At 53.9% G+C, this 108,158-nt stretch overlaps 30 protein-coding genes across 30 annotated transcripts; 13 read left to right on the top strand and 17 right to left on the bottom strand.

The window, feature by feature from the left end:
• Nucleotides 1-13,297: 13,297 nt before the first annotated feature.
• On the top strand, nt 13,298-14,204 carry PG986_006046 (mitochondrial 54S ribosomal protein uL29m; the record flags this gene model as incomplete). Its single annotated transcript, XM_066842268.1, has 2 exons — nt 13,298-13,834; nt 13,914-14,204. 2 exons carry the CDS (start codon nt 13,298-13,300, stop codon nt 14,202-14,204), a joined length of 828 nt encoding a protein of 275 aa, XP_066702130.1.
• A 1,098-nt stretch (nt 14,205-15,302) lies between these two features.
• On the top strand, nt 15,303-17,201 carry PG986_006047 (uncharacterized protein; the record flags this gene model as incomplete). The annotated part of the gene is made up of 6 exons (XM_066842269.1): nt 15,303-15,348; nt 15,564-15,588; nt 15,667-15,726; nt 15,796-16,169; nt 16,226-16,923; nt 17,010-17,201. The coding sequence occupies 6 exons, from the start codon at nt 15,303-15,305 to the stop codon at nt 17,199-17,201; spliced, it is 1,395 nt and encodes a 464-aa protein (XP_066702131.1).
• Nucleotides 17,202-18,281: 1,080 nt separating this feature from the next.
• PG986_006048 (uncharacterized protein) lies at nt 18,282-20,351 on the bottom strand (the record flags this gene model as incomplete). The annotated part of the gene is made up of 4 exons (XM_066842270.1): nt 18,282-18,705; nt 18,839-19,077; nt 19,153-19,992; nt 20,067-20,351. The coding sequence occupies 4 exons, from the start codon at nt 20,349-20,351 to the stop codon at nt 18,282-18,284; spliced, it is 1,788 nt and encodes a 595-aa protein (XP_066702132.1).
• A 568-nt stretch (nt 20,352-20,919) lies between these two features.
• On the bottom strand, nt 20,920-22,920 carry PG986_006049 (type III restriction enzyme- res subunit domain-containing protein; the record flags this gene model as incomplete). Its single annotated transcript, XM_066842271.1, has 1 exon — nt 20,920-22,920. One exon carries the CDS (start codon nt 22,918-22,920, stop codon nt 20,920-20,922), a length of 2,001 nt encoding a protein of 666 aa, XP_066702133.1.
• A 1,526-nt stretch (nt 22,921-24,446) lies between these two features.
• Nucleotides 24,447-24,977, top strand: PG986_006050 (uncharacterized protein; the record flags this gene model as incomplete). Its single annotated transcript, XM_066842272.1, has 1 exon — nt 24,447-24,977. One exon carries the CDS (start codon nt 24,447-24,449, stop codon nt 24,975-24,977), a length of 531 nt encoding a protein of 176 aa, XP_066702134.1.
• A 485-nt stretch (nt 24,978-25,462) lies between these two features.
• Nucleotides 25,463-27,346, top strand: PG986_006051 (uncharacterized protein; the record flags this gene model as incomplete). Its single annotated transcript, XM_066842273.1, has 1 exon — nt 25,463-27,346. One exon carries the CDS (start codon nt 25,463-25,465, stop codon nt 27,344-27,346), a length of 1,884 nt encoding a protein of 627 aa, XP_066702135.1.
• Nucleotides 27,347-27,761: 415 nt separating this feature from the next.
• Nucleotides 27,762-29,818, bottom strand: PG986_006052 (uncharacterized protein; the record flags this gene model as incomplete). Its single annotated transcript, XM_066842274.1, has 3 exons — nt 27,762-29,282; nt 29,356-29,551; nt 29,658-29,818. 3 exons carry the CDS (start codon nt 29,816-29,818, stop codon nt 27,762-27,764), a joined length of 1,878 nt encoding a protein of 625 aa, XP_066702136.1.
• A 753-nt stretch (nt 29,819-30,571) lies between these two features.
• Nucleotides 30,572-32,171, top strand: PG986_006053 (uncharacterized protein; the record flags this gene model as incomplete). Its single annotated transcript, XM_066842275.1, has 2 exons — nt 30,572-30,841; nt 30,915-32,171. 2 exons carry the CDS (start codon nt 30,572-30,574, stop codon nt 32,169-32,171), a joined length of 1,527 nt encoding a protein of 508 aa, XP_066702137.1.
• A 56-nt stretch (nt 32,172-32,227) lies between these two features.
• PG986_006054 (uncharacterized protein) lies at nt 32,228-33,354 on the bottom strand (the record flags this gene model as incomplete). The annotated part of the gene is made up of 2 exons (XM_066842276.1): nt 32,228-32,974; nt 33,052-33,354. 2 exons carry the CDS (start codon nt 33,352-33,354, stop codon nt 32,228-32,230), a joined length of 1,050 nt encoding a protein of 349 aa, XP_066702138.1.
• A 621-nt stretch (nt 33,355-33,975) lies between these two features.
• On the top strand, nt 33,976-36,184 carry PG986_006055 (uncharacterized protein; the record flags this gene model as incomplete). The annotated part of the gene is made up of 3 exons (XM_066842277.1): nt 33,976-34,096; nt 34,162-34,730; nt 34,784-36,184. The coding sequence occupies 3 exons, from the start codon at nt 33,976-33,978 to the stop codon at nt 36,182-36,184; spliced, it is 2,091 nt and encodes a 696-aa protein (XP_066702139.1).
• Nucleotides 36,185-36,830: 646 nt separating this feature from the next.
• On the bottom strand, nt 36,831-40,645 carry PG986_006056 (uncharacterized protein; the record flags this gene model as incomplete). The annotated part of the gene is made up of 6 exons (XM_066842278.1): nt 36,831-38,266; nt 38,313-38,940; nt 38,985-39,940; nt 40,003-40,099; nt 40,157-40,260; nt 40,606-40,645. 6 exons carry the CDS (start codon nt 40,643-40,645, stop codon nt 36,831-36,833), a joined length of 3,261 nt encoding a protein of 1,086 aa, XP_066702140.1.
• Nucleotides 40,646-43,252: 2,607 nt separating this feature from the next.
• On the top strand, nt 43,253-46,788 carry PG986_006057 (GPI inositol-deacylase; the record flags this gene model as incomplete). The annotated part of the gene is made up of 2 exons (XM_066842279.1): nt 43,253-43,867; nt 43,945-46,788. 2 exons carry the CDS (start codon nt 43,253-43,255, stop codon nt 46,786-46,788), a joined length of 3,459 nt encoding a protein of 1,152 aa, XP_066702141.1.
• A 2,281-nt stretch (nt 46,789-49,069) lies between these two features.
• PG986_006058 (nitric oxide dioxygenase) lies at nt 49,070-50,476 on the bottom strand (the record flags this gene model as incomplete). Its single annotated transcript, XM_066842280.1, has 1 exon — nt 49,070-50,476. One exon carries the CDS (start codon nt 50,474-50,476, stop codon nt 49,070-49,072), a length of 1,407 nt encoding a protein of 468 aa, XP_066702142.1.
• Nucleotides 50,477-52,655: 2,179 nt separating this feature from the next.
• On the bottom strand, nt 52,656-53,989 carry PG986_006059 (Histidinol-phosphate aminotransferase; the record flags this gene model as incomplete). Its single annotated transcript, XM_066842281.1, has 2 exons — nt 52,656-53,862; nt 53,916-53,989. The coding sequence occupies 2 exons, from the start codon at nt 53,987-53,989 to the stop codon at nt 52,656-52,658; spliced, it is 1,281 nt and encodes a 426-aa protein (XP_066702143.1).
• Nucleotides 53,990-54,683: 694 nt separating this feature from the next.
• PG986_006060 (uncharacterized protein) lies at nt 54,684-55,949 on the top strand (the record flags this gene model as incomplete). Its single annotated transcript, XM_066842282.1, has 1 exon — nt 54,684-55,949. The coding sequence occupies one exon, from the start codon at nt 54,684-54,686 to the stop codon at nt 55,947-55,949; it is 1,266 nt and encodes a 421-aa protein (XP_066702144.1).
• A 350-nt stretch (nt 55,950-56,299) lies between these two features.
• PG986_006061 (uncharacterized protein) lies at nt 56,300-58,112 on the bottom strand (the record flags this gene model as incomplete). The annotated part of the gene is made up of 3 exons (XM_066842283.1): nt 56,300-57,354; nt 57,428-57,685; nt 57,755-58,112. The coding sequence occupies 3 exons, from the start codon at nt 58,110-58,112 to the stop codon at nt 56,300-56,302; spliced, it is 1,671 nt and encodes a 556-aa protein (XP_066702145.1).
• Nucleotides 58,113-62,797: 4,685 nt separating this feature from the next.
• Nucleotides 62,798-68,098, top strand: PG986_006062 (DNA topoisomerase II; the record flags this gene model as incomplete). The annotated part of the gene is made up of 5 exons (XM_066842284.1): nt 62,798-62,866; nt 62,959-63,249; nt 63,294-66,296; nt 66,350-66,622; nt 66,680-68,098. The coding sequence occupies 5 exons, from the start codon at nt 62,798-62,800 to the stop codon at nt 68,096-68,098; spliced, it is 5,055 nt and encodes a 1,684-aa protein (XP_066702146.1).
• Nucleotides 68,099-69,281: 1,183 nt separating this feature from the next.
• Nucleotides 69,282-70,649, bottom strand: PG986_006063 (cell lysis protein-like protein; the record flags this gene model as incomplete). Its single annotated transcript, XM_066842285.1, has 4 exons — nt 69,282-69,704; nt 69,771-70,072; nt 70,145-70,339; nt 70,595-70,649. The coding sequence occupies 4 exons, from the start codon at nt 70,647-70,649 to the stop codon at nt 69,282-69,284; spliced, it is 975 nt and encodes a 324-aa protein (XP_066702147.1).
• A 2,563-nt stretch (nt 70,650-73,212) lies between these two features.
• PG986_006064 (TBC domain-containing protein) lies at nt 73,213-76,566 on the bottom strand (the record flags this gene model as incomplete). Its single annotated transcript, XM_066842286.1, has 3 exons — nt 73,213-75,121; nt 75,208-75,815; nt 75,928-76,566. The coding sequence occupies 3 exons, from the start codon at nt 76,564-76,566 to the stop codon at nt 73,213-73,215; spliced, it is 3,156 nt and encodes a 1,051-aa protein (XP_066702148.1).
• Nucleotides 76,567-80,329: 3,763 nt separating this feature from the next.
• PG986_006065 (uncharacterized protein) lies at nt 80,330-82,360 on the bottom strand (the record flags this gene model as incomplete). The annotated part of the gene is made up of 4 exons (XM_066842287.1): nt 80,330-80,738; nt 80,793-81,249; nt 81,589-81,765; nt 82,066-82,360. The coding sequence occupies 4 exons, from the start codon at nt 82,358-82,360 to the stop codon at nt 80,330-80,332; spliced, it is 1,338 nt and encodes a 445-aa protein (XP_066702149.1).
• A 1,429-nt stretch (nt 82,361-83,789) lies between these two features.
• Nucleotides 83,790-85,109, top strand: PG986_006066 (cystathionine beta-l; the record flags this gene model as incomplete). The annotated part of the gene is made up of 1 exon (XM_066842288.1): nt 83,790-85,109. One exon carries the CDS (start codon nt 83,790-83,792, stop codon nt 85,107-85,109), a length of 1,320 nt encoding a protein of 439 aa, XP_066702150.1.
• A 314-nt stretch (nt 85,110-85,423) lies between these two features.
• PG986_006067 (uncharacterized protein) lies at nt 85,424-85,746 on the bottom strand (the record flags this gene model as incomplete). The annotated part of the gene is made up of 3 exons (XM_066842289.1): nt 85,424-85,454; nt 85,513-85,659; nt 85,712-85,746. The coding sequence occupies 3 exons, from the start codon at nt 85,744-85,746 to the stop codon at nt 85,424-85,426; spliced, it is 213 nt and encodes a 70-aa protein (XP_066702151.1).
• A 1,628-nt stretch (nt 85,747-87,374) lies between these two features.
• On the bottom strand, nt 87,375-87,674 carry PG986_006068 (uncharacterized protein; the record flags this gene model as incomplete). The annotated part of the gene is made up of 1 exon (XM_066842290.1): nt 87,375-87,674. The coding sequence occupies one exon, from the start codon at nt 87,672-87,674 to the stop codon at nt 87,375-87,377; it is 300 nt and encodes a 99-aa protein (XP_066702152.1).
• Nucleotides 87,675-90,272: 2,598 nt separating this feature from the next.
• Nucleotides 90,273-91,321, top strand: PG986_006069 (uncharacterized protein; the record flags this gene model as incomplete). The annotated part of the gene is made up of 3 exons (XM_066842291.1): nt 90,273-90,390; nt 90,503-90,824; nt 91,003-91,321. The coding sequence occupies 3 exons, from the start codon at nt 90,273-90,275 to the stop codon at nt 91,319-91,321; spliced, it is 759 nt and encodes a 252-aa protein (XP_066702153.1).
• A 279-nt stretch (nt 91,322-91,600) lies between these two features.
• PG986_006070 (uncharacterized protein) lies at nt 91,601-94,108 on the bottom strand (the record flags this gene model as incomplete). Its single annotated transcript, XM_066842292.1, has 9 exons — nt 91,601-92,155; nt 92,208-92,234; nt 92,293-92,437; nt 92,496-92,689; nt 92,748-92,876; nt 92,931-93,004; nt 93,061-93,172; nt 93,227-93,382; nt 93,455-94,108. The coding sequence occupies 9 exons, from the start codon at nt 94,106-94,108 to the stop codon at nt 91,601-91,603; spliced, it is 2,046 nt and encodes a 681-aa protein (XP_066702154.1).
• A 338-nt stretch (nt 94,109-94,446) lies between these two features.
• Nucleotides 94,447-95,763, bottom strand: PG986_006071 (uncharacterized protein; the record flags this gene model as incomplete). The annotated part of the gene is made up of 3 exons (XM_066842293.1): nt 94,447-94,972; nt 95,034-95,343; nt 95,451-95,763. The coding sequence occupies 3 exons, from the start codon at nt 95,761-95,763 to the stop codon at nt 94,447-94,449; spliced, it is 1,149 nt and encodes a 382-aa protein (XP_066702155.1).
• A 707-nt stretch (nt 95,764-96,470) lies between these two features.
• On the top strand, nt 96,471-97,456 carry PG986_006072 (uncharacterized protein; the record flags this gene model as incomplete). Its single annotated transcript, XM_066842294.1, has 2 exons — nt 96,471-96,515; nt 96,572-97,456. 2 exons carry the CDS (start codon nt 96,471-96,473, stop codon nt 97,454-97,456), a joined length of 930 nt encoding a protein of 309 aa, XP_066702156.1.
• Nucleotides 97,457-98,091: 635 nt separating this feature from the next.
• On the top strand, nt 98,092-98,574 carry PG986_006073 (V-type H+-transporting ATPase subunit H; the record flags this gene model as incomplete). The annotated part of the gene is made up of 3 exons (XM_066842295.1): nt 98,092-98,102; nt 98,179-98,262; nt 98,442-98,574. The coding sequence occupies 3 exons, from the start codon at nt 98,092-98,094 to the stop codon at nt 98,572-98,574; spliced, it is 228 nt and encodes a 75-aa protein (XP_066702157.1).
• A 606-nt stretch (nt 98,575-99,180) lies between these two features.
• PG986_006074 (uncharacterized protein) lies at nt 99,181-102,846 on the bottom strand (the record flags this gene model as incomplete). Its single annotated transcript, XM_066842296.1, has 4 exons — nt 99,181-100,137; nt 100,734-100,792; nt 100,900-101,922; nt 101,976-102,846. 4 exons carry the CDS (start codon nt 102,844-102,846, stop codon nt 99,181-99,183), a joined length of 2,910 nt encoding a protein of 969 aa, XP_066702158.1.
• A 1,402-nt stretch (nt 102,847-104,248) lies between these two features.
• On the bottom strand, nt 104,249-107,879 carry PG986_006075 (cutinase transcription factor 1 alpha; the record flags this gene model as incomplete). Its single annotated transcript, XM_066842297.1, has 6 exons — nt 104,249-104,321; nt 104,380-104,454; nt 104,521-106,968; nt 107,035-107,111; nt 107,370-107,409; nt 107,734-107,879. The coding sequence occupies 6 exons, from the start codon at nt 107,877-107,879 to the stop codon at nt 104,249-104,251; spliced, it is 2,859 nt and encodes a 952-aa protein (XP_066702159.1).
• Between the last annotated feature and the right edge of the window lie 279 nt (nt 107,880-108,158).

Genomic DNA, 108,158 nt, shown 5'->3' on the forward strand with positions numbered 1-108,158 from the left:
CTGGGTCCTCTGGAAGCGACTCGTATAAAATTTCCTCCACTGCGGTTGACCTGGGTGTAGAAGAGTAAAAGATGGGCTTGCTTCTCGCTGGGACTTGGTCCTGTTAGGTGCAAGGGCGAGGAAAATCAAACAGGACTTTTCTGAGAACTGGGAAGGAGACTGGCAGACGGGGGGAAAAAAAAAGAACTGAGATAAAACGATAAAAGGAACCAGAGAAAAAAAGGAAAAATTTCTGGAAACCAGGGGACGGATCAAAGGCAGGCAGGTGGCAGGTCCAGGTACCTCGAGTACCTCAAACTTAAAAGCGGGGCTCCTCCTTCGAGTGCCGTCCAAAGAACCGTTGATCGGCCGTGTGGTTGCAATTGTAATGCCTGCAGATTTGGTACTGGGCAGCCAAAAAGTGGGTGACGATAAATGATGAGACGGGGTCGTCAGGATTTTCTGAAGATTGGTAAGACAGTGCGGATTGGACCTGCCCTCCTACGTCTGGCCTGGCCTGCTAGGTCTAGTATATTCACATCCACTTACACACTCTTACCTAAGGTACATCCTTACCTACACGCTCACACGCACGCATGCGCAGGGTTCTGATGAACTGTCTCGCCCGGTCACGAACCGGGGGGTAACAGAAATGCCCTCTACCGCCATGCCATCTGTTCGTTCGTCTTGCAGCTAACAAGGTACAAGTACACAGATGCAGCAGCAACGCGCAGGACAGACTGCATATTGGGCCGAGGATGGATGGGAAGGTGAAGGGGCTTCTGGCTAGCTAGCCGTGCTTGACTGTCCTTCATGCTTGCTTGGATGCACTCGATTGGACGTGATGTGTCCCGATGCTGTAAATGTTTCCAGACGAACTGGACCGCGCCGACTTGACACGCAGATACTCATAGACCGCACTACTGTTGTACTAGGGATTCCAAGGGGGAAAGCGACTGTGAGAGGACCGCTTGTCGGTATGGAGCAATGCACGCCAGCAGGGGGGAACACTCGTTGTACACAATAGAACCGTGTTGCTCCACAAAGGAGCCGCCGATACGCCAGTCGCGCTTCAGACAGGTTAATGCTGGTGCTAGGAATTGATCTTTGCTTCCCAGCCCACCGCCTGGTGCCTCGGTTCATTCAGGGATCTATTCTTGAGTCCATGAAACCGCTACGTTTGACACGTAGGGCCAATGTAGCTCGATGCTCCCATTCCGGCTTTGCGACTTGCTTAATACGTACTGTGCTGTGCGGTGTGTAAACGGGTGAGGAAGGGAGGGCGACGCGAGAGACAGTGAAGGGCAAGAGGGAGATTTGAGACAATCAATTGGGAGGAAGTGCAACAGCAGGTAGAGTGCAAATCCAGCCAAAATAGAGAGAGAGCTGATTCGCCAAAATTGAAGCAAGGCTTATATTATTAGTAACCCCTCAGCGTGACCGAGGTGTTCCGTTTCGTGGGGGGATATGCTCTTTTCCGGTCCTGGTCAGTTCAGACATCTTGTCGGATACCTCAAGGTATAGTTGGGTACATGGCTTGGACGGGTTCTTTCCTTGCTGTTCACTGTCGCATTTGCCGGGTGAAGGGGAATACACACGTGTACCGAACGTAGGTACTTAGAAAGTTGCAGGGTCGCTGGCTACCTCTCCCTCCTGCCGGCTCATTTGATACCAGCATCAAGCATAACCACGCGTTGGGCTCCCTTTGCTCAATCGCCTTGGCCTGCGCAGTAGGCAGCCTGCGGTTCAACGCATTCTGCCTGCGCGACCCAATTCATGCACCTTCTGTCCAATCAGCACCGAAATGCCCAATTTCTACGCTCTAGCAGCCCGGATGGGCGCAGTACTTTGCGATGCAGCACTACCGCTGTAAGCTGCCAACATTGATCCTTGTGGGTGAATTTGCCAGGTTGGTGGTGTCATTGGGAGGTACAAGAGAGGGCATGCTGTGAAGTCGAACGGCGCTTTGAATGATAGATGTGCAGGGGTAGATGTCATATCGCACCTTGATATATACGGTTCTCATTAGGATCGAAATCTCAATTTGATGCTGAGAGCTGGCCTCAGCTTGCCGCCTTAAGCCATCATGGCGATGGCTACTGTGCATGCACCTATCAAACGTTTATTAACGTGGGAGAGACGATACTCTGCCCCTGTGGACTGGCTATGTACCCTGGGGGAGCGAGAACGAAGCAATTGCTTTGCTTGGTGGAGGACCAGGTGCGGCATCATTAGAAGCCACGCCTATACTCTTGTCCAAGGCAACACTGCAATCGCTCGCCGGAAGGGTGACCAAGCAAGATGTCACACGATGCAAAGGAGCTAAATATCACAATCGATTACTGACGGACCAATTGGAGGCTTCGGTTTCTGTCCGATCCAGGAGCTCTGCCGTAAACCAGCAAGAGAATAAGGGTTGCCCGCGGTCGGACGGAAAAGAAGAAGAACAAGACAGGTTCAAACCAATTCTTCATAGCAGGCTTGGGCTTGGGATCGCCAGAGTGCGCTCTCCGAAGTGGCATCTGGTTCGCCGAGTAGCGACTGTCTCATATGCAATTTGCAGGGGTCGGGTTTGGCTTCCAGGCCGGTCGAAGACGTCCGCCAGGCAGATGAGCTTCCAAACAAAAATTCGATGGTTAGCAGCAGAAGAACAAGCAGCAGCAGCAGCAGCAGATAGACAGCAACCGCCTGACCACCTAGATAACAAATGCATACGGGCAAGCAAACACCACATTCTCAGAGTCGACCGCCGTAACAAACTCATCCCCTCATGGAGCTCCCGCGTTTGACTCCAGTTTTATGGCCTTGAACCGCCGGGTGCGCGGTTGATGCGGAGGATGGTGGGGCAGGCCTTGTTGTTTTGGCTCGAGGAGTTCAGACCACAAATTCGATCGGTTGGGCGCCGTGGCATGGGACTGAGCTTCGGCATTTCGGCCCTCAGACAGCTGGGTGATCGTTCTGGTTGCACCCCTTGCGGTCAATGCTGCAACCTCCTACCTACCCATACGAAGACCTATGCCATTCGAATATGGCGGTGTATCGTGCCCTGGCTTGCCGGTCGGAGCTAGGGGATAATGTCACAATGTAACACTTCGAGATGATGTCATCACGAAGCATGCGCCGCGTAACAGAAGCAGAACAGTTCTTCTCCCCCGACAAATTACCTAATGTCTCTCTATGATGGTAGCTCGTAACCCCTATTCAGTCAAGCATAGGTAGCATGCAGCGCGTGCAGGCGTATTTGCCTGCATAATCAATCATAAGAGCGCTCACACAGCTCGTCCGACAGGGTGTCTCTTACACCAAAAGTACAGAGGCCGTGGGTTTTCAATTGGATATTGGGGGAGCTTCGGGAGGTGCTTTGCTTGCCAAATTTACCGCCGCTGTGATCCTAAGCCAGTTGAGGCTGCTACGAAGGAACACATAGAAGTACGGGCGACCAAAAGAGAGAGAAAAAACCGCAAACACCGCCCAATCACACCCATTGGGGGCCGATCACTCAAGGAGATTTCTCGGCGTCGCCACGGAAGAAAAAAAAGACCTTGTCGCTTGCTAAGCGCTCTTGGCATCGTGTCTTCTTTTTTTTTTTTTCTCCCCCAACCGTGCCTCTCTGGCCGGCCATTGATGGCCAAGCTTATTGGTGCCTCGAGTAAACTACTCGACCACCCTTCAGTACACCTCGGTCATGGGTCCGGGATTCCGGCAGAGGATGATGCAGAACGTCGAGGTCTGATAGTAATCTGATTCATGCTATCCCATGATGGTGGTGAAAGCTAGCTGCTTACGAGTCAAGCGAAACAGCCCCAAAACACATATCCCCAGGTAAAGTACGAGCCAACCCGGTCACCGCCTTGAGCGTCCAGGGAGCAAACAGTGTGAGATGAACGTGGGAGGGCGGCACTTTCCATTCAGTCGCGCGCGCAATGTTACTCGTCGGTAATTTGCTCTTGACCGATATAATCGAAGGGGTAAAAAACTTCCGTTCATCAGGAGGTCCTGTGAGGTTTTAGTCTGTATAGCTACATGTTGCAGAAAGGAGTATACTGCTCCCACGTATCAGTCGGCCGATGCCAATGCATGTGGAGATGGCAGACTGTAGTTGCGCTGCACCTTGTTACTGGCCGCCTCACGTACCAAGTGTTCTCTGATTTGGCGTGTAGGTAGGTATCCGTATTACTCGTACATCTGCTCCTTCAGAAGAAGGGTCGTGGGGCCCGTTTTCATCCCGTCTTAGACCCTCAGGTCACCGAAAGAAGATGCTTACTAATCAGCCGCCGTGGGGTGCACGTACAGTATCCTCAACAGCAATTGGCATCCATGCAGGCGGTGGACAAAAATAAAATTACCGCGAAATAATTTAAGCAGTTCAAAGTGCCGTAACAACTACCATAACAAGCATAAAAATGGTAGTAAAATTTTCTAACAGCCTTTAAATAAATCTTTAAATAAGTATGATTTTTGTCGATTTTTTAAAGTGGTTATTTAGGCTGGAAATATTCGTTAAAATAGAGGGTGTATGCGAGTGTACTTTGATGTTGCCGCGTTCGCGGTAATTTTTATTTTGTCCACCGCCTGCCATGGTGCATGGCATGACAAGGCCCGACTTTTGCACAAACCACCACCAGCCACCAGCAGTCTGGCAGTCATGGATGGGAGGCGAAGTGCTGTACGACATAACAAGTGGACCGGCGGATGCTCCAGTCGGGTACAAAGATCTCAGCCCGTCCCCATGGCCCCTGCCCTGATTGATAAAATGTTAGGGTGAGGCTGGAAGAGAGACAGAGCGAGAGGGCTCAGGGAGAGGCCCGGAGATCCATTCTGTGTAACCTACGGCGCGGTAAGCGAACAGAGTATCCATTCTCCATTCCTTCGACGGGTGTTCTTCAAGATGGGTCTTGTACACCCTCAGAAGCACAGTTTAGCCTTTGGGACCTCGACGTAGCCATGAGCGCGCTCCACATTCCACATGGCCCAGCAGACTGCTGCAGACGCCAAGATCAGATGCAGGACCAGCAATCTGACGATGGTGTTTTGGTGGCTTCCCCTTCATCTCAAATGCATTCGCAGCAGTTCTATCGGCGTTGCGCCATCGGGTAATAATGGCGGCAACGCTGGTTTGATTACTGACTGGCCTGCGCGCTGCTCGCAACAAGACATCTCTCTCGGTCCCTCCACCAACGGCTCAGGCTTGCCGATGACAAGCAGCAGGCAATACTGCCGTAGTATTCCCGCTCAAGCCAAGGCTAACCTCAGCTTGGGTAAATGGCCACATACTGTGAGACGAGTTACCACCACTTGGACGGCTGGAATGGGATTTCCGTACTGTGTGTGTGTGTGTGTGTGTGTGTGTGTGTGTGTGTGTGTGTGTGTGTACGTAGGTACGTACTTTTCCTTCCCGGGAGGAGGTGTAGAGCGCTACGTACAGTAGTTCCGTCAACTACTTATACATGCCTACTACCTGCTAGCAGATTAGGGGCCCTGCCTAGGTCTCGAGGCTACAAATACATAAGTAGTACGGATGGTTCCTTGGATCCTGTGCCGCCTGGCTAGATTCGCCAATTATCGCGTAATGGAGGATAACCGTCGAGGAAAAGTCACGTTTGGCTTTGAATATGTCCGAATAATCCGGGGCGCCGATTGAGAGCGATGGACAGGGCGTGAGAAAACCTTGACGGCACGCATCGCATAGTTCCTGCGCGGCATATACTTGGTAGTACTACTACACTGACTGACTCCCAGATTACCGACGACAAGGGGGAGGGGTGGATGACAGCCTCGTAACGTCATTCATTGCACGTATTGAACATGATCCAATGCACGGGATGCTCTCTGCATGTACCGGCTAGGCGTGACGGATCACTCAACTCATGACCGTTTTGCAATGCTGCCCTGTTAAGACTAAGCTCTCGAGCTAGCCCGGACATGCTTTCCCTCTTCGGGGCAGCGTGCCTCACCTGCAAGTTGAGTAGGTACATCAATTGATAGAATACAGGCTTCCCCTTGCCAAGCCGAGCTTGCACCGAGCCGGACTACATGCACCGCAGCGCGACACTGTTCCGCATCCTCCTCTCACTAAGGACTTCGATACATAGCCAAAAACGCACCTCCTTGCGGCTAGCATGGATTCTGGATGTGTGAGTATCTTTTTTGTCCAGGTGGTCATTTGAGTGCGTGATGTTACAATGCGACGCACCAGGTCAACCTCTCTTGTTGTACCTTGCCTTCCATTCGCAGTTGAAGCATCTCAGGTCAGGCATGGTGACTCGCGCAAGACACCTTCTACATCTCCCTCCCCGGACCGTCAAAGCTCTTGCTTGGACTTTCCACATCTGGCAACCAGATTGGGACAGCCTACTTATACGAGAGCTGGGGGTCAGAAGCAGCTTTCAAGGCTCATTGGGAGTTCTTATACGGAGTACGTCACTGTAGTCTGGTGGTTTTCTCTTTTTAGATGGTTCACATACACATCCAGATGCTGTGTGAACGCCAGCTATCAACTGGCTATGATTACTGTATCTACCTCGCGGCTGGCGTCTGCCTTGTCCGTCTCTGGTTACTTGCTGCCGTCATTCCGCATGGGAGAAACAAAACTTTCGAGTGTCAGGTCTTGTCGCGCTAGCTCTCAGAAGTTGACTTTTTCGGACTACTTGCCGACGAGTTGGTGCTTGTCGCGGGTTGCATCTTCCTACAAGACCGACCACCTGCGATGCATGATGTCCAGGGAAGCGGACGCGGAGGTCGAACCAGCCACCGCGCACTGCACTTTTCTTCACACCACCACAATCCAATCACCACGAAACGGTATCAATCTGTTTGGTATGCATGCTAAATGACGGCGGCACTGCCGCAATAGGAAATCAGCATGTTCCAGGGGTTTCTGAAGATTATGGCCCACCTCTGACTACGTGACCGTCGGCGTGACTGTGCAGGGTATGCCACTTGACTGTGCAGGGTATACTTAACTGAGTACGGAAAGAGCGTTAAGACTTTTTATTTTTTATGCTTTAAGCTACTTTTAAGTGTGAAATTAACGCTCGGTATAAATATATTAACGTTATATATATTTTTTTTACCATTAATTTTAAATACGTTATATATTAGTTTTATAAGCTTTATTTATTAATTATATTTATTTCGAAAAAATTTTAAGTATTAATTACGTTAATTATATTAATTATATTAATTATATTAACTAATTATATTAAATTTTAATATCGTATATTTATATATTAATATTAATATACGTATTAATATACGCTTATTAACATTATTAATTTTTATTAATATTAATAATAACTATATTTTTTATAAAATAATTTTTATATATAAAATAAAATAAAGTATTAATATTATTAATATACTATATTATTTTAAGCTTAATAGTTATTACTTTAACATATATTTTTAATTAACATATAAATATTACTTAAAATATATATATTTAATATTAATTAACCGACTATTAATTCAAATTAAGCATACCTTACACAGTCACGCCGGTGACCGTGGACTTGTTCGTCTGGCAGTTTAATTGGGCGTTCACACACAAAGGGCAGGACGAAACTGGCTCGACTGCCAGCCAAAGCAATGCTGATGAAAGCACCCTTTCAGGAAACGTCGATTGTTCCATGCTACACGTACATCTGCATGCCACTATTCAACCTTATAGTGCCAAGGCTAGGCGCGCCAACCAGTTCAGAGAGGGTGTGCGATATCCGGCGAGTATCACAACCATACCAATTATCGTCACCCAACCGTTTTACTGAGTGTCCCATACCTAGTGTGTATCCATCATTGAGAGATCACGACTTGAGACGGTCAGCTTTTCACTCCTTTACTTTGCATCGCGATACCCACACTGCCACCGCCTTATACTCGACACTCCAATCGTCCGCCTTCCCACTTTCGGAGTTAGAGAGAAAGAAAAATTTTGCCGAAACAGTTTCGGTCCCAAGAACTGGTTGATGGGATTCCGCCCGCCATTGTTGTTGCATCATGCCGAGTGCTGTTTTGACAGCGCAACAGCAGGGCGGTGAAGCGGTGAAGCCCGGCGCGGTAGTGCGTACGAGTCATGCCGACTAGTCGATGGCATCGCCTTCTACGCGTGCGTTCGTGTGTGGCTAGAAGGCGAGTCGAACGACGATGGCCCGGGACATGCTCGGTGAAGTACCGGTACACCCTTGTCGCCCAGGCGCCGGCCGCTATACCAACGCATACCGAATTTACCAGTCCAACTGAGGACCCCCTTTTTTTGCCGTGGTGGGCTCACAGAGGCAGATTAGGGGCGAGTGCATCGTATAGGTGCCCAAATACTGTGTGTTGTATCTTCGGAGCTGTGAGGAAACAGCCACGCCAGATCTGCTTGCAGTGGTTAGTTTTGGGGCCATACAGACTCTTGGACACATTCGGTCCGGCCCCTTGAGCCCACCGGGCTTATTGTGGGCTTGGGGGCGAACCATTCGAAAGAAAGGTGGTCCTGTCGTCGGAAGTTTGCCGATAAATGCGGCGCCAGCCCTCGTAGGTACTGTACTTGCTGAGACATAGTGCCGGCGCTTCCTTGCTTGCAAGTTCTCTTGATCTGTTTGGGCTGGTTTACTCAGCTCTCCATAATCAGCCAGCGGGGCGGTGTTCCGGGAAGGCATGGGCGCTGCATAAAAGAAAACCTCTACCGTTTTTATCCAAGTTCTACATAAAGAAAGTATGTCCTAGCACACCGGTATGCATTCCTGCTGGCTCGATCGTTTCTTTTGTTTTGCTTTTGCCGTGTGTGCTCGGACGGCCTTCCGATTCGAGAAAAATCGATGGCGTTTACGGAGTAGACACACAGCCAGTTTGTCCCATACGCCGACGAGTCGAGAGCACCGTGGCCGTGGCGGGCGTGGCGACGCCACCCGGTATACCGTGAGCAACCCGACGCGATGCCTCCTGTGTTGTTTATGCACACTATGCTCTGTATTGCAACGAACGAGATGCCGATTCCGTAATTCCGTCACACTCCTCCGTAACGAACCTTGGCCTATGGTGACATGCGGACTAACCTTCCCATGGCCATCACGAAGTACCACTACAACACAATGCATTGTCTCGTTCCACCCACCATTTTCCCTGCCTCCATTCCTCTGTCGTCCATCGTCGAATTAGATAAAGCTGCGCCTAGAGCGCGTCCTCTTTTAGACTAAATACCATCGTGCCTGTCTAGTTCGCCCATCTTAGTGTTGGCACTATTGGCTATTGGCTATTGGCATGAACAGCAACTTGCCAGAAAAAAAGATCAACATATCAGAACTTGTTTCACGCTATGCTCGGCCAAGTTCGCGATGCTCGACCGTCGGGCGTTGCTTCTCGCTTGGGAACTCGAAGAACATCGTATCATTAACCTACGCGAGCCAATGCGGCAAATACCGATCCGGAAGCAAAAAGTTCGCTAGCCGATCGTCGACGTGTAGCTATACAGTATGAAGACAATGATAGATTTCTTCTCATCGTGACCCTTGTCGGCTTAGCAGCACGAGCAGCCGCACAATATCAGTACCACATGGTACAATGACCGTATGAGGCGCCTGGAATTCTGCTACTTGCCGGATTCTATGCCCAGGATGATGTACACAGCGACGCGCGAGTCAGTCTCACGCGTAACGTAACAATATCGATAATCAAGACCAGTGTAGGAAGACTAGTGCGGGAGAGAAGAGGGGGAAAAACACCTGTCAAACCGCATCTGCTTGCCAAACCTTGACGGCAGAAGCTCGTGGTTTGCTATTTCCATGACTCGGTAACTACGAGTTCAGCCCATCAGGTCTGGGTCCAGGGCAGTACAGGGGAAAAAGAAACTGCATGTACAAGGGGCATAGGCAGTCTTGGTTCCGGCATTGCTCTATTTCCTCAGCTGGGTGGTGTTTAGCACGTCAATACACGTCATCTGATAGGAGTTGTCGGAGATGATGTGAATGTTTCGAGGGGGGCTGGCATCCAAGTGTGCCTGTGTAAGGATGAACGCCGGGCTGTTTCGATACGTGCTGAAGAAAGAAAGAACCGAGGGACGAGTCACTTGAGATCAGTCAGGCGGCAACTGCGATGATTCGAACTGGGTATGGCATGGCTGTCAAGGTGGCAAGGTTCGTTTGGTGTTTTCGAGTCCTCGAGGGTGCTTCGTCCCCCCGGCGCTCTGTTTGCCTGGAATGGCCCAAGCATCTCTTTGACTTTCGAGGCTCGGGGGCCTTGAGCCCGTGTTGACGGGTCAAATGTGCATCTGTCGTTGGAACAAGCGTGCAAACTTCGAGTTCATCAGGATCTAGCCCTGCCGACCAACATCCACAATTGCATCCGTAAGAAGAAACGGGAGCTTCTTTCGGATGGAGAGGGCGCGGGAGGTGACTCCACAAGGGAAAGTCAGCCATGAATCCAACAAGATCTGGCTGATCTCCTCCCATCTCCATCTCCATCTCCAGTGAAGTGACCCAGACCCCCATCGGCAAGGTGCTTGCTTCTGGAGGGGGGTGGATGAGGAGGGGAGGCCTCAGACAGACCGGACGGCACAAGCGAAGGTTTGACTCCATTTACAGCCGCTGTGGGTTTGGCCTCATCCCGCTTCCCCAGAATCGGCTTCGTCCAGGTCCACCTGGACCACTTGGGTAAACAGATATCAAACACCATGCACTCGGGGATCGAGAATTTTTGTTTCGTGCGTCGCCGCCAGCATGGCTGCCAACAACCTCCTTCCAGCGCGCTGTGCACCTACAAAGCAAACAGAAACGCCAGATTCGGCATCCCAATTTGGCCATATATGACTCATGCTATCCCGTCTACGGCTGCTTTGCCCGGCTACCCATCGTAACTCACGCTGGACTCGCCATCTCCCCCTAACTGCCCAGAGCCAGTCCATCAGCATGATTGTGTTCTATGCCAGATGAAAACATCATTGTATGCGCCTCCCTCTGCGCACGCCGGCTGTTGTGGGAAATGACAGGTGGACGGACGACACGACGACGCATCTGGCTCGATCCATTATAACGGTGCCCTCGACGCCCCCTCGATACAACTGCTAGTGGCTAAAGATGTATCGATTGCTTCGCTGTATGTGAGATCAGCCACTCACTCTATGCAGGCGCTCTTTGGTGTCCGAGGATGCAATGCGTCGACGCGAACAAGCGCAAAAGTCGTTAACAATTATCGATCATCGAATCCTCCAACCGTCCGATAGACTCCCCGGCCCCGTCCTATGCTTGGCCATTCGAAGCAGCCTCGGCCGCTTCGCCGTAGGATACGTGTAGCGAGATTACCGACCATATCAAGAGGGGGGCGGCGGCCCGCGAGTCGCGAGGGCACCCTTCACCCTGGGGCGAAATAGCGGTTGGGTCATATCCAGGCAGCTTCTGAGACAACGAACATGCCTCTCGCTTTGAGCACGATGCTACATGGAGAGGGTTTCCCACCTGTGCCGTGCAATGTCAACAGTGTCAACAGAATATCTCGTGGTTGTTAGTTGCCGGGCTTCTGTGCCCCTCAGCTCTCTCGCGCGATACCAAGAACCTCGTTCCGAGTAGATCGACGAGTGCCCGTGAGAAGTGTGGCAACGCTAAGAACTATACCTGGTACCACAAGGGATGTCCACCACTGCCATGACGTTGCCTTGGTACCCTGTGGCATACACAGCGATGGTCTCAATCGTACGCGATCAGGAGATGAGAGCCCCTGACGCCATCACGTTACACCGTGTGGAAGACATTCAGGTTCCCGTGCATGATTACACCCCCCCCCCAGAATACGCATAGATTTCCTATTGTTGGGCTCCTTCCTATCTCTCTCCTGCTATCGACACATTATTACGGGGAGTGTAACTTGCTCTATGCGGGTCTTTTGTCTCTCCTGGGCTGCCCTTGTATGAATGGAAGAGTAGACGGCTCGTACTTCTTGAAATGGAGCAAGCTTGTCAACAAGCGAAGTAGACATCTACATAGTTGCGGTCTAGTACGCCATGGTGAGGTTTGATGCATTGATACAGCACGACTCCAACCGCCTCGTGGTTTCTTAGCACGCACAGCATTTTTCGGCCGGGGGACTCGAGTGAGAGAGACACAAGCGTGAACGGTAGGTGTATTTACATTGTGGTGTCAAAGAACGATCTTTTGCCCTTCGCACCTTGCCGCGGTTACCCTTAACAGACCCTATGTGCCTCCTTCAGGTACAATGTGGTGGTCGTCTAAAAACCGGTAGTCTGGAAACATCCCTGGACTTGGTTAGCAACAAGCCCGAAGTCTACCAGTTTTATCTCCTTTCCATGACATGTGTTTTGGAGTTCGTGTTATGGTCTATGGGACGAGTGAAAATATGACTTGAATAGTTCGTGGACGCCCGGGGGCACACCTTTGTAGTCTAGTATTTCGCCTCTGATTGATTAGATACTAATATGATACACACACACACATACGCTCTTTTCCCGCATCATATCTCACCGCCTTCGTTGAACAGGGTCTCGTTGCGCGCGCGCACTACTCCACGTCGGTGGAATGTGCCATTTTCGGATGATACAGTGGTTGAATGTACTGTTAGATATGTGACGTGTGATTGTGGGAGGGCTACGAGAGAGGGTACGAGGGCAGCCTTCTAGACGCAGGTCCTAACTCCTTGGCGTCGATACCCAGTAGCGTATCGAATCATTCCTAGCAGTTGGCGGCAGTATAGCTGATGGCAGGACAAGCTATAATGCTGAGAGGCTGATTTCACATTTGAACTGACGAATTCCTAGATAAGATATCCAACTGCATCATACAGAGTAGCGAAACCTCGGGGGCGAGGCTCACAGACGGCAATATATGGCGACAAAGCACCAGAGCTCTGTGCCAGACTATTAGCAACTAAAATGCTCTATTGCGTGTGAGATAAGCCAAGGTAGCCCATATGAACCAACAGTCCAATGCTGTCTATTGCTGCCACCCATGCGAGGTGTGGTAATGAGGTTGCCTGGGCACAACGCGCCGAGTCCGACACACGAAAATATTTCGTAGGCAGAAAGACACTACAGACACTATAGACCACAGTCCCTCAAGCGTCAACAGACCACCACTGGTACTACGAGATTTGGCAAGGAGAAAGCGCATTTCGCAATCACCAAAATTATATTTTGGTGTTCACTCCTGTTGACCCCCACGAAGTGGACTATAAGAGTGTGGCTGTGTAGGTAGATGTGGCTGACGTCAATGCCAAGCGCCTGGTCAATTTTTTGGGGAACAGCCTCGAGCGGCATGAAGCTTTCCAACACCGAGATACAGCAGTACCATATTTTTGCGCTCGAGGCTCCAGGCGTCCAATCCGTAACATAATGGCTGCCTCTGCGCCAATCAGGTCCTCCATTGGGCGGGTGCTGCAGCCGGCCACGCGGTGCTCTGCCTCAACTTCGTCGCTGAACCTACCATTGCGGGCGTCGTTGTCCTGCCCGCCGAACACTTCGTCGTTCTCCACGTCAGCGCCTCTCGGCGAGCGCCGGCCTACTCGTGACAACAACCGTCTTCGTGGGCTCAGCAGCATTTACAGGTCTGGCACAAAGGGACGCATGGCCGTCGACGGCTTCCCTACGCCCAGGCCCGCAGACTACAAGCCCAAGCTCACGACGGACCCGAACCACGGCCTCTGGGACTTTTTTTACGCCAAGGACAAGGCGCTGCCGACCCCCGAGGAGGACTCGCAGCACGGGCGAGCCTGGACTGTAGAGGAGCTGCGACACAAGAGCTGGGAAGATCTCCATGCGCTCTGGTGGGTTTGCGTCAAAGAACGTAACCGAATCGCCACGGCGACACGGGAGCGGCAGAGGTTGAAGCTGGTGGTGGGAGAAGATGAGAGCAAAACACGCAACTACGAGGTAAGTGACGATCCATCCCCGAAGTCCCTCGCATGACACACACAGGAAGGGGCGCTGACCGGGACAACACCTTCAACAGATTTGGAAGACGATGAAGGCTATCAAGCATACGTTAACGGAGCGATACTACGCGTGGGAGGACGCACGGGAACTCGCCGAGAAAGACCCCGAGATTGATCTGTCCGGCGAAGGCAATCCTTACACACCGCGTGACTACTTGGAGGAGGAGATGGAGCAGCTGGGCCACGATTCGAAAGCTGCTGCGCAACCCGGAGAGGAGAAGTTCATGGAGGAAAAGTCGGCAGCTGAGTCGGTTGACCCCTCAAGTCTACTTAAGACGGAGCAAACACAAAGCTCCCCGAGAGTGTAGGAGGTCAGGGTCAATGGAGGAGGACCCTATATTTGCTGTGCGTGTACACATGGCTGGAGAAGCTCCGATCACAGCCGGTGTCTCCTTTGTTTGTAGACCATTGATAGGGAAAAGGGGGAAGACCTTGTAAATACTACTTGTACCATCTAAGTGCACTATATGGAAGCTCGGCTGTACACTATCTGCATCATATACCAGCGTTTTCTTTCGACGGCACTCGTAACGGCCCCGAGCGGTGTAGTGATGGACGTGCAATCTCCCGTCTTCATCTTATTTATTGCAATTGTAATTGTATATGTCAGGTTATTGGGCTGGGTGCTGTTGAGGTAGGCAGGTAATTTTGATGCTCGGCTGACGATGGTGGTTGTAATCTTAGGGTACATTAGCAGTTCCCCGTGGCCGTGGCCGTGGCCGTGGCCCGGAGGTGGTTAGCAACTGGTTCCCCCCCCGGCAGGCTAGCTGATCACCTACATGCACGACGTGTGTATGTACGTGTGCACTAGGCAAGGACCCTGAACGGCGTCCAGGCGGGCGTCCAGGAGCTGGGAGGCAATGGGGGAGGGAATGCCAACAGATAGATGCGCATGATGTATGGGAACGAGTTGGAACACAAGCCCAGACGCGGCAGGCTTCAGTGCGACCCCACTTGCTATTGGCTGGACAAGCTGTCAACTCTCAACATTGAATGATTCTATTATGTCGATTTGGAGTTTGGGGAGGGGGGGAGGAGGGCAGACTAGCGAAAGCAAATGGGCCATGGACGTGAACGTGGACCCAGCAGAGGCCTAAATACGGGCGGGACTCTCCTGGACACTCCTGGACACTCCTCTCTACCCCTACCAGTCGGCCAGTTGCCCAGTGCACCACCCCCTACCGGCCTACATTATTATGTACCTACCACTTCACCGCCGATAGTTCGTTAATGTTCCCCTCTCCAGTCTGGCCAGAGCAAGACAAGTCGATACCTACCTAGAGGTCCCTATTCTCAACTCCTGCTCTTGCTCTTGTGACCTTATTTTTTCTTCTTCTTCCTCTCTTCCGACATAGCTCTTTTTTCCCTTGAGCATCTAGTTTATTCCTCCTTCCACATCGCCCACCATGGAAGAGATTGCTCCCTCTTATGACGTGATCGTCCTCGGCACCGGTAAGCCAACGTCTCCCCCGCATCCCCTTCACGTTGGCCGTACACTTGCCACTTGCCTGGTGGGGTTTGGTCTGGCACAGCTCTCCATCGACCGAGACCGTTTGCGCGCACACCCAGCAACAACGCCCGCCGACAACTCGCGACGGCGGTGGTGATGGTGATGATTTTGATGATAATAATGGGACAAGAGTGCTGACAAAAATCAAACACAACAGGCCTGACCGAGTGCATCCTCTCTGGGTATGTCGCCATTTCCTTCGGTGCATCGCGCAAGCCAGGGGTTGCGGAACAGGGATAGCTAATCTAGCTCGCGTACAGTGTCCTCAGTGTCAAGGGAAAGAAGGTGTTGCACATCGACCGCAACGACCACTACGGAGGGTAAGTCACATCATCCTTTCTTCTCTCGATTCCGTCCCGGTTCGCTGATGTTTTTGGCCATCCCTACAGTGAGGCCGCATCGGTCAACCTCGAGACACTCTTCAAGAAGTACGGCAACTACCAGGAGGGCACCAAGCCATGGGAGGCCTACGGACGACCGGCCGACTGGAACATTGACCTGGTCCCCAAGCTGCTCATGTCCTCGGGCGAGCTGACCAACATTCTCGTTTCCACCGATGTCACCCGCTACCTCGAGTTCAAGCAGGTCGCTGGCAGCTACGTGCAACAGGGCACTGGCTCCAAGGCCACCGTCGCCAAGGTCCCCTCTGATGCCACCGAGGCTCTGAAGTCGCCCCTCATGGGCATCTTCGAGAAGCGCCGCATGAAGGCCTTCATCGAGTGGGTTGGCACCTTCGATGTCAAGGATGTCGCATCGCACAAGGGTATGTATGGCCTTATCGCGCGTGAAAGTCGATGCACAGACTAACCAACGATTCAGGCATGGACATGAGCAACTGCACCATGAAGGATGTCTATGAGAAGTTCGGTCTCGAGCCGGGTACCCGTGACTTCATCGGCCACGCCATGGCCCTTTACCTCGACGACGGTTACATTGATGCCCCCGGCAAGGCCCCCGAGACCATCGACCGTATCCGTCTTTACGGCAACTCGGTCGCCCGGTACGGCAAGTCTCCTTACATTTACCCTCTCTACGGCCTCGGAGAGCTGCCGCAAGGCTTCGCCCGTCTGTCCGCCATCTACGGCGGTACCTACATGCTCAATGCCAACATTGAGGAGATCAAGTACGAGGGCGGCAAGTTCAGCGGCATCAAGGCTACCATGACTGGTGTCGAGCCCGAGATGAAGTTCGAGACTAAGGCTCCCATGATTCTGGGTGACCCGAGCTACTTCCCCGACAAGGCCAAGGTGGTTGGCCACGTCCTGAGGGCTATCTGTGTCCTGAAGCACCCCTTGGCTGGCACCAACGACGCCGACTCCTGCCAGCTGATCATCCCCCAGTCCCAAGTCGGACGCAAGAACGATATCTACATTGCTTGCGTGTCGTCCGCACACAACGTCTGCCCCAAGGGCTACTACGTTGCCATCGTCTCGACGATTGCTGAGACATCGGCCAACCACCACCTCGAGCTCCAGCCCGGTATCGACCGCCTGGGCAAGATTGAGGAACAGTTCATGGTAAGTAGTGTCAATCGCTCGTCTCGCCACAGGCGTATACTTCCGAACTATGCGAGTGTGCAGATGAAGCTAACATTGGATCACAGGGTCCCCCGATCCCCATTTATGAGCCTCTCGAGGACGGTACCAAGGACAACGTGTTCATTTCCAAGAGCTACGATGCTACTTCGCACTTCGAGACTACCACGGATGACGTGCAAGACATCTACCGTCGCTGCGCTGGCGAGGAACTCAAGGTTGAGGGCCTGCGTGAGGGCGTCCAGATGACTGAAGAGTAGGATATAAAAACTACCACCATACGAAGGAATATGTGGAAGTTCGGTGTCGGCGGGTACAGCAAGCGAGAAAATGCAAGAGCCACTAGCCGTGACCCGTACTCAAACTAATGCGTCAGGCTTGAAAGAGGCAAACTTCGCAGCCATAGAGAGAGTGTCGCTGGAATGAGGCATTCGGAGGTGCTTCACATACGCCTAGTCAAGGATAGCTGGTACGGTGGCCAAGACTGCCCGTACCCTGGTTGGATGGGGGATTAGGTAATTGTTGAAGAAATGAATTGTTATCTCATACAATGGCCGGTCTTTGTCTTGTCGTGAGCCACGTAGAAGTGCATGCCATTTAATGTGCTTGCTTTGTAAAATCCGGCTCGCTGCTTCGTTCTGTTGTAGTGTTCAGGGTACCTGAGAGACTACACTACCTGCTGCTGATGGTTCGGTATTTCCATTTGGCATTGGCAATGGGCCATGAGCATCAGGGTCCGGGTGGCGAACCCTGTGCTCGTCGGGTCCTTGGCATGGCTTACACCCCTTTTCAACGATCACAGTGTACGTAGATCAGCCGAACTACTCGGCAACTTTCTCCGTCCAGAGTAAACCGGCGCTGTGCTGCTCTCATAGTACAGCGCACATGGCGATCAGGGCCATGCTGTAGCTCCACTTGTCTCTGGAAATTGCAGAGTTGAGAAGACTTGGCTTATACGTGTTCAACTTGGGCCAGGAGCGTGAGCTTCCCTTTATACCACATGCCGTGTCATTATTGGATCTCGCGGGCAGCATCAGAAGTCCATTTGTTTTTAGTCACACTTATTACCTCAACTCCCTATGATCAAATGGGCTGAGACGCTGCAAAGTAATGAAGTCCAAGTTCACCAGTGGTATGGTGCGTTTTCTTATATAGGAGAAAACGCTTGTCGTGTTCCATGTCCGTTATTGTCCAGCCCCCCTCCCTAAATTCTCCCTCTGAGCAGAAAAATAGAAAATTGTGCTGTAGTTTTACAATATCTTACAAATCATCCCTCTCGTTCGCTCTCGCTTTCTTCTCTTGGACGGCGGTGTGCTGTTTTCGCCCGATTCGTATGCCATCTAAAAGTGCGCGGAGAGCCGAGACCTTCGAGCATCAAGGCGTTTGGCAGCCTCGGTTCTCTCCTCGTCTGCCGTCGAGCCGAGGGGCCGTCGATGAAGCCGGTCGCGGGCGGCACACTCCGCATAGAACTCAGCGCGGACGCGCTCCACGGCACTGCCATGAGCGTGGGAGGATGATGCTGATGATGTCTGCGTTTGTCGAGCGGCCTGCGCCTCAGCTCGCATCCAATTCTCGACAACGTGCCGATCCCTCTTGGCGACTACACGTTGGGCTGCCTGGATGGTTTCCATGAGAAGGTCAAACTTTGCTTGTGTTGCGTGTCCCTCGTTCAAGGTGAAGGAAGTGCTTGAGGGCTTGATTCCATGGCATAGCCGACAGCGCCGTTCCGAGAGAGGAGCGTCACCATCACTTCTACATCTCCACCTAAGGAACAGAGAGTTAGTGCCGGATAATGGTCGCGGTACGGACGCCTTCTTCCTACTGGTGTTGCGGTGATTGACAAAATAGAATCTTGTTGGGCTGGATGATGAGAAAGAAACGAGAAAGGGAAACTCACCAGCCTCCATTTCTGCGGCGGGCCGCCATACTCCAATGAGGATGCGGTTTGTGATACTCGTTTCGCGATCCAGAAGACTGGTCATCATCTTGAAGCTCTTGAGCGTGAACCCTAGCCTTTTCGTCGCGTACCTTGATAGCAAGACTGCCGAGGAGGAAGTTTAGGTCTATGAATCTGCGATGCGCCGTTCCACCATGTGAGATGAAAACCTTGCTTTGGGTCTCGAAAACGTGAAACCACTGCAAGGGAATAGTCAGCATTAAGTTCAGGCAAGTCCTTATCAAGCATAATTATTAGCCACAGTCATAACGTACCTCGGGAACGTCCACTTCGGCACATCGCTGATCAGGACTTGACTTGAAGTACTTGAGGTACAGTTGTGCTGCATGGTATCCATACGTCTTGTAGAACTTGCGCCGATCATGGGGAGACCAGTCATCCGTATGATCCAAAGTCAGATCAAACATCCTAGGAAGGTTAATGGCGGAGGAGGACTGGTCACCAGCATGGCTTAGTCCAGGCGGCGTGAAGCTGACGGCCGGTTCAGGAGGGAGGAATTCCGGGCCTACCTCGAGCCGCCGACGCTCGACGGGTGTCAGCACGCGATTGGAGATGCTGCAGGAGTAGCTGGTCATGTCCCAGGCCCACTGCGTCTTCTTCTCTTGGCTGTCGGACACTAGGGGTTTGGGCGGGGAGGGGGAAAATGTACTGAGCTGTATGCCCGCTAGCTCTGCACCGATGGCGACATCGGCATTCTGGTACGAGGTGAAGGCGGCTTTCATCCGGATTCTGATACCGGGCAAAATGTGTGCGATAGCTGCCTTGCGTTGGTCGAGGTCGAGAAAGGCCAATCGGGATTGCCATTGGTAGTACTCCTTCACCATGTCGTGCCAGCGCTTGTCGCTGAAGAATCCATCCCGCAGGCGCACGCGCTGCGCTTCCTTGTGCTTGATGAAATCGGCAATGATCCCGGCTTCCATCTCGACGTCTCGCGGCGGACCGTCCAATAAGACCTTGTAGAGGCCGGGAGTGGCTTGCAGCTTGCTGAGGTTCCTCTTCCGGAGCTCACCGGGTTCCATGAACCAAATCTCGTCGTCGGGGCCCTTGGGGGGTAACAACCAAGACCGATCTGCGAAAGAGGCAAAGGCGGGGAACTGGGAGGGACAAAGTCAGGGTCGTCAGGAAACAGCGCCTTCCTGTGTGCGAAAGGGTGCTTGGATGCCTGGACTGCAGCAAGATACGATCGACGTGGGGCACCAGGTTCGAGGCTGGAAGGAGCGTCCGACTGCTGTCCCTGTTCCTTCCCGATCTCGCGGTACTTGGGCGGCGACTGCACCAGATCGACCACAACCGTTGTCATGCCCCCCTTCAAGATCACTCCATATCGTCCCGGAAGCGGCGATCCCAGACTGGGCAACTCGTGCTCATCATCTTGGGAAACTGCACTAGGGGCTGAGCCTGAGCCAGAGCCCGCGCCAGGACTTGGGTTCACGATGGGATGAGGTGAGAACATGCTGGGACATTGAAGGTCGACAGTCAATGATCAAGCCCGATACTTGCGTGTAGTGTTGCCAGTGTTGTTCGTTTATCGTCAACAACTCCAGTGGGCTTTTTGTTGATGGGCAGTCGAATTCCAAGATCAAGCATTGAACTCAGCATCGACAAAACACATCGGCGAAGAGGAAGTGCCGCGAGTACGCGGCTCCTGAGCCCCAAATTAGATGCGAAGAGCCTTTGCAGAAGGCGGAAGGGACCTTGTTGCAATAGGTACTGGGTGCCAAGAATTGAGTACGGCGACGAATGAAAGGGGGGAGGGGAGTCCATCGAGGCGCCACAAACCACTGTAAGAATTATGGCCAGCTACGGGTTGCAGTACGTGTTGGTCACTTAACCATCAGAACTAGAACGTTCACGTAGGAGACGGGGGTCAGTGGATAGCAGGTAGTGGACACAAGAGCATTAGGACCCTACACGATTGTTCCCACCCATGGCACGTAGGCCTGTAAGCAAAGCATCATCCAAGATCCTTATATCTATGATCGAAGCGCTGTTATGCCAGAGGGGAGTCGAATCAATTCAAATCAAGCTGCCAACGACCCTACAGACACCACTTCTCTCAGCTTTCGGGCCTCCTGCTGTTCTAGCGTGGCAGCTTGGCGTTGTCTCCTACGCCTAACCGCGTCCAGGGCTGAAAACCGCCCGCGGGCACCATGCTTGAGTTTGGTGATCATATCGGCCGCCTGCCCCATCGTAACTTGGTGTTTTGTTAGCTCGTCCTCTGGGCCTCGCAGTTTATCCAAAAACTTTAGTTGGCCAGGCGTAGCTGGATCCTTTCGCCACCTTGCCCTTCTTATGATGACACCCGCAGGGAACTTTTCCGATGCATACTTATCACTACCATGAACAGCATCGGCAAACGTAGCCGCTTTCAACAACTGTCGGGGAGCTGCAAAGGGAGATTTGGACGAGGTGCCCTGGGGGAGGGCACGGATCTCCCATGCTGAAAACTTGGCGCCGGTTCCTTCGCTCTCTTCATTTCTTTCGGCTTGCAGTCTGATGTAAGTCCCACCCGGTGCGGAGAGGACGTATTTGCCCTGGTCAACTTGTACCCACGCATATCGGCTAATGGAGCGAATATGGCTTTCCCCAGATGTGTCTGAGATCAAGTCGAATACTGAGTCGTACTCGGTAAATGTAATTTGTCCATTGATGCTTCCTTTACTGGATGGCGGAGCCTTCGAACCCGTTTCCTCGGGCTCTTGATCATCCGTGGTCTTCAGGTCTTTCAGCTTCTGCAAGTCGTGCATGGTAGCATTCTCGACAATCTCGGATGGATCGAGGCCAAACAGGGTCGGTGCCGTGACTATCCCAGTTTCCAGGCTCGACACCATATCGATGATGTGGCAATTTGTTTTGCCGGGATGGAGCCGCATACCTCGTCCGATCATCTGGACAAGCAAGTTCCGCGAGCGCGTCGGCCGGGCCAGCACAACACAGTCGATGTTTGGGATATCAGTGCCTTCCGTGAACACTCCACAGTTGACGAGCACAGGAAACTCTCCGCGCTTGAAGGCACTTAGGCGCTCGCTTCTCTCGACTTTGTGGGTGTCTCCCGTTACAAATCTAGCGTCGATTCCGTGATCTCGGAAAGCCTGGGTCAAGCCCATTAGATGGGCTATGTCTACACAAAAGACTAGCGTTGACTTCCGCCCCTGGGCCTTGGCAAGCCAACTGCGTACCGTCACCTCGTTCACTTGTTCAGTGTTGACTGCCTGGGACAGTTCTCCAGGTTGGAAGTCGCCATTGGCTGCGCTCCGAACCCGGCGAATATCGGCCGTTGACGCGACTGTTGTGAAGACTACATCTGAAAGCCATTTATCCCCAATCATATCGACGTAGTCTTTGTGGTAGACAATCTCGTCTATGGCCTTCCCCAGGCGCAGCCCGTCAAAGCGAGAGAACGTGGCAGAGACGCCAACCAGGATGGGAGACTCGTCCCTTTTCTGGTCCAGCCCGAAATGCTCCAGGGCTCTCAGGTATCCTGGAGCCACGATGTGGTGAGCTTCATCCACTAGGACCAGTTTGAAGTGCGAAGGATCGAATTTGCTGATACGATCACCAGAGGCGATGCTCTGGATGCTAGCGACAGTTATGTCAGCCAGGCCAGAAGCATGTATCTTTCCCATCTCTATATCGACCGTCTTGTCGGGATAGGCATTGCTGCAATGCCTGGCAGCCTGCTCAACCAGCTCCCTTCTGTGGGCCAATATCAAAGTCTTCTGGGCCTTTTGACCAATTGGCCCGATACGGTCAATCAGCTGGGTGAAGACGACCGTCTTTCCAGATCCAGTTGCTAGGGATATGCCAAGACGTTTATGCCCATCCCGAATGGAGGAAAGGACGGATTGGATGCATTCCTCTTGGTAGGCACGCAGCTTCACGGGCTGTGGATGCCGCGGTGCCTCTGCTTTTTCCTGCAAGGTCGAATAAGGCCTAGCTGGTAGGGCCCTGATATAAGACGACCTTTTAGGTGAGTGCAACAGGGGCACAATAGCTCGCCATGTCAGACGAGAAAGTCGCATGGCACATTCCGGCTGACAGAGTATTGCCTAGATTGTATTTTCTGGCGTCGTCAAGTTGGTAAGCGATTGGCTGGAGGTGGTGAATTGATGGGAATGGAAGACCTCGAGAACTAGTTGGCTTCGGTACGTACAGCCATCAGAGCAAAGCAGCTTGCCTCGGTGGCACGGACCAGACAGTGCGGATGGCACGGCTACCTCAGCCAGCGTAACCTGTCATGTCTCCTGTCTCCTTCTCAAGCCAGACGTCTCTACTTTGAACAGGAGATGAAATTCTGGCTGACAGCTTGGCCTGACATGAGTGTTGGCCTGGCCTATCCCATGCTGCCTTTGATACCCATCATTTCTCTCGAAAATGCTGTCGGGGTAACTGTTTCTATGCTCTACCCCTGATTCCATCACTGCTGAAAGACATTGTTAACAAATGCGTGTTTGCACTGTCCACTCTGTGTGCGGCGAATCACCACAGCACGGCAGGTAGAGGTTCAACTTGATACCAGCTCTATCTTCAACGGATCATGGGGGATTTTCTGATATGAAACAACACGATTTCCGGCTTGCTAAGTGGTCAGCAATGTGGCGGTTCTGGATATAAATAATGTTCGTCACCGGAGTCGCTTTACCTGAACTGTCAGGGACGGCCGGCCGTTTGGGGTCGACAAGTCGTTAACAATCCAGGCCCCCAATGCAATGAATGCACTTCGCCCCCTTGTAGGCTGGCCTCGACCTGCAGTGCTCACAGAAATGGGGAGACGGACAACGAGGATTCGCCCATTTTGAGGCTGCTCCTACCTGAACCTCCATATATGATGAGGATCTGGGCTTGGCCTGGCCAGTCCATGAATCCTGTCACCTCCATCTTCACCAGACCCCAATACTTACCTCCAGGATGTGATGCTTTGTGTCTCGTTCTTTCACGACAGTTCCACTCTGATCACCCTCTCGCTCTAAAGATTCTGGTCAATATCTGGATACTTGATAGATACCTTTTAGCAGCACTTGTTCAAAGGCCAGTCCCTAGGACCTCTTCCGACCTCTTAGCGTTTGCTTTATTGGCTATGCGTTCTCTTCCCCTGTTCGCTTTTGCAACTCTATGTGATCTGTCGTTCGCACTCCGAACGGCTGGGTTTCGCTCTCCCGGATATATAGGGGATAGAAAAGCCGACCCACTTGCAGCAGTTGAAGTATGGAGAGTCGGAGAGCCTCGTATGGTGGTGTTTGACGCCCCTTGGACCGAGTACTCGGTGGAGTTATGGCAGTCGATTGCAGAAGAGCATGTGAATCAGACAGCACATAAAGTTGTGTATCAGCGTGAGTGACAAAAGCTGGTTAGATGCTGTTACATACTGGACAGACCCAAGTAATGCTGATCCCTCTCTGCTCTAGAATTACTGGGACAGAACCTACCCAGGTCTTTCAACTGGACCGTTGATCCGTACGATCTGAAACTCGGCGACTCTAGCATGTTCTTCTTCTGGCTTCAAGATCCCAGTGATGCATCTAGATCAGTAACTTCACCCTATTTCAACATGACCACCAATTCCTCTGCAGCTACCCCAAACACGTTCTTCAGCTATGCCAGCCTCGACGAGCCAACAGGAACCCCGACAGTCCCCCCGGTTCGCAGCACTCCAAAACCGCCATCACAACGGCCTATAAGCCCGCCGGAACAAGGGGACGGGAGACTCGGCCTGGCGGTGCAGGTCGGGATAGGCGTTGGCATTTCTGTGGGAGGCATCTGTTCTTTCGTGTGCGCCGCGATACTATGCGTGCACATCCGAAAGAAGGCAAAAATTAAGCGCGCAGGGGAAGATTCGGACCAAGAGTCGGTAAACTCACTTCCTTGGCCGCCAACACCGAAGTTTTCGTCGTCGGAGACATGGGGTCTACCCAAGCCGCCACGGAGTTTGTCGCCCCTCGGCAGCCAAACGGAGCTGCCCATGGGGTATGTGCGGTCGAAACCTCCTCGGGCGCGGTCATCCGTCATGTCCGACAAAAACGCCCAGCGGTATGAGCTGGATGGTCACCTCCGAGCTGCGTCGTCTGTCTACTCGAGATGAAGGATAGGAGGGAAGGTCAGCTGTGGGATAACCGAAGCAGGTTATTGGCCGAACTTGGAATTATTAGCGTATGGCATTCGGGCTTAAAGTACGACAAGACTTTGACGCAAGGACGCAATTCGTTTCTGGGGGGTCTTCCTCTTGTTGACTTGCGGCAGCGGTCGCAACTCATGTTGTCTCCGCGCCGCCCGCTCCACAAATCACGGAGCCGACGGATCTGGTTTCTATCTTCAATTTTCGGACTAAATTACGTACTTACATGTTTTACTTCCACTGACACCAACGGCATGGTGACTGTGTCTTCCAAGCATAAGTACCTAGCCTTCGCTTAATTTATTAAGCCTTCTCATCCAGCTGGTTGACCCAACCGTTCCAGAACCATTGTGTGCTGCTGGATTGGTATGGACTCCACCCGCCGACTTTCTTGACCTTGCTCGCCCTGATACACCTCTTCGTCGGCCGCCAACCCTGCTCCAGCAGGCGCCATGGCTTCCGACCCTGAAGACACGTACGCGCCCAGCGATGCTGAGTCTGTTGCATCCGATGCGCCTAGTGCGCCTGAGGACCAGCCGTCTGCGCCAGGTCTTGCAACTAACCGCTTAGTCTACGGGAGCCCTGCCATCCTGGGCAGCTCCGCAGCCACGCCACAGCAGGCTCAATCGCCGCGGAAAAGGCGTGCGACGCAGCATGACATCAACGTGCCCCTCAAGCGTCTGCGCAGCGCCTTCAACGCGGGCTACCTTGATCTTCTGAACCAAGACATAACGGATGCGGCGGCGGCGGCGACGACGACAACAAAAAGCGGCGACAACAACTCTCGCGTCGCTCTGGAGCCCTCGCAGGTCGGCGCAGTGTACTGGAGGACTTCGGAGAAGGAGTCCTTCTTCTCCGCCCTGGGCCGGCTCGGACGCGACGACCACGCCGGCATCGCGGCGCGCATCGGGAGCAAGAGTCCGCTGGAGGTGGCGCAGTTCCTCACGCTCCTGGCCGAGACCGACAAGACGAGGAAGGACGAGCGCGTGTCCTGGCAGGAGGCCCTACGGCCCGTCGGCATCCCCGCGGCCGCCGAGGTCAGCCACGAGTGCTGCGTGGCCCTGGACGGGATCGCGGACGACGTGTCGATACGGCAGGAGACCTACGAGCAGGCGCTGGAGGAGAAGAAATGGGGCCAGGAGCACTGGATCGTCACACAGTCGCTCGTGGGCACGGGGAACCCTTCTTCCACCACCGCCGCCACCACCAGGAAGATTGAAGGAGAGCTACCCTTTGCCGACCTGTTCGTCCTGCCAAATTGGCTCAAACTAAGCGAGCGAGTGTTTATGAACTCTTCAGTTCCCGATTGTAACTGGCAGCAAGTTTCTGAAGAGCCACCGGCCATCAGGGCCACGGCACTGGCCGACTTCCATGGGCTCGCGAAGAGCATCACAAAGAGACTTGTTGCCACGGCCCTCTTCATGAGCGAGTCCCGCATCAAAGCGAGGCGAGCGCCGGTATCGCGCGCAAAGCAAGCAGTGAAAACAAGGGATATCCAAGCAGCAGTAGAATCCTTGAATTTGAAGAACAACAGCCGCGAATTTTGGGCACGGGCTGCGCGGAGACTACGGCTAGACATACAAGGGGACGATTCACAGTCAGATAGCGAGTCTCAGTCATCATCAGCCAACGAGGCGACAGATGACGAGGACGAAGCGGAAAAGGAAAGGAATTGCAACGTCTTGTCTTACGACGAGGTAGAAGCGGCGTTTGGAATAGTCCAGGGGCGACACGGGGAACGGCCGCCTACGGAACTCTCGTCCCAATACGTGATCGACGAAGACGATACATCTTCCAGCGAAGGCGAAACGAAATCCGTGGCCGCCGTCGGCGACGAAGAAGAAGACGAGGAGGAAGACGCAGACATAGGCCAACAGGACCTGAAGAACAGCGACTCAGACTCCACGTCTGACAAACCGGATCGGCGTGACCCCCGTCTAGACCAAAAAGCGATCGATCGCGACGTCCACGAGGTGATAAACTTCTCGGCCGAAGTGGCCGAGACCACGCGCACGCGCGAAGGCATCCGGAACCGCATCACCGCCGAGCACGTCATGGAGGCCGAGGCGGAAGCCGCCGATGCCCGCTTCAGCGCGCAGGAGGAAGCGCTGCTGTGGAGCATTGCCAAACAGCAGCAGCCAGCGTCCGAGCACCGTCAGAAGCCGGCGGCAGTAAAGAGGGAAAAGAGCACCGACTACGAGAGGGACGGCAGCAAGCCGGCGCCCAGTTACACCAACAGAGCTACCATGGAGTCGAAAGCGAGGAGCTGGAGGGAGGGCTTCCGCTACGTTGCCGAGTGGGAGACGTACGGCACGTTCCCGCCTCATGAGGTGTAAACGCTGTTTGCGGAAACTCAGGTCGGCGGGCGTCGACTATGATCATAGATTACGGTAATCTTCCAAGCAACAAACTCCAAGTGAAGTATTTATGATAGAAGCACATCGAAAAGGATGTGGGAAAAGGCAATCGATTCATTTGCCCGGATTCGTCCACAGGCGGCCTAAGCTACTATATTAATACACTTCCCTACACATAATCTCCCAATCATCCATGGTCCAATTATTCGTCCATCCATCGAAGTCGTGCCTTGAGTCGTACGCCAGAAATCAGAACCGGAAGACAACACGCGAACGCCTTTTTGTTATCATTATCCATGAGAAGAAACCCACACTCCAGATATCACACAAGCCGTTTCTCGTCATCAGATATTCGTTCCCCTCCCCAATTGCGTCGCAAATCAGAATCAAACCTTTAGTCATCGTTCAAAATGCTGTACCGCGAGTAGGCTCGACCTTCCTCAGCGACCTTCCCACTGACGTTTCGTCGGTATTTGCCACCGCCGCCGCCTCCGAGGTCGAAGTCGTTGCCCGACGAGACCTGGCGCGGGTTGCCCACCATGATGGGCGGTGTCGCGGCCTTGAGGTCGCCGTACGCCTTGGCGTAGAACATGCCTTCCTCGGGCTGGATCGACGAGTCGCGGTTGCGGCCTTGCCAGGTGTTCGGGACCGTCAGTCCGGCGGGCTTCTGCTGGTCCGTGATGTCAAGGCTGCCGCTGACGGAGCGTGAGTTCTGCGAAACTTCCGCGAGCGCGGAACCGCGTTGGGCCCGGTAAGGGGTCTTGGTTCGGGGAAGATTTGTGTTGCCATGAGCAGGTGGCTTCGGCGGCGGGCCTAATGCGGAGGACGAGATAGAAGATATCGAGGGGTGGGAGGGATTAGATCGTAACGGGTTCGGGTGCATTGAGTTGTCGTTCATGATGTCGTCTTCAAAATCCGACACATCATCTGGTCCCATCATCCTATTGCCAATATTCTCCTGGTCCGAGTCCTCTCCATCCGAGTTTGCCAAATTATATCTCTGATTCACGGGCTCGTAAGCGCCCGTCTTGGGGGCGGCTTTCTTGCTGGCTGCGGCTATCTTGCGGGCGCGCTCTTGTGTCCGGTTGACCAGCGATTCCGAAGCATACCAAGCCTCCGTGAAACGAGCAGGACGGGCTGGCGTCGGGTTGTTGTTTGCTGGGCTCTCGGGCGCAGCGCTCCCTGGGCGGGATGTCTGGTTCGCGCCTGTATCCTGAAGGGGAATTTCGGTGTAGCTGCCGCGGTGCGAGGGGCCAGGTGGCTTTGACAGGCGCCTGGGGTCGCCTGCCGAACCTGTGCTGTTTCTGGGCGAATTTCCCGGGGCAACCTGGTATTGACGATCGGGCAAGTTCACATAGCTGTCTCGCTTCATCGACGCCAAGGAATCTCCGGAGTTGCTGCGAGTGTGCATGAATGGAATGCTCGGGGGACGCGAGAGGTCGTCCTCATACGGCGCCCCGGACCGCCGGTGTTCCTCGAGCGGCGTAGAAAAGCGCTTGTTGTTCTCGGACATGTAGCTTGTGGCGATGGACGACTTGTTTCGCTTATGCCTCGCGGTCAGGTGATCCTCGAGAGGGTTCATGTCCGGGGGCATGTGCGAAATTCGTCTAAACATGAAGCCGAGCCAGAGCGAGAGGGCGAGGGAGACGACATGCAGACTGCCTGATCCAATCAGGGTGTAATAGGCAGCGGGGACAAAGTAATTCGCCGTAAGCATATCATTGCCCGTAAGGTTCGCCCATTCTTTACCATGGTTCACGATAGCCATACCGCCGAATGTGTAAAGCGGAAGGACAGCCAGGTCAGTGAAGGCGGCAAACATCTGGTAAGCGGCAGAAGACGCCGGTGGCCGGGCGCCGGCTGGTTGCCACAGATGATAGATGGCATATGCAGAGCAGATTGCCACCACGCCAGGCTGGTTCCATGTTAGTCAAATGCCATGGGCAGGACAGGGCAACCATGATGATGAATGCGACGATAGGACTTACGGTGATTCGGAGGACCCATTGAGTAATCGGGTCGACTTTGGTGATCAAGATCATGAGGGCGAGCAGGCCGAAATCAGCGACCAGTTCGAACACGCGCAAAACGATCTGCACTTTTCTCGAGAACAAGATCCACCATTTAGCGGTTCCGCCCATGGGCCGCATGCGAGAGGTTCGGCCAGTAGGGACCTCGTGCGCACTTTTCATCCATCATACAAGGTCAGTCAGGTCGGGCCGTGGTGCATCTCGACTTCGCGTGGGGGAAGAGGAGAAGGCGGTGGATGCTGAAAACTGGATAAACCTACTCGGGATGACGGTTGAAGGAGACTAGAGGACCTTCTTGCTTGGGCTTTGGGGGCTTGACCTCCCAGCTTTGGCGGGTGATGACCTTGGGATCGAACTCCTTGACCGGGAATCTGTAGTCGCGCTGATCCAGGTCGTAGAGGTACGGCTGCTGGGCCCCCATTGTCGAGTGTGTCAGTCAGCACGGCGCTGATGTTCGACGGTGTGGTGTGTGTGAAGAGACGATCGGCAGCTACCTCTGTATGGGAATGCCCTGTCGTAGCAGACAGAAGGTGGTGGCGGGGGACGACGTATGGAAGTAGGTATGGGAGTGCAGTTCCGACCAGTGACCTGGGAAAGCATGGCTACATGTACCTTCACCATGGGTAAGATGCAAGCTGCTGGAGTTGTTGGCGGGATGATATCCGCGTTGGCCCAGCAACCGTCTCGTCGGCCAGCCTAAGCGCCCAGTTTACCAACTTTTGTCACCCGCCGCCGACATACATGTCACATCGCATATTGCTGCTACCTTGCTTTTCATTTCCTTTTTCCGTGTTCATGATGGTAGAAGCAAGTTGGCTATGTGTGCTCGACAGGCTGGCTTCTTGGTGAGAGATATGCACATTTAGGTACTGTGGGTGGGTAAGTAGGCTGGGCAGTTGAATAGGGCGAGAAATTCAATTCAGAGCTGCGGCTCTTGGTGCTGGACCGCCCACCTCCCGCACAAGTTAACCTCCAACGGCTACTTCGCTAGCCCAAGCCCGTAACACCGAGACGTCATGACCGCGATGTCCGAAATTTGTATTATCGAGAGAAACACTTGACTTGACGGCGTCTTTTTCCAAGCTATACATATGATATATGCACAACCGGTCTGATCTATTTGCTACCACGGCGGACAATCAGCTAGTCTCGCACGCGCATTGAGTCCATGCAAATGAATGCCGCTGCGAGATCATGGCTCGGCCGTTCCGCAGCTCGTCGGTGCAAAGCTGGCCCAACATCACCAAAGCGCTTTTACTCGACGACTATTCGCAATGACCGCCCCTTTCGTATGGCCGTTGTCGGCTCCGGCCCAGCTGGTTTCTATACTGCCTATCGGGCTATGTCTAAAATCGACAAAGCAAAAGTAGATATGTACGAAGCCTTGCCGGTGCCATTTGGCCTGGTGAGATTCGGTGTCGCCCCCGATCACCCCGAGGTCAAGGTCAGTCTTATGAGGACGATAATCCAACACCCACACCACATTCAAACGAATGTATGACTAACATATGTTACAGAACTGCCAAGATAAATTCGAAGAGGTTGCTTCTTCCCCCGATTTCACCTTTGTCGGAAATACTTCAGTCGGCGATCTTGGCGCACAATTTGATGGGTGCACCGTCCCGCTGGCATCCCTGACGAAGAACTACGATGCCGTTGTGTTCGCCTACGGTGCTTCTCGGGACAAAAAGCTAGGCGTTCCTGGCGAGTCCCAACTCAATGGCATATACTCGGCCCGCGAGTTCGTGGGCTGGTACAATGGCCTCCCGGAGTTCGCGAACCTGGCGCCCGACCTGACCCGGGGCGACGAGGCCGTCATCGTTGGCCAGGGGAACGTCGCGCTCGACGTCGCCCGTATGCTGCTGGAGAACGTGGACGTGTTGCGCAAGTCCGACATCACCGAGGCCGCCATCGAGACCCTGCTGAAGAGCCGCATCAAGCGCGTGCACATCGTCGGGCGGAGAGGGCCTATGCAGGCCGCTTTCACCATCAAGGAGATCCGCGAGCTAATGAAGCTGCAGCATGTCGGCTTTCACCCGGTAGATATGGCTTTGATGCCGCCGGAGATCTCAAAATTGCCCCGCGCCAGAAAGCGACTAATGGAGATTCTCGTCAAGGGCTCCACGGCCAAAGTCGACAGTGCATCCAAGTCCTGGTCGCTGGATTTCTGTCTGTCGCCGACAGAATTTATTGGTGACGCAACGGGCAATCTGAGCCGGACAGTGTTTGAGAAAACGTTGCTGTCGGACCCGTTCGATACGGCTTCAAGAGTCAGCGGCACGGGCGAAAAGATTGATTTGGCATCGGCTGTTGCATTCCGCTCCATAGGCTACAAATCAGTTGCACTGCCCGGATTTGCCGAAGCCGGCATATCATTTGACGATAGAACTGGGGTGATACGCAATGACGGCCTGGGCCGCGTTTTCAGCGACAAGGCGCATTCAGAGGATACCCCAGTACCCCTGGCAGGTGTTTACTGCGCCGGTTGGGTGAAAAGGGGCCCTACAGGCGTTATTGCATCGACGATGGAGGATGCATTTTCCACTGGAGATGCCATAGCAACCGATTGGACATCAAACGCTAAATTCGCCGGTGATGGAGATAGTCTGGGCTTGGAGGGGGTGAAGGGGGATATTGACACCAGCAGATGTAACATCATTAGCTGGAACGACTGGCACAAAATAGATGAGGCGGAAAAAGCAAGAGGTCAGGCCATTGGCAAGGAGCGAGAAAAGTTTACGAGCACAGCGGATATGCTAGAAGCTGCAGCATAAGCAATGAGATACCCATGTGGGCGAGCAGTTGTACAATTGTATATCTATCACATATTCTATGAAGACTTCAGCTTCTCCGTCAGCTCGGGCACCTTCTCGAAAAGGTCTCCCACCAGGCCTACGTCTGCGACCTGGAAAATGGGGGCCTCCGGGTCTTTGTTTATGGCTGCGATGACCTTGCTGTCCTTCATACCCGCCAGATGTTGAATGGCACCAGAGATACCCACGGCCATGTATAATTGAGGGGCAACAACTTTGCCAGTCTGGCCGACTTGCAGGCTGTTATCAGCGTAGCCGCTGTCTACGGCAGCCCGAGAAGCGCCAACCGCAGCGCCAATGGAATCGGCCAGAGGAAGCATGACCTTGTCGAATTCCTCTTTGGACTTCAATCCTCTGCCTCCAGACACAACCTTGCCGGCTGTGGCGAGGTCGGGCCGGTCTGACTTGGCCAGGTCTTCGGACACCCATTCGGCGTTGAGCTCAGCCTTGGGGTCTACACCATCCTCAACCGCAGCGTATCCGTTTGCGACTTCAGCAGCGGCAAAAGCAGTGCCTCGAATGGTGATGATCTTGGTTGCGTCCGTCGATTCAACCGTGGCAATGGCGTTGCCAGCATAGATAGGTCGCACGAAGGTGTTCTCGTTTTCGATGGCGGTGATGTCGGAGATCTGCTGGGAATCGAGCAGGGCAGCCACTCGGGGCATGACGCTCTTTCCGAAGGACGTGTGTCCCACAATGACATGAGTATACCCGCCCTTCTTGATGTTCTCGACCAAAAGTGGCGCATAGTTCTCGGGCAGACCCTACAATAGGCGAAATATGTCAGCGCTGCAAATCATTGGGAGATGTTACGTTCAAGACGAGCGAAAAGGGTGCGCACCTTGTCGTAAGCGGCGTTGTCAACGGCGAGGATCTTTTCAACGCCGTCCACCTTGGCGGCCTCCTCGGCCACGGGCTTGATATTGCTGCCGGCAACGAAGCCATGTACGGGGCCGCCCAGGCTCTTTGCAGCCGTGATCGCGCTTAGAGAGCCGTGGTTCAACTTGCCCTCGCGCTGTTCCAAAACCGCCAACGTCGAGAGTAGACGCTGGAGCGCGGAGGGGCCGAGGGTTGAGAAGACTGACGGGGTTCGCGGAATAGCGCCCGCTGCGCGAAGGGCAGTCCGCTTTGTTATGGAGAACATGTTGGTTGTGTAGTAGTTTGAGCTGTCACAGGCACCTCCCCCAGGCAGGACCGTGTTTTTGAGAGAGTTGCGACGACAAAGTTATATAGTATCTTGGGCGTACCTCTAGCCGCTCTCGCTCACATCCTCGGCCGTCATATGTCACAGCTTGCGGCAATGCCATCCGCCGCCAACCGATGCCGCCTCACTAAGCACTGTGAGACCTGTTAGCTGCATACGCGCGTACTGAACCGGCTACGAATGGGCTAAGTAGAGCCACATGCAGCTATCGGGGCGCATGAAGCTCGGGCCCGTTTTTGATGGATCTTTCTTGCTGTAGTAGAGGCTGGAAACTCGCGACCATCTAAAAACGCGATTCCCCAAACCACCCACGGCGAGTCTAATCATCAGCCTACCCTTTTCGCGACGGCGAAGCATCGTTTTTGCGCAACGCATAATTGCTCACGAGACTCGGCCAGTCGAGTGTCCGTTCGTTTGCGACGCGATCCCTATCAATAACTTTGCGGCGCACTCCGCATTGATTTGGTTCGCCTGTCACCTCACTCTAGACACCACAAGCTCGAAGCCTCCTGCAACCGAACAGCTCTCCAAAGGAATTTCAATTCCGCCTTTCACGTCACGATGGAGGACGAACACGTTAACTACGGCTCGCCTGCGAATGCGGCGACCCCTGGCAGCAACCCTATCCTTGCCCAGCCGCCCTTGCAGCCAGACGCCGCAGCTGCGCCCGAGACCTCAGAAGGTTGGTTTTGAGCTCACGGAATCTCTTGCGCAGCAATTGGTATTGATCTTTGACGTGTGCTGTAGATATCCAGATGTCCGAGGTTCCCGCCACCGACGCCAACATCAAGCAGGATAGCACCACCCCGGCGCCTGCTTCCACTGGTATCTCAGACAACCCCCTCGACGCCCCTGAAGCACCACCTGCCGAAGCCAATGTGGCCAAGGAAGATGAGGAAATGGGCGAGGCCCCGAAGGATGGCCAGTCTGGAGCGAAAGAGGGCGATGCGGCTGCTCAGACCGGCGAGAGTGGAGCTACCGAAGTCAAGACCAAGGAAAGCATCGAGAACGCCGCGAGAGAGCACCTGATCTCCCAGACGCATTCCATTGTGCTGCCCAGCTACAGTACCTGGTTCGACATGAACACCATCCACAGCATCGAGAGGAAGGCCCTGCCCGAGTTCTTCAACAGCCGTAACCGAAGCAAAACACCCCACGTGTACAAGGACTATCGCGACTTCATGATCAACACCTACCGCCTGAACCCCGTTGAGTACTTGACAGTCACTGCTTGTAGGCGAAACTTGGCCGGCGATGTCTGCGCTATTATGCGCGTACACGCCTTCTTGGAGCAATGGGGCTTGATCAACTACCAGGTAAGTTGTGCTTCCCATGTGCTTGCCCGCCTTTTATGCTAATTCGATGCTAGGTCGATGCCGATCAAAGACCTTCCCAGGTCGGGCCACCCTTTACTGGCCACTTCCAGGTCATCTGCGACACACCCCGTGGTCTACAGCCTTGGCAGCCCGCGGCGGATCCGATCGTGATGGAGGGCAAGCAAGATCCTGATACTGACAAGAAAGCTGCGGCAGCTCCGACCGCGGCTGGTGAACTCAAGATGAGCATTAGTCGCGACTACTACACCGGCGACGCCAAGGTCAACAAGATCAACAAGTCTGAGAAGACCAACGGCGAGGCTCCCGCCACAAATGGCACTGCAAGCGCCTCGCCGGGCGCTACTGAGCTTCCCAAGGCACCTATTGCGAAGGTCAACTGCCAGAACTGCGGTGTTGATTGTACCAGAGTATACCACCGTCTTCCTGATCGGGAATCGCAGACTAAGAGCAAGTATGAAGTATGCCCTAGCTGCTACATGGAAGGTCGCATGCCGAGCGGACACACGAACACCCAGTATATCAAGACGGAGAACCCCACATATTCTGCCACGTTGGATCGCGATGCTCCCTGGTCTGATGCCGAGATCCTGCGGCTTCTCGAGGGTTTGGAGAAATACGATGACGATTGGGCCGAGATCGCCGAACATGTTGCCACAAGAACCCGGGAGGAATGTGTGCTGCAATTCCTGCAACTTGACATCGAAGACAAATACCTCGAGTCAGAAGCCCCAGTTCATGCGCCGACCGGCCTGTCAATGCTTGGTTCCCACGGCGGCCACCTTCCTTTCAGCCAGGCAGACAACCCGGTTATGTCCGTTATTGGTTTCTTGGCCAGTCTTGCGGACCCGAGAACTACTGCCGCCGCCGCCAAGCTGTCTGTGGAGGAATTGCGACAAGGTCTTAGAAACAAGATCGAGGGTGGCGATGCTGTAACCAAGACAAACGGCAAGGGCAAGGAGAAGGAAGGCGATTCCATGGAGGTTGATATCCGGCAAGAAACCACGACTACGACCACTACCACAACCACGACGAATACCATCGCCAGCATCCCCTTGGCATCAATGGCTGCGCGCTCAGGCGGCCTGGCATCTCACGAAGAGCGCGAGATGACCCGTCTCGTCTCTGCCGCAGTGAACGTTACAATGCAGAAGATGGAGTTGAAGCTGAAATACTTTGACGAGATGGAGGCCATTCTGCAAGCTGAGCGGCGTGAGCTGGAACGGGGTCGCCAGCAACTCTTCTTGGACCGTCTGGCATTCAAGAAGCGAGTCCGAGAGACCCAAGAAGGTCTCAAAGCTGCTGCGATGAACGGTGGCGATCTGAAGATGGGCATGGGCGACAACAACAGCCTAAGCTTCAGTTCTGCAGCATCCTTGGGGGCGTCGATCCCACCCCCTGGGGGCGACAGCCAGATCAAGAGCTACGAGCCTTAAGACTTTCAAAGCAGTGCCAGTGGCATCATGGCGAACGACGCGGGGAAGCAGTGCTTACTTGCACGGCTACGGTAAATGAGAAAGCAGGCGAATCGGATTTAACTACCAGGAATTCATTTTTGAGGGAAAGTGGGTTAGGATCGGAACAATCGGTCTAGCCTCGTGTATTGTTTATTTATTTTCTTGGTTTTCTTTTTTCACTTTCCTTCTTGTTCATCAAGACGGCGTTCATGGAAATGGTGGGCTACCCAATGCAAGCAGACAAGATCTTATTTTCCAGGTGGTAATCCTTGGGCCTAAGTATGTTGCCTGTACAGTCAGAATTATGTATCACCAACAAAAAGTGAAGCTAGTGAGCATGTTCCTTATACAAGATGACCAGTGACTTCGTTCTCGTTCCTCCTTTATGGCCCTCGTATCCCATCTCACCAAACCATTTGCTGCGTACGTAATAGACCGCAGATGCCAGGGCATAAGATGGCTTTTGTGTTAGCGTGCCTGTTTCTGTAGATGATAAGTTTCCAAGCCAGCCAGTCCCTTTTCTGGATTACGGTGAGCCCCTTCGCTACTCTCAGCTCATTCTGCACGGCTACTATTGACATATGCCGCCCAATCTGTAGGCTCGGCCTTTGTCCCGTCGAATCCATCACCTTCTTTCCATCCAGACGATTGCATCCAAGCGGCGCCGAGCGTGCAGAGGTGCCGCATGGTGGGCCGGCCGTGGGGGCAGTTCCAGGGCTTGTCGAGCTCGCCCATGTGGCGGACGAGCTTCTCCATCTGGCGGTGGGGGGAGGGACTTGCCGATCATGACGCTGCTGCGGCAGGCGCGCATGGCGAACATCTTGCGGACCTTGGAGGGGCGAGGCACCGTGTTCTCCGAGGCGGCCGGGTGGTCCGTCAGGAGGGAGACGAGCTCCTCGAGGTCGGCGAGGTCGAAGGTCGTCTCGCGGCTCAGCGGCAGGCTCAGCAGCTGGCAGCGCGATCCGACGGGATGGTAGCCGCTCTCGTCGACGCTCACGAGGAAGCCGTTGGCCTCGAGGGCCGCGAGGTTCTCCTTGATAACTTCCTCCTCGATGGCCGTCAGCTCGAGCGTCTTGGGCTGCACGAGCCGCTGGGATTGGACGACGGTGCTCGCTTGGAGCCGCTCGAAGTTGTACTTCTCGTCGGTCGCGTGCTGGTCGATGATGAACAGCTCGTCGTCCATGGCGGCGCGTGCGGCTTCCGGGTCGCCTTGTCCCGGGTCCGCCATGCCAGGGCGCACAGCCAGGATGAAACCTAGGTTGAATTGGCCCACGACCTTCATTTTGCCAAAATCCAACTTGGATATAGCCAAAGATAACTTCTCTTCCGCATCGGTGGCGTGCAGGTTATCCGTGGGTAATGAAGTATCTTCACCAGAACTCGAGTCTACTGAAGTCTGTGCTAAACTTCGGAGCCCGGCCTGCAGTTGCCCTTCAACCAGACGCATTGTCTGAAGTAGGGGATATGTTGCACCTTTCCGTTTGGTGGCCCCTTTCACGAAATTTTGCTGCCGCTTCTCGGTCTCTTCCGAGTTTGCTTGAGCTGCAACTTCTGCAGCATCAATCATGCTTTGGACTTTGTCGTCCTCTCTCGCCTTCTTGTCGTCCTCGTCTTCATAATTGCTTCCATCTGATGGACTTGGTGAAGCCGGGACCTCGTCAGGGTCGCCGCCATCACTGTGATCGTAAGTGGCTGAGGGGTCTGCTCTGATATCACTCATGTTTATTTCCTCCTCTTCCTCTTCCTTCGGCTCCGGTGAAGCTTGCTGTGCCACAGTGTCGCCAGTAGAGTCATTGCTATCCTGGTCTTCCACGAACAAGCCTTCACTAGAAGCTCTGCTAGGCGATCGCGATTGCTCCTCACTCTCTGAACTGCCGTCCTGACTCAACGAGGCATCAAGCCCGGTGGTATCCCGCGGTTTCGCTGCACTTGCAGCCGAGAACATTTGTGTCAAACGCCCCTGAAATGACGGAAGCGGGGTGTCCTTTCCTTTAGTAGCGCGCTTCGGTTTCGACTCTTGCGTTTTCTGCTGGTCTAGTCGAGGCCGCTTGGCCGGCGAACCTATAATGCTGGTCACTGTCTCATTGCCGATTGTGATGGTCGCTACCTCCGGCGACCCGCGGTGAAATCTTGACGGACTGTATGGTATTGGCCGGGATTGAGGGGAGGCGGGAAGGCGTTGGTATACTAGAAATTGGCGGTTCAGATGATCGAATATGATCATCTACTTCTAGCCCTTCTTTCGCATTGCCAGAAGGCTGCTGGTGGTCGGTGGAATCGACAGCACGATCTGCACTATCACTTTCCATCTCAATAGACGAGGAGGCGCCGTCGTTCGTTGTGTCGGCTACAACAGTTCTCGATTCAGACTCAACAGGCCTGGGAAAAAACTTCTCCTTTGATCTCGACGGGCCAACCTTGACTTGGAGTTCAGGAGAAGTGGTAGCAGAGGCAGTATCTCCACGATCAGGCGAACTTCTCCTAACCCAACGATTGAGAAGACCCATGCCACGGTTCTCACCAAGAACTACAGATGGCGATCTTGTTTGCTTGTTCGAGGAAGTATGCACTGAGTCGGGGACGCCATGAGTCCCTTGCTCGCTAGGGTCACCAGGTTCGGCAGAGTCTCTAGGAACTGAGCCATCCTCCTCATCTTGCGCATCGTTGCGTGTTTCCGGGGCCTCTGTTTTATTTTGCTCAGGGCCTGTAGTGTCTTGACGGTTGATTGTAAGTTTCTTGAACGGGGTTTTGGGGTGCCAGCAAGTTGCGACACAGGAACCGAGTAATCTTGTGCTTCGAAAAGCTCGACAAGTGACTCTCTAAGATTGTCGAGCATTCGAGACTGATCATGTAACATAATGGTCCTCTTGTCTGGGCTGACGTTTACATCATACATGTGCGTATCTAACTGGATATCGGCAAAGATGAAGGGGGATTGAGACGAGTTGTACGACTTGTACACCTCGTTGAATACCTTGGCGAATTGCGGTAGTCCACAAGGCCGTCCGTTCACGAAGAACATCTGTCGGTCTGGTGTCTGGCGTCCTTCTCCGTGAGCAGGCCGGGACACGTGCCCAAGAATTTTGATTTCTTGAGTATTTTGATGTTCTTGTGTACTAGTCCGCTGTTGCTTTAATGTATAAGTCGGCTGCATCTCCAACTTCAGGTCGAGCGGAATGAGGACGGTCAACGTTTTCGCACCAAAGACATTGACAATGTTGTCTCGCGTGGTGGTATTGCCTTTCGTCGAGAACAAGACGATTTTCTTGCCCTTGTTCGGCTGTTGCGAAACGGTAAATTTGACGCCCTTAAGGATGCAAGCATACTGATTCAGGACGCCGATGACCCGGTTCCATTCCCTCTTGATGTTTCGCTCCAGCTCGCGACGCCGTACAGGCAAGTTGTTGAACAGTGACTGGACAGTGACTGTGGTGCCCTTCTGTGCAGCAACCACTGAGGTAGTCTTGAGCTTCCCCGACGTCTCAAACTCCAACTTGGAGCCTTTGGGGGCGTCAGCCGCCGAGCACGTAGTCACCGAGAACTGGGACAAGGCGCATAGGGACGATAGGGCTTCTCCTCTGAAACCAAACGTCTCTAGCGTTGTGAGGTCTTCGTACGTCAATAGCTTGGATGTGTAGTGCTTTAACGCCAAGGTCCCGTAGTTTTCCTTGGATATGCCAGAGCCATTGTCTTGCACTTCGATGGCATCGAGCCCCTGGTTCTTAAAACGAACCTCTGCAGTATCCCAAGTCAATGCATGGTCCATGGGCCGGCTCACGCGCAGAGAGAGGACTCACCGATGGTAGTAGCCCCGGCGTCCACGCTGTTCTCGACCAATTCCTTGACCACAGAGCAAAGATCAACTATGACCTGCCCAGATTGGATTTGATGTATCTGCAATCACGAATGAGTGTATATTCAAGAATCATAAGGCACGGGGTGGCCACGCACTGTTCTGGCCTCGATGGGTTTGATGGTCGCCATGGAGTCGTTCTGGCCAATGATGTCAATTTCTGAATGTTGCCGGAGTTGCGATGTTGGGAAGAGAGCAAAAGCTTGAGGCCATTTAGGTACAAAATCAGGCCACTGTTAATCCGAGGTGTCAGCAAAATGGTTGACTGTCCAATATTGAAGAGCATGAGGCTCTCTCTCTCTTCCCCCTCGCTTTATTTCAGCCTTATCACCTCTGTGTGGCAATCTGGAATATGTACCTTGTAATGATGATATCCAGCTTCACTTCAGCCTCGGCGCGTCCTGGCATCCAGGTTAGTAAGTGAAACGCGTCACCTCCACACGCCACGGAGAGCCACTGCCGCCCCGGGGCCACTGTGGTTGGCTCCAGCCACCTTGCAGGCTTTCACCCGTACCTGTGTAATTGATTCAAGGCACATTCACCGTACCTAAGTTTGTGATCCAGCCGTGAGAAGCATTCGCTTTCATAACTATTGGCTTCTCTCGTTCCCTTGCATACCTTCGACTAAGAATAAGTAGGTAGGCGGGAAAATCGCCAGATCGTATTTGTCAAATGCTCTATCATGGCACAGGAGCAAGTATTCTTGGACAAGTTGGTAAATGAAGCAACCCTGATCCATGGATGTTGGCCATCACAATCACCTAGAGGCGCTTCGACTGCCCGTCGGTGTAACCCATCGACTTGCTTGATGTGACTTATCATGGCTTGGTTGCAACTTCGAATGACGGACCAGGGGGTCAAGGGAATTCCGACCAACAAGAAGCGGTTACTGACATTCCCCGGGCAACCTCTCCAGACACTGCACGAGTGCGAGATGCCCATCTGATTCGTATGCCCAAGAAGACTGACTGGTGGACAGCTTGACTTGCCAATGAATGTCGTACGCTGGGCGCTGGACCCAATCCCAGATTAGCACGCCTGCCTCGCGTAGTCGCATTGAGGAGCTGCACGCATAGATGAAGGATGGTACGCAATTCAAGCGGGTAGCTTGCTCAGACAGGCTCGGAATTCTTGCTGCACGAGTCATCGTACTTCTCCACCTCGGCTACAGTTCGTTTACTCAAGACATGCTGATGTCGTGTGCGAGGATATACGTGTGTACCTGTAAATAAGCAAGCAGGTATGGTGAACACACGCAACTTGCAAGACTCCGGACTAGTAGCTAGGGCTAGCACCCAGAGCTATACAGCTCGGTATGCGTATGCTGCCAACGCTCGTATAAGATTCGAATGACATGTAGTAGGCAAAGTCCATGCATACCGTAATTAAGGAGCACACTACATGTACATGCTGGCAAGCGTGGCTGATCCAAAGCCACCGTCCAGGTTGTGCATTCACTCAATACTCCCACCCGCCGCGCTGGAGAGTGCTCCCCCCCGCGCCCACCCAGGGCCACCTTATTGACTACATGTATTATGCATGTGTACATGTAGTTCTAAACAGTAAAGGGGGTCGGCAGGTCGGGTCAGAAGTCTCTTGTCTCTTATGAGAGTTGATTGATCATCGAAGCCTGGGAGCTATGCGACCTTCGGGAAGCTGCAAAGACACCAGCCCAGCGTCATCTGCTGCAACGTCGAGATAGCTTCTGCATGCACACGACTCTTTCGAGAACCGCCAAGACAGTTGCGATAAGCAAGCTTTGCAATTTTTACGAGATCTGCCTGGATGGGATTCATGGGAGAGGGAAACAATCCCCCACACCCTTCAACCTTCTGAGCCCAGCCAGCAGGGTTTGGCCCCGCTAGGCAGAGGTAAGTGCATAATAAGTGTAATGTTTTCTTGGAAGTTTGGGGGTCTCTCTCTCTGGGAAACAAGATATCCAGAGATCGACATCGAGCTAAATAATATCCTTCTGAAACACGCATGCACTATCACGAGGTAGAGCGCATGCAGAAGATACCGACCGTATCTGCCTTGGGAAACAGAGGGAGACATAATGTTAGGAACACCCGATGCCACTAACCAGAGTGCGCCCGCGACATGGTCCAGGCGAGAACAGTACCTACCTACCTTTATTACACAGGATTGTGATTTGGAGGGCAATGGCGGTTAGCATCAGATTCTTTCCATGCCTGGCAGTTCATGGCATGACATCAAAAACCGAAGGGGCCGGCCCAACAGTGGGTAGATCATGATCTTTCATGCTGGTGTACTTACCTAGGTTACTTCATAAGTAGTAGCACCCTATGCGCTAAAACAAGCTCTCTCCCCGCCCAGCCGTCCTGCAGCAGTCGCAGTGTGCAGGGTGGTCGGTGACCCGCGGAGTAGATTGATAGCTAAGTACTAATAGAGGTGTGTGTGTGCTGCCGCGTTGCCCCAAGCCAAGGCCAATGCGTGCCCAGGTGGGTGTTTGCATTCATAAGTTAAGTACTATCCGTATCCCAAAGCTGTATCAGTCCATCCGGCGCCTCCACCAGCCCTTCCAGACATTCCCATCCGATAATGACCTTGGTCGTCGGCGCTGCCTGAGTAGTCGTACCGTCCGTCTCTCGCCCCATTATCTCATGTGGTTATATGCCCGTCTTTTGCCTGTCTCTCGCTTCTTATTTCCTACATAGCACTCCCACGCCCCCCAATCGTTGCCAAACTTTCGGCCTGCCACTACTGCGGGTAGTGGAGCTACTGGACACTCGTTGCACTGGGGCACTCGACTCAACTCAACCTGGTCTAGGTCCCGTCGCTCTCTTCGCTCGCTCTCTCTCGGTCCATCCCTTTAAGATCGGCGCATTTCTAAAACAAGCCATTGCATCTGGCTTTGGCCTCGTGGGTTACGCAGACTCGTGTCTCGTCCAACTTCCTAATCCCTAATTACAACATTCCGACCTTTCCCAAGACCAAAATTGTCTCACGTTGCAAAACATTCGTTCAACGCCTTTTTCTTGTCCGCCATACACGGCTTACAAACACCCCCGGCCGACCATTTGTCACCTCCCTCCCCACCGAACAAACATCGCATTCCACAGCAGACGAGGGCAGCTTCGGTCCGTTCCTTTCGTTCGTGCCCCCCAAGACCCCAAGCTGTTGCGGCCTCCTGCGACCCGAGGATTCGGCAGGGTCCTAGTTGTCTACTTCAAATGCAGAGGCGCTCGTCAGCCTCGTCCGTGAGCAGCGCCGATGCTCTGATTGAGACACCAATCCAACGGTCGCATGGAAAGGAGGAGGTCGACAAGCCAATTGGCTTGGTCAACAGCCCACGGAAGGCCGCGCAGTCAGAAGCCAAGCCCAAGGAGACACACCCAAGCTCCAGAGCATCGGCTGCTCGAATACGGCGACCGAGCAGCAATGTGAACTGGAAGCCGGCGCATTCCCGGAATGGATCGGTGGCAGCAAGGGACACCGCAACGAATCCGTCCTTTCCCGCGACGGTGTCGTCGCAGAAAGATTTGGTCCAAGATGAGCACGAGACGAGCAAGATGACAGACAAGAAGCAACTAGGCCGCCGTGCTTGGTCGCGGAATCCATGGGCAACAACTTGGTTGGTTTTTCTGACAACCCTGGCCGGCGTCGCTCTGTTGGCCTCGATCTTGAACTCCTCCGTTACACGGCAGCTCGATCCCAAGGGGTGCCGCATGTCATATATGAACCCCCGCTATATACACCTCAGCGAGTTTGACACGGAACACACCCGGTTCGCAAGCAAATACTCATTGTATCTGTATCGGGAGGGTGGTGTATACGAGAGTCCTATGGTGAGTAAACCCACGAAACACGCCGGGCCAAGATACCGGCTCGCGCTCGTTGCCGGTATGCTGATCTTTGCGCACAGGTTTCTGGCATACCTGTACTGTTTGTCCCTGGAAATGCAGGGAGCTACAAACAAGTTCGACCCATTGCGGCCGAAGCCGCTAGGTATTTTCATGATGTGCTGCAGCACGATCCAGCACTCGCAGGTTCGGGCGTGAGAAATCTAGATTTCTTCACCGTAGATTTCAACGAAGACTTCTCGGCTTTCCACGGCCAGACAATGCTGGACCAGGCCGAGTATCTCAACGAGGTCATTCGCTACATCCTGTCTCTATACTTGGACCCTCGCACATCGGGTCGCAGGGACCCCAACTCGCCTGATCCGACATCGGTCATCATCCTGGGCCACTCCATGGGCGGTATAGTAGCTCGCACTATGCTGATCATGCCGAATTATCAGTCAAAATCAATCAACACGATCGTGACCATGTCGGCCCCCCATGCGCGTTCGCCTGTCAGCTTTGACTCTCAACTTGTAAATATTTACGAAGACATCAACAGCTATTGGAGGCACGCATACGCACAAAAATGGGCAAACAACAACCCGTTGTGGCATGTCACTCTGGTATCGATCACCGGGGGTGGTTTAGACACGGTCGTACCTGCAGATTACGCAAGCGTGGAATCCATTGTCCCGGATACGCACGGCTTCACTGTTTTCACATCTTCGATCCCGAGTGTATGGTCAAGTATGGATCATGCAGCAATATTGTGGTGTGACCAATTCCGCAAGGTCATCACGAAGGCTTTATACGAGATTGTTGATAACACTCGAGCATCTCAGACAAAACCGCGTGCTGAAAGAATGCGGGTTTTCAAAAGGTGGTTCTTAAGCGGTTTGGAGAACATTGCCGAGAAGACACTGCCGCAGGCTGAGCCAGATATTCTTCTGACCTACGGGGACGATTCAAGCAAAATCCTCAGGGAAGGTCAGCGTCTGACGCTCCGTGAGTTTGGCAGCTCCGGAAAGGCTACTGCATATCTTATGCCTGTGCCTCCTCTTGGAGACTCCGAACGACTGCGTTTCACCCTACTTACTGATGCCAACCTTGTCAGCCCAGGAGAAAATAGAAGACTGGAGGTATTAGTCTGCAGCATGATACCTACGCAATCTGGTCAGAATAGCATGGTTTTCTCCTCGTACTTGGATCTATCGGGCGAAGATCATGGTTCGACTAAAATGGCTTGCAAGAACTCCGCACCTGACACGGTATTACTCCCGGCATCTACGGGAAATACGAAGTTTCCCTTTTACCGAGACGGCGAACATTCGATTTCCCCTTATTCGTATCTTCAATACGACGTAGAAGACGTTGCAGATCACGAATTTGTTGCTGTTGTGGATAGAGGCTTGCCTGGTTCGCCGGGCTGGGTTGTGGCTGAATTCAGTGATCCCAAGTCGGCTTTGACTACAAACAATATCAGCTTCCGTCAACTCCTCAACTCCGGAGTACATGTAGAGGTGCCGTCTCAACAACCAATGGTTACGGAAATACGGATCCCCTCGATTCGAAGCAGTCTCTTCGCTTATGACCTTCGAATCGATAAAAAGCGATGTGACGGAAATCAAGAGCTTTTTGCGCCACTGGTTCGGCAATTCATGAGCGAGCCTTACGAATCGAGATTCTTCGTGAATGCTCAGGACGTCAAGGTCAGCTTGCACGGCCTGGCACCCTATGTTCCGCCGCCTATGAGACCCAGACGGTCCAGTGACGGGATAAGCTTCCAATTCTGGACTGATCCTGACTGCGGATCAAGTATGACCATATCATTGACGGTGGACCCATTGGGCAGCTTGGGAAAGCTGGTGATGCGCTACCGGACGGTCTTTGCGGCCTTCCCCTTGCTTGTGGTGGCCATGGTCATTCGGAAGCAATTCCGGGTTTACGATAGCACTGGAGTCTTCGTCCCCTTTCTGGACAGCTTAGATATGTGTCTACGGCAGTCATTGCCCCTTCTGTTCATATCCTTGACGCTTCTCGCCATGGCAACCGGGCCGGTGGACTCGACCAAACCTGGCAGGTTTTGGCCATGGAAAAACGGCACGGCAGTAATCGATTTTTCCCAGAACGACCTTCTCATCGGGACCTCGGACCCGGTCTTCTGGTTCATGATACCCATGATTGGTCTCGTCTGTGTTGGGGTCTGCACCTGTCTCCATTACATGGCTGTGCTGCTTATTTCCGTCTGCACTATTATCTATAGGTATATGACAACGCGGCCGGCATGGGTTCGTCACGATGATAAAAGACGTGCCGTCTCACCGATGTTCTCACCATCCTCGCCACGAAGACGCCTAGTCATTACCGGCATCCTTCTCTTTCTCGTCTCGACATTCATCCCGTACCAGTTTGCTTTCGTGGTGGCATGCCTCGTCCAGCTGACGACCTGCGTTCGGGCGCTTCACTTTGCACGCGAAGTCCCATCACCAGCCAACTCCAACTTCTACAACTATGTCCACTCCATTTTTCAGCTCATGTTGTGGGTGTTGCCGATCAACTTGCCCACGCTTGTGGTATGGATCCGCAACCTGGCTGTCCAGTGGTTTACGCCCTTCTCGTCGCATCATAATGTGCTTTCGATTCTCCCTTTCATTCTGTTAGTCGAGACTCTGACGACCGGCAAGATGGTGCCGCGGGTGACAAGTCGCTTTCGACACCTCGCAAGCGTGTTGCTCTTCAGCATTGCGATCTACGCAGCTGTATATGGTGTTTCTCATGCGTACATGTTGCATTACTTGGTCAATCTCGTGGCTGCCTGGCTCGTCGCCGTTCACTCGACATCAGATACTTGGGCCTTGGCCGGGCTAAGTTCCGTGTTGGACAGTGACGCTGCGGAATTACAGAAGGAGGGCAAGACACCGTAATGTCTATTATTCGTTTTTTTCGTGTTTTTTTTCGATTACCGTATCTTCTTTCTAGACGAGGGTCCAAACCGCATCAAGGGATGTTTCACACGTGCACTCTCCTAACTCCTATGTACGGGGAAGGTCGTCGCAGCCTGTCTGCGCGACTTGACCCGACATGAGACGACTATGATTCCCTTGACCCTTTTGCATACTCCCATGGATGATACCTTCTCTGCTTTCTTCGTTATATAGCATTTGCATGGGGCTTCGGTGTTCGGTCATGGGCGGTGATCTATTTTGGATTTCGTGCCATTGTGGGGTTGGGTTTCAGGATTGCCCTCTTAATCATAACCGTTGAGCGCGGCCGGAGACTCCATCTGTCATTACGTTGAGACGGTACCTACGACTTCAGTAAAATGGGGGCACCTTTTACATAAGCACTCGAATAGCTGAAACAGGCAGCATCAGGGATGCTTTGGCCTGCCGCCATTAGTCGGTGGAGAAGGGCAATACACACAGTATTATGGTGAACAAGCTGGTAGTTTCCTGGTAGAGCCATGTGATGACATCCGGAGCAGGTTCATTTGACGTCGCACTGCGCCGGCTGGGTTTGCCCCGAGTCAGTCATCAGCCGTAACAACAAACAAATTATAGCATGTCATACCCACGGCATGTCCTTCGCCCCTGTATCATGTGGCGTCGAGCAGACGGCCTGGCAGCCTATACAACGATGTAGGGCCAGGTCAGCCCTGGCTTACTCGATTGGCAGCCTTGGATCGGTCACATTCAACCGCAACCAGTCCTCAGGAGTCAAGCCTCGCGCTACATCTCGGGCCTCCGTGAGAACCCCCTCCTGATTGTCGGGCTCATACCTTTTCCTTCGGGCCTCCGGGCAGCCCATTTTCCGAGGGGGGGTTCTACCAAGCTTATCACCTCCGCAGTCAATAGATGTATACTGTGCTTGTTATATTGCCTTTTTTCTTTTCTTTTCAAAACCTCCTCGACATATATGTTTCTGTGGTGGCTGATTAATGAGTCCGTCTGCCCAACGGGTACATATTTTCAACACGGGCCTGGATGAGCAAGGATCCCCCCCCGGTTCGTCACGCTTATTTCGTATCGTATAATATTCATATGAATTTAACCAAACGCTTAGGATGTCGAGCTTTACAAGCACTTGGATATAACCAGTCGCGCAGAAAGGTACTGCTGAGAATGCCATCTACAAGCCTAGCCGCAGTCTCAATCACCAACGATGATGACAGCGCCGGGAACGGCCAGCATAAGTTCACGCGTCGATCATCCCCATCCAACGCAAACGATCCGACTGGCCTGGGATACCGCGGTTTTGGCAGCCCGAGAGTGCCCAGCCTCACCGGGGACATCATCGATTAACCCAGCCAACGTTCTTACGACATTCCCATCCCCCAACTGCCACAGACACATCAATGTAAATATGGCCTCTGATACTACCTCATTCCACGAGTAGTGATACGTTTAGCAATATGGTCCATTATCCACTGGCACCGCTATGGCCATTACCGCGCATCCAGCGCCGGCTCCCCCGCCCCCCGCCAGCGTTGTTGGGGGAGGGGGAACCGGCTATGGACGATCGGCGGGAGCCTTTCCACGTCAGCAGAAACCCCTGGTTGTCCAGTCCGGACCCCGTCTGCAGTCTGCGACTCAAACGTCGCCACCCATGAGCTTGGGGATAGTCACCGCCGGTGCTGAACTTATATCCATATATAGCAGCGACAGGTAGACTGGTACATCATATCCGACCTTGGCAGGTTCGTGCTACGATTCCCCCCTCAGACCAGGGCAGTCCGAATGAGAGCGGTGGCCTCCAAAGAAAACGATGAATAGGATAAAATAAAGCCCCCCAAGTACGTCTGCTCTGTCCTTCTCTCTGCCTCTGCCCCTGCCTCTCCCTCTCCCCACGTGCATGTGTGTGTGTGTGTGTCACATACCTAGCACTGACAAGGCTATTGTTGAAGGCAACCGAAGCTAGCACGGTCAATTAATCTGAACATATAGAGATGAGTGCTCAACCTATCTATACATATTGCTTGTGTTCCCCCTCTTTCTATCATTTTGGTTCCTTTCTTCGTTTTATCTTGTCGTATGCTTTCCCCACCCTTGCCGTTTCGTCTAATAAATGAGCACCAAACGCCCCAACACAAATAAAAACCCCTGCCAAATTACCTAATCATAGTATCATACCCTCGAGCTCCCTTTGAGCGCCTCCGGGCCAAGGTTACAGCCCCTTTCCGACTCAATATCAGTTCCGTCTTCCATCTCATGTCTCCTTGCGACGATTCGCCTCCATTGGCGGGTCCAGCTCAAAGAAACCTGTGGCATGCAACTCGTGCCGTACCTGGCTTGGCATCACACCGTTCGTGCTAAGGTAGCTTGCCATGTCCAGCATGAACCGCCTGGGTCCACAAATGTAGTACTCGGTCGACTTGTTGTCAAAGTACATGTCCTCGGGCTTAAGCCATTCGAGGTAGTAGCCAAACCCGTTGCTCTCTGAAGACTCGGCTAGATCCTGCATGCCGAACCCGGTATTGAAGAAGGTGGTCTTGAGCCTAGGATTGGACTTTGCCAATTTCTTGACGTGTTCTTCGAATGGGATGGCATTCTGAGACCCCTGAATCCATGAGACGGGTCTCTCAAGATGCTTCTCGCTAATGGTGTTCAACATGGACAGCAGTGGCGTCACGCCGTTGCCCGCCGATATCAGGACGAGCGGCATGGAGCCATGCTCCGGATCCGTATTGAGGTGGAACTCGCCAACAGGGTGAGTAAGCTCGAGGACATCGCCCACCTGCATCTGGTCCAGCATCAGGTTCGATACGATTCCTTGTGGCCTGGAACAGTGGTCTTGGCCGCTGCCAAAGTAGTGTCCCTTCGTTGTGCTGGCAACAGCGGTAGAAAAGGTGGAGGCGCGGCTATGGCCGCTGATTCCGGAATTGAGCGATCCGGCGGGGGATTCTGCGTCGCAATACGCACAGGCATCGTCGCGCGCCAGAAGTCGCTTCACGGTAATGCGGTAGGAGTCTGACCTGGGGGCGTCGCTCAGCGAGTACTGTCGAGATTGGAGGTATCCCGAGCCGGGCACGCGAAGTTGGATGGACACGTACTGGCCCGGCAGGAAATCGGGCAATGGCGAACCGTCCAGGGGCTTGAGCCGGAAAGAAATCATGTCGTTGTCGGGGGTTTCGGGGGTCTTGCCGCTGATGTAGAATTTCCGCCACCCGGTCCACGTGCCAAAGCTCTTGTAAAGCTGCACCTCGCGGCTCATCAGCATGTTGGCCATTATCCAATATGCCTTGGTCCATGCCACCCGGACTTCCTCCGTCATGGCCTCCCCCAGCACGGCGGCGAGTGCGCGTATCAGGTACTTGCCGACAATCTCATACTGGTCGGGCTGGATGCCCAGACTGACGTGCTTGTTGGCCACGCGCTCTAGCTTTGTACCCAGCTCGCTCAGGTGACTAACGTTAGCGGCAAAGGACAAGATGAGCGACGTCAGGGCCCGGGGCTGCATGCCCGACCTCATGTGCACGCTGTTGAAGTAGTCATTGAGTTCTGGGTGATCCTTGAGCATCGTCTTGTAAAAGACGGTGGCGATGTGTTCTCCATGCTCCTTCAAGATGGGCACAGTGCCCTTGACGAGCTTGGCTTGCTGGTATGATAGCGCCATGGGGGTGGGTTCCTCTTCTCTCGGGTTATGTCTCTTTCTCGTCTCCGTAGCTTTCTTTCTTTCTTTCTATCTCTCTGTTTCTCGTGCGCAAGTCTCGTGACGAACGACGAGGTTAGCAGAGACGGGCACACAAGAAGAGGAGAGAGGGTCAATGGGGCACGAGACAAGAAGAGCTGATAGCGTTCGTTAGTGTTGTTGTTGATGGTGGCGATGGAGGAGGTGTTGTTGTGGAAGGAGAACAAGAAAACAAGACGGAGGAGACTAGACTTGGGCCGTCCTTTACACTTGTTCAGACTTTGTGACTGTCACAAGGCCGGACGAGGACGAGGATGGGGGCTCGAGTAAGCGTGGAAAGCATGATACACCCGGGGCAGGTTGGCACTTCGTGATCTAGAAGTCGTGGAAGGTCCCACCGAACCACAAAAAATGATGTATCGGTTACTTCAGTTTACTTCGGGGGAGAAAGCCAGCGCCCAGGAGTGATCAGTCAGGCAGTCTGTAGCAGAAAACGCACACGAGACAGAGCACGGAATATGACATAGGACATAGGCCATGGCAGCGCAGAAAATCCTGCTGCAGTCGCGTGATCCCGAACGCCCATCCAAGTCATCCATGAAACAGAAGTTGCATAGGCCCTGTGCCCCCCCCACAAGGATAGGAACATTGAACATAAGGAAGGGTGGTACTGCTACTGCTAGCCCGTGCTGGCTCTACTGGACCGTGGTGCTCCGCCGCCGTACTGTCAGGCAGCATGGAGCGGTACAGGTAGTCCGTCCGTATGTAGGGTGTGCAGGTGTAATGCAGCATGTGCAGGTGGCTTCGGGTGCAATATCCAATGCGGTATATAGGGCGAGCACTGTGGGCGGCACCGGCCCACGCAATTGTTGGGGCGTTATTGGAGCCTCCGGAGAAATAGAATTCATGTTACCTGGTTGGAGGTGCACGTTGGACGTTGTTGGGCTGGTTAGGTCAAGTATGTAAGTAAGTAAGTACATCAATCAATTGATTCAATGATCGATTGACGATCATCCATTTGATCCAGAATGCATACATATAAAAATAAATACATGTACTGAGCCAACCCGGTCAGGCTTATTGCTGCCCCATACCCATATTCAAGCCACCGCCCCGGCTATTAATGGCCTTCTTTGCTGCTCCCCCGCCATGTTGCGATGATAGTGTGGCCACCGCCGCAGATCGCCGACGAGAACAACTGGGAGGACCTGGGAATGGCTGGCTCCTCGCTTACTGCTCCGGTAGCCGAGTTGAGAAAAAGAGAAAAAAAAAGAGAGAGAGTTTCGGAAGCTGCAGCCCATCCGCCCAAGCTCGAAGGCTCGCATGGTATTGACACAACCTGGACAAGACGTCGAACGACTTCTGGCTAGAAATGGCGCCATTATCGGACGAGCAATCAGCAGGGCCCGCCAGGCAGGCGAGTCGGGGTCTTTGTTCTGTCTTGGAGTCTTAAGTTGTACCATGCCCAGCTACAGCGGCAGCTACAGCGGACCCACCCGCCACCCAACGAACCCCAGGGCCCCAAAGCTTCAGGGTCCCGGGCGGCCAGGCCTGCTCCAGACCCCGTTCTGTGGCACACGAAAGAAAAAGAAGAAAGAATATAGCGAATCTTTCTCCGGAATATCGAGCTCCATGTCGGCCCAGCCAGTCTGGGACTCTGGGGTAGCCGCGGGCCGGTGCATAAGGTTTCTGGAAGCAGGCAGCTCTGTCGAATCGGATCCCACAGACCTTCTCGTCCCTCCTCCGCTATAACGCCAACGGCTCTTAAGTAAGCCACAAAACATGCATTTGCTGCTGTCGCTAATCAACAGGAGGCCAGATGGCCCCCCGTCGGCTGTGATCTTGTGGAAATGATCTGTAGATGGGCCAGGTCATGGCGCATGCCGCGTGCTACCGTATCTTCACTTGGCGCCACCCGGCACCCGGATTGCTGGGCGCCCACCTGGTCGTTGGTCTTGATGCTGGAATACGACGAACGGATTCCAGATCCTAGAACTGCTCATCTCGCCTGATGTTGTGAATCCCCAAGATAAATAGAAAAAAAAAAAAAAAAACCACCGAGAACAGACGACACCGGCTAGCCATGTTGGACACAACTTGCGACATCTATATCTCTTTCATCTCTATTGGACACTACAGCATGTGAATGTTTTCTATATGGCTTTTATGCGACAACGCCACTGGCTTCAGCCTCCTTTTTAGCCTCATCGGCTGGGGCTCCGTTCTGCTTGGCGTGGATCTCGGTCAGGGTCTTCTCGATTGCAGCAAGGAACCTCGTGACTTCGTCTTCCGTGCCCACTGTGATCCGGAGGCACCCGAGACAACCATGCTCCTTACCCCGGAATCGCACCACGACGCCCTTATTCTCCGCTAGCGTTTCGTACACTGCCAGCGCCGTGACGTTGTCTGCTTCACCCTTCGCATTGAGTATCTCGTACAGCAGGAAGTTGCTCTCTGTACCTCCCCGCAGCCGGCCGACGCCCGTGATCTTGGGAAGCTCCTGGATCAGCCTGTTGCGTTGCGCCACAAGCTTCTCCAAGTTACCCCGCATCGTTGCTACGCCCTCGGCCGAGACGGCGTACGACGCCAGTGCGCTGGTTGGGCTTGAGATGTTGTAGGGCGCCTTGAGGCTGTTGAGTAGCCGCGCGATGGGCGCTGAGGCAAAGGCCGCTCCCAGTCGGATGCCTGCCAGGCCAAAGGCTTTAGATAGGGTCTGCAGGACTACCAGATTAGGCCACTCAGCGACCCACTCGGCCATGGAAGCGCCATCGGGCGAGAAGTCGATATAAGCTTCGTCGAGCACAACCACGCCGTTCCAGGTTGGGTGCTCGAGGATCCGTCTGACATCTTCCTTGGCCAGCAGGGAGCCCGTCGGGTTGCCTGGTGAGCAGAAATAGACCAGCTTGATGTCCTTCTCGTTGGAGAGCGCGGAGGTTACCGCGTCGACATCGATACCGAACGCCGGCGCGGGGAGCAGTGGTACCTTCACAAGGCCCACATCGTTGACCTGGGCCGATACCGAGTACATGCCGTATGTCGGCGGGCAGACCAGGATGCGATCCCGTGCCGGAACGCAGAAGCAGCGGAGCAGACCGTCGATGGCTTCATCGCTGCCCACGCCAACGAAAAGGTTTTCCGGGGTGATGGTCTTGGGGGTGTGGTGGTGTGTGTTGCGCTGATTGCACAACAGCTGTTTCAGGGCATGCTGGTGAGGGTCCGGGTATCTGTGCAATCCCAAGAAATCGATTTCCGGCCCCTTGGTACCGACGGAGGAGGAAGATGCCTTTTCGACTGCCGCTTTAGGCAATGAGGGGCCATAAGCGTTCTCGTTTGCGTCCAGCAAGATGTTTGTGCCATCATCTTTGTAGTCACTAAGCCAGAAGTCAGCTGCCACTGCCACACGCAGGTGTCGGGTTCGACGTACTCTCTGGCGCATCGGTAAGGTTCAAGCGCCAGGATATTGGCCCTGGCGCAGGTTTGCAGGTTGAAAGGCGACATGACGCTGTGGCTGGGTTGCGGTTGTGACCGTCCTTGATGTGAATAGAATGGGTTTCCAGGGCTTATGAGTGCTTTGGGAACCAGGTGTAAGGTTGATTTCACAGATCCCTTGACTCACGAGTGTGTTCCGGCGTTGGCCGCTACAAGTACAGTCTGGTGGGAGTCACTCGTAAACTGCAACTGATGGCGAACCGAGGCTGGAGACAGAGACAGACAGCCCAGCAGCAGTGAGTGTACAGTCAAAAACACGGGGCCCGCTTTGCGTGGTGTCCGACGCCGGCATTGGGGCTCGGGTACTTTCTGTCTTGCCTCACCAAGTCTGGTCCCTCAGCCGTAGTGACTCTTATTTCTCATCCGAAAAATCAGTCCTCATTAATTTGACTTCCCGGAACATACTGGGGTGTATTTTTCTCTGCTGGAAACTATGCACCGGTGGCGGTGTTATCTTTCAAGAACAGCGAGTAAGTAGCGCAGTAGTACCTGGTGGAAATTTTATTTTTAACCCTACCCACCTGCATCTTTGTACGATTGGAGAGAAAGTGAATCTCAGATCGACTAAATACGTCAACCCTCATATTTCTTGTTTCTTGTCAGTCCATAGTGGGAAGGACTTGAATTCGTCGGGACAACACATTTCTGGGCAGTATCAAGAGTTCTGCGGCACAGAAGATAAGACGCACAAAACGGGAGGACGATGCACATTGAGGAGATCACCGATCAGTTGGCTGCCAGGCTGCAAGTCGCATCCGACTCACAGCAGCAGGATGGCGCCAAAACCGATGGCAGTGATGGCAAACCCGCCGTGGTAGGGCCGGAGCTCTCGCCCGGTCGCGCCATGACACACAGGAAGACAGTCGATGAAGTATACGAAGAGCTCAAACAGTCGCCCTTCTTCATGACGGATCTGGAGGAGAACGACGAGACCGAGGCACTGAAGGCCATGGCCTACGAGGGGTCGCCTCTGGACGTCGCCACGGACTTCAAGAACAAGGGCAATGAGTGCTTCAAGGTCAAGGGCTGGTGGGATGCCAAGGAGTTCTACACCAAGGGAATCTTGGTCCTCGCGGCCGAGGAGCGGAGGCGCGCCGCCGTCGCAAAAGGGGAGACCCCGCCAGCTGTGCCAACGACAAGTGACACCCCCGATGAGGAAATAGGCGAGGAGGAGATCCAGGAGCAACGTAAAGTCCTCGAGGCCTCCTATGTCAACCGCGCCGCTTGCCACCTGGAACTGAAGAACTACCGCAGCTGCTGGCTCGACTGCGCAGGCGCCCTGCGCCTGAACCCGCGCAACGTCAAGGCCTTCTACCGGTCGGCACGGGCGCTGCTAGCCGTGGACCGCATCGCCGAGGCTGACGACGCGTGCGCGCGTGGGCTGGCGCTGGACGAGAAGAACACGGCGCTGCAGGCCGTGGCGCGAGACATCATCAAGCGCAACGAGCTGGTCACGGCGAAGCAACGCAAGGAGGACGAGCGCGTCGCGCGCGAGAAACGGCGCGAGGTCCTGCTCAAGGCGGCGCTGCAGGCGCGCAATATCACGACCCGCACGACGGAGAAGCCGCCCGAGATGGAGGACGCCAAAATCCAGCTGGTGCCGGACCCGGACGACCCGCGCAGCGCCGTCAGCTTCCCGGCCCTTTTGCTGTACCCGGCCGACTACGAGACCGACTTCATCAAGGCCTTCAACGAGACCGAGACCCTCGCGGACCACCTCGGCTACGTGTTCCCGCTGCCGTGGGACCAGAAGGGAGAATACACGCTGGCGAACGTGGAATGCTACATGGACACTGCGTCAGGCGGCATCATCAAAGTCGGCAAGAAGGTCTCGCTTCTCAAGGTCCTGTCTTCGAATAACGTCGAGGTGGTTGACGAAGTGGTGCGGCTGTTTGTGCTGCCCATGGCAAAGGCCGCGAGCTGGCTACAAAAGTACAAGGAAGAGAAAGCTAAGCGGGCAGGTCATTGATGGAACTACGCCCGCACCGCGTCGAAGAAGATAAAAAAAAAAAGCAAATAAATTATGAACCCATGATATGCAGTATGGTTTGATGTTCACGACAGTTGATGTTGATGACAGTAATGATATTACAAGTTAAATACCCGTTTTGACGAGTTGCTTTTGGACCCCTACCATGATGATGATGATGGAAATGCAAACCGATATTTGCCCCTTAAAGACACAAAACCCCCCAAGAAAACGCCGCACATGTCCAACCCAATGCCGATATTTTCTCACACAAGCGCTGCTCCTTTGCAGACCATACCCGATTTTATCCACCACATTGGATGACAAGCTTCACCACTCGGCTTGCCACATCACATGGAGCTGGCCCTCTGCCTCTTTCGTGGGAACGCTACGTCGGTGGGTGAAGTTGATGCCGAAGCGACACCCCCTGGTCTTGCATTGTTTCTGGATGTGGTTTCCCGAACGCTCAGATTCATGAGGAGTAGTGCGGCCTTCTTTTCCGGCCCAAGGGCTGCTGCCTCTGTAGTAGTAGCAGGTTTCTTCTCTTCTTTCATGGACGGTGTGAAGGCAGCCGGCCACTGTAGGGAGATCATTTCCCGTCTCCCGCCACTTTCGACACGAACAACCTCGCTGTGGCCTTGCTCCAAGTGTTCTGCCGATCGTTTACGCGGCGACTCCCGTTGCGACAGCTGTTGCCGTCTGATAGAAGGGGTTGCGAAGGGGGGAATATTGGGCACGTGACTGTGATGGTGATGATGATGGTAGATGGCCGGGCTCGGGGTATGCATAGGAGGATGAGCTACGTGATGGTAAGGTTGCGGACTGGCCAGGCGTGGTACTGCACTCAGCCAATGGTTGTGAGGTGGTGGTGGTGGAGGAGGAGGCGGCACTGTGTCGTAGCGATGATGACGGTGGGGATGGGGGTTGTTGACGGGCGTCCAGCTACTCGTCGGGGGTCGTAACGGCGTGAGAACTTGAATGGGAGAGTACAATAAACGGTCATGGAGGCTGCGGTTGGTCGCCGGTGAGACCTCGCCGTCTGTGTCGATGCCGTACGGGTTCTCGCTGCTGAAGAATGGTCTCCGCACCCGCAGGCGTGGGTATTCCGGTCTGGCGTCGTCGTAGCCGCCGAGCCGGATGGGCCGGCGATGGTCTCGACTTGGGCTCACGCTGCTGCCACTTGCGGACGTGACCATGTTCGAATAGAGTCGTCGGAAGCGATCTGCCTCGCGTGTTGAGTGGAGGATGGTGGTTGGATCAATGATCATACGACCATGTTCTGGCGCATCAGTAGGGATGCACATAGACGGGAAACCCGGTCCGAAAATAGGAATCAAGGCTCCGGCAATACGGTAGCAGAAAGTTGCACAGACGGCTTGGGCACAATTGAAGGGCATCCAATATCCTTGAAGTCGAGGCGTTAGACTTTATACGATGGAGGCCATAAGTAGGTATGGTAAAAGTATGTAGTTACTTACCTTGAGCCATGATCGAACCTCCTGTGATACTGTGGGTGATCTCTTTGAGACCCGGGTTCATGTTCAACATCTTGGCGGGTGTGGTCTTGGCCGGATCAGAGACAGGTCCTCGAGCGACGATCAAGGCAGGTGTTTGGCTCACTTTGGAATACTTGCAACACTTGAAGAAAGGAGTCATGCGGACGAGGCCAACGTTATAGTCCCACATCACCACATACTCGGTGTCGTCACCGGGAAGTCTGAAGACATACTGGAAAACTGTTATATCGCGTGGTCAGAGATCCTGCCTTGCAAATGCGCGGTTATTGAGTTTTTCATGATGATTACCTTCAAAGCTCTCCCGGCCAGTTTTCTCGAAGAAGTCCTTTTTGCCGCTGTTGTATGGGATGTGCCGGCAGTAGTCCTGTATCTTCCCGAGGGGGAACACCTGGAACTTCCGGGCCTCGCGCAATGAGGTTTCGTCCAATCTTTCGTGCGGTTGGAAGTTGACAGTACCTTTAGGCTTTCCCTTTGTAAAAACAGCCGCGTCCTTTGCTACCTTTTGCTTGGGCATGATGGGCCGCTCGAAGAATGCAGTCTCGTCAGCAAAGGAGTTCGTGGGTGACGATGCTGCCGGGCTTGGAGGGAGTCGATGCCTGGAAGGCCCCGACGGGGCAGGGTTAAGAATAGATGCCACGGACAGCATGGCGGTGAAATGCGAGCGGGGGATGTCTTGGAACTGGTGATGGCAATGCTGCAAGTCGAGGTTGCTGGCCAGGGGAGTGTACAGTAGACTGGATGGGCGAATATGCCAGACCTCAGACAGCGCTTGCAGGATATGCCTGGAGGAGGATCAAGAAGGAAAAAAGAAAAAAAAAAAAAACCACGACGATATAAAAACTAGGCAAACAGCTTGGGGAATAGCAGGCACCAAATACTCCTCCGCAAAGAAGACGAGCTGGCTTTGCCACAAGGGGCCGAGATTGCTTCTTTCTTGGCTGTATCCAGTCATGCAGCTCCCTGGTGGGACACTTGGCGGTGACCGGCGCAGCCTTGTCGCTGATAGTATTCGGTGCAGCTTTCTTTGTCGACTATGTCTTGGAATCGACCTGTGAGAGCAGAGAAGCCCGTTTGTGTACGCCCACCGCTTTTTGGGAATATCGAGTTCAAAGCCACTGAGTAAGCAGCGGCGGAGAATAGGGCAGGCGAGAAGGACGTTGACGAGGGTGGAGCGAGGACGAAAGAGGCCCTTGGACCATCTATACTACCATCAAGTAGCCATGGACGGGGCATTCGGTACAGGTGGAGGGAAATTTGTTGAAGCCCGTTTCGGAGCAAGTGTGTGCTCCTCACGGAGCGTGGCGCCTTGTGACCATGATCTTCTCCCCCCCTCCAAAGCTGTTGTTACCATCAATGGACGGACTCAGAAGTACCAGAGACTGTCGATGTAGCCCCCCCCCTCCCAAGCAGACGGAAGCAGCAGCAAGATGGGTGGAAGTCGGATCAGCGGTGCCCAATACACAAGATCGAGGTTAGGCAGGTTTCAGTCTATTCCACCAACCCAAGTGCTGGCCCGAAAGGGGTGATCACAGGCGACTGCATGACGCAGCGGATCTGTTGCCAGAGACAACAAGTGAGTTTGACACAGCAAATACTGTATTGCCAAAAAAGCCCAAACAGGGATCCGGCTTGTATGGGAGCGTGTACGGGGGGCCAGTCTTGACAGAAGCAGCTTGGCGGATAGCTGCAGTTAGCGCCGGGGAGGTTACCAGGCTAGACGGGGTTCTGAAGGAAGTAGAACAAAGAAAAGCGACTGATGAGCTGATGGGATCCCAGACAAAGATTGCTTGACTCGACATACGTGTATCTCATGGCCCCCAACCAAATAGACAGGGGGGCCGTCTTCATGTCATTTTTTTTGTTTCCCCCTGCTGGCCGCGAGGGATCGCTCTACTGGTCATATCTGAGAGCAACGAAACGAAAGGGAAGCCGACTGGGAATGTCTTGATGCTGACCGCTCCCCAAGATGCAGCTGCTCTCAAGTGGGAACTTGCAATGTAGGGAGTCCTGTGCTTAACCGGGCAACTCTTTTCCTTCCCAACCCGCCCACGGAGGAGGAGGAGTTGTCCTCTGCGGCTCCTTCGAGATTGCTGAAGATTGCTGAAGATTGCCGGTGTCCCCAAAGGGCGGTCCAACGGTGGGTGGCTCTAGCTGATGCGGAGATTGCAGTAGTCACCACGTTGACCCATGTTTTCCCCACGAGCTGAGATGCGTACAAGCATATAGAAACGATCCGAATTGGTCACAGAGGGCGGAAGCTTGTCCGTCTTGGAAGAGGCCGTGCTCGACCTTGGTGACAGGACCCGTCTGTTCAGCCGAAAGAGGCTTTCCCCATGGCTGGCAGTGGCTGCGGAGATCAAGTGACCTGTTGCAGAAAACCAGAAGACACTCGCTCGCCTCTTCGTGAGGCAACAAAGCAATACTTATTCAATAGCCCACCTTCTACGAACAATAGCTCGAAGACGAAGAGGGTGTGGCTCTCAATCACTTGGTATTGGTATGTAAGTGGCAAACCCTTTCCTTGTATCTGTGTGTGTTTACATGACGCCCCTGGATTAATGAAAGCCGCTTTGAGCAGAAGCTGCTTCCCGGGTATCCCTTCCCAAAAGGCAAAGTATACCGCGTCAGACGAGAAGATCAGAAAAGGGCAATCTCGAGTCACAGCTCTGATGTGGTTACCTGTCTTCAAGCAGGGTCCCAATCGCACTGAATCTGCACCGACCCGCGATAGGACAAGACCTCCCAACGTCCCCAGCAAATCACATCGTGGGCAACTAATGCCTACAAACGGAAAGGGCAGGTGGGGAGAGCTCACCTTGGACAGACTGCAGCACAGACTAAGAGAAGGCTAGCATGCCTCATGGGAAGTAAAGCATACCTTCAAGCTTATTGTCCGTGTAATTGCTCGTGCTATCAAGGTCTAAGTATATACGCAAGTAGGCAGGTATATGTGTATATATGTATATGTACATGTATATATTGCAATGCCGTGGTGATGTGATGGCCGTGCTGGGTGAGACGAAGGCCCCACCAGTTCGCATGGCTGGACCATCTTTGGAAATTTGGTCGTGAAGCAGGACTGATGAGTACCCGAACCATCCTATACTGGCCATGGGGGAAGGGGTACTGGCTAGATCCATGGATCCGACATTCGGGAGCAGGCAAATGAGAAAAAGAACAAGACCGGCAGAAGAAAAAGAGGCAGATGGCAGTCGATGAACAATCGATCGGCTTCTCCCCGCTGGCTCGCCTAGACAACTCCCTCCTGTCATCCTATGCCGTGTCACAACGAGTGATTGTACCATCATCTGAAACTATCCGCAGCCAGAGGTAGTCACGTAGGGTTTTGATACAAGTCTTGCCGGAGACTGCCTGCCATCTGCTGCTGTTCTGATGAAAGCCGGTGCGACGGTACTACAAGCGCGGCTGTGCACAGTGACTTCGGGAAATTTCTTGCTCTTTTCATCTTCGGGAGCATTAGTGGCCGTGTAACATGAGATGAGGGACGATAAACCCGACACCAATCATCTCCAGGAGCAACGCCAGCATGCCATGTGTTGTGGGCGGACAAGCAGGCGTGGTAGATAGGTACATGGGGCTGGCCGTGACATGCTGAGCGCAACACAGGGGTACCTTACCAGCCGGGGGGGGACTCAGACGAGCTCGAACGCTTCCTCGATACTGCGAGCTGAACGGCGGTGCTTCAATTGGCTCCATGGCCAGACCAGGTACGAAAATCCAAGACAATCAATCAGGCCAAGGATTCATGCCTGTCATGTCTGATACTTGAGAACCGGACTGCTCAGCAATAAAAGTAGCGGGCCGGATTCAGGACCGGATATGTCAAATTAGTCGGGCAGACCGAAGAGCCTGCACCTCCCGACCCAAGCCAAACAGGATATTGAAGTTGGGCTATATGACATATCAAACGGCCACCATCGCTCCTGGACCCCTTGATGAACAGAGAAGTGATAGCATGGCGTTCGTCAAGTCTGCCTATGCACATACATATATATATATGAGTCCGCACGAGACCAAGATGAAGAAGTATCAGGAAGGGGGGGGGGCTGACTCGACCTGTATACCTTGCCCCAAGATATGGCCTGTCTTGCTGTGTGATAGGTGGGAATTGTGTCGGCAACATGCTGCGATTCATCGACTACCTACATCACAGTGGAGATCGCGTAACACCAAACAACTAACTCGTGGCTGTAGTGGCTTGAGGAGAGTACATAAGGGGGGGGTAGAGCAGCATCTTGAGCATCCCGGAAGCCCTTTTCAACATATGGGTGGGCCATAACAACGCGGGAGGAGAATGGCGACGACCACTTTCCTCGGCACGTCGTTGGCCTTATCCTGTTCAACTGGACTTACCCGTCACGCTTCGCTCACTATCTGGCTCGAGGTTCACTGAACACCTGGCATACGTACACGTACATACGTTCGGAAGGGCTGATGAATGATAAGTGAGGCCATTGTGTTTTCACGTCTGGTCGGTGCAGTCGAGATTCCGATCCATCTCCACTTTGAATCGCATATTCGATGCCCTGAGGTCCTGACTTCCACCATCGATGGTTGTATCTGCACAGGCTGTACGCACGAGCCCCAACGTTGCTGCTGTCAAACTGCAAGACCTATCCTATCGTGTGACGCGAACGACAGGCCTCAAAAGGCCACGAAGGGCCCAAGGACCAAAGGAAAAGCGCCTTCTTGCAGAAATTGACCCCAAAACATTGGCAGCGCCTTCCGTGTAAGTGGCGTGCGGTGAAGTTGCGTGTAGGTCGACTTCGACCTCTTGGCCCACTTCCTGTATCTGTATCCCATTAAGCTCTGGCGCCGACTAGCCCCAATAGAGCCTAGTGCATCTGCTGGCTTTCGAGGTTGCAGTGTGCCATGGGCCGTGGCAGCGTCAACGGCTGTCAGGACTGGCCGGTTTTCTTTTCTCTCTCCCCAGAACGCGCTTGTCCAGCGCCTGTTCCGTCCTGTCACGACGCGTTGGCTCCACCGCCACTAGTTGTTTACCCGACTTGCTGGACCCTGGTCTACCAAAAACCAAACAAACAACAACCCACCATCACCACTCCAGTCTTGGCCGGATTATATAGTCCATATCGTGACTGGCGCCGTACCAGCAGACGGCCACTTCTGCTCCGCTCCCTACCTCCACGCGCTCCCTACACGCATACATCTGTGCTGTAGATAGCGCACATTCACTCACTTCCGCTCCGACTTCTCCCTCCGGCCATTGAGCAGCCGGCATCGTATTTTTCACCTTTGCCTTCTCGCACCTTCACACTGCCGGGCCGCATTGCGCTGCTACCCACAAACGCCATGGACTCCGATATCATGGACGATTCCGTCTTCGACGAGAACGAATCCGACGGATTCTCGCCCGAGCCGGTATGCTTGCTAACCCCCACCCCCGTCGCCTCAGGCCCACACCCAAACCGCACTGTATGTTGAGAACCATCGCTAATGGCTCTTCTTCACAGAAACCCAAGGCAAAGGCCAAGCCTGCGCCAAAGAAGCCTGCAGCTAAGCCTGCAGCCCCCAAGAAGATGGTCCAGACTACTCTGAAAACAACCAAGGCCGCGCCCAAGAAGCGCGCAAAGCCTACGAGCGATGACGAAGAGGATGCGGCCGACAATTCTGACTTCTCCAACACGCCGCCCAATGCCAAGAAGCAGAAGAAGGCGCCCGCAGCCAAGAAAGCCTCGAGCAAACCGCTCGAGGAGATCGAGAATGACAGCATGATGCTCAATGGCTCGCCTGACGCCAAGCCTGCGAAAAAAAGACCGCCACGGAAACGTATCAGAAGCTGACGCAGCTTGAACACATCATCAAGCGACCCGATACATACATTGGCTCGGTCGAGCGTACTGAGCAGCCCATGTGGGTTTTCGACAAGGAGACCAAACAGATGAAATGGGACAAGGTTGGCTTCGTCCCTGGTCTGTACAAGATCTTTGACGAGATTATTGTCAATGCTGCCGATAACAAGCAGCGTGACCCCAAAGGAATGACCTATCTGAAGGTGACCATCAACCGGGCAGAAGGTGTAATTACTGTTGAGAACAACGGTAAAGGTATTCCGGTCGAGAAGCACGAGAAGGAAAAGGTCTACATTCCTGAGCTGGTCTTTGGTCATCTTTTGGCTGGTTCCAACTTCGACGACGACGAGAAGAAGACTGTCGGTGGTCGAAACGGTTACGGTGCCAAGCTTTGTAATGTCTTCAGTACCGAGTTCACCCTGGAATGTCAGGATTCCAAGAACGGCAAACGATACAAGCAGACATGGCGCAACAACATGGGCACGATGGACCCCGCGAAAATCACCAGCAACAAGTCTCAAGATTTCGTCCGTGTAACGTTCCATCCCGACTTTTCTCGGTTCGGCATGCCTGACGGTATTGATGAAGACCTCGAGGCTCTGCTGTACCGCAGAGTTTACGATATGGCCGGCACTGTCACCGGCATCAAGGTCTATCTCAATGACGAGCACCTGAAGCTAGACTTCAAGAAGTACTGCGCCATGTATGCCAAGTCGATTGCGAAAGAGAATGGCGAGGACGAAGGAACCGAGGCTGCTGCCACTGTCATCATGGAAGACTCCAAGGGTCACCCGAGATGGGAGGTTGCGTTTGCGGTGTCAGATGGTTCATTCCAACAAGTGTCGTTCGTCAACTCGATTGCCACAACATCTGGTGGTACGCACGTCAACTACATCGCAGACAAGATTTGCGACTCTCTTCTCAAGAACCTCAACAAGAAGAAGAAGGGTCATGCTCTGAAGAGCAACCATATCCGGAATCATATTTTCGTCTTCGTTAACTGTCTCGTTACCAACCCGGCTTTCACATCGCAAACGAAAGAGCAGCTCACAACCAAGGCCAGCCAATTTGGCAGCAAGTGTGAGCTGTCCGAGAAGTTTCTGAAGGCTGTGGGCAACACCGAAGCTATTAATAATATCCTTCATTTTGCCGAGCAGAAGGCAGACAAGTTGCTCGCCAAGAGTGATGGCAACAAGCGCTCCCGAATCAGCAACGCCAAATTGGTCGATGCCAACTTGGCTGGAACTAAGCATGGTCATGAATGCACGCTCATCTTGACAGAAGGTGACTCGGCCAAGAGTTTAGCTGTAGCTGGTCGTGCTATATTGGACCCTGACCGTATTGGAGTATTCCCTCTCCGAGGAAAGATGCTGAACGTTCGGGATGCTTCAATTGACCAGATCTCCAAGAACGCGGAAATCCAGAACATCAAGCAATTCCTTGGACTGAAGCACAAGCAGACCTACACAGACACCAAAGGCCTTCGATACGGTCACCTCATGATCATGGCTGATCAGGATCACGATGGTAGTCATATCAAGGGTCTTCTCATCAACTTCCTGCAAGTTCAGTATCCTTCGTTGCTCCTGATACCGGATTTCTTCCAAGAGTTCATTACCCCTATTGTGAAGATTTGGCAGGGACCCAACCCCAAGAAACCCCTCAAAATACGCTCCTTCTTCACCCAGCCTCAATATGAGGAGTGGAAGGCCCAACATCAAGGCGAAGTTAAACGGTGGCAATACAAGTACTACAAGGGTCTGGGTACCAGTTCGAACGAGGATGCACAAGTATACTTCACAAACTTGGACGACCACATGAAGGGCTTCGATGTCATGAAGCCGAACGAGGCCCAGCTCTTCGAGCTCGCCTTCTCCAAGAAGAAGGCTGATGCACGAAAGGAATGGCTCGGGAACTTTGTACCCGGAACGTACCTAGATCACTCTACGAAGTCTATTTCGTATGATAATTTCGTCAACCGTGAGCTTATCCTGTTCAGTATGGCTGATAACATGCGATCTATTCCGTCCATGTTGGATGGCTTCAAGCCCGGTCAGCGCAAGGTAGTATACGCCTGCCTGAAACGGAACTTGATCAAGGACAAGAAGGTCATTGAATTGGCCGGTTACGTCTCAGAACAGACGGCCTACCACCACGGTGAAATGTCACTACAACAGACCATTATCGGTTTGGCTCAGAACTTTGTTGGTTCCAACAATGTCAACGTCTTGGAACCCAGTGGTAACTTCGGTTCTCGTCTTGCAGGTGGATCAGATGCTGCCAGCGCTCGTTATATCCACACTCGTTTGTCTCCCTTTGCCCGCAAGGTCTTCTCGCCCTTGGATGAGCCCAACCTGGAACAATGGGTAGAAGATGGCAAGAAGATTGAGCCCAAGGTCTACGCTCCCATCATTCCCATGGTGCTTGTCAATGGTGCCGATGGTATCGGAACCGGTTGGAGTACATCTATCCCCAACTATAACCCTGAGGACATCATCAAGAACATCCGGCGACGCATGGGACGTCTGGATGGCCCTGAGGAGAAGCCGTTCGAGCCTATGAGACCTTGGTTCCGAGGCTGGAAGGGTGTGGTGGGCGACTCTCCGGACGCGAACAGATTTGTATTCAACGGCCTGGCCGAGGCAAACGATCAGACCCGTGAAGTCACCATCAAGGAACTGCCCATCCGTATGTGGACAGATGATTTCAAGGCCAAGCTGGAAGAAGTTATCAAAGGCGAAAAGACTCCGTCTTTCATCAAGGACTACAAGGAGTTCAACGATCACAACAATGTTCACTTCGAGATTCAGATGGACGAGAAACACTACGGTGCAGCTGTTCGAGAAGGCCTTCTTGAGAAGTTCAAGCTGACCAAGCAGATCGCTACCTCAAATCTGGTGGCTTTCGATTCACGTGGCATGATTCGCAAGTATGAGAAGGTGGAAGAGATCCTCGAGGAATTCTACGTGTTCCGACTGAAGATGTACAAGGAACGCAAAGTACGTTTCCCTATCTACGTGCTACCATAAAACTAAACGCTAACCAATGGCAGGCTCACTGGCTCGGGGTTTACCATGCCGACTACCGAAAGCTCAAGAACCAGGCTAGGTTTATCAAGGAGATTATGGATAACGACCTTGTGGTCAGCCGGAAGAAGAAGCAGATCGTCGTTGAAGAGCTTCGTGATCGCAAATACGAGCCGTTCCCCAAGACGAACGCCAACAAGAAGACCAAGGCAGACGAAGATGAAGCTGAAGGCGAGGGCGAAGATGAAGGCGAGGCAGCATCTGATGATGATGCCCGCGACTTCGATTACCTTCTTTCGGTATGATATAATCCCTGTGCTATTTGAACGAAACTACGACTAACGTTGGTGATATAGATGCCCATTTGGTCCTTCACGCAAGAACGCCTCGACAGGCTCAAGGAGCAGATCGCAAAGAAGAAGGGCGAACATGACGAGCTCGAGGCTCTTAGCGTAAAGGACCTGTGGTGCAGGGATCTGGACGAGTTCGAGGTCGAGTGGAATGCTCAACTGGCTCTTGATGCCGAGATTAAGACCAATATCCGCAGAATGGGCCGTCGTGTCTCGAAAAAGATAGGTGCAGGTCGAGGCCGAAAGCCCAAAGCAACTGATGATGACGATTTTGCTCCTGTCAAATCCAAGGCTGCCGCTAAACCGAAGAAGGAGGTTGTCACAAAAACAAAGACAATTCCCCAAGCATCATCACAGCGCTTCGCGGAGAAGTTTGCACCGGCCAAAAAGACGACGGATGGGGCAGCTGACGAGTCGGACGCCTTCTCTGACGATGATTTCGCAGTTCTCAAGAACAATCCCGCCAAGAAGGCGGCTGCTGCCCCCGCCCCCGCCCCCAAAAAGGAGGAGCAAGAGTCAGATGCAGAAGAGCTATCATCGGTGCTACCCAGCCGCAGCAAACGGGCTGCCGCCGCCAAAGCAAAGTCTTGGGTCATAGATGACGACGAGTCCGAAAGTGAAGAAGATGACGACAACATGCTGGGCGATGTTGGCGCGCTCGTCAAGGGTATTCCTGGGGCTACCGGTGATTCCTCTGGAGAAAAGAAGTCTGGTAGGCTTAGCCTGTTTGCCATGTCACGACCAGAGAGCAGCCACGGCAACACCGCCGCCCCGAAGTCCAAGACAAAGTCAAACAAGACTTTCGACTTTGACTCCAATGACGACACCAACTACGAGATGTTGGCCAGGTCAAGTCCTCACAAGACTGCACGTAACGAGGTCGACTCTTTTCTGAGTGACGATGATGATGTGCCGGCTGCGAAGCCCGCTTCCAAGTTGAAATCATCTACATCCTCGGTAGAAGAGAGCAAGCCCAAAGCCCCCGCTCCCGCAGTCAAGAAGCCTCGAGGCCGTCCCGCTGCTGCCGCCAAGGGCAAGGCCAAGGATGATGCGCCTGCGCCTGTTCCTGCCCCAGCCAAGAAGAAGGCGGCGGCTTCATCTAAACCCGTCGAGCTGTCTCCCGCCGCCAAGCTCTACGCCAAGAAGAAGGGCGCGGAGAAGGCAAAGCCAAAGAAGCGCGCCTTTGACTTGGGCGATGATGACGATGAGGAAGACGACATTGCTATGGCAGATCCGGATTCGCCCCCGCCTCGTGCCGCCGCTCGTGGCCGGCCAGGCCGTGCGGCTGCTGTCAAGAAGAAGCCTGTCTACGTCGTTGATGACGACGATGAAGAGGATGAGGAGGACGACGTGCAAATGGATGATGATGATGCGGGTGCGAACGACGACGACAGTGATGATTTCGATATGGATGACTCCGAATAAGGGAGCGAGTGCCCTCACCACGCCCTTTTTAACATGGAATGGAAAAGGGGGGGGAATGTCCGGTTTCAGCTGACTACTTATGCTAATGAGAAGGGCAACCTGCACATTCTCCTTGCTCTCACTCTTTTCTTTCTTTTTTTTGTTGGCTCAAAGTCATCACGAGTATCACGAGCGTATCGGTTCCCTTTTAGTTTCTCACCCTGCGATTTTATTGTCTTACAGTCTCTCATCAGGCTTGGAAAGGGACACGAGAAAAGCTCTCCTTTTGTATTCTAGTGGATTATCCAAAACATCTAAGCAATGAAGATGGCATGCTTTTTCCTCCAACATCGATAGGTGATTTCTTTCTAAGCAAGACATCTACCAGCGAGATGTCACACTCGTTGGCAAGATCAGAAGCGTTGATGAAAATATCCGCCTATTTGTGTGTGGAATTGTAAGTGGCCAGCTGAGGTGTGGGTTCTGTCTGAATAACTGCAAGAAATATTTGATTTTCAGCAGGACCAAATTTCCCAACAGTTGCTGGTGCAATGATGGCATCCATGGAGGGGTTAGACAGGACCCTAGGCAAGGCACTAGATCGAAGCTCACATCGTAGTACGCAGATATGGGAGCGATGGTGTTGGTAGCTCCTCGAGTCATCGCATTAGTCTGGTCTTACGTGAACGGTACCCGCTCTCAGCAGATCCAAGGCCACACTCAGTGTGCTTCTGCAAGTATAACAGAACATCAAGCTGAGCCGGCGGGTTAACGAATAACAGGAATAATTGATTATCACACCTAGTCACCTATCTCACAAACACCGCATACCAGTATAGCAAGTACCAATCTTATTCCTCGCTTGACCGATCGCATCGATTACAGTCTTTCTCCCCCGAAATCAGAAACAACCCATTTGTCGTCATCAGGAGTCATATTGCTTGTCATTGCCCCTCACATCCTAAAATCATCCGGCCATTCCACCATGGCCAATGACAAGTCAAAGAGCGTCGCCCACCCACCTTATCAAAGCCTCCATCAAGGAGCTTGCAAAGTGGACAGTGTCTTCATAGAGTCTATGCCGTGACGTCGTGTCGGATAAATCGTGTGCCGACCCCACGCACTACGCTGTGGGGTGGTCGCACCGTCGTTTTATTCGTGTACAGAAAGAAACGCCCTTGGGGTAAGTTGGCTTGTCGAGCGTTTAGGAGAGAAGAGGCTCCTCCTCGGCCTTGATATCGGCCAGATCCGACTTGGGGACCGCGGGGAACCCGGGCTCGGCCTTGGGAGCTTGGGGGAAATCGGTTTCGGCAGGAGCGGGCTTCTTGGTGGCAGCGGGAGAGGTGGATCGGCCACGGATCATCTCTTGAGCCTTGGCAGTGTAGTCACCCATGTACTGCTTGGTCATCTCGGCGGCCTGAGCAGTCTGCTTGCTGGCAACCTGGCGGATTTGTTCCGTCTGGGAGTTGACGACGTCAGAGGCCTGCTTCAGGTAGTGGTCGATAAGCTCCTGGTTGGTAGCGTAGATCAAAGGCACGAAGAAGACCAGGGTAGTGGCAATCAGGGCAAGTCCCCAGTAGGGAACGATCTTGACCAGGTAGTAAGAGATGAAGGCACCAATGGCGGCCTGTTACGAACTTGGGTCAGCTCAACGAATCAAGGCCACCTCTTATTTTCATCGGGGGGTACTTACGGCACCAGACGCAAAGACATTCTCGGCGAAGAAGATGCGCTGGGCTTCGATGACGAAGAAGTTGACGAGCTCGTGGACGTCTCCGATCATGGAATCAAGCGTTTCACGGGGGACCGTGTAGTATTTGCGGGGTCGCAGCTGGGTGGCCAGACCCTGGTGCAGAATAGCCTTTCCGGCAACCTCGGCCAGAACCGTGACGCCGAGGGCCATCCAAGTAAGCTTGAAGCTGTATCGCAGGAGATCGAGGTATCTAGCCACGAAGATGACAGAGACGACACTGGCATAGGCGATAGCTGAGGCACCTGCCGACGGATAAGAACAGATTAGCTACTGGCACCGACGCAACGAGGGCACATGCGGGCAGGATGACGTACGAGGGTTGTTCCACGACAGCAGCTCGGAGAAGAAGGAGTGGTAGTGCGTCAAGGGCTGGCCGGTAGCAGCGGGCTGCAGGGGCGTTTGGCGGGAAGCGGCGAGGTTGTTCAGCTCCGAGGTAGTCTTTGCAGACTGGTCCTTGACGTTCTGAGCAACGGGGCCATTTGAAAGCTGGTCATAGGCGGCTTGGGCATCTGCAGTGAAGAAGCAACATGGTCAGCCATCTGTTTGTACTTCTCTTGTCATGGCATTGCGGCGGACTCCGGGAGGAGCGTCTTTGTCCGAGGAGGCGGCACTATTTTTGAAACACTGAAAGAGGAGGTTAGCCGAGCTGTTGATCTACAGCCGCTGCAGAATTGAGCGGCGAGGGAAAGAAAGCAGAAACAGAGGCAGAAGCAGCATCGGCCATGCGCAGATGGCGAATGCGCCGGGGAAAAGACGTACCTTACTGCCCTTGAGGGAATCCATGGTGTTGCCACCGTTGGTGGTCGCAGTGTCGGCCATTGCAATGATTGCAAAACTGGGTATGGGTATGGGTGCGTGATGTGGCTCTGGCTCTGACGTGAATGAAGCTGTGAGAGCTCGGGTCTCTCTGAATGAGCAAAACAGGGTCAGGCAATCAGAGTAACGTGTTGTTGCGTTGGTTGGTCTGTCTTCTTCCGGGGTAGGAGTAGAAGTAGCAGCAGGAGGGAAGTAGGGAGTTTAACAGCTGGGAGAAAGGTAAAGTGAGAACGGAGAGAGAGGAAGATATGGAGGGATTGGTGGTGGAAGAGTGACTCTCCGTCCGTCTGTGTGTTCGCAAAAGATCTAAGATGCAATTTTAGCGTGATTCAAAACCCAGGCAGGGGATGACCTCACGTTTTCGATGTTCTCTCTCTCTCTCTCTCTCTCTCTTTTTTTTTTTTTTTTTTTTTTTAATGTTGTTTTTTTCCCGTTGCCGTCCACTTCCTTGACTCCCGGTAGGTAGGTAATTTCTAGTTGCATCTGCTACGCTGGTAAGTAGGTACCTACCTACAGCCTACAGCCTACAGCCTACCTGCAGTACACACTCACCTGCCTGCCCGTCCGTCTACCTTCCAGCTCCCTGCCTAGAGTAATTTTTTTCCAAGGCCTACAGTACTTGCCTCCCACCTACCCCCCGCCCCCAATCCGGGTGCCTGTGCTTCTCATCAGTTCCGGCAAAGCTCCTAACTGCCAGTTCCTTTCACCTAGGTACGTACCTACGTAACAGCTAACTAACGGGGACTACGTAGGTCACGGCATTGATGACATGGCATGGCATTGCATTGCACGCAGACACCACACCAAACCAAACTCTGAAGCAAGACAAATAATAATAATAATAATAAATTGAATAAAAAAGCCGTGCAGTAAAGGGCTGTCGCAGCAGCGATTTCTTCCCTGGTCCAGGCTCCCCGAAGTGAACGAACTGATTGGGTTTCAACTGCTGCTGCTTCAGGCCGGATTGCGTCAATAGGCCCCGCCCGCAGCTAGCTCTCCCCGTGTGACGACATGACCAACCCGTCCATTTCGCAACAGGTCATCATCGAATACACAGCAATATGCTCATTCCGTGCCAGCTTTTTTCCCTTTCTTTCTTTCTTTCTTTCTTTCTCCCTCTTGTAGCACCTGCCCGCCCACGCTGACATCGTTGGTACGTAGTGCACACGACTAGCTGCCCAGTTGAGACCATGGCCGATGTTGGAAGTCCCTCAACTACCTACCTACAGTACTGTACCTGCCCGGGCCTGGCTTTTGTAATAGAACACGTTGCGTAAGTGGTAGGTAGGGTATGTATGTGTGCACAGGTTGCTACATGCATACATGTACATACATAAACACATACTAACCTAAATGATGCGCAAACTCATCACTGAACAATTATCTTGACAGCGCTTGAATCAAAAGATAGACAGACAGGCAAGGTACCTACCTCCTCCTACTTACAAGCCACGTAGCCAGTTCACTTCCCTTCCGTTCAGTTCAGGGGCCGGAAACCCCCATCGCACGACCTTTTTTTTTTCCATCGCATACCTACCTCTCCATCTCCCGCGGACTGGCAAATCACCTATCTTGAAAAGAGGAAAGCCCTCCCAAGGTACTGCAATCACCAACCCATGCCCCCTGGGCCCTGGCGGCATGATTAGCTCATCTGATCCACCACTCTTTTACATGTGATTGAATCCTTTATCTGCAACGAGCACACGACACCCACCTGTCTACTACCTAGGTACGTACTGCCCCCGAATCCTTACTTGTAGGTACCTAGCCTCCTCTAGCCTCCTTGGCTCCCAGGCTCCCAGGCTCCCAGGCTCCCAGGCTCCCTAGTCTACATGGACTTATCAATATCCGTAAACTGCCAAGCGAGCCAACGTGACATGACGACGACGGGGAGGGGAGCTCCAGCAGGAGTTCATGCGCATATCTATCTATAAGGCAATCTATCTATTGGTATACCGTCCATTGCGCCATGTTGAAAGCCCATGTGTGCTGGATGATCCTCACTGGCATTCAAGACATGTGCATATGTAGCTGGGCACTAATTGCTCTGGGGGCAGTGGTGGTCGCGTCACGGGAGCGGTTCAAGGCACAGCCAATACCACCACTAATCGGGCGATAAGTATGGCTGTCAAGTCAGTCAAGTTCACCATGTCGCTTCACTCAGGCATATGTCATTTTGAATGAAGCCTCTTGCAAGGTTTCCTCCAGGGTTGATATTTTCTACCAAAGTATGTAACCATCTAAACGTGGCCAACTCTACAAAGCATGGTGTCGTGTGACCATACTGAGAATTGGATGAGGGGGTATTAAAACCGAAGATGAGAATAGCCGTGAAGCTATTGTATATAGCTGCACTGAGACCGACGCGAGTCGTTCGACCAGCACAGATGCAGAATGTCGTAAATGACCAAACCAGTGAGCCAACTAAAAGCAAAAAGGTCGCTTGCTTTCTGATGCAGCAAAAAAAACCCCCGCCGCGCCCAACCCAGATTACCGTGCCTCTGCCGAGACAGTTGAATAACAGATAGACCGACATGAGAGATGGAATTAGAACCATGTCTCCTCATTACCTTCTCCAACCCCAGAACCCACCACCACCACCGTTGGCAGCAGGCTGTGCAGTCGTCGACGACGCCGCCGCCGCCGGTGGAGTGGAAGCGGCACTCTTGGTGCCCGAACCATTACCCTCCGGCACAGCGCCCGTCAGCCGACCAAACATGCCCATAGCCGCCGTGGCCGCCGCGCTCGCCGCCCCCGGCGTCTCGCCAGGCGCAATACCATACGCCTTCTTGAAGCTCTCGAGCTTTTGCTTATACTCATCGGCCTCCTGCCTCGCCACAGCCTCCGCCGTTTTGGCCTGCACCAGTTCCAGGAGCAGCGCATCATGCTCGTTGTGAGGCGTATGCGCAATGGGCTCCGTCTGGGTGCGAACCAGGGACGACGACCTGTTAGACATGCCACCCTGCGAAGTGGGAGTTGACTTGCTACGTCCCAATTTCAGCTCGCGTAGGCCACCATTAGCCGGAGCGGTGGTGCCAGTAACACCAGCAGCCAGGTTGGCGGCCGAGGCGAGCCAGCCCCCGGCGTCTGCACCTGCACCTGACTGCACGTCGGCTGAGGAACGCGACACACGCATAGTGTGGACTTGTTTCTCGAGTCGCTGCTTATCCTGGTGCAGGCTGCGCGCACGGGTGTGGCTATCACGCAGCTGGTCCTTCAGGCTCTGGGCCTCTTGACCGACTTCGTCGATGCGACGGTTCAGATCCTGCGACTTGGCCACTTCGTTCATCAAGAGCTCTTTGGCCCTGGCCAGTTCGTCGCGCAGCTGCGCCCGTGTCTCGTTCCCCGACGTCTGGTTATTGCTTCCCTCGTTTTCGGCAATTCGTTCTTGCACGCCATCGATCAATTTGGACAAATCAATTGATGCATCATCGTCTTCTTCTTCTTCTTCTTTGGGCTGGGCTTCGGCGGCGGGCTCGGCTCCTACGCCGCTTTTCTTCAATCCATCAAGCAACGACTTGACCGCCAGTCTCTCCTCTTCTCTTTGCTCCCTCTCGCGCTGCAGCTCGGTCGCAAGCAATGCATGGTTCCTCTGCAGGTCGCTGAGGGCAGTGAGGAGATCCTCGATCTGGGTGTGCAGTGCTCTGCTCTCGGTGGCGCGGCTATTGGCGCCAATGCTCTGTTTGGGGGCGACCGGGGTTGACTCGCGAACGGACGTGTCGTCGGCAGTGGACGAATCGCGGGAGATTGTGGTCGCATCGGTCGAGGCGGTACTCAAAACGCTGGCAGAGCTTGCATCCATAGAATTGAGGGTTGAAGCCAAGCTCTGCTTCGATGTGCTTCTTCGCAGCATACTCATGGGTCGGGAGGATGCAATGAGGCCGGGCGACAATGCTCCCAGGGACAGGGCTGATTTAGGGGTTGAAATGGTGGAGGTGGCCCAGAGGCGGCCCAAGAACCGGGAGGCTGCTGTGGTAACGTCCGACGTGCGCGCAGCATTTGCGGTAGCGATCTGCGCTTCCCGGTAGTCTTGCTCTAATTGCGCTAGCTTCTCGCGCGATACCACGTTGGAAAGCGAAACGAAATCCTCAACAAATTCGTCGGCGTTGTAATGGTAGCAATCCCACAGGCCGCGCGATAGCAGCAGCTGCATGACATCTTCCAGTTCGGAACACGCCAGAATGCGGCTATCGTTCTTGCGCATGAGCGACAAGGCTACCCGCATAATCGTTTCCGATGCACCCTCGGCGAAAATGACATCGTAAATCCGAAACAGCATGGGTAGTGGGCAAGTCACGGCAAAGAACGAGAGGAACCACTGTGAAACGTAGGCAGGATCGACCTGCAAATCATCCAAGTGGGCTGATAAAGTGGGCAGGTTCTGTCGCAGCAGCTCGCGAAATTGGTAGATGCGTACGTGCAGCCCTGACAGGTCGGGTAAAAAGCAAGAACGGAGATCATATTGATCCATCAATCTGTCAGATCATCCCATCTTCTCGTTAGCCTCACTTCTCCCTTCATATAAATAGGGACGATCCCAATGTGGAATGTCGTCACTTACCGTACCAGCACGCAGAAAGCCTGGTTGTCTGGCATGTGCATAAGGAGAGGCCCGACAAGGAAAGCGAGTCCCTGGCAGTATCCAATCTTCTGGTCGTAGAGACTGAAGCATTTCAGCACTCGTCCCAACATCCTCTGGCCGTCACCTTCCGGGTCACGGAACATATCCACGCCAGGAAAGCTTCTGCCCAGGTCTTTGCCGATGAGGCCCTCGTAGGGACTCGACTCGCCACCAAGTCTTTCGTATTGCTCCAGAAGACCGGAATCCCGCGCCCCGGCCATGCTTTGCCAAACGACTCCTCGAAGCGGCGGCGGAATTCCCTGTCGGATCTTCTTGGACAGCAGAGTAGGTAGCCGTGCAGCTGTCTGCTGATAATCCTTGACCAAGGCCATGTAGAACTCCAATTCCGTCATGGGAGGCGGCGGAAGGACCGAGTATCGTAGCGCCACCGGCGTTGGGCCGTGGACCATATCACGCAGCTGAGCCATCGACGGCGGTCTGGGTCTCCGGGTTGTCGGTTGTTCCACCACTTTAACTTTGATGCCTTTCGGATTGGTTGCCAGCTTATTATTCTCCTCTTCAAGCCGGGCCAGCAGCATGGCGGTCGACTGATGTGCACACTGCGTTAGCGATTGCTCTCAATAATCCCATATTTTGGCTTCAAACACGCCACGGCGCTCTCGTGGTTAAGAGCCGGAACGAGATGGGGCGGAAACTTACGTTATCATCATGATCCTGTGACTGTTCGTCTTCCTTCTTCTGTAATGCGTCCCAGTTGACTTCTTCCTCATCTGTATCAGATCCTATGGAAGCACGCCTCTCGGTTTGGTTATCTTTAGCCTCATTCGATTCCTCATCTAGAGCCTCCTCGTCTTGAGCCTCGTCATTCTCGGCCGAGTCGTTCAGCTCTTGGAGCAAATTCTTCGATCCGCTGGCCGTTATGTTTGGTGAAAGTTCTCCATTGTCCTCTCCGCTTTTTGGTTTCTCTTCCTCTTCCTCTTCGTCCTCCTCATGGATGGTGTCCTCTTCTCTGAGTTGTGTCGATATGGCACTCGTTGGCGTGGGCGCATAGTCCGGTCCAAAAAGACTCCGACGTGGTGGCATTGTGTTCAGGGCTGAAAAGTCGGTGGTGACTGATAAGGTTGGCGGCTCCGACAGCCTAACAGTGACCATGGAGTCATGTCCCGGCCAGACAGGTTTCTCCTTCTTGGTAGGCGATTGTATCATGGTGACAGGCCGCGACTCGGGTTTGGTGGATGGCAACACCTCGTGTGCTTTGATATCGGGCGAGGAAGGCGTAGGAGGTGTAGGAGGAGACACAGCCTCCATGGTCTGCCGCTTGACGGGGTCTGCGTCCATCTTGAAGCGCAGACCCTCGGATATACCAGCAGAAGCCGGGGAACGCTCGACAAGTGGCCGGTGAACGCTGGAATGCGGATCGACGGACGGCAGGAATGCAGCGGGCGGGGGAGCGAAAATCGACGAGGGACGACTGATGTCCTCTTAACACAACCTGGGCCTCTCGAGAAGACCTATTTTGACTTTTCGTCCAACCAAAAATATCCTGTTACATAGGTAACAAGCAGTCTTTGCATTGACGACTGCGGTCCAACCGTCAGCTAGCGTCAAGGTCAAATCGGGTGGTCCCAACGAGCGTTGCCTTGTTGGTCTGCTGGGCCAGCGTGGTAGACACGACGAGGTGGTGTCCGAGGGTGTGGGCTGAACTGTGGTTCTCGGTTCTATTGTCTATGCAGAGGCGGGTACAGACTGGTGGCTGGGGGGGGGTATGTCCTTCTTGGAGCGTTGAAGGTGGTATAGGTTTTCCTCGCGCTCGCAAATACTTATTAGAAATATTATGTCCCCATTTGAGGGCGGCTCTCGAGCTTGCCGCAAGGAAGCGTGGGAACAAAGAGGCCCAGTGCCAGCTTCTGGAAGGGAAACAGGGGTATTCCAGACTACAATAGTCAAGTGGGTTCCCGGGCAGGGAGAGACGGGTCCAGCAGACGGAGGCGACGATGGGGTGGAGGGGCCTCTTCTTTCTTTGTCTCAGTTCCCAGGCTGGATTTGCAGTGCCGAATGAAACACTTTGTAACTTGACACAATGAAGCTCAAAAGGAACAGAAGGCAGACAGACAATCAAATCGGGAAGGAGTGTTGTACCTAAGTGAGCGTGGATTTCACATCAATCGATAGAGAATGGCAGTGAGCCGTCGCCAAAGACGGAAAAAAGAGGGGGAAAGGGGGTCACGCGAAGTTGGCTGTCCCTGGAGATGGAGATGGAGATGGAGATGGAGCCTTGCTACAACAACAACAACAACAACAACAACGATGAACGAGCAAACGAATGAATGGGCAACCCCGTGGCTGCAAACTAGGTGATGAGGGAGTGACTGAGCGAGCGCCCGGATCATACAAATACCACGAAATGAGGGAACAACCACTGTAGAGTGGCGGTAATGAACGACAACAAGGCAAATGTGCTTGATTGTTACTATGTAGGTAAGGTTCACTCTGAAGCCGACATGACTGACCTTGACAGGTGGGAAGGAGGCAAGATAGGCAAGGGAGAGCAGGAACAGTGAGGGACTTCAACTGTCACTTTGGAGGGGAAGCGGCGAGGCGGCGGGCGGGCAGTGTTGAAAAGGAAGGGTACATCACTACATGCAGGTACGGGATGTTTCAAATGTCACATCCAATGATCCAACCGATCCCCCCACATCCTAAGGTAGGCCGAATCTAAGTCGCATCTTCGAAACGCTCGTAGCAAGAGGCTGGACTAGAGAAGATTGCAACGACGAGCCACCAACGGCTCTCCTCCAGGCTCGATATTGCCCTCGACGGGATTGAGTTTGTCGTGCGGCCAGGCAACTGACCCGCAGGCCCTGATGGCTTGCAGCATTTCGAAATCCTGCCCATCTAGTATGTAGTAGCCACCCCATGCCTGTTGCCACAAAGTGTACCGTACCTAGAGATTTGCAGAAAAGTCCAAAGTTTGGACAGATGGAAATTAGAGCCACTTTTTCCCCTGGCCGCTGGTTGCGACATATGATTCGCCCGGCCCAGCAGGGGCTCAGGGGAAGTCTGGGACGGCTGGCTGGATCCGGTAAAGTGGCAGTGGGGAAGCTCATGCACCAAGCTCACTGCTAGTGGGCGCGCGACTCGCATCGGGACGCGTTGATTGGCTGGCTCCGGTCAGCACGCCCGCGAGAAACATCGACTGCATGAACATCCATCGACAGGGGGAGGGGCAGAGCACGAGGCCCACATCCACGGCTTTGTGCGGTGTCGTGTGTGGTGTGTGGTTTGTGGTGTGGCACGCCGCAGACAGTCGAGGTCACTTGGAAGAATGAATTCCGCTGACAAGCCCGAGAATGACATCGTCGGCGTATCAGAATTGTCTGGGTGCCGCTGCTTGGTCGCCGGACTATTACTACTAATACTACCTGCCTTGCCCGTTTCCGAGAGTTCGAACGGCTGTTTTCCTTCCTTTTCGAATTTCCCCCTCTTTCGTTTACTTTGGCGACCGACCGGCCACCCCTGGAGCCCTGGAGCCCTGGAGCCCTGGGCACACTGATGTCGAAGGAAGGCGAGAGCATGTGCTAAGGACCCAAGCCGTCTCTTAGACAGAACACTACTGCGCCTTTGTCCGTGTGTCACATCAATGGTGGGCATACATAACCTGAGCACATTAGGCGGTCAGCCCCCCCCTCGAATGCACGAGAAATACGGATAGACCACACACAGCCTTTGACACTCGTGGTTACCACCTTCTTGCCCTAACAAATGGCATACCAGCCCCGTACCGGATCCAATCCCAGAGCCCCCGGCTGGACTAACCCATCACCTTGAAAAAAAATATGCTTCGTGAGCTGGCATCCCCGCTAGACCCCCGACGGATCGCATAGTCTGGCCAGTTCAACAGCTGATCGCAGCTCCCAGCGCGATCTCGAATGGACTCGTGCTTGGCGACGTCGACCTCGCCACGCACCAGCTCCAGTCGCTCGTTCAAGGGCAGAAACTGGCGGAGCGGCCATTAGATGTGGTGGTATAGAATTCGGCGTCGTCGACGGGGAAGGGGGACTTCTGGTGTTGATGCGCCCAATGCCACCCGGGTCGGCGGGGCCCGGGAGAACCTGCGGACTGCGAGGCAGTTCCCCTCCCCTTAGGGCCAGTGATGTAGCGGCATGGGATTCATGCTGACGAGTGTTCCCATACGGCCGTTAGCCTTAAGGCGGTGTTGGTTCAAACCCCATGGTGACGACAGCATGCCAGTTCATCCGTCTAGAACTCGCGGCGACGATGTCACGCTCCAGATCTAGGTGTAGTGTTCTCCGGGGCTCGGAGTCTTTCTCACGCAGGGATTCCAAGCGCACCTATGATGTGGCCTTCAAACCGGTCGGTACTGATAGGTAACTTGTAGACGGCGAGTTTGTAAGTGAAGAATCGCTGTGCAACACTCTGTATATATGTGGTCATTGGGCGCAGCGTTACGAGCAAGCCCTGGGGAATGAAGGAACTCTATACCTATGGCTACGAACCAACATAAAACTGAGATTCTGTGATCCAGGTTGGCTTTTGCGAAGGGCGGCAGTAGCCCGGCTGACGCCATTATCAATGATTATATTGCTAGACTGGGATTTACACAAGTACTATTAATAGAGCCAATATACGCATTGGTTGTGGCCAACTTGCGGGCTGCCGATCTGAATAACGACACATGCAGGCGCTGGTATATATATATATACGCATCCTCTTGAGCAAGAGAAAAGGTCAGGCAGGTTATAAGGCAGTTGATGCGCCGACCAAATTGGAATATCCCTCTTATCATCCCCGTAACACCTGGGCTATTCAATAGTCTCAGACCCTTTTGTTATCCAAAATCCCAGGTCCAAACAAGTTCCATCGCACTTTTATACAAGCTGTCATAAAGCCTAAATACCAATTAAATCGTACCGCCTCAGTTCAACGAGCCACTTGATCAATGATACGGGTATTAGACTATAGCACGCTTATGATTAACAAGGAGCTCGGCATCATAAAGCCTACGATATCAAGAAACAAGCCAGGCGTACAGTTTCCGCATGACGCATAGGATCCTATATCGGTGTCGATTTGCACCGACCTAACCCATATGCATCTGCATTTGGGGTGGTGCTGGCGCTGCGGCCATGGTGGGCGTCTTCTTGTTACCGGGGACAGGGCTTGCCTGGCTTGGTGTTTGCGCGCCAGATTTGACGGTGTTTGTTCTGTTCGCAGGAACCTGGTAGGCGGGTTCCTTGTTTGGATCGATATCTGGGTATAATCCTTGGAGTTTCGTGTATAGATCCGTCATATATTTGGCTGTTTCTTCCCGGTCCGAGGCCTCTGGCTTTGCTTCGCCGCCATCTGGGCTCCGCATCGGCCTCAACTTGACTTTTGTGTGCAACGGCGGAGGCTTAAGATACATCGGGCATGGTGGTGCTTGTAGGGCACCTTTCTTATCGGCCAAAGATGCCAGGTACGAGAGATTCGTCTGCAGTCGGCGCATGCATCTACGAGGCAAGTGAGCAATACAAATCTCAGCGAGAGGGGACAAGCACACTTACTGTACATAATCTTGGGCTAGAAGTTCTTCATCTTCTTTGTTCTTCTTATCGGCGTCGCTGAGGTTGCCATCCATTGGCGACGTATGTTCCTTCTTCAACAATGACTGCGTATGCTGTAGCTGCATGGCCTCCACAAGCAACTCATTATTGATTTCCAAGATGACCGATACTCGCTCCTTATCCCTTGAGTCTGCACCTGGGCTGAGGGGCGTGCTGACTGTGCCATTGGCTGCTGGGGCATGGACGTTGGAAGGGAATGTAGGTGTTTGTGGAGTCTGTATAGTAGCAGACGGTGGCTGTTGAGGCTGTTGATGCTGAGCATTGCTTGGCGTTTGGTTCTGAGGAGTGCCCTGGTGATTCGACGGAGGTGCAAATTGTGGTTGTTGCGCGGACATGCCGTTGCTTGGAGTCGGTGTCCCTTGTAGTCCTGGTCCTTGGCTATGCCCTTGGTTTTGACCTGGGTAGGGTCTTTGAGGTGTGGTGTTGGGCATACCGGAGGCACTTGGTTGCGTCTGCGGTTGCTGTTGCTGCGGTTGATGCTGCTGCTGCTGCTGTTGATGATGCTGCTGTTGATGTTGATGCTGTTGATGCTGTTGTTGTTGCTGTTGTTGTTGCTGTTGTTGTTGCTGTTGTTGTTGCTGTTGCTGTTGCTGTTGCTGTTGCTGTTGCTGTTGCTGTTGCTGTTGCTGTTGATGCTGCTGCTGTTGCTGCTGTTGCTGCTGCTGTTGCTGCTGTTGCTGCTGTTGCTGCTGCTGTTGCTGCTGCTGTTGCTGCTGCTGCTGCTGCTGCTGCATACGCTGCATCATCTGTTGCTGTTGTTGCGGGTTCATCTGGCCAGGATGCATGGGAAAGCCGGGCATAGGCATGCCGGCGCCCATCGCATAGTTCGGAGGGGCATTCATCTGAGGCGCAACTGAAGTCGGGATGCCAGCGCCGTATGTGGAGTTGGAATACGGTGTTGGGTAATTGGACACTGTTTCAACACGCCAGGGTTAGCCAGGGCGGCATCCAGGGTATATAGAAACCAACGCCCGCATGTTTGCGCTCGGAGCAAAGCGACGAGGTCGGGTCCTGCATGGGAGTCGCGGCTAGCCGTGTTCGTGCCTCCTTGCAGCATCAAAGCCATCGAAAAGAAGAGGGCAGCAAGCGACTGGCCAAGCCGGGTAGGTATGCAAGCCCGAGAGCGGGCGAGGGAAGAGGACGCCATCGAGGGACAAGGTCGGAAACACAAGCGGGACGCGAAGGGGAAGTAAACAGTGAGAGGCAAGCTTACTCTGACCATTGGCCATGTGCGGCATGCCAGTGTTCTGCATCATGCCAACGGCAGGGCCGACGCCCGGCATCATGTTGGGAGCGCCGGGAAAGGGAGGACCTTGGGCCGGGCCCATGGGATACTGTTGTGGATTGTACATCATCTGCTGCGGTTGTTGTTGTTGCGGGTGGTGCTGGGGCGGCTGATTGGGATTCGCAGCTTGACCAGGCTGCATATGAGGGTTCTGTGATGAGTGTGGGGCGCCATTGAAGGTTTGGCCGGCATTGGGGAAGCCGTTGTAGTTGGCGGAGTACATGGTGTGTGTGTGTGTGTGTGCGTGTGTGTGTCTTGCTGGGAGGGAGAGGCAGAGAGACGGGAAGCGATCTTTCACTCGCGCAATACAAACGAGCTACGTAGACTGACTTACGGCCTTTGGCGATAGGCTGACACACACATAGACACACACCTCTACACGCGCCTATACTCCACGTACAGACAGCCTCTACAGGTGCGGTGCGTATACACACAAACACACGCGCGCACACGTACGTACTGCACTGCACAGCTCTTTGGGGATGGGAAAGGCAGCTAGCACAAGCTCGAAGACGGAGGTTAGGCAGAGCAGGCAAAGCAGGCAGAGCAGGCAGAGCAGGCAGAGCAGGCAGAGCAGGCAGAGCAGGCAGAGCAGGCAGAGCAGGCAGAGCAGGCAGAGCAGATAAGGTAGGGTTGGGTGACTGGGTGACGTGACGTGACGGTTTTGGACGGCGGGCAGGCGGGCAAGCGGGCAGGCGTGCGTGTGAGGACGACAAGTAAAACGAGGAATCGAATCTTACCAGGTGACCAATCCGCAGATTTGCAACTTTTCTTCGATTGCCCCCGTGCTAAATCTATGGGTCCTGCTCCTGCTCCCCCGCCCCGCCCAGTCCCAATCCGTCCTGGTCTGACAGGTCCTGTACAGTCTGAAGCGATACCATATCAAACATTACGGAAGCCGGCTCGGTCGTAGTCATGTATATACAGCAATGATATCTCCCTCGGCATACTCTCTTCATGCTGACACATCGGCTATCCGTAGCAGCTCAGGCCCGATCAGACTGACTGACTGTATATAGAGGACACGGCACAGGCCGATGCATGCCTATGTACCTAATCAGCACCGCCCATGGTATATGCATATATCGTAATGCAACAACGAGGTACCAAACCTATCGCGGTGCCGTACATACTTACTTAAATTACCCACGGCTACACACATAAGGATATGTCAACTTAGTCATATACCAATCAATGTCCTGTCATAGTCCAAGGCCAAGAGGGACAAAGTACCCTCGAACCCGCGGAGCTCAACTAACTATGTAGGTAGTGCAGGCCTAACCGCGCTGACTATGGTATACATACATGCAATCAGTCAATCAAATCGATGCTTTTCTATACTGCGTCGAAAGCCATGCGATCTCAGCCAGTTCAAGCACCAAATAAACGCATAGAATACATGTAGAATAGACATGAACAGTGTTGACCAGCCCTCCAGTAGGGGTGGGCTAGTCCAAGCACGCCATGCGGGCTACCCCAGACCGCCCCACGCCGATGCCGCTGGGCCGTCATCATTGCCTTCCGACCAGACGCATTTTCCCACCGAAACAATCATCTTTTACTGTACAACCCATCTTCAGACAGCCGAACCCAATTCCTAGAGAACCCAATTCCTAGAGAACCCAATTCCTAGAGAACACAATCCGTCGAAAATGGCTTCGCCCCCGGATAACAGCACTTCCAGTGCGCCCGTCAACAAGGCCTTAGACCTCGACGGCCATAACTTACCACCCTCACCTGCCCCGTCGAGTCCAACCAATGGCCGACGCCGATATGCTCTCGCGACCGAGCTCGTCTACACGGATTCGAAGGACCAGTACGGTGCTTCCAGTATCCCCATCTATCAGTCCGCAACTTTCAAGCAGACCTCGGCCAGTGGAGGCAACGAATATGACTACACTCGGTCGGGAAACCCCACCAGGACGCATCTGGAACGTCACATGGCCAAGATCATGAACGCTACCCGTGCCCTGGCTGTCGGTTCCGGCATGGGTGCTCTGGACGTGATTACCAGACTGTTGCGTCCAGGCGACGAGGTAATCACTGGAGACGACCTCTACGGAGGCACCAACCGGCTACTCACCTACCTGTCGTCCAATCAAGGCATCGTCGTCCACCACGTTGATACCACCGAAGTCGATCGGGTTCGCGACGTTGTCACAGATAAGACCGCCATGGTTCTGCTCGAGACTCCCACGAATCCATTGATCAAGATCGTCGATATCACATCGATAGCCCGGGCCGTCCATGAGGCCAACCCCAAGGCCCTGGTCATTGTGGACAACACGATGCTGTCTCCAATGCTTTGCAACCCGCTTGAACTGGGTGCGGATGTTGTCTACGAGTCCGGAACCAAGTATCTATCAGGCCATCATGATATCATGGCCGGCATCATTGCCTGCAACGACAGTGCACTCGGCGACAAGATGTATTTCACAATCAACTCGACCGGCTGCGGATTGTCGCCCAACGATTCGTTCCTCCTGATGCGGGGCGTCAAAACGCTAGCCATTCGTATGGAAAAGCAACAGGCCAATGCCCAGGCCATCGCCGAATTCCTCGAGTCGCACGGCTTCAAGGTCAGATATCCTGGTCTCAAGTCGCATCCCCAGTACGACCTTCATTGGTCTCTCGCAAGAGGTGCCGGTGCTGTTTTGTCATTCGAGACTGGCGATGTCACTCTGTCGGAGCGGATTGTCGAGGCTGCCAAACTCTATGGCATCAGCGTCAGCTTTGGGTGTGTCAACAGTCTGATCAGCATGCCTTGCCGCATGAGCCACGCCAGCATTGATGCGAAGACGAGGCAAGAACGCCAGATGCCCGAGGACATCATCAGATTATGTGTCGGCATTGAGGATGTCCACGATCTCATTGATGATCTGTCCCGTTCTCTGGTGCAAGCCGGTGCTGTTAACATCACCCTGGATGGCTTCCATGCTAACACCGGCGCGTCAACTGATCAAGCTGTTTAACTTGGTTGCTAAGATGCAATGTACACTGGATCATTCCTTCCTGACTATAAAGTAGTCTACAATACCAAATTCGTCCAACCACTAGCACACAAATATCCTGATTGTTAAGTGGAAGCCTTGTTTTCAAGTGGAAGCCCTGCTATTCAAGTGGGAGCCTTGTGTTTCAAGTGGGGGGCCTTGTTATCCAAATGGGGGAGTCACATTATTCAAGTGGGAGCTATGAGGGGGCCTGCCCTGAAATGCATCAGATCAGATGATCGCGAGGTTGTCAGTGCCCTGCTTCAGCTAGCCACTCATATACATCAATGAGGCGTTCAGGAGTTGGAGCCGGGATCAATTTCGCACCTATGGGTAGTGAAGGGTTAGCAAAGGCTCCCTGTCTACCATTTCCGGGGGCACATACTTGGTGCTCTGCTGTACCAAAAGCTCGGTGATCGGCAGTCTCTCCAGACGAGTTTCTTGAGCCCATCGATCTAGCATGGGCGATGTTTCTGAAGGGGACCGTCCCTCGCTGTTGACATCCGTTCCAGCGGTTGCAGACTTGGGACACCTGTAACAAGAATCAGGAACTGGCTTAGAGGGTATAGATCATCAATACAAACTTCTTGGCGCCCGAAGATCGCACACTATGGGGCATGATGTTGATGCGAGTGCTTGAGGTGATGAAGATATGGCCTGGAACAGGGCCTCAATAAGTGGCTGCACTGATAGATAATATGTAAATAGGGGGGTAAGAAAAACACACAGAGGTTGACCTGGACAGCCACAGCAACACCTCTTTCTCCATTGATGCCGGAGAACAACGCCTTTATATAGCCCGCCCCCCCCCAATAGTGGTATACCGGTAAATCAGGGTTAGGTCTCGAGGCGTCTCGAGGCGCACTTGCACGAAGTGCTCTTCAGAAGGCCGATCGCAGTTCTCGTGGAGATAATGGCTGTGAGTATCATCGATACGATTGGTCCCCTTGCGCAGGGGGTTCGCCAAGCATTGCCTGCTGAGGCTCTCCGTGGTGATGAGGTGGATGAAGGAACACAGGCACATACACACGATGCGGTCGTGCAAAGTACGCTCTCGCTCGCTACCTTGAGGATGGGTAATCATATAGGAGGACTGACGATCCTCTGCATGGGCGGGCTGCAATGATTCTGTGGCTCGTTCATTTGTCTGGTGTAACTCCGGTGTGTGCACCTCTCTGATACGTGAGCGATATGTACCTGCTGCTGTCCCATCATGTTAGTATGTGGTTTGGCAGTTGATCTATAGATAGATGGATGGATCGATAGATGGCGACTGAGGCTAGTCGGGCAGGCAGGGATAACCAGCTGCCGGGCAGCACATACCCCAAGCAGATAGATACTAGCCAGGTATCCCACTGCCAGCCAGCTATCTGGGCCATGGCCGGCCCAGCTATCCTCGTTGGTGGCTGTAGGGTTGTCCTTGGTTATCCCACCTTCAAGCCGACGCCGAGTTGGGGTCACATGAACGGGCAAACCGGGCTTTATCCTACTACTACTATAGGTGGTTGATCTCGGTAGCTGCAACAGAGGACCTAGTAAAGTTGTGAGACCTGGGCGACAGTTCCTAGCCAAAGAGGGGCAGGGGCTGTTTGTTGAACTGAACCTCTCATCATCCACCCCTCCACACCCCCTTGGCCCCTGATAGATACCACGCCCAGGCAAGGGCACCGAGCAGGTCCGACTCATATGTTCCTCGCATTTTCTGAAACCCCAACGCTCTTTCCTCCTCTACCACAACAGAGATGGCCCAGGTAGCTTTTCTTTCCGTTTGCGTGTCGCAACTCCCTTCCCACAATGCACTTCCTTGCAGTCTTGTTCTCGTTTTCCTTCTTTGAGAGGGGGCAGTGACCGATATGTACTTCCGCTGAACTGGCCTGAGGCCTGCATTGACCGGTGAGAGGGAGAGAGGGGAGGAAATGGGAGTTGAAATAAAGACGGTAGCATGAGACGCGGGCCAGAGAAGCATGTCAGGTGCGACTCGTGGGGAATATGATCGCTCTTGTCCCAATCTGCCAAAGACGCGGGGGCGTCGTCGTCGTCGTACAACAGAGCGAAGAGGGAAGATCCTCGGCCTCATTCTTTCCTTGGCTCGCTTCTTCCACGTGCATCCAATCTTCCGCGGCTGCCCGCAGCACCAGCAGCAGCTTCCCCCAGCACGCTTCTTACCTACCACACCTTCTTCATTGCAACCCAATGGCACTTGCCTGATGGGTACCGGGAGGTTGGCTGGTCGAATGCCCCCAATATTCACCGCATCTCGCGCGATCCATGGGAATGACATTGATCCTCGGAGACGTCATCCGCCAAGTTTCCGGCACTACTGGAGGCTTTGACGGGCATGATTGGCATGTTCTTAGAAGCCCAGAAGCCCAGAAGCCCAGAAGCTGGAACCCGTGGCTGCAGCCTGAGGCTCTCGCGCTTTCCACGTCCAAGTTTATCCCTCGCAGCATGGCAGACTGCATAGGCGAATGTCGAGGTTGGCATCAAGTCGACGAATATCTGGCCAGAGACGGAAATGTCCTCGAGGAGGGACGTCGTCCGCCTCATTCTTGTGCTCATGCAAATGTCTACCCCATTGCTGTGGGACATTCGAGCAAACACTCACTCTGGGGAAATCGCGTGGCAACTACAGCGGGCATTACCGCCAGCTTGCGAGCGCGTCCTTCGCTGGCCGTGTTTGGAGGTAATGCCGCTTCCCTTCGCTCCACCCCTCAATAGGGCAGGGGATATGACCAGTCATATGCGGCAGGTCACAAGCCCCTTAGCCTCTGTCTTCGAACGCATATCAAGAGGGCCTGGGGTGGTTCCATACTCCCGACTTTTCTCGGGGGCTGCCTATTTGCTCATCTCGGTTCCGTGGCGGCCACGACATGATATCGGGCAATGATGGCAAGACTTAAAGGCGCAACATGTCACCCTGATAGCGAGATCACCATGCAGGGAGCAACGGGGAGAGTAGCATTGGGGTTTCAGAGAGGCGAGGTTTGCAGTCACCCATCTCCTTTTCGACACCCCCTAGACTGCTGGTAGTACAGTGTTGGCTGTCTGTAGGCTTTTGCTTGCGTCGGCGTTTGCGCGCTTCGAATCGTCCCGTCAAGTCATCCCCACGGCTACATCGTTGATGAATCCTGCCACGGTACCCCTGGTTTGCACATATGCCCTGCACTGCACAATCTGATTACATGCCATCACGAGCTATCGATGTAGGGCCCCGATTTCACCAAGCCAGACTGCCGCATGTTCCGTGGGCAAGGCCAATGCTATTGGCCTTGGCTATGAATGGCCCAGTTCGTGGTATGAGAGTCTGCCCAAGGGGCTTCATCGACGACGACGATACGTGGCCATGCTTCCAGCCCACGATGTCGATCACATTATGCCTTCGGCATATTGCGATGCTGATGAGTCGTGGTACTTTTCCCAGTTGTACCATGCACCGAACCTCCTTTGCGGCCTCGTACACCGCTTTGCAAACGGGCACTCACCGGTGAGACGAGACTGCGCAATCTCGAGTAACCACGGCCTCCAAAAAGATCGGACGACGCCTTCGAGAGACAATGACTTGACGATGGAAGCCTTTGTCACATCGCGGCGCGGGTGCTTGCTGGGAAAGCGAATTTATGGTGACGTTCTGTGCTATTCTCGCCAAGGTCGTAAGTAACATGCCCTCGGTGCAACGATCCTTTCACCCCTGAGCGAGGAACACGGCCACGAGGCTTTCCCGTTGCAGTCTTGTGGTTCGAGTCCCGAACCTGTAGGGCAAGACCGGCTCGGGGTTGATGATATCATTCCTAGAGCGATTCTTCGGTCGGTTTGCTACTCGACGCAACATACTCTTTGATGGTTCTAATCTAACCCGTAAATGCTCAGCAGAGTGCATTGCTTTTGGAACGATGTGCTGCGGGCTTGATGCTGGGACGAACTGATGTGACAATCAGTCCAGTCTAACTCATGGGCGACTTGAATCCCCCACCGAGACATACCCAACCATGCCACAGGACTGAGTATGTACTAGTTGTCTTGGCGCATAGAAGACATTGCAACTCTGACGGAGACAAGACCTGCCGAACTGCTACGAATAACTGGTCTAGACTCTGAAATTCATTGCTATGTTTGCATTCACCACCAATTCGGAAGAAAGCCGAGCTGTATGTCTCACGATGCCAGTCAGCAAGCTCAAGACACATGGCAAGTTCCCGAGGGGAATTCGGGCAAAAGCTCGGGCAGCAAAGGCCTGGACCGGAATGTTTGCATGCTGGTACATACACGGGACCAGGCTACTGCACGTCGGTTCAGCCGCTCAACCAGCGGTCGGGATGTTATACGCGCCTACCACGCTCCAACTCTGCCTTCCTCGACAATCTCTGGTGTATTATTTAACAGAGGGTTTCGCGCTTGATTGAGTAAAATGCGCCGCCACCAGATATATCTTCGCCGCTGGGGATCTAAGCCATATCCGCGTGGCGAGGAGTATACTAGCCGCTGCTTCGAAGGTCAGCCCCCTGGTCGGGCCTGCCGCTCCGTCTCCCCCTAGCTTAGTGAGCAGCATACACGTCCTCCACGCGGCCCAATCAAGCGGCTGGAAATCGGGACCGGGCTAGCTTGGCTGGGTATTGACGATCGCCATCGGCCGGAGGAGGTGCCTTGAGCCCTAATCTGGGGGGGGATCTGGACCAGTTCCAGACTTGTCAGAGATCTTGGTGGACCGAACGGTCGCTTCTCCGCGTGGGTTGATCTTGCTCTAATCGTCTTGGCCTCGATCCTGTCTAGTGTCCCATGTCTCAACAAAAATATCCGGATCCAATAGAGAATGTCAAACCCAGGGTTTACTGTTGTATTTAGTGCAGGATCGCAGTAACCTGTGCGACCTGAGACTCGGCGGCGCGATGGGTCCTGCCATTGGAGCGTCCACACCGTCGGAGCTGCAAATTTCGGCCGATATGCGAGACATACTTGTATATAGAGGGGACTGAAGCACTTATGTAGAGCGGCGGTCAAGCTTGTGAGAGCCTTCAGTTACTGGCACTTCAAAACTCGAAGCCCTACTCAAACAAACGTCCTCTTCTTGAACTCGATACTTTGTATCCTGTACTCTGAACCAAGTAGTTATAGAACTACGTATCAACATCCCGCCCTGACTTCTAGACGATGGCCGGCCTTCCGGATTACATGACAGATCCCAACGCTGTGTTGGGAGACGTTGATGCCGAATGGCGACATGGCCAGCCGCCGGACTATTCGAAGACAAGAAAAGCCTTTGAGCAAGGTAAGCGAGAATAGGACCCGTCTCGAACCCTGATGCTCTCGCCAATATCACACCGGGCGTAGCCACGATGACTTCCACGCCAGTATTGACACCACGCGCGCGCGCGCAATAGCCAAGCAGACCTCGCATGAGCCGGGCAGCCTGCCGGACCTGGTGCAGAACCTGGTCAAGAACTGGGAGATCGAGGCCTCGTTCAAGACGAACCTGCGCGACTGGCGGACCGTGGACCCGGACGCCTACACCTTTGCCGTGAACGGGGGGCCGCCCCAGCCCGCCGAGCACATGCTCAAGGTGGGCACATACAACGCCATCATCGGCGCCCCCAACGCCTGGTACAGCCCGCGCCGCGCCGACCTGGCCTCGAGCCACAAGACCTTCAAGCGCATGATGCCCACTTTCGCCTGGGAGGTCCTCGAGGTCTACGGCGGGCCCCCGTCGTCGCCTTCAAGTGGCGCCACTGGGGCGAGATGATGGAGGATTATGTCTCCTTGGATGAGTGAGTTCTTCTTCCCCCCTATTCTTCCCCCCTCTTCGAAATACTCTATTCTCCTTTGACTGTATGCGAATGTGAGTGTGAGTATGACTGAGACTGATATGCCAAAAACAACGTAGCAACGGCGAAAAGATCACGGCCAAGGCCCACGGCGGGCCCATCGACATTCAAGGCGTCACCGTAGCCCACCTGAACGACAAGTTCCAGGTGACGAAGCTGGAGACCTGGTTCGACCCCGTCGAGATGTTCCGCCAGATTTCCCCGGAGGGATCGGCCCTGTCGAAGCACTCATCCGCTGCCTTGGCGGGGGCGGCCGCGGGGTGTCCTGTCATGGCGGGCAGCCACGGTGTATCGGGCGATGAGACTGTTCAGGGTGCTGGCGGCGGTGACGAGGCCACTGTTGTATTAGACTGCCACAGGATAACAGCCACAGGATAGCAGGCCAAGGCGTAAGGGGGCTAAAGACCACGGCGCATCATCATGGATCAAGCCCCTATTCTTGTGACTCTAGCCCCTTGCCCATGATGCATAGCTTGTTACAACCAAGAAAGACCATGAACGCACGTGCGCCTCGAGATGCCCTGTAATTTTGCCATATTATTATCACGCTGCTAGAAAGGCGGTTCCCGACCTTTGTTACAATCCCTTTATACATCTTCAAGCGCTGGCCCATCGTGACTCCAGCTCTTAGGGTATCTGTCTATATGCGGACGATTCTCATGCCTTTTTGGATGCTCCTTTCTTGGACGCCCCCTTTTTGGATACCTCTTTTTTGGACGACTCCTTGGCTGCCTCCTTGGGTGCTTCCTCCTTAGATGCCGGCTTCTTGGGTGCCGCCTTCTTGGACTCTTCCTTGGATTCCTCCTTCTTGGCGACTTCATCCTTCGGCACATCCTCCATGGGTACGTCCTCCTTGGCCGCTTCCTTCTTAGACTCTTCCTTCTTGGCCACAATCTTGGAACTATCCGCACGAGGATTGAAACCTCTCCTGCGCATGGCGTTGTGCTTGGCACGCTCGATGTAGTCCTGGTCCTCTTCTTCATCGAATCCACCGAAATCGTCTTGCTTCTTGGCACCGTTGGCCTCCTCGTCTTCATCGACGATAGGCTGGTGCAACTCCATATCGTAATCCTTCTCGACCTTCTCCCGGCCGGTATCCTTGGGCGAGGGACCAACCTTCTGGAATTTGGCAACGAAGAAACCGTCCATGTTTACGGTATGCGGGAAGAATCTCTTGGTCAGCTTGAGGCTAGCGTCGAAGTTCTTGCCCATCTGTGGCGGGTTAGCAAACATAGTCGGACAACATCTGAGTAGAGAAACTTACGTAGCTAGTATAACCTTCTCGGCCAAACTGTTTCCAATAGTCAGTACCCGGTCTGACTAAGAGTAGTCAAGTATGAAGAACTTACAGGAATGCCCGTGTCAACTAGACGGACATTCGGGCGCTTGCGAAGGGCGTATTGAACGACCGACTCATCCTCATCGACGGTAACACTGCATGTACTGTACACGATAACACCACCTGTTTTGCTAGCATGGTTCACCGAGTCGATCCTAAAGCGATGACAAATTAGCGATAAGAGGTTAGAACTGTACTGGGGAGCAGACTTACGCTGCCAACAAAAGCTGCTTTTGGAGATGAGGAAGCGTTATGAAATCCTTCTCTGTACGGCTGGTCTTGACGCTGGGATCCTTAGAGATAACGCCAGTTCCGGAGCAGGGAGCATCCAGAAGAACTCGATCAAAGCCTCCCATGACACGGGGGAACTCCTTGGCGTCGTAACTGCAGACAATGGTGTTCCTCACCTATGATATGTTAGCAAATACACTCATCTCGCCCCTCTTTGGACCATTCCAAACTTACTCCTAGACGATGGATGTTACCAATAAGACCCTTGGCACGCGCCTTGTTGGGATCGTTGGCGAAGACAACACCGGTGTTGTTCATCATCGCAGAACAGTAAGTGGTCTTTCCTCCGGGAGCCGAGGCCATCTAAAAAAAAAGTGTAAGTCATTTTGTCATCAAGCCGACCGCCAGACAACGTACATCAAGGACTCGCTCGTTCGGCTGTGGCTGCAAAGCCATAACTGGTAGGAAAGAAGAGGCTGCCTGAAGGATATCTGGGAACCAATTAGCACTCTCGATCACTCTACATTCGAAACAAGAGTATACCTACAATGACCTGAGAGGTATTCGGGAGTAGCTCCCAGGGGCACAGTTGTGTCGAACACTTGGAGGCCAACTTTGGACCATTTGCCAACAGGTTCGAGTGTAACTCCACGGTTGATCTGTTCACTTTATGAGCCCATTGCAATTCTGAATCGGTCGCGACTGGAACATACCAAAGCCTGAGCGAGTTCTCTCCGGTGAGTCTTCAGCGTGTTTGTGCGGATAACAACGGGACGCGGCGTTTCGTTGGCTTCGAAGAAGGCATATGCTTCTTGCGGAGGGAACAGGTTCCACAGCTTCTCGGCCATGAAGGGGCTATAACCGTAGTACTGTATAATTTGCACGTCAGGTTCTGCGCGTCAAGTGCTGGTCAAGATGAATGAATGGCGGCTGTTGCTTACGGCAGAGATATCCTTCAACACCTGCGCCGTGTACTCGGCTCGAGAGCGGCCCGGCTCGGCCAGTTTGGAGAAGTCGCCCAGAATGCGGATCACGTCGTTGATGCGTGAGCGCAGCAGCTGAAGATCGGGTGCAAGCATGGACAGGGGCTTTGCGCCTTCCTCCTCGTCGGCGAAGACCTCCTCGCCGCCGATGTTGGTTTGTATCGCGGCCTCCTGCAGCTCAGCCTCTGCGGCCTGTGCCTCCTCTTCCAACTGCTGGTCGAGCTTTCTCGTGAGTCCCTCGATGTTGGCGGCGGTTAGGCGCTCCTCTCGGTCCGAGTCGTCGTCCTCATCGTCGGAGAAGAGGAACTCCTTCTTCTGTTGCTGCAGCTGTTGCTCCTCCTCGTCCGAGTCGAAGACCGAGTCCTCGTCGAAGCCCTCGCCCTCGCCCTCGCCGTCGAGGTCATCGGATTTGATGGCGTCTACGTCGAACTCATCGTCGTCCTCGTCGAGCGCGGGCTTGGGGGCCTTCTTCTGCTTTTTCGCCGGCGCAGGGTCGGCCTTGGCAGTTGCGGTCTTGCGCTTCTTGGCCGCGGGAGCTCCTTCCTTCCTGGGCTTTTGTGTGAGCTCAATGTCACCACGCTGCTTTCTCTTCATGCGACGACCGGAACCCATTTTGAACGTTGTTTGCTGAAACAATTGCTTTGCAGAATCGGCGTGATGGGAGTACTACTATCGTGCTGCTTGCTGCTACTGCTGCAGCGCCCTCGCAACTTTTTGCTGGATAAAAATCCTTATCTCTAATCTAAGTGGAGCAAAAGGGACCGCCCAACCCCACTAAGCCGATCGCCTAAGCTTATCATTTCTTGCCAGAGCTCAGCCCCTGTAATCATGTACTTAAGTAAGTAACACACTTTGCTTGCCTGTGTAGTCGGCTCGTCGACTTATCCCCCTACCTACTTGTAGGTATCCCAACCCACGGACATGGCGCCTTCGTTGCCGGCACCTCAGAGTCAGATAGCGAACCCATCGTGTTTAGGCGGGTCATTGAACCTCCATAGCCCTACCCGTTCCGCTGCCTTCCTCACGCTGGACACTTCTTGCTCCGTGACCGGCCGGTTGATCTCCGCGTACCTGACGTGGGTTTCGTCGTCCTCCACCACCTCGCGCTGCATTCCGCCGGGTTCTGTGACCTGTCGCCGCCGCTGCCGTTCTTTCCTCGGCTTGCCCACGTGAGCTGCGGGGCGGTACTGTTCCATGATGTTGACAAACACGTCCTTGGAGACCTGGTCGGCCAGAAACCCCATGATTGCCTCGGCCTCGGCCTCGGCCTCCTTCCCGGGCATGACGAGGTGACGGACCAGGAGCCCCTTTTTTGCGATGCCGTCGGCGGTGAAACAGAGGTCACCCACCTGCCGCTGCATCTCCTGGACGCTCTCACGGGCAACTGCGGCGTAGTCGACCGCCTTCAGTAGCCGCCTCGAAGCATTCGTGGACCATACCTTGAAGTCAGGTAGATAGATGTCCACTAGCCCATCCCTGATTTGAAGTACGGGGGTCAGTAATGCATCGCGCGAGTACTAGCGATCTATATACTTACATGAGCTCAAGTGAATCGAGGGAGTCAAAGGCTGAGGTATTGTATATAATGGGCAGCGTCAGGCCCATATCCCGCGCTGCCAGTATCGAAAGAGCCACTTGAGGGACAACATGTTCGGGGGTGATCAGGTTGATGTTGTGCACACCTCCCGTGTCCTGTAATTTGATGTACCATTCAGCCAGTTGCTCGGGCGTAAGGTCAAAGCCATTGCGTTGATGTGCAATGTCGTGGTTCTGACAAAATGTACAGCGAAGATTGCAGCCGGAGAAGAAGACGGAGCCGCTGCCATTGTGCCCCTGGATGCAAGGTTCTGTTCAAGACTTGTCAGCATCAGTTCGTGGAGAACCAGACAGGGCCGAGTATACGATATGTCTAATAACAGCATTGGGGAGCATGCGTGACTCTATATAGACCAACCTTCTCCGAAGTGCGGTGCAATCACATTGACTTTGACGTCGGCTCCGACAAGGCACACGCCCGTCGTTTCATACCGGTTGACCCCACACAGCCGGGGACACAGGTTGCAATTACTAAGGTGGGCATATGCTCGGGATCGCTTCTTAGATGCCTCAATACTCGAGAGGAGCTGATATCGCGGGATATAGTCATCGAGCAGGAACGGGGGCGCCAAGTGGAGGGACCTTCTCGGCTGTCTCGCCCCTACCTGTCTGCAGCACTGCAGCAGAGGCGCTCGCGCCCAAGACGGCCGCGACCAGCGCACCAGGGACATACTAGAAAACAGTGTATAGATTAGTGAGTCACATAGCCGAATGTGGCTCGGGGGGCGGTTGGCTGGCCGGACAGCAGCAGCCTCTTGTTCCGAGCGGAATGCCGAGGCCGCTGACGCGATTGGGATGCCGTCGCAGTTACGTTATCAAGCCGAATAGCGAACCATCCGATGAATGACGGCCGGCCGCCGAACCCGGGCAAGACTGCAGGTAGTACCTTGAAGAGCAGTGGCTGGTTGACTCAGCCGGGTGAGCGTTTTCTCAATTTGTCAGCGCTCAACAAAGCGTAATGGTTTGTTTATTACTGTGATGTTTAAGCATGTAGGTTGGGTTACATTCATGTTGTTGTAAGGTACGGAGAAATGACAGCCCTGGCTGCCTGGCTTGGTGTAGGTTAAGGGGTCCTGACGGTGGATCGGCTAGTCCGCTAGTTGCGGGGTTCTTCAGTCGTCTTCTCCATCGAGACTATAGCGGGATATCCGTCACCAACCTGAGGAGTATTTAGGTCAACTTACATGAGCCACTCATTGAGAATTCCCAATGAATTCTCTCGATATATAACTGTCCCACATACCCCTAGAACTCTCGTGGCTTCGGGTATTCATTTTTCTCTCACCATATAAACGCTGCTACATATCACAACGTATACGTGCCTTCACCAGTCTCTACTAACTTACCAGAATACCGGGTATACAGCCAACTCACTACCATGGCTTCCCAATTGTTCTGGATCGGCCTCGGGAACATGGGCCGGGTAAGTGCAATCCCCAATCCCAGGCCACTTGGGTCTCGATTAACATGAGTATCCAGGGCATGTCCAAGAATCTGGCCGAGAAAGGGTCACTCGACAAGCCGTTGCTGGCATACAACCGGACCAAGAAGCGAGCCGACGACCTGGTCGAGAAGGTCGGCTCGGGCAAAGCGGAAGCGCTCGAGTCGGTCGAGGACGGCGTGAAGCGCAGCAACATCATCTTCACCTCGCTCAGCAACGACAAGGCCGTCGAGGAGCTGTACGCGTCCATACTCAAGTCCGGCAACCTCAAGGGCAAACTGTTCGTGGAGACCTCCACGATCCACCCCGACACCACCGAGCGCGTCGCCAAATCGCTCACCGATGCCGGGGCCGAGTTCGTGGCCAGCCCGGTGTTTGGTGCCCCGGCCGCCGCCGACACGGCGCAGCTGATCTTCGTGCCGGCGGGTCCCAAGTCGTCCGTCGATAAGCTGCGCCCCTACATCCAGGGCGTCATGGGCCGGGCTGAGATCCCGTTCGAAGACAAGCCGTACGGCAGCGCGTTGAAGCTCAAGCTGATCGGCAACACATTCGTGCTCAACATGGTGACGCAGCTCGCCGAGGCCCTGACGGTGGCGGAGAAGGTCGAACTAGGAACAGAGCCGGTGAAGCAGTTTGTCGACTTGTTCGTGGGTGGGCCTTGGTCGGCCTACAGCGAGCGAATGATCCAGGGCGTATACCACAAGATGGAGGCGCCCCTTTTCTCGGCCGACAACGCGGTCAAGGACGCTTCTCACGCTCTCGACCTTGGACAGGCGGTTGGCGTAGAACTCAAGAATGCACAAGTCGCCAAGGAATACGCGCAGGACGTGGCCAAACACGCAGGAGGAGACAAGGGAGACATTGCTGGGATATATGGTGCGGTGCGTCTGAGGTCAGGGCTGAAATACGAGAATGACGCATGAGAAGCAACAGGGGCAAAGGTGTACCTAACCTAGCAAGCATAGGTAACCTAATGTTTGCTCTGTCTGACAAGATTCTGAGTAGTCCTTCGTATAGCCGCAAATGTGACGAATGAGGAAGACTTGGCTGCTGCAGTAGACGTAGTTACTTGCATGTATCAATAAAAAAAGAAGATGGAAGATGCCAGTGCTAGGTACATGTATATCATAGAAAAGAGAAGACAACCAATCATGGCCACTCAATCAACCTGTAAGTGCTACGCTGCCCTAATAAGAAACAGCAGGGGCTTGGGCCAATGACTAAGCCGCCTCGGGCGTGCTTGGCGAGCGTCCACTGCTACAGTAGTTGAGTAGGTACTGGTACTGGTACTGGTACTGGTACTGCTGCTACTGCGACTTGCAACTGCAGCTGCAACGACCTCCCTCCTGCAGCAAGCAGCGCAAGGCGGCAGGCAGCTCCAAATCCACCCAAGCCGAACAGCTCTCAAACCGACGTCGTCAACAATCCCCGAATCGCCTTATCCGAATCCGCCATATCTCTCACGTCTTCCGCTTCCTCTTCTCTTCCCTCCTTTCATTCCAGGCGCAATTACACCCTTTTTTCTGCCATTCGAAAACACGAAAAGACAACACTCACCATGGCTCAAGGGTAACTCTCCCACCTGCTGGCGAATGCATTGCCTAGCTGTTACAAGTAGCTAACCCAAACACTTGCACAACCGCAGATACAGCGTCTTTATTGGCGCCATCATCGTGGTCGCCTTCTGCGCCGCCGCATGGTTCCTGGCGCCCAAGGGCGAGAACCAGACGTGAGTATTCGCCACTTCCTCTCTTCTGTTCTCTTAACGTCCAATCCATCAATCGATCAACCAAACAAACAAATCGCATACCAACTGCCGCCGTCAGGAAGGCTGCCGGTGGCCTCCCTGCCTCATGTGCGGAAAGGAAACGAGCTCAGTCTTTTTGCTAACTGTGCAAACACCATTAGGACTTGGCGCTCCTCCCTCATCATCGCCTTCGTCGCCTGCTACTTGATGTGGTTCATCACCTTCATGGCGCAACTCAACCCGCTGATCGAGCCGAGATCGAGCACCGTACGGGCGGGCTACGAACACGAATAGAGCAGAGATGAGGTTACTTTATCAGTACGATGGGGCAGGCTTGCAAGAGAGCGGGAGGAAATCGAAAGGGAGCTGGCTTTCGGCATGTTGCCTTCCCCTGATGCCGGAGAGAAAGACGGGAAAGCGGCAGCAGCTTTTTGCCAGCCTAAGCCATTGCAAGCAAGAAGACGAACAGGGGAATGCAATATCCGCGGGAAGATGCAGAGAAGGGGAGGAAGATGAGCGAAGCAGGCGGTATAGACGAAGGGCATTTCATCGGAAAGGCCTACCACCGTCCTTGTATTACCAGTGTCATTCCCAGTCATCAACAGCAGCAGTAGCATCGTGGTGTTTCATCGCTCGCGCATCTACCGCCCAGCTTGTTTACGTGTGTCATATTCAACCGGCGTTTGGGAAAGAAGGGAAGGAATTTGCGAGTTGTTGCTAGTTTATCTTGAGCAGGAATCATAAATCCGAACCTGGCCAACTGGCTGGGAGTGTACAGTTCAGGTCGATGCCAAAGCTGCACTTGGAAACTAGTGCCGAGTGATTTGCCGCCGCATGGCTAGCCGTAAGGTCATGATTTTGATACGTGGAGTTTTGTCTCGTTTATATTCATGCAGAATATCACAAAGCCAGCCGCCCCGCCCACTCCTTAACCACCTCCATGATCGCCCTGCCATCCGCCGCGACGGCGCTCTCGCTGACACTATCAACCCCTTCGAGCCCGACAACCCAGAGGATGGCGCGCCCAACAATCCAGCGGGCGACGGCGCCGGCCGCGGCCAGGACAAGAGCGACGGGGTAGCCGCAGTCGAGGAGGATCTTGAGAGCCTCGACATTATTCAGCACGACGGCCCAGCCGAGGCTGCGGGCGGCCGCGGGAACGTCGTAGTCCCATATAACCATCAGTATCGGGAAGAGCTTGGTCGAACTTGACACCAGCAGCGCCGTCGACACCGAGTTGGGCCGCGTGTACGTCCGCAGCAGGCCCAGCTGGTTTAGCGGCGACAGGGGTGACGAGGTCAGGAACCGGATCGAGAGCTGGAAGGCTAGGGTCGAGCAGGTGCAGAGTATGACTAGAGTAGAGATGTTAGATTGGTATGTTTGCCGTGTACGAATCAGGGAGGGGTGGCGCATACGGAAGAACATGTACTGGAAGACAATGGGCTGCTGCGCAAGCGAACCAAGGTTACTCCCAACGATCTGGTGCTGCAGCTCGTCGCCCGCTCCTCCCCCAGTAGAACCCTCAGCCCCCGGCACCGTCTGCCTTTCGATGCGCGCCCAGGTGAGGTAGACGTCGAAGAGCAGCAGCAGGGTGCCGAGTCGGACGATGGAGGGGTCGAACTGGTCGCCCTCGCGCATGAGGGTGTTGTGCAGCAGGTGGCGGTAGACCTGGGGCTTGATGAGGACAAGGTCGATGAAGAGCACGACAAAGTCGTGCTCGACGTACTTGTCGCAGAAGCGGCCGCAGTTCTTGCACACCGTCAGCCGGATGTTATGGCCGCTCGACGGATCGCCCGCGCCCGAGTACTGCGTCCATAGCGTCTTGACCGGGTGCCGGCACTCGATACAGATGGGCATCTGTGTGTGTGTGTGTGTGTGTGAATGTGTGTTTCTTTTCGCGGCGGGAGTGCAACACTTCGTGGTGGTTTCTTTTGCGCCGTTTCGATCGTTGCGTCTGTCGCCAGGTACAAGACCAACCTTGCTTCCTTGGTGTATTCGTAAGCCCGCTCAGCTAAATCATATAAGCTTCATCGCAGCAATCATGAGCCGTCAGGTGCCGGTGAGGCAGGCAGGTTGGATGGCGGCTCGCTGCGAGAGTCGCAAGTTGGTTGGGAATATAATATGCACTACAACACTGATTAAAGTCCAAGATCCGGCCGCCTGGACTCTAGGCCGTCTCTAGGTTAGGCCATTGACTGGGGGGCATCCCTCGCTAAAAAGTGGACTGCTGATGGCTTCCCCCAATGGCAAATCGATTGGTATACGAAACTACACAGGCGACTGACGAATACATGGGCTCTGGTATTGATGCAGCTATAATAAATAAGTAGGTAAACCATTCCTCTTCTCTTAACACCCTGGAACGCCCAGTAAAGACACTTTGGTATGTTGTTAAAACACCCGGCTTCTGCTGCTTGCTCTCCCCATCCATGATTCATGCTCTCTCTATATACAAAAAAGACCCATTGACGAAGTCGGTTCATTCGAGATGTCGTAGCAGCACCAGCAACGCCTGAAATGCAAATAGCCAACGGTACAAATACTGGTATCTTTCAGGCTGAGCCCGTTGCGCACTGGTGGGATATGACACGGTAACAGCGCCTCAGTCGTCCTTCTTACCTTTCACCGCCGAACTGGTTGTGCGGCCCCTGACCGTCCCCTCGCCGTCGCTCCTCGCCGAGGTGCCAAAGTAGCCCGAGCTCTGCAGGTTTGACTCTGGCATGCGTAGTGGTGTCCTAGGGCCCCCATCATCACTGTTGGTGTCGGTCAACTCAATAAGATCCAAGTCTTCCGCAGGCCTTCTAGTTGAACTCAACCTGGGCGTGGCTGGCCGCTTCGCCCATGCGCCTCGCAGCCAGGTCTCGACTGTCGCCGCTGCTTGTTCCAGCCCCATGCCCTGCTTTGAAGCCATTGCATTTGCATCGCGCCCGTCCTCAAACGGACTTTCTACGATCCCCGTAGCCTCGTCAGGTTTGGTATTATTGAAGCCCCAGTGGGCCGATTCCGAACCCATGACCGACATGGAGGGCATGGAATCGATGTTGAAACCCTTGGGAAGCCGTTTGTTGACCCAGGTGTTGAGCGAGTCTTTGGCTGGCCCGGGAGCCCGTGTGCTCCGACCCATTGTACCAACGCCTCCAGGTCTCCGCATCCAGGCCGGTGCCCCATCGCTGGGACTTACGAGGCTGTTTCCCCTGCTCCTGCCGGTGGAGGACGATGCCTCCCAGCTTCCCACAGTAGGACGTCGCGCGCCACTAATCGAGCTCTGTCTCCGCGAGGACGACCAGTTGCCAGGGCTATCTACGGCAGGCTCACTGGAACCTCCTGTAACGCCGCGAGACAGGTCGAGAGACTGGCGTGGCGAAGAGAAGGCGGATACGGTGCGTATGCTCTTCTTCCGCCGCGGAGGGAAGAAGCCCACTGCCTGCCTTGGTACTCTTACGATCTCCACGGCGTTGTCAACGCCATCGATCTTTACCCATCGTACATGCGTCCAAGGCTGTTCCTCTTCTGGGAGCGACTGGCTTTTGGTATTCTGTGGATTGGAGGAGTCCTCGTGAAGTGGATGCTGCTCATTGGGCCAGCTATCTGCCATTCCACTCTGTATGGAGCTCTCTGGCAGCGGCGTCGTTGCCAGGTGATCTACTTTTCGGTTGAAGTAGTTGGGGGTTCGCACGGTCGGCCCTTGACCTCACAAGCGTCTACAGGTATCATCAAATGTTTGCGGACTTGGATGTTATCCCGGGACCACAGGCCATTCGTTTTCCTGAAGGCGTGATCTTGGCACCTATATCGGAGGATAAGGCCGGCGTATGTGTCAGTAGGCAGCACATGGTGTAGGTAGACCAACTGATCCTCCACGACCGGCTCGCTTTGGGTGCCGGCCAGGTTTTCGTCCGAGTTACGCCTCTTGAATTTGCCAGCCACGTCTAGACCCCCATTAACACCTTCGTAGCTCTCTAGAACGCTCGCGGTCTTCCTGGCCTTGAGAGCAGCCTCTCTTTCCGCGAGAGATCCCGCTGCAATATCGTCGGCTTTCGGTCGCCCCAATTTCGTCGGTGGTGCTGGTCCCCAGCTATCGGGCAGGTTGCGACTAGCATTCCTGCTGCCATTGGTGCCGAGTGTGTTCCATACCGACTTCTGCCGAGATTTGCTAGCACTCCTGCTGTTTGGTTGCGACGCCTCGCTGTTGTAACCACTCTCCCCGCCCGTAAGAATAGAAGAGGCAAGCTCTTGGACAGAGGCCCAGCTGGGCGCCCACTGGCCGTCGAGTAAACCCTTGCTGAAGGAGGAAGTGACCGGACTCGATCGCCCGCTGTCGGCGAGCTTGGTCGTGCTGAGGCGGGCTGCGGGGAGGGGGCTCATGCCACGACTGGGGGCATTGGGGGCAGGACCGAGACGGGGAGAAGAGCGAGAGGCTAACGGATTCGACGAGGTATCGTTGGCGCTGGGCCCGCGGCGGTTTCGTGGCCGCGACTCTCCATCGACGCCGGCAGGCATCAGAGCCGTGGATGACATGGAGCCCGCATTCTGGGTTGACGTAGACCGGACGGGAGGAGGGGCCATGGTCCGTCAGGTTAGTTTCTTAGGGGCAAATCGGTTGCGCCGAGAGGAGCGGTTCCAGGCCAGCAAGGCGATCTGCTCGTGTCCGCGCGAAGCGGGTGGAATGTAGATGCAGTAGGTGCATCAAAGCTGTGTCACGTCGATGCCGGATGATAGTGACATTTATTAAGAAGGATGGGAGCCTCGAGCGGCCGGTAATTTGTGGACGAGCGGATCTAATTGGGAGCCCAGGTGGGAGTGGCTAGAGTGGTGGTTCGCATGTGGAGGCTCGAGAGTTGGTAAAGGTGGTTTGGAAGGCCGAGGGTCGCGGTCTGTGAAAGGACAACGAATTGGTGGTGTTACCGTCTGAAGGTTGACAGTTGGAACTTTGGGGGTGGTGTAGTGTAGCAGCAGCAAGCAGTAGGAAGGAAGGGAGCGAAACCGAATGTGGCCTTAATCGCAGCACCCGTCCTGGTTGGTAGTAGGCAGTCCACGCCTCAAGTGGTCTCTCTGTAGGTTAGGTAGGTTAGGTATGTAAGTAGTCCATACCCCAGCACTGGTAGGTACATGTGGATTCCAGTCCGGACATACACAAGTGGCGGATAGTCGACAGTAGGCAAGTCGGCGCTGTAGGCAACGCAGTATTCGTTCAAATGAAATGCCAGTTTCCTTTTTGCGTTCGGGGAGGGAAATCTTCCAGCCCGTCCGTCTTGTTCAATGGATCAATGATCAATGAAAGAGAACAAACACATTGAACATACCACCAGCATCAGGCCTTGCAGGTAACACCACATTGGATACTGTCATCAATGGCATGGTCCGAGGTACGTAATACGCCTAGCTGACCACCGACCACCGACCGCCTGGATGGAGTCTGCTGCATGCGTGGGCAGCCTGGATTCCAGTCTTACGTACCCCCCTATCACCACACGACCATTGATTTCAGTCTGGCCCTTGCAGCTCTTCATCATGGCTCAGGCGGCCAGGATCTTTCACGGCGGTTTCACGTCCCCTCCGCCCAATCAGCTCTTCAGACGTTCCTGTGCCGCCTCCGCTGCCAATCATGCCCGACCCCACCATTCTCCCTGTCAATCAATCCCGTTACCTAACAAACGTCGGCCGCCAGCCAGCCTTGGGCTCTGGACTCAAGCATCATGCTGGAGATTCCGAAAGCCAATCTCCAATCCCACGACTCCTCCTACTACGTAATGGGCAAGTCTTGGTTGCTGTGTGGTAATTTACCCGTGGTGCTTTTTTCTTCTTAATACGGAAAGCTTGTTGGCATTTTGAAACACACACACATGAACTTAAACAGATCGGATATACCGAACGAAGCAGGTGGGCGTGGGCGGGCGGAAGAACCCATGTGTTCGTTTTGGATATACACACTTGACCAATGGCAGTAATAGCACACATCTCGTTCCCTTCATGCCTTGATGCCTGCCTGAAAACGGGGTCTGTAGGGTCCTGTAGGGTTTCTGCAATGGCCACCATAAAAGCTATATTGGTACATTTTTCATGTGCATCGTCAATGTTCCTTTCACCCTCCCGACTCACGCTCCAGCATTCCCAAGTCCCAGATCGAGATTGCCTAGATTCACGTCGTTACCGTTGATACCGAAGAATTGGAACCTGGAGAAAAATCCATCAGTCGAACCGAACCATTCAATCGCCATCAATCTGTTTAACTGCACTTACCAGTCCTCGACGTTCAGCGTAGCCGGTACGGGCTGCCCCGCTGCAGATCCTGTACTCCAGCTGTCGCTTGGGCTATGACCATCCGGTAGGCCCCCATCATGCTGCCACATTTGTCCCGGCTGCCCTTGGAATTGCCCCATGTTCGGCTGCAGCATCCCATCCGCCTGCCCCGGGCTTCCGCTCATCCCCTTGCCAGTCGCCGAGCTGCCGCGCTGCTGATGTGACGGCTGCTGTTGCGTTTGGTGACGATGCTGTGTCGCTGGCTGCTGTTGCTGTTGCTGATACTGACCACCTTGGCCTGGCATCTGCGACATCCCCTGGAACTGTGCCATCATGTTGGGATCCAAGCCTTGATTCGCTTGGGAAGGCGAGACTTGGGGAAACTGAGGTATCGTCGTGTTTTCCGGGAAAAGTTGGTCGGGCTGGAAGTTCTCCCATATCGACTGCGACAAGTTCGGCGAATTGCGAGTCACAAGATACAAATCCGGCGGTGTGGCAGGAACCGAGAAGGAAGGGTTGAACGGCGTGGCTGGTCTAGTGTGTGGTCGACTGTGAGTACCGCCCATGAACGTATCCCCTGGTCGTGCATTGGGCGATGCTACGGGTGGCCCCATGTGGCTTTGATGTAAGTCGCCCTTTTGCGTTTGTGCAGGCGTCTGAGGTCTTGATCTCTCATATGACTCTTGCTGCGTTGGCGTGCTCACGCTGAAATCGATGGCCATCTCATCATATTTCCTCTTGGCTGCTTCTGCCGATCTCATCTGTTGTTGCTGGTGCTGCTCCAGCTGGTTGAAACTCTGTTGCGCCTTACGATGTCGTTTGCCCGCGGCTTTCTGGAGCCTCTCCTCCAGTGACCTATTCCCGAGGATGGACTCGAATAGCGTATAGATCATCTTACCAACCAGCCACACTTTCGAGACTTCCTTGAGAGCTGCCATGCATGTTCGGATCCGGTCATGCGTGACCTGCTGGATTGACGGAACAGGGGATCGCATCTGGTATACATGCATGATGAGCGCCGAGAACAAGCTATAGTTGACGAAAGCAGGGCAATACCGCAGCTCGTCGTGAGCCGACAGGTTTTCGATAATGGAAGTTATCATCCCCGCCGCTTGGAACGCGATGTTCCGGGACGGATATGAGGAATCGTCGGGATATCGGAAACCATGATTGTTGTTAGGGGGCATGTGCGCCCGATGCAGCAGGCAGAGGGTAGTGTAATAATTCGAATGGAGCAACGCACTCCAGAAATGATGTCTCGGCATCTCCCAGTAGATGATCTTCGGGCAGTTCTGCAACCAGTCGGCCAACGCCATGTCGCTATGGGTAAGGTCGATCGCGTTGCGCTGGCGTCCCTTCGAGGCTACCGAATATTGCTGCGATAACACCAAGCCCATGATCTCGCACAGCTTGACATACTGCAAGAAGAATTGGACATGGATGGGGTCAGGTGGGAAACCACTCGCATGATCAGCCTCGTCCTCGACGAAGTCGTCCTCGGTAAGCATTTCCACATCCGAGTCATCCAAGTTGATATGAACTGGACGCCCAAGGGCCACGGCAACCGATCGGTCTCTTGTGAACAATGTCCACCAGATGCGTTTCCAGAGCCGCTTGTCTGCTTTGCTCAGTTGAGAGCTCTCCACACTTCGGTGCATACCGGATCCCTGAGCTACAATGGTCGCGACACGACTCCAGTAGAACACATTCTTGGTAACATCTTCCGGTCCCTCCCAGTACCAGCCCATCAAAATCAGTGACTGGACGATAGTCACGCGGTCGTCTTCATAATTGGCGTCATAAAGTGCCTTGGCACGCTTGTAAAATGTCAGCGCGGCGGGAGTTGTAGAACCATTGGCGTCCATCAGCTGCGGGTTATTGCAAACTCGCGAACCAGCGAGCAGAACAGCCTGCAGAAGTAGAAGAGACGGGGGGTTCTTTGGATCTCGGTACTGTCTCATGAAGCGGCTGTGATTTATGACTGGAACAATGGGGTGAACCCATCGGAAGTAGGCCTCAATCAGTTCGTCGCATAACGACCTCGGAGGAAGGAGAAAGGCGCCGCGCTGGTGTAGAATGTCGATTTCGATGTTGTCCAATTCCGTCAGTCGGGCCCTTGATCCTCTCACGTTGTCGGGCAGCGGGTAGTGGACAACGTCGGAAGAACCTTGGCGGTCGTGAACCAGGAGGGTGAGGTTGGAGGACTCTCCGAGGAAGGCAACTCGTCCGGCTTCTGTGATGGGCGCTCTGGTGAACTTCGGCTTCATGACTAGATTTAAAAACGTATCGTTGTCAACCTCCTCTTTCCTCGCTTGGGCTTCTGTCAAAGTCGTTGCTGGTGTACCTTCCGACGAGTGGTATACTGCCGGTCTGGCTTGAAATGTGGACGAGGAGCCAGCCGCAGCGGCAGCAGCCGGCGAGCGGTCTTCGACATTATCGCCTCGTTCGCTTGTTTAGTCTCGCGTTAGTTGCTATTACCATGCGCGGATTATACCTGGAGTTGGGCCAGCCTACCTGTCCGAATCTCTGCCGGTGGTGCTCGTTCCGGTACCTGTCTTTTTCCTCTTGGGCGCTGGGATCTTGCATTCGATCTGAAAAGCAACGCAGTTCGTGCAAGGGACGCCCACTATGGTTGCCGTGATCAGCCCGTGCTTTCATGCCTCATATAGCACAGATAAAGTCCGAATGGAGGGAGGCAGTATGCAAAAGGTTCGACAGCCATCGGGCAGGTGCGCCAACAAGAAGCAACCTCGCCGCACCACCATTCCTGGAATTGTGGGAGGGGAGGGGCCGGGAGCGCTAGAAGGAGATGCGGCTCGGCAACGAGAACAGAGCGGGACAGGACTTACATGAAGCAGCGTCACATCGAACCTTCCGAGCATGGCATGTCTATCAAGAATCAGAACTGTTAGACTGCATTTTACGTGATAGCGAGGTCTTGGGTGTGGCTGTCGGCGGGATGCTGATAGGTCGCGCTGGAGAGGACGCCCGAGATGCCTCGGCACGATTTTGATCGAGACCCAGATAAAGGGCAGATAAAGCAACCCGCGTCCTCAACCTTAAAAACACGAGGGAGAGGCTCGAAGCAAACATACCTCACAGGCGCGAGATGCACGTTGTCTTGAATCGCAAAAAGAAAATGGACTTGTCAGCAACGCCGTTATTGCCATCTACATCCAGCCAAAGACTTGGAGGGGGGAGGTGGTCGCAAACCTGCGGAAGCTCAAGCTGTTCTGAGCGTTGATCTGTTGCTGCGAGTTGGGAGCTCCTCCCAGCGAACCGCCATTCTGACTACCTGACTGCTGCGGCGAGTGGGATTTGGGGCCTCCCGAATCCCCCGCCGACATTTCCGAGTCCATTCTCGCGGTCGCCTGTACCTCCAAAGCCATCCGGCGTCACCATTCGGAAGGGAATCGTCGCACTCGTCGTCGTCGTCGTTGTCGCCCGCCCGCCGTTCGCGTGGCTCTTGTTGTGGGTGTTGGCTGTCGCCTGGGTAGCCCGATCGGCCGATTGAAATCGCGATCGATGGAGGGTGAGAGAAAGCCGGGAAAGAGCCTGGTGAAGCGAAAGGGGGTTTGCACTACGCGAACGAGAGATGCGCCAACGTCTTGTTTCCCAATCTCTCCGTCGTTCTGTGC

This window comes from Apiospora aurea (genome assembly GCF_038362705.1).
Source record: "Apiospora aurea strain CBS 24483 chromosome Unknown utg000004l_segment0_segment0, whole genome shotgun sequence".
In the NCBI taxonomy this organism is placed as follows: Eukaryota; Fungi; Ascomycota; class Sordariomycetes; order Amphisphaeriales; family Apiosporaceae; genus Apiospora; species Apiospora aurea.